The sequence below is a fragment of the Spermophilus citellus genome (assembly GCF_964194105.1).
Source record: "Spermophilus citellus genome assembly, chromosome: 3".
Classification (NCBI taxonomy): Eukaryota; Metazoa; Chordata; class Mammalia; order Rodentia; family Sciuridae; genus Spermophilus; species Spermophilus citellus.
Window position 1 is genome coordinate 24,768,827 of NC_138184.1, and position 142,105 is coordinate 24,910,931.

At 43.9% G+C, this 142,105-nt stretch overlaps 4 protein-coding genes and 1 long non-coding RNA gene across 17 annotated transcripts in view; 3 read left to right on the forward strand and 2 right to left on the reverse strand.

The window, feature by feature from the left end:
- Window positions 1-264, forward strand: part of LOC308644152 — a 6,324-nt gene extending 6,060 nt beyond the window's left edge. The window contains exon 4 of the long non-coding RNA XR_014020911.1: window positions 1-264. This exon is cut by the window's left edge and continues 85 nt beyond it. This is a non-coding gene — a long non-coding RNA (uncharacterized lncRNA).
- Window positions 265-8,689: 8,425 nt separating this feature from the next.
- Window positions 8,690-20,037, forward strand: CSRNP1 (cysteine and serine rich nuclear protein 1). Its single transcript, XM_081286774.1, has 5 exons — window positions 8,690-8,876; window positions 15,337-15,563; window positions 17,021-17,280; window positions 17,733-18,047; window positions 18,141-20,037. Exons 2-5 carry the CDS (start codon window positions 15,374-15,376, stop codon window positions 19,119-19,121), a joined length of 1,746 nt encoding a protein of 581 aa, XP_081142900.1. The 5' UTR covers window positions 8,690-8,876; window positions 15,337-15,373; the 3' UTR covers window positions 19,122-20,037.
- Window positions 20,038-22,121: 2,084 nt separating this feature from the next.
- Window positions 22,122-57,268, reverse strand: TTC21A (tetratricopeptide repeat domain 21A). 3 transcript variants are annotated; one of them, XM_081286624.1, is made up of 29 exons: window positions 57,127-57,245; window positions 55,857-55,986; window positions 54,875-54,985; window positions 53,955-54,121; window positions 52,693-52,815; window positions 50,634-50,791; window positions 47,255-47,339; window positions 45,551-45,649; window positions 44,424-44,616; window positions 41,061-41,158; window positions 40,691-40,891; window positions 39,817-39,946; window positions 37,805-37,962; window positions 37,348-37,563; window positions 34,115-34,353; window positions 32,933-33,005; window positions 32,725-32,835; window positions 32,229-32,367; window positions 31,984-32,087; window positions 29,149-29,337; window positions 27,898-28,008; window positions 27,221-27,302; window positions 25,883-26,033; window positions 25,493-25,654; window positions 25,193-25,385; window positions 24,881-25,105; window positions 24,157-24,277; window positions 23,927-23,994; window positions 22,122-23,846 (listed from the first exon to the last, which is right to left on the reverse strand). In XM_081286624.1, exons 1-29 carry the CDS (start codon window positions 57,151-57,153, stop codon window positions 23,769-23,771), a joined length of 3,942 nt encoding a protein of 1,313 aa, XP_081142750.1. In that variant the 5' UTR covers window positions 57,154-57,245; the 3' UTR covers window positions 22,122-23,768. The 3 variants fall into 3 exon arrangements, with proteins under 3 accessions (XP_081142750.1, XP_081142752.1, XP_081142751.1); XM_081286626.1 differs by lacking the exon at window positions 55,857-55,986 and having other exon boundaries at window positions 57,127-57,268; XM_081286625.1 differs by lacking the exon at window positions 40,691-40,891.
- Window positions 57,269-57,302: 34 nt separating this feature from the next.
- Window positions 57,303-67,715, forward strand: GORASP1 (golgi reassembly stacking protein 1). Of its 3 annotated transcripts, none has more exons than XM_081286637.1 (9): window positions 57,303-57,512; window positions 61,030-61,110; window positions 61,528-61,731; window positions 62,915-63,001; window positions 63,132-63,262; window positions 63,507-63,837; window positions 64,638-64,788; window positions 65,256-65,405; window positions 65,655-67,715. In XM_081286637.1, exons 1-9 carry the CDS (start codon window positions 57,450-57,452, stop codon window positions 65,921-65,923), a joined length of 1,467 nt encoding a protein of 488 aa, XP_081142763.1. In that variant the 5' UTR covers window positions 57,303-57,449; the 3' UTR covers window positions 65,924-67,715. The 3 variants fall into 3 exon arrangements, with proteins under 3 accessions (XP_081142763.1, XP_081142762.1, XP_081142764.1); XM_081286636.1 differs by lacking the exon at window positions 57,303-57,512 and adding an exon at window positions 57,820-58,097 and having other exon boundaries at window positions 61,491-61,731; XM_081286638.1 differs by lacking the exon at window positions 57,303-57,512 and adding an exon at window positions 58,068-58,097.
- Window positions 67,655-111,644, reverse strand: WDR48 (WD repeat domain 48). 9 transcript variants are annotated; one of them, XM_081286628.1, is made up of 23 exons: window positions 111,582-111,644; window positions 98,309-98,449; window positions 96,269-96,347; window positions 95,586-95,668; window positions 95,343-95,472; window positions 95,148-95,261; window positions 93,363-93,451; window positions 92,906-93,007; window positions 88,194-88,418; window positions 86,018-86,092; window positions 85,055-85,157; window positions 83,739-83,836; window positions 83,272-83,361; window positions 78,670-78,777; window positions 78,260-78,356; window positions 77,505-77,600; window positions 75,150-75,255; window positions 74,175-74,262; window positions 73,482-73,517; window positions 71,791-71,867; window positions 70,208-70,400; window positions 69,497-69,595; window positions 67,655-67,762 (listed from the first exon to the last, which is right to left on the reverse strand). In XM_081286628.1, exons 1-22 carry the CDS (start codon window positions 111,627-111,629, stop codon window positions 69,500-69,502), a joined length of 2,274 nt encoding a protein of 757 aa, XP_081142754.1. In that variant the 5' UTR covers window positions 111,630-111,644; the 3' UTR covers window positions 67,655-67,762; window positions 69,497-69,499. The 9 variants fall into 9 exon arrangements, with proteins under 9 accessions (XP_081142754.1, XP_081142753.1, XP_081142757.1 ...); XM_081286627.1 differs by lacking the exon at window positions 67,655-67,762 and having other exon boundaries at window positions 69,172-69,595; XM_081286631.1 differs by lacking the exons at window positions 67,655-67,762; window positions 95,148-95,261 and having other exon boundaries at window positions 69,172-69,595.
- Window positions 111,645-142,105: the final 30,461 nt, after the last annotated feature.

Sequence of the window (142,105 nt, forward strand, 5' to 3'; positions counted from 1 at the left end):
ACCTGATCGCCTGGTGACCTGCCTGCGAGTCCCCCATGGGTTGTGTGTATTCTTCAAGGGGCCATTGTTCCTCCAAAGGCAGCCTCTTCTACCAGTTTCCTCCCTTCTGATCATGTCCCCAGTTCTCTCCCCTCTTGCTTCAGATCAAATGGTAGAAACAACTCTGCTACTACTCACACAGGTTGTCACACTGTCCCCGTGGGGTGCTCCTACATCCACATGTGTGTAAATAAGCCTTCCCCAAATAAACCAGTTTTGAGTGCATCATTATCTTTTTGTATGCTGACCCATCAAGCTGCATCAATTCACAGATTCAAAACAAAACAAAACTTGCATCTGTGCATCAAACCACACCACCACTGTATTCACAAAGACCAGCTGTCAGGCAACAATCTGGCTCCTGATCTTGATATATATAGAAACAAATAGCAAGAAGAGTCAATGCTTTCCATTCATGGCCTCTCTGACTATTTTCAGATACTGTGTAGAGAAATGGACAAGTAAAAGACACTGTTGAATAAAGTATGCTGGCTGTTGAGGGAAAGATATTCATATGAGGTTTTGAAATAAGAGATGAGATACAGCATCCCTTCCTGGCACGGTGGCCCTTTGATGTGGGTGGCTGGCCCAAGCAGCAGCTCAGTTGCACACTCAGTCTCTTGATTACCCTGAACTTTCAGCTTCAGAGTGAGACTATCGCCATTTTTTTTTTTTAATGCTGAGGAAAAGACATCAAGATTTGGAAGACAGAATGGCGGTGCCAAAGCTTAGCCTTTGAGAATATAATTCTTTCCTTCCGTTTGAAGGTTTTCTTCTCTTGGCAGAGAAATCTATATAAAAGCACTACTAGAAAAATAAAAATATTCCATCAGACACAAATACAAACATGCATATCGAAGAAAACACAAAAATGCTTGTGGTAAAACAAAACAGAAGATGCAATGAAATAGGAAACACCGCAGAAGATGACAGAATTGCTGGGCGTGGTAGTGCACGCCTGTTATCCTAGCAGTTCGGGAAGCTGAGGCAGGAGGATCCCAAGTTCAAAGTCAGCTTCAACAACTTAGAGAGGCTCTAAGCCACTCAAGTAAGACTGGTGTCTCAAAATACAAAATAAAAAAGGGCTGGGGATGTGGCTCAGTGTTTAAGTGCCCCTGGGTTCAATTCCTGATACCAAAAAAAGAAAAAGAAAAATTAATGTGAATATATCACCTATATCAATAAATATAAATGGAATAAACCCACCCTTATAACAGAAAAAAGATACATTGAATAATAAAACAGTGTCCTATTGTATTTTTTTTTTGTTGAATTTTTAATATTTATTTTTTAGTTCTCGGCGGACACAACATCTTTGTTGGTATGTGGTGTTGAGGATCGAACCCGGGTCGCACGCACGCCAGGTGAGCGCGCTACCGCTTGAGCCACATCCCCAGCCCTCCTATTGTATGTTATATGTGATGCATCTTCACCAAAATAACTCAGAAAGACTAAAAATAAAATATGAACCAAAGTATATATACCAGAAAATACTGAGCTGAGACTTCAGTGTAACTATCAGCCAAGGTTAAATTAAAAATGTTAAAAAATGTTAAATGAGGCAAATGGAAGTTAAACAGAAAAAGGGGCATTATCCATGTTAGGAATCTAATTTCCAAAAATCTCTCTTCTCCAATAACCGTTTCAAAATAAAAAATAAGCTATGATAATTTAGAATAACTCTATACAGAAATGAAATCAGAATGAGCTGAAACATGAGAATAGGTATTAATCAACCCCATCAGCTCATAATATATCAAGAAAACAAAAGATAGGTAGGAATACAGAGAATCTAAGTAGTAATTAAATATCATTAATACTGAGATAAGAATCTCAAAATATTAGCAAACATAAATAAACACTATCTCAAAGGAATCATTCCTCGTATTTAAAGAAGTTCATCCTAATTGTACAATTAGGAACTCTCTAATAAAATTGATTATATTAACAGATATAAGGAGAACTACATAACATCTTCTCAACAGATGTGAAAAATAAATTTGACAAAAATCTCACGTATACTTTTAATTTTTTTTTTTTTTTTTTTTTTTTTTTTTTTTAGAAAAAGCTAAAAGGTGATTTATTGCTCTGCTAGCAAAGGAGAAACACAAGGGACTTCTGTCCCAAAGGCTATGATTCTGCCCATTAGCAGGAACTGGGGGTTTTAAAAGAGGTGATTCAGAGAAAATGAGATTAGGGAGGAGAGATCAGGAATGAGAGGATCAGGGAAAAGATCAGGGAGGAGAAAGGAAAAAGAAGATAGAGAAGATTAGGGAGGAAAAGATCAAGAAGGAGAAGGTTAGGAAAAAGATCAGAGAGGAGAAGGTCAGAGAGAAGAAGATTAGGAAAAAGAAAAACATGTAAGTTTTAAAGCCGCAAGGATATAGTCAAAGCATCAAGTGAACCTCTGTTACATCTCCCCACTGTCAGTTTCTAGCTTCCATTTCTATGGAAAGTGGGCAATGACCTCTCCAAGCTATTTCCTGTTGAAAGGGGGCGAAGTTGGGGGAAAGACCCAAGGTTCACATCCACTACTTGTTTAAAAACAAACAAAACAAGGCATGGTGGTATGCCTGTAATTTCAGCAATTTAGGAGGCTGAGGCAGGAGGATCTTAGCCTCATAATTTAGTGTGAGTCCCTGTCTCAAAATACAAACTAAAAAGGGCTACAGATATAGCTCAGTGGTAAAGAAGCCCTGCGTTCAATCCCCAGTACCAGAAACAAAGAAAAAAAAATAGGAATAGATTGATGTAGTTCCTCACCATAGTTTCATACATACGTATGCATGAACCAAAACCACCATCACACATAAGAGTGAAACCGAGAATTCATCCCCACTGAAGGCAAGTACTGGGTGATAGCAGCCACCAACATCACTATCATTTACTATGCCTCTGGCAGTTCAGACCAATGTAAACAAAAAAGAGAAATAAGAGGTGTAAATAGGGGAACAAGATGGGGCTGGGATTGTGGCTTAGCGATAGAGCACTTGCCTGGCATGTGTAAGGTCCTGGTTTCAATCCTCAGCATTGCATACAAATAAATAAATATCCATTGGCAACTAAAAAATTTCTTTTTTAAAATTTTAAAAAAGATATGGGAACAAGAAAGCAGAACTACACTTTCTAAAGCCAGGCATAGTGGTGCATGCCTGTAATTCCAGCAATTCAGGAGGCTGAGGCAGGAGGATTGCAAGTTTAAGCCCAGCCTCAGCAATTTAGGGAGGCCTAAGCAACTTAAAGAAACCCTATCTCAAAATAAAAAATAAAAAGGACTAGGGGTGTGGCTCAGTGGTAGAGTGCTTGCCTGGCATGCATGGGACCCAGCACTGCAAAAACAAAGAAACAAAGGCTCAGATTCACTTATCATAAGAGAAAAGATGCCAATTAAAACAGTAAGATTCCTGTTTCTCCTATCAGATTTTCAAAGATCAGTATATTTGATAACACCAAGTGTCACTGAAGATGTTGAGAAACAGTTTCCCCAGAGACAACGGTTAAGAGTGAAGTCAGTACAGTTTTAGGGAGGATGATTTGGCAATAGTTGTCCAAAATCTTTTACCCAGAATTCAACTTCTTGGATCTTTAATTCACATAACTACACTAAGTTTTCCAATTTAAAACCAGATGCAGTGGCAGACCTGAAGTCTCAGCTACTCAGTAGGCTGAGGTGGGAGGATCACTTAAGCTCAGGAATTTAAGACCAACTTGCAATACATAGTGATACCATCTCAAAACAAAACAAAACAAAAGCAAGCCGCCAATGACTTGGGATGTTGAGGCAAGAGGATCACGTTTAGAGGCCAGTCTGGGCAACCTAGTTGGAGCCTATCTCAAAATAAAATAAAGGGGTAGGGATGTAGCTCAGTGGTAGGATGCTTGCCTAGCATGTGCAAGGTCCTGGGTCCAATCCTCAGCCCAGCAAAACAAACACCACCACCCAAAAGCTGTTCAAGATATGTGCTTGAGCTGGATGGGCATGGTGGCACAGGCCTGTGGTCCCAGCAGCTGGGGAGCCTGAGACAGGATGATCACAAGTTCAAAGCCAGCCCCAGCAACTAGCAAGGTCCTAAGCAACTTAGCGAGACCCTGTCTCAAAATACAAAATACAAAATAGAAAATAAAAAGGGCTGGGGATGCAGCTCAGTGGCTAAGCACCCCTGGGTTCAATTCCTGGTACCAAGAAAAAAAAAATGTGCTTGAAGACAGCCTTCTTTCCTGGTTTCTGTTTTCTAGCGTCTTAGCTTAGTGGGCCTAAAAATTGATGCACAGGGGCTGGGGTTGTAGCTCAGTGGTAGAGTACTCGCCTCACATGAGTGAGGCTCTGGGTTCAATCCTCAGCACCACATAAAAATAAACAAATAAAAATTCATGCACATAAGAATCAAGTAGAGGGGCTGGGGAGATAACTTGCCTCTGCCTTGCATGCACAAGGCCTTGGGTGCAATCCTCAGCACCACACACACACACACAAAGAATCAAGTGGAGGACTTGTTAAATCACAGGTTGCTGGGCCTTCACTTCCAGAATTCCTGATTGAATAGAGCAAGAGGAACCAAGGAAAAACACTTTAACCATAAATTGTGTATGACATAAGATAAGGTTAAAAATTTGCATGTGGATATGTTGAAAAAGTGTTTTTTTGTTTGATCCCCCAGATCAAATTAAAACTTCAACCTCACCCAACAACCTCTTATGTTTAACATAAGAGCTAAAACTATAAAATCCTTAGGTGAAAAGTAACATGAAGTTCCTTGTACTTGAGAGCCATGGTGGAATAAATTCTTACTCATTTGTGGTAAAATACGAATATTTGGTCTCTGTGCCCAATTTCTGATAGAGTTCCTGAAAACCTGTGGAATTTCCTCAGTGATAGAAATATCTTGTAATTTATAAGGAGCCCCTTTTGATCACACCTGGGCTTGTGCTAATGAGGTGATTTAGGCTAGGTTTCCTAGATAATTTCAGGATGGGGCTGGTCACCAGAAGGACCAAAAGTGATTTAGAGCGAAGTCTTAACTCTACCCTCTCAGTAAGGGGTTGGAGATTAAGGTCTATAAAAATTCTCAAACAGCAAGATTTGATAAGCTTCTGGACTGGTGGACACATTCAGATCTCCATACCAGGAGTGTGGCACAACCCAACTCCACAGGGACAGAAACCCCTGTGCTCAGGACACTTCCAAATCTTGCCCTATGCACCTCTGCCTCTGAGGGATCCATTGTATTCTTTTCAACAAACTAGTTAGTAAAGCATTTTCTTAAGTTCTGAGAGCCCATTCTAGCAAATTACCAAATCTTAGGAGGAGATCACGGGAAACCCAGATTTATGTCTATGTCTGTCGGAGTAAGCCAGGAACTTGTGACTGGTGTCAGAAGCTGAGAGCTCTGCATACTTCTGAAAAGTTAGTGTCTGAGAAAGTGTCCAGAGAAACAGAGAACTGGTTGTTGGTGTGGGAAAACTCTCCAAACCAATAGTTTCATTTAGATGGAAAGAAATTCAAACAGTCGGACCTGATCTGCAGACTCTTCTGACCTGGAGGTAGACTTATGGATGGAAAGCACGGTTTCCTACTCATAATAATGGCACTAATATTGTCTCACACACACACACACACACACACACACACACACACACCACACACTCACTCCGCGACTCCTCCCCCACTTTTTTTTTTTTTTTTGTCTAGGTAAAACAGTAAAGTGAACAAATCTTAAACCTGACTTTTTACATGTACACCCATCTGACCACTACCTAGATCAATACATAGAACATCTCCAGCATCCCACAAGGCTCTCTTGGACCCCTTCCCCAGTTTTTAAACCTCACTATGTTTTCATTTGTTCCTATAAATACATGGAATTGTAATTACTATTCTTTCATGCCTGGTTTCTTCTATTCAATACGACTTTTTAAAGATTCATGCATGTTATTGTAGGAGGCAATACTTTGTTGTTTTTCATTGCTGAGTACCATAACATTATATGCTAAGTCACAATTTGTTTCTACTCACTTATTAGTGAACATTGGGGTTGTTTCCAGTTTTTATTACACATAAAATTGCTATAATATCCCTGTAAATGTCTTTTGGAACATATAAGCACCTTGCTTCTCTTGGCTATACAGTATATCAAGGAGTTTATTACAGGATCATAGAGTTACCTGTGCTTAACCTTAGTAAATGACTGCAAATTGTTTTCTAAGCCATTGTGTCAATTCACCTTCCCAACAAAAATGTCTGGCAGATCTGGTGAATTCTCCACCTTGCCATATTTGGTACTGTTAGTCCTTTCAAGTTTAACCTTACTAATAGGACTATATCATTAATTTTTAACTTCTTATAATTTTTATTTGACTTATGTTTTTATTTACCTAAAATGGGTGGTCCGTGGATGCTGAATGTTTGAGAAATGTGTAGGACTCTTCTAAGTATTCAGAAATTCCCTGAGGATGTGTGGGTGTGCTTTTGCCTATATATGTGCCCCAGTCACAAATGAATGCCGCAGACCCCACCCTCCTGGCCTCAAAACAGACCCTTCCTTTCCCCATGAACAGGAAGAGTTTAGTTGGGATCCCAGGGGAGATGTTTCCATCACCAGCAACATCTGGGGAACATCTGGTGAGCCTATCCCAGGACAGGGAGATGCTTTTATGGAGAAAACACATCACTTATTTGATTGTATTTTCCCTTAATCTCTTTTCTTCTTCCTGCTCCCCAATCTTAAATCCTCACTCCATTCTTTGCCAACTCCCTGCCCTGGTTTTCCCATTGCAAACCTAGGCAGCTGGAGAGACCCTCATTAACTCTAGTGCTCAATCCTGCCCGTTCCCTGATCAGCAAGCAGTCCCTTCCAGAAACTGAGTCAAGGAATGTTGCAGCTCTTGGGTTCTCTGGTTTAATGCTTCCATTTTACAGATTGGAAAGAGGTAGTCAGGGACAGAAACCAGACCAGAATGCCACTTCTAGGTATTTCAGACACTACTTTTCTGCAGGATGCTTGCACTGAGGATTGGAGGCAAGTAGGAAGGCAAGCAGTGGAAAGGATTCCTTGGGACCAGCAAATTCTGCAGCCTATAGCCAGGGAGAACACAGCTGAATATCTGGGCTGGGGGTGGGGGTAACTGCTCTGACAGCTGAGTCACCTTTAGCGAGTGACACTCAACTCTGTAGATATTAAACTCCTTCCTGAGCAGTCTCAGCCACACCATAGATTTCATACACCACTGTGTGTGTGTTGAGAATTCCTCAATTGCCATCTCCAGCCCTGTCCTCAAGAAGTCACTGGAAGCTTGATTCCAGCTGCCCAGACACCTCCCCCTAAGAAATGCATCTGGAAGGACAGGAGCTATGTCGGCCCCTAACCTGTTTTCCTCTTGTTCTCTCTGGAAAGTAAAGGACCATCGATAGGTCCTAGCCCTCTTTTTTTTTTACACACCAATGGAAGAAGTGGGGCCCTCACAATCATCTCCACTCCAGATGCCGTCCAGGAGGACAGAAGGTCACCCCCACCCCCACCTGGAGGAGGGTGGAATGGAATCCTGAGGGCTGGGCTAGTCGCTGACAGTATTCATCTAGGACAGTCAGAAGAACCCAGAATGCAGCGGGAGCAGAGCTGGAAGGGGGAGGGTCAGGCTCCCACGAAGGCTCCCTGGAGGAGGCAGTGCAAGCAGAGAGCCCTTAAAGGCGCTGGGATTCAGGTAAGCAGAGAGAGGGCCAAAAGGCAGTTCAGGTGATAAGGAGCTGCTGCAGCAAGGGTGTGAAGGTGGGAACCTCCAGGTGCTGGATAGTATCAGGACTGGTGATTGGGAAAAGGAGCAGGGAGTGGGCTCCTGGACCAGTAGTTGGTTGCTGGGCACACACATTTTCCTCTGCGCAAAGGTACTGGGGAGAGTTGGCCCTGAGTCAAGGGAGGTCCTGGCGGGAGCAGAAAAGGCAACAGGCCATTTTAAGTGGCCAAGGTCTGGCCCGGAAGAAACCAGCTTCTCTCCACTTTTTTAAAAGAGGGGGATGGGTGGGGGTGGGGAAGTTGGTTCTGAGAACCTCTAGTCCTGGACTCCAGCAGGGGTAGGGTCTCAGGCCCGGGGGCAGAGGTGAAAGTCGGGCCCTCGGATGATTTCCTGTACTCTCCCTCCCTACTCCTCTTACATCCCGGAGATGGGTTCATCTCCAATCAGTTTACTTTTCTGGCGGATCTGGGGGTGGGTGGTAGTGTGGGGGCAGAAGAGTTAACGCTTAGATTGGATTATAATAGACTGTCTCCGGTGGAGTGAGGGTAGAGGGCGTGTAGGAGGCCTCCCTTCTGCTGTCTTGTCCCAGGGTCTTGCGAAGTTTCGCGAGACTCCTGGCCTCAGTCTACCCTTCTGCAACGGTGCGGTGGGGTGAGGTGGGCATCTTTACGAGAGGGCTCTCCCAGCCAGGACGGTCGGCACCTTGAGGACCAGTGCAAGAGGGCGGCGCAGGCTCGGGGAGGGTTGGGCGGAGAGCTGCAAGGCGCCGCCGCGAGGTCAGAGTCCGCCGGGAGGCCCCACGGCCGCTGCGCCGGCTCCGGGCGGGGAGGAGCGGCGCCTCCGGGGCGGGGCCGCCGGGCGGTCTGGCGGGAGGCCGGGCGTGCGTCAGCGCAGTGAGCCCCGGAGTTTTCCACTGACGAGGAGGGCGGAGCGGCGGGCGGGGCCCGGCGCAGCCAGTCTCCCGCCGCCGCCGCAGCCGCCGGACGCGCAGAGCGAGGGGCGGCTTGACCGACGGCTGCCCGGCGGAGCGCAGAGAGTCGCGGCGCGGGGAGCGTGCCGGGCTGGGACGAGGGTCGCGTCGGTGTCCTTGGCGAGCGACCGGCTCTCAGGTGAGTGCTAAGGGGACCCGAGACCGACTGGACGGGACTTTGGGGAGGGGGCATCCGGCGCTAGTGGCAGTGCTGCTCCGGCCCTTGCTATTCGCTCTCGGGCAACCCAAGTGGGCTCTGGGGCTGGGGGCTGCCCAACCCGGCCCGAGTCCACGGCTTGGAGCCGGGGAGGCTGGAGTCGTAGGTTTTTCGCTCCCCTCCCCCGCCCCAGTTGCCCCGAGATGTCCCGGCTCCCAGAACCGGGTGCAGGTGGCAGAGTGGCCAGGCGCGCGCGTCCGCGGGTGAGTTTCCTTTTGACCCCGCGGCCTGAGAACTTTTCAGAAGTTTCTCGCGTGGCCGGAGCAGGTGACATTTGTCGCCTTTCTCATCGGGCTCCCCCCGGGGGAGGGTGCGGGAGCTGCGGCGTGTGCCGGGTGATCCTGGCAGGCGGGGGTCAGGGAGGGAGTGGAGGGATGAGCGAGGAGTGAGGCTTGGTGAGTCACGGACCCCGGGAGGGAGGAGGAGGGATTGTGTCGTACGCTCACCTGTTTGTCAGTCACCGTCACACTCGGAGGCCACCGCCGTGAGTCACGGGCGCAGCTATACCGGCCACCCGCGGGCACACATAGGTCCTCTCCCACGCACTTCTACTCCCTCCTCTGCACGTACTTCCTCTCCGTCCTCAGTTTCCCCTCCCCGGGGGGCCTTTCCCCGTCACGCACTGTTGAGATGCCCACACCACAGCAACAGCCATACACTTAGTCACTCCTGTTCCCGGCACAGTCACACAGCCATAGCCCACATTCCTGACACCAGAGCGTCCTCCCCAGCTCTCTCACTGCCCACCCAACACCTCCACTCAGAAGTCGCACAGTCCTCTGAAGCGTAACTCATCACCCCATGCCCCCAAATCCTCCATAGCCCTGCCCTCTTATATCTCCGAATCCCAAAGTCATCAGGCCCACCCCCCTTTCTTCTCTGTTCTTGTACTGTCACCTCACCTGGCCCTGGCTTCTCGGTCCAACAGGTCACACCCCCTCTAGTCCCGGTGCTGAGCCATCTTTTAAGAATGCAAATCTGGTATTGTCACTCCCTACTTAAACCCTTCAGTGGCTTCCTGTGCCCTCAGGATAAAGCCTGCCCTGTAGCCCTGGCTTTGCTGTCTCTTAAGTTGCCCCTCCTCCACTCACCTTTTTGGCTGTTCCTGCTCCAGATCCTCACCCATACTATACCCACTCTCTTGAAGAACTCTCCCTACATCCATTTTCCAGAGAAATCTGCCTTTACCCCTTCTTTTCCCTGTGATTCTTTCCCTGCATGGCCCTTTCACCCTCTCCATTCCATCACCCCACACTGATTGTCCCCATCCCCCAGCTCACACTTCTAGAGGACAACATTTGTTGTAAATCTTGCCCCCTGTATGACCAAACACCTACCCCAGTACTTGACTCATTATGGGAGCTCAGTAAATATTTGTTGAATGAATGAATGAATGAATGAATGAAGTTAAGGAGGCCTTGGCTTAGGTGGAAGGAGCTGTCACTGTCAGGTGTAATTTCCCTCCTGCAGAAGCAAGTGCCTTAAGTAGCCAGCAAACGTTTGGCACCTACCCAGTGCCAAGCCCTGGAGGCTAGGCCTAGGAACTGTCCCCTCCCCCAGATGACTTTCAGAGGGATGGGTGGGGGAGGGGTGTGCCCATGCTTCCTGTCTGCTGTCTCTGGGCTGTCCAGACAATTTGTTTCACTTGGGACCAGAGGTGCTCTTAGGTGCTTTTCCCCTGTTCTAGGAAGTAATTCTTGGGGGTTGGGGTCATGTGACCCCAGGTGTTTGGGAGTGGGGGTAGCTGGCCAAGGCCTTCAGTTCTGAGGTTAAAGGACACATTCTTCAGATTCCTGGAGGGGTTGGAGGCGACTAAAGGTGCCCCCTCCCTAATACCAGCTCTGGCTGGGAGCTGGGGCACTGATGGGACTGCTGAGGTGGACAGAGGAGTTGATGGGACTTTTTAGAGGTCTTGAAATGTCCTTCCCCAAAAGCCCTGGGTTGCTTGGTGCCAAGAGTGAGGTGGCCTTCCTTGGATTCACATAGTGCAACCTGAGTGTGTAGTTGTGGCCTGTAGGCTTGGGAGACATTCTCCTAGGCTGCCAGTGCCTGTGTGTGGTGGCTGGAGGGCTGCCTGATTCTCAGGGCCCAGTCAGATCCCGGAAGAAGCCTGGTTCTCTTTGATTCAGGGCCTGTCTCCCGGGGCTCCTTGGGGGTGTGGTATTTCTGTCTGAGCCAGCTCCCTGGGAATTTCTTTTCCTTCCTCCAGGACCCCAGGAGGGGGGTTGTGCTCACCCTGGGAACAGTGCCACGGTCAGGATCTTGATTCCTGGGGAGCTGCAGAGGGCCCCTCCCCCACCCTCTGACTCACTGTCTGACACTTTTCTTGGACTCTTTCACTATCTTTCATTCCTTTTTCTGACTTGGCTTCTCCTTGTTTCTGGCTCAGTCTTTCCATCTCATCTCCTGCCTCTGCCTCTCTCAGCCTCTGAATCCCCAGGTGGGACAGAGGAACTGAGATCCAGGAGCTCTTCCCCACCTCCCCAAAGGAGTATCAGGGAGATGATTCTCATTTCATTCCAGGTCTGCAGATCCTGCAAGGGGCTCATCACTCTTGCCTGTAGTGGGTTGTAACCTCCCTATGACTCTTTTCCTATCTGCAGCCTTGGAGGCTAGAACCCCCTCACCTTAAATCCTTCTGTGGACATTCCTGATGGCAGAGCCCTGGTATCTGGCCTGAGCTGCTTCCTTGACATCTCTTCATCTGTTTACTCTTGGGGAACAGGGGGCCTCCTGTTAGGCCTGTGTTGGCATCACCTGCAGTTGGACCTTCCCTCTCCAGTCTTTAGGGCCACATTTAAGTGTCATTCTTGCTTGAATCCTCTGGCACTGGCCAGAGGAGGAACATGTGGCCCTCTCCTAAATTAACTGCCAGGAGCCAAAGGTCACATTGAAAACTTGTGTGCTTATAATCTGTTTCTAGGTCGATTCCTGATACCAAGGGAGCTATCTGGTCAGTTTGGACTGCTATAACAATGGCATAGGCTGGGTGGCTTAGACAAAAGAAGTTACTTCTTCTGTTTCTGAAAGTGGGTGGGTGCAAGTTCAGGGTGTCAATCTGATGAGGAGGGTTCCTTTTCTGACTTGCAGATGCACTGTGTCTTACTGTGTCCCCACATGGTCGAGAAAGAGGTCATCTCTGTGTTTCTTATAAAGGCATTATTTCCATTCATGACCTTATCTCCCAAAGGCCTTTAAGCACCATCACTTGGGATTTGACTTCCAACACAGGAATTCTAGTAGGACACAAATATTTGGCCTTCAGCAGGAACCTAGAGAGGCAGGAGGTAAGAGTAGGGGACTCTGGAGGTCCCTTTGAGGATAACTTCTGAAAGAGAATGAGGTTGGGTTGTTCCAGTTTGTGCAAAGGCCGGGAGTTGGGCAAGGGCATGGTCCGGTAGGGGAAATGCAGGTTCAGCTGGAGTACAGAGAAGAGCCATAGGGAGACTGCGGGATGAGGCTGGAGGCCAAGCAGTGGCCAGCTCTGCTTCAGCCTCTTAACTGATCCTAAGGTCAAGCTTCCCCAGGGGGAGCTACAGCAGAGTGGTGCTCTGCAATGGAATGGCAGGTGGATCTTTGGATTTACATGGTCATTCTGGCTACAGAACAAAGAATGGTTGGGTGGAGAGAGCAGGAGCAGAAGCAGGGGACGTGTGTAGTAGTGATGGGGACAGGGAGGTGATAAGGGTAATAAACTTTATTTATTTTAAGTGCTAGGAATTGAACCCAAGGCTTGAGCATCCTAGGCAAGTGCTGTACAGCTGAGCTACACCCTCAGCCCAGACTTTTTAAATTGATGGTGACCTACATAGAATGCATACAGTATACACATTCCACATGTACAGCTAGATGAATTTTTAGTTTTTAGGCACCCCTATCACCATCAACCAGAGCACAACAGAGAACATTTCTAGACCTCACAGGAAATCCCCTCGTGACTCTTCCCAGTGTGTGCCCCTCCCTCCCCTGGAACCACTATTCTGACTTGTGTAATCACCGATGAGTTTTGCCTTTTCTTGAACTTCATGATCAGGATTTTGTTTCTGGTTTCTTTGACTCGGTGTAATATCTGAGATTCATCTGTGTTGTGTGTATCCAGGAGCTCATTCTTTTTTCCACACATTTACTGAAACACTTATCATTGTCCAAGAACATGACTTGTATTGATTCCTATAAACCTTCTAACCCTATGAGGTTTTAAGACAAAAGAGTCGGAGGCACAGAAATGTTAAGGAACTTGTCCAGGATCACCCAGCCAATTAATATCCAAGGTAGGGTTCAAAGGCAGGCAGTCTGGTTCTGGAGCCAGGGTTTTTAATACAATGCTGGGTGGCCTCCAGGATACCTACTGAGTCTGTGCCTGACTTTGTGTGGAGTATGTGAATGTGTATGTGAACTTCAGGACCCAGGGCCTGGACGTAGATGAAGGGAGAGGGAGGAAGGAGTTGAGGATGGCTGCAGGTTTCTGGCTTGAGCAACTGGGTGGGTGGCAGTGCTGTTACTAAGATAGGGAACACAGGAAGAGGAACAGATGGTGTTGGGGGTGGGGGACAGAGACCAGGGTTCAATTTGGGGCCTGTGGAATTGTATGTTTCCTGGGGAAGGCCAGGCATAGAGAGTGGGCAATTGGTGGTGGTGAGGAGGGGGACGCCGTCCTCAGACCAGGCACGTGAGGCATTCAGCACCCTATAGATGGCACCTGGAATTTGGGGGAAAGGATGGTGTCTCCCCACAGGGGCAGGAGGTGTGGGTGCTGTTGGTTCATGTGTGTGCTTCTGTGTCTGAATATCTGTGGTCTCTGTGTGTGTGCATGTGTGTGCCTGGCTCTGGATTATGAGTTCCCCCATCTCCTGGGAGAGCCTGCAGGTCAACTGGGAGCTGGGTTGTTTTTGTTTGTGGTTTGACCCTGGGAAGGGGGGTGCCAAGCCTAAGAAACTACCCCCGGAAACACCTGTGTATCCTCTTCCCCCAGGCCCAGGGTGGGGGGCTAGCCAGGGAGAGAGATTTTCTTGCTTCTCTCATGCCTGCTTGACAGAGGCTATCCCTGGGATGGATTTTATCCAGTTAATTGGTTCACAGCACATTCCCTAGGTTCAGGGACTGGGAGAGGCTTGGGATAAGGAAAGTGGTGTTTGGAAAGGACACCTGAGTAGAAGAGACCAAGACAGCTTTCTGCTTGGTTTTTCCTGTTCTTTCGTTTCCTGTGATGGCAGTGGGGGTGGGGTTCCCTAGCCCTAGGGCCTCAGCTTTGTTTCCCCTTCCTCCAGGCCGCCTCCTGGGGACCCAGCCCTGAGTGCCATAGGACGGGGCCAAGGTAGCCGTGAGCAGCCCTGGAATTGAATCCTCTGGGGGTTCCTCAGGCAGAGGGGCTACACTTGGCATTTAGGGCAGAGAGCCCCAGCCCTCTCCACTCTGAGGCCAGGCTGGCTGTGACGTCTCTGGTTGCATTCCACCGAGGGTTGAGGTCTCAGTGGGGAAGCACAGTGTGTCCTGGGGTGCTGCACCTCAGAAGCTAAAGGGGAATAGTAATTTCCATGGGAGGTTCATTCAAACAGTTTAAAACATTGGAGTAGAAGGCAAGATCTTAAACAGTGGAGTTTAAGATCAAATGAAGGTTCCCTGTCACATTAAGCCTGCAGGCAGGGGACTTCTCTCCTGCGGGATGGGGGTTTCTGAGGGAAAGTCTGAGAAGTTCCATCACTGGAAGGGAGGGGCTCAGGAAAGTCCTCCGTGTGGGAATGGGGGCCATCAAAGCCAGCTTTTCCCAGAGTGCCTGACCCTGGAAGGAGGGCCTGGGGCTTCCTGTGTGCAGGCTGGTGGGTATGGGGGTGTGCTGGAGAAGAGGAAGCAGTACCACCTTCTGAGGGCCCTGTGGGCTGTGGCGCGTGGCTGGGTTTCGCACACAAAGGTGCACAGACGGGAGCCCCCATGAGTCACCCCTGCAATGAGTCAGCCCCCATGACTCCTGTCCAGGAATGGTACAGCCGAAGTCCATCAGTCCATCTGTTGGTCTGTCTGCTGGTTGCCCTTGCTGGTGTGGATGTTGTGGGTAGGTGGGTTGTAGAAGGTGGTGGGGAAGATGCCAGGCGGTTTCCCCAGAAGGCTTTGGGCAAAGGTTGTGGGAGTTCAAAGGCATCAGGATATGGATTTGTTTGGAGGAAGAAGTGCTGTGTCTTGTGCTGGGGGTAGGGGGCCCTCCTGGAGACTGCTCCTGTACCTAGAGCTTCTGGCTTGGACAGGAGGGCCAAGACCTAGCTCTGGGACACTTGGAGCAGAAGTAGGAGGAATAGTGATCGTGGCTGAGAGCCTGCCTTCTGGAACCCTCTGCCAGGGCTTGCTGTTACCACCTGCCCGACACTTAACTTTCTCATTCCCATTCCAGGCCGTCTGTCGCCAGCCCCTAGAGCACCTCTGCGACCATGACTGGGCTGCTGAAGAAGAGGAAGTTTGACCAGCTGGAGGAGGACTCCTCCTCGTTCTGCTCCTCCACCTCCTCTGACTGCGTCTCTCGTTCCTGCTCCCCAAGCTCTTCAGTCTCAGATGAAGAGAGCCCCTGGGGTCAGATGCCCCTACCTGAAAGGGACTTCTGTGGCTCCCAAAGTTTTACCCGTGAGTCCTCTCTTCCCTGGGAACCCCACTCTACCTTTTCTTCCTTCCTGAAAGGTGAATTGGGAGGTCAGGTTTCCAGGGCTGTAGCTCCCTCACTTGGCTTCCTATGGCATCCACTTCAGGGGCTAGCTTGATTCACCTTTGACCTTGGGAGTAGTGACATCCAGGATGCAGCTCCTTGGAGTGGCCCTGGGGCCTTCCCACTGAGCCCCTCCCTTCTGTTCCAGTTTCGTTTCTCCAGTGTGCACCCTGCCTGCCCTTCCTACAAACCCAGTTGCTGGAGTTCCACACCCGACACATCTCTGCCGCAGGGCCTGCCAGGCCAGTCCCTCTCTTGTCAAAATGCTGTTTGTCTTTGCCTGAACACACTGCAAGAGGGTTTTTTCCAGGTTATTTTCCAAGCTTGTGTAATTCTGATTCCAAATTGATAAAGAGGACTGGGGATATAGCTCAGTGGTAAGAACATTTGCCTACTATGCACAAGCTCTGGGTTCAGTCCCTGGCACTGAATTAAAAAAAAAAAAAATCCAGCTTTCTAACTGATTATCTTAGAGCATTGTTTCTCAAGCTTGTTTTTCACTATTGCTCCTTCTACCTCCAAGGAATCTTTTAAGACGATTTTTTTCCTAATCACCGCCTCATGAAATTTTAATAGCACAGATATATGCTGCGTGTGTGTGCATTGTACACTATGATTTTTAGCACATAGACTCTAACAGTACAAAGTCTTTTAAAATTAATGTATTAGCTTGAAATATGGAATTGCCAATATTTGGTTTATGAAAATAATAGACCAATATATGTATTGAATGTATCAATATGTAGCTTAGGGATCAATATACAATCAGTAACTTAAAAGGGAAGGACTTTCTAAGCCTGTTGCAAAACAGACACTTTGAAGGAAAAAAATCAATATGTATTTTTGACTACATAAACCTTAAAAAATTGGTTTGTGTGGACTGGGGCTGTAGTTTAGTGGTAGAGCACCTGCCTAGCATGCACAAGTCTGTGGGTTATTCAATCCCTGGCACTGCCAAAACAACAACAACAAAATTACATGAAGTGCCATACCAAAGGGATGACCAAAATATTTGCACAGAGAGGTTGAATAGATGATCATTATCTCCAATTTCATACATAAAGAGTTCCTACAAATCAATATAAAATTGTAAAAGGGACAGGTAGATGACTGATAGTAATGGAAAGACATTCAACCCTATGAATACTGTCACTTGGACTGGTAAATGACTTCGAGCCAATGTTGACATGGGTGTTTGTTCAGTTTTACCAGCTCCAATCCCAGCCAGGCTGGCTTCTAAATTCAGGTCCTTTTTTTTTTTTTTTTTTAAGGAGGGTAGAGAGGAGATGCGTGGGGAGAGACAGTACTTTGCACTCTTCCTCGAGGTGATACTGCGCTTCAGAGAACTAATCCCACCCCTTCCCTGCCTGTCTTCCAGCTCGGTCCATTTTGAAGCGGGCTCCTCGGGAGCGCCCATGCCGTGTTGCCTTCACTGGCATCACTGTCTTCTACTTCCCACGGTGCCAGGGCTTCACCAGTGTGCCCAGCCGTGGTGGCTGTACTCTGGGCATGGCCCCTCGCCACAGCGCCTGCCGCCACTTCTCCTTGTGTGAGTTTACACAGGAACAAGCCTGGGCCCGGCGTGAGAAACTCCGCCAGCATTTGAAAGAGGAGAAGCTGGAGATGCTGCAATGGAAGGTAGGGAGACCTGTCCTCATGGCCCGTGCACTCCAGCTGCTCCTGGAATCCTAGCAGCTGGGTGCCAGTTTGCATGTCATATGTGGGCAAATAGGTCTGTGGACTCTGTGATTGGCCTAATCAGACCAGATTATCTGCAGACACAGGGAAAGGATGGTGGGTCCAGGTGGACTGAGGGCCTGGTGTCTGACCTTAACAGGGAGGAGGATGTGGAATTTATGTTGTTGGGGAGTGGTGGTGGTGTATGTGTAATAGGAGAGGGAATTTTGTCCCTGATCTGGGGATTGATAGGACATCTCTGCAAGATGCCCTAAGGGCAGTGTCCTTGCTTGTTCTCAACACCATATCCACAGTGCCCAGCACACAGTAAGCGCTTTGGACATTTGTTAAGTGTTCGTTTTAACATTTGTTAAGTGTTCGTGCCTCTCACATTTCCTCTCCCATGGATGCAGCTTTCCGCCTCTGGAGTATCTGAGGGGGAGGCAGGCCTGCCACTTACAGTGGATGCCATCAATGATGCCTCTGTGGAAGAAGACTTGGCAGTGGCTGTGGCAGGCGGCCGGTTGGAAGAAGTGAACTTCCTACAACCCCACCCAGCTCGGCGGCGGCGTGCTCTGCTGCGGGCTTCTGGTGTGCGAAGGATCGACCGCGAGGAGAAGCGGGAACTGAAGGCGCTGCGCCAATCCCGTGAGGACTGTGGCTGTCGCTGCGATAGGGTCTGTGACCCTGAGACCTGCAGCTGCAGCTTGGCGGGTATCAAATGCCAGGTATGGTTGCTGGATAGGGCTGGGCTGGGGAGGTTGAGCCTGGGGTTCTTGCACTCCACAGAATTCTCACTTGTGCCTCCACTTTCTTTGCAGATGGACCACACAGGGTTCCCCTGTGGCTGCTGTAAGGAGGGCTGTGAGAACCCCAACGGCCGTGTGGAATTTAATCAGGCGCGTGTGCAGACCCATTTCATCCACACACTCACGCGCCTGCAGCTGGAGCAGGGGGCTGAGAGCCTTGGAGAGCTGGAGGCCCCTGCACAGGGCAGCCCAGCCAATCCTGGCGAGCAGGACATGGTGTCCTCTTTCCCGCTGGCCAGCCCCCCAGCAAGCAGTGAGCTGGGAGACAATAGCTGCAGCAGTGACATGACCGATTCTTCCACAACATCTTCCTCATCAGGCGCTAGTGAGGCCCCAGACCACCCCACCCATCCAGGCCTGCCTGGTCCTGGCTTCCAGCCAAGCATGGATGATGACAGCCTGGCGCGGATCCTGAGTTTCAGTGACTCTGACCTTGGTGGGGAGGAGGAGGAAGAGGAAGGGGGTGTGGGGAACCTGGACAACCTCAGCTGCTTTTACCCAACTGACATCTTTACTGGTGACCCTGGTGGCCTGGCCAGCTGGACCCTCAACTATTCTGGCACTAGCTTTGTGCCGGGTATCCTGGATGAGAATGCCAACCTGGATGCTAGCTGCTTCCTAAATGGTGGCTTTGAAGGGTTGAGAGAAAGTAGCCTCCCTGGCACCTCGGTGCCACCCAGTGTGGACATTCACCAGAGCAACTCAGTGGACCTCAGCCTGTCTTCCTGCGACTCCTTCGAGCTACTCCAGTCTCTGCCAGATTACAGTTTGGGGCCTCACTATACCTCCCAGAAGGCGCCTGGCAGCTTGGACAACCTCGAGGCATCCCACGGCCCCTTGCCTGGCCTCTCTCCACCGGGGGATGGCAGCACTTGCTTCCTGGAGTCCCTCATGGGCTTGTCTGAACCAGTTGCCGACGCCTTGGCCCCCTTCATCGACAGCCAGTTTGAGGACACTGCCCCGGCCTCTCTGGTAGAGCCTGTGCAGGTCTGAGGTACTAGGGTACCTTTCTCCTGCCCCAAGAGCCCTGTTGCTGCTTTTTTTGTGATTTGGGGGCTCCCCAAGGTCTGTATGTAACAAGTTTCCTATTGGCTGGCTCAGCCACGGGTATGTGGGCACTCCTGGTTTCCACGAAACACTCTGAATTTATTTATTTATTAACTTTTGTATGCTGAAGAGAGCGGGAGGGGCTTCCCCCCCTTTCAGTGGCCTGGCCCCCCCCCCCCCCCACACACACACACAGTGCTCTTCCACCACCTCAGCATGGGCCAGGAGGAGAAGACATGGCTCTCCTGGAGCTTCGCAGACCTCTTTTCAGTCTCTGTATGATATTCCTTAGCCCAAGGACAGTGGAACGGGGCTCATCAGCCTCTTCGGGCTTTTCACGCCGCTCTGAGCCCTAGACCCATGGGGTGGCTAGATCCTCTGGACTGTGAAGACTGTAATTTATTTCCATAATTTATTTGGAGACTGAAGCAGCTTTAGCTGTGCCTCTTTGGCTGGTAGGTAGTGCTGGGGGCAGGGTCCCTTTTGTCCTGCATCCTGTCCTGCCTGGGCTTTGGTGTATACCAGGTGTGGATGCAAGCCCTGTGGTCTCCTGTTGGTTGCCTGGTTCGGGGATGGCTGTGTAAGCAGGTGCTGGGCTGGCCAGCTGTGACCAAAACCCCCTTATGCCTGCCCTACCCAGCCCCTCTGCTTCCTGCCCTCCGATCGACTTTCTCCCCTCCAAAAGGCAGTGGCCTCTGTTCCCAGCCTATAATATAGGATAGGAGGGGGAGACTAGATGCCCGGAAAGGGCAAGGGACTTGCCTTGGTATGAACACCACCCTGCAGGGCTTTGGGGCACTGCACTCCATCCCAGCCCACCATGTACCCCAAGGCCAGTTGCTAAGGGGTGGCTCCTTAGGGCTTTTATGCCCTTTGTTTGCTGATGTTGAATTATGAATTTTGAATTTTACATTAACTTTTATATTGTCCCTCAGTGTCAGAAGTATAATTTATTCATTTCTCTGTGTGTCTGTGCCAAGAAAGCTAGGCTCTGGGCCTGCCCCTTTGCCTAGGCATCCTTGCCAGCCTGTGCTGTGGGAACACATTGTACCTGAGCTGACAGGTACCAATAAAGAGGCTCTATTTTTAACGGTGTGGTCTGCATTATTGGGATGGGGAGCTGGGGTACACCTCCAGGAGCCAGTGGAGAGGGAGGGGGTGGCCTTGGAGGGCAGTGTGGACACTGGGGCCGTGTTGGGTAGGTGGGGCGCACATAGCACACTGGGCCTCCTTCCAGACAGGACAGTCGGCTTGGAGGCAGGAAGCCAGCTGAGAGGCTGGCTGGGCAGATGGTGCACTGTTCCTTTTGAATTAACCCATTCCTCCCCAGTGGTCATTTGGGGTAGCAGTGGGGAGCAGCAGCAGGCCACTCTTCTGGAATGGGGCTGTCTATTTTGGGTAAGTGAAAGCACTGAGCTAGGGCCTGGCCCGGAAGGTTAAGTCACCCACCACCAGGTTGGAACAGGCATTGAGATGTGGCTGGTGGAGGCCTGGCGTGGAGATGGGCTCAACAGCTGTGGCACCAGAAGCTGCAGAGCTTCATCCATCTGCACCAACCAGACCTGTCTGACCTGTCCCCAGCAGCTGAAGTGGGCTGTGGGCCAAAGGAGCAGGCTGCACCCTGCCCCAGGGAGCCTTTGGAAGCATTTCACCCTCTCCCTTACAGATGGTAATGATTTGTACAGGTGCTGGGAGGGGGACCAACCAAAAGACCCTTTTCGTGGTCTAACCCTCTGCCTCTTGGTCTGCGCTGGGCACACTCATGAGCATGACCCAATATGACAGGTTTGAATCCCAGCTTTTCTATTCCCTAGTGAGGTGACTTATGCAAATTAGGTGCTCTGTACCTGGGTGTCCTCAGTACTGTGCAAATAACATTGCTCCTTTCATTAGCTTGTTAAGTTCATATATGCAAAACACTTGGAGGAGTGCCTGCAGCATGCAAGCCTGTGTTTGCAATTTCATTTTGTTTTTATATTTCTGTATATGTTCCCCTCTTTTTGCCAGTCCTATCATCCTTTGGGTGTCTGTCTCTTCTGGACATGCATGGGCATGACCACATAATAATGGCCATTAGAAGAATGGCTTGGAGTCTGGCCTGTCGTGGGGCAGCATGTCCTTGTAACCAGTTTAGCCAGAGACAGCCCAGCCCTTAGGCTTCCCAGGATACAGCACCCTTGTACATTCAGTTGTTCTGCTTCCTCACCCTTCAATGTTGCCTGCAGATGCTTTTGCAGACTGCTTCAGCATGCATGATCCCAAATCCTGGTCTTTCCATGGGCTCTGAAGCATTTCTGACTATCCAGGGTTCTGGTGGCAGCTCTCAGCATCTCCTGCCTAGAAGCCCCTAAATGCTCCTGCTCCAGATTCAACTCATGTTGGATTGAGGCTTGCCCATTCCCTTCTAGGGCCACAGTGTTACATCTTGAGGTTTTTTTATTTGTTTATTTTTGAGATAAATGAAGATAACTTGTGTTTTACAGCCACAAAAAAGTATGGCTAATGCACACTCCTTTCATAAATAATTCTCCAGACAGACAGACCTGCCTCTCAAACTTGTCCCAACAAAACTGGGTTGTAAAGCAGGTCACAGGAAAAGGGACTGGGGGGTTTTCCTAAAGGAAAGATGGCAGTAACCCGGGGAGGGCATTCCAGAGCACCAGCTCACCAAGAGGTCCTGCACATGATCAGTACTACATTAGAAAAAGAAGGTTTGACAGCCATCAAGGACAACTGACACTTTTCTAAAAGGGACCCTTATTTGCTCACCGTTCCCAACCATAGTCATTAGACAACTTCTCTTGAAAATTCTACCCCTCTGCTTCCTGGATGTTTCTTTAAATCAATTATATGGGCTGTTTTCCTCTCTTGGAGGTGGTCTACTCCACGTGTCTGGTGCACTACTTTCATTTCACTAAATAAACCCTTTATACTTTTCTAAAAATATATCGATATGCTTAATAGTTAGACCCATCCTATGCAACAATTTTCATGAATTCTTGAGTTTGTTGTGCTAGTGACTCTTCTGTTATATAAACACATAGTTATTAAACCGAGGGCTGGTGTGTAGCTCAGTGCTAGAGCACTTGCCTACCATGAGTGAGGCCCTGGGTTCCATCCCAGCACTACAGAAATAAATAAATACATTCATTCATTAAACTTCAATATTGGCTACATACATCATTGGCAGAGAGTTGTACTAAGATTTGGGAAACATCTAGTCTAATTTCTTGCACTAAAGGGGGACACTGAGAACCAGAGAGGGGAGGGGTTTGGGGAGGTCACATGGGAGATCTTAGGCCTCCCGAATTCAGAGTTCCTTCCCCTGAGGCTGGACTGTCCCATTATTACCATCCTGAAAAACAGGAAGAGTGGTATCGGGAGCCCAGCAAAGGTGACCTCTGTCACCCTCTTGCTAGTTACAATTTCATTATTCATCTGAATAGGGGCCACTGCATTTGCCCCCTTGGGCATTAAAAGGATTCCTGGGGGATGCATTAGATGGCAACATCTTTTACAAATGCTGAAGTGGGTATTATTTTTTTCTTGGAATGTATTTTCCTATTTCAGGTAAGAATAATCAGATTTGTCCCAAATTGGTGAGGATCAGCAGATGCTCCCTGAAGACTTGGGGAGGGGGTAGGGACAGAATGCATGTGACAGGGTGGGACAATAGCCCTTGCAGACCAGCAGACCCTCTCACCCAGGTTTCAACTCTCGAGGAGGACTTCTGTACCTGAGTCTCCTGTCTGGGTCCATTGCCCAGAGTATCCTGGGCCCATTCCCCGTGGAGACTCACTGGGTAGCATGGCAGGGAGGAACAGTGCTTCTTTAGCTCCAGAACCAGACAGAAGTGGGGAGGCATTTAAAAATAGCTACAGGAGCTGGACACAGTGGTGCATGCCTGTAATCCCAGTAACTCAGGAGGCTGAGGCAGGAGGATAAATAAGTTCCAGGTCAGTCTCAGCAACTTAGCAAGACCTTGTCTCAAAAATTGAAAAGGGTTGGCGATGTAGCTCAATGGTAAAGTGCTTCTGAATTCAATCCCCATTACAAAAAATGGGGTGAGGGAGTGGATATCTGCCCTCTCAAGAGTCTAGTATTAAAGTAGGGCCTATTATAAAGTGCCCAGTGAACAAAAGCTAAGCCAACTGATGTCTTTCTTCCCTAGAGCAAAATTACTCTTTGGACCTTAAAAATGAAAAGCTTTGAGTTGTGTGTCTTGGCGCATGCCTGTAATCCCAGTGCCTTGGGAGGCTGAGGAAGGAGGACCACAAGTTCAAAGCCAGCCTCAGCAACTTAGTGAGGCTCTGTGAGACCCTGTCTCAAAATAACAAATAAAGACAAAGGATGTGACTCAGTGGTTAATTACCTCTGGGTTCAATCTCTAGTACAAAAAAATAAAAAAGGTAAAGCTTTGGGTTGCCTTTCAGGTCCATTGAGACATGATTCCAAATAAACCACATTCATAATAGAAATAGGGAAGAATATGTTATTTTCTGAATTTCTTCTCCAATAACCCACTTCCCACCCCCTCCAGGAAACTGCTCAAGGTTTACGGTTTCCATTGGCCCAGAGTCCCTCCGACCACAGCTAGATCCTCAGCGATCCTTGGGCTTTTCCCAAAATCTCCTCTCTGATCTTGGGGTAGTTGGGGTGCTCCATGAGTACCTGTACCAAGAGAGAATGGGTACGCAGCATCAGGCAGGGGTCCTGGCCACTACCCCTCCCTGCCAACGTCGGTGGCTTACACTGTGGCAGACTTCAATGGCTTCCACAAATTTCTTGTCCTTCAAGTAGTTGAAAGCAAGTTTGAAACCTGCACAGGACCAAGGAGAACACAGAGGGTGGCAACCTCATGACCCCAGGACCCCTTCCCCCAATACCGAGGGTACAGGCCTTGAGTTCTGGGGTCAGGTTGGGGGTCCTGTGATGCCCTCCCTCCCACACCAGCTCATGTGCATCTTGGCTGCTGCCTTACCAATGGTGGGGTTGGCATGATGACTATACTTCCAGGCCAGCTCGTAGTTGGTGGCTGCGTCCTTGTAGGACTGTTCCTTCTCCATGATGAAGCCCATATACTCATAGGCCTTGCAGCAGGACTGCAGGGAAAGTGGGTCAGCACCTCTGTGGAGGGGAAACCAGTGCCCAAGTGTGGTGTGGGTGTGGGACCAGAAGGGGGCGATGGAGGGAGGTGAGCTGCATTAACCCCAGCTTGCACAGGGACCCCAAGGGTACCCTCAGCTTTGCAAGGGGTTAGCTGTGTGCCCTCCTCACTGCCACTCCAACGCTGGAGAAGCCCTCTTGTCCCATTATTAGTTTGGTTAGTGGTGTTCTCAGATCCAGCAAACCTCTCCAGCCCTGACTGCACTTCTGCACTCCCTTGACCCCACCAACAGCTTCTCTCTCTCTCTGTCTCTCTCTCTCTGTCTGTCTGTGTCTCTCTCTCTCCCATTTCATGTTTTTTTCCTCCTTTGGGAATAGTCTGACCCCCCTGCACCTCCTCCTGCCTGGCCTTGTCACTGGTGTTGCTAATTCCAATCCTGGTTTGTTGCCCACATGCCCCTCGCCACCTGTTTTTTCCCATCCAGTTCCTTCTCAGCATCTCCTCTGTCCCTGAAGCCTGGGCATCGCTCACAGCGCTCCTTGCAGTTCCTGGACCCCTGCTCCCCGGCCCGGCCTCCCTGCTCAGAGCGCCTCCTCGCCTTGTTGTACTGTAGGCAGCGCCGCAGTAGCTCCGAGGCCAGGTCGTATTTGCCGCCTTGGCAGTAGATGTCCGCCAGCAGGAGCCAGCTCTTCTCCAGGTCCTCGGCCTCGGCCAGCGACCAAGCGACCTTGGCCAGGCGCTTCAGCTGGGTACGTGCCTTGGGAATCTGCTTCAGTAGCATGTAGGCTTGCGACATGGCCAGCAGGGCAGGGGTGTTGTCCTTCTGCACATATAGTGGGAAGTGGCCATCAGCGCACCTTGTCCCTTGTCCTCGGCCCCGCAGCCCGCTGGTTCCCCCAAGCTAGCGCACCTCCGCCTGTGCCATCTCGATGAAGGTACCAAGTGCCACCTCCACGTTTGCCTTCTCCCTGGTGGCCATCAGGCAAAGGCTCTGTAGGAGCCTCAGCTGGGTCTGGTCAAAGGCAGAGTGAGGGTAGAACTCGCGCAGCAGCTTCTCTGCCGTGCGCACCCCGTGCTGCTCCAATTCCTTCCTGTTCGTGGAGCTGCAAGCAATGGGACTCAGGCGGCCGGCCTACCTTGTGCACATTGGCTCCCTCCGCCTTCTCCAGCCCCTCACCCCAGCCCCCCGCCCCCCCCCCCCCATCCTTACTTGCTTTCAGTCATCAGGTTCTCAAAAGCCTCTCCACCCACAAGCTCGTTGTCTGGGTTCAGACAGATCTGCACCATATAGTAAGTGGCATACGGGCCCCAAGTGCTGTCCTTCCGAGCTTTGTTTAGGAACTTCAAGGCTTCGTTGGGCTGCCCTACGTGCCTGTAGTGGCAGAATCAGGGAAGCTGAGAATCTGGGAGACTGAGACCCAGAGAGTGCACTAATACACCGGAGCCACTGAGCCTGTATAGCAGGGGCTGTATCTCTGGCTCTCTGTCCTGGAGGCTGAATTCCTGCTCCCCTGAAACTGAGCAAGATCTCTGGTGTCTGCTAGCATACAGGGAGGGTCTCTAGCATACAGCCCCACCTCAACACGCCCCACCAACTAACCAAGAGTAGATGCCTTTGCAGTAGTTGAACCCTGGTTCCAAAGGTACCCGACTGGATATCTTCTTGGATGATTCAAAGAAGGCAGGTGCCTCTTCAAGTTTGCCACTTCTTCGTAGCAGATCAATTAATTTATTCAATACCGAAAAATTGTCTAAAATAAGAGAGCAGAAAATTCTAGGCTGTGGTGGCCAACAGCTGTATCAGGCAGGAGTGCTTTGGCCTCGGAGGGCGAGCAGGCTGAGGTGCAGGGCATCTAGGAGGAGCCAGTAGACACTGCCCATCTGGTTTACAGTGTTGAGTGAATAATAATAATAATAATTATGCTTAATAATGGTAATAAAATATAGCTGGGTGTGGTGGTGTACACCTGTAATCCCAGTGACTCAGGAGGCTGAGGCAGGAGGATAACAAGTTTGAGGCCAGCCGTGGCAATTTAGTGAGACCCTTTGCTATTTAGTGAGACCCTGTGGATATACCTCTGGTAAAGTGTTCCTGGGTTCAATCCTCAGTACTAAAATAAATAAATAAATAAATAAATAAATAAATAAATAAAGTAATAAAAATCAGGTACAGTGGTGCATACCCGTAATCCCAGCTAATGGAGAGGCTAAGGCAGAAGGATTGCAGGTTTGAGGCTAACCTGGGTAACTTGGCAAGACCCTGTCTTAAAATAAAAATAAAAAAGGCAAGAGGAGTAGCTCAGAGGTATAGTGCCCCTGGGTTCAATCTCCAGTAACACACACACACACACACACACACACACACATACACACACAGCAGCTAACTATTGTACCTGGCACTATACTTTACCCATATATTACCTACAGGATATAGTCAGTACTCTTATTGTCCTTATTTTTTAGATGAGGACACTGAGCACAGAGAGGTAATTTGCAAAAGGTTACATGCTATTAAGTGTTGGACCAGGATTCAGACTCCTGTCCACTTGGACTTGCTGGGCCTGCTCAGAGTCTGGCTTACACCTCAGGTTTGGGCCCTTCCCCAGAGAGAAGGGGATTTTTATGTTGCAGGGAGTGGGAATGGGAGGATTTTTAGTCCCCACTAAGTGGTTGTGAACACCAATGGCTGTGATTTGGGGACAGACAGGCTGTCCTGGGTTCAGTGCCAAGTGCCTGGGACCAGGAACTGGCCCCTTGGACTCGGGAAGGGCCGGCACGTTCCACTGGGTCTTTATCAGTTTCCTGCCTCTCTGGGAACAATCAGAGAGGAAGGGGCTTCCTCTGCCTGGGCAGGAAGGAGGGGAGCAGCCGCCCTGTTTGGCAGGGCAGCACTTGCTAGGTGGGAACCGATGCAGGCTTTCTCAGTGGAAGGGATTACCTGGCGCTTTCTCCAGGACTTGTTGGTATAGATTGATGGCCTCTTCATATTTCTGTTTTCTAAACATCAGGTCAGCCATCATCTATCAGAAAACATTCAAGGCTCTGAAATTCCTGAGAGCAGCTCTATGGGGGGAGGCAGGGATGCTGGGGAATGTTGGGACTGGTAAGGAGGGAAGGTAGAGAGAGACTTCCAAGGCAGCCTCGTAGGCCCTGGGAGAAGCAGCCACTGCCTACAGCCCTCAGGCTGGGACCGGAAGGTGAGGATTGCAGAAGGTTCCTTCCTCTGCTCTGCAGGGGTTTGGCCTCTGCCCCTGGGGTTCTGGAGAAGGTCCAGGTGATAGGGAGGAGAGAGGCAGAACTGGGAGAGCTATTCCACACACTTCCTGAAGCCCCCAGACTCTGTCCCACCCTTGCCTTCACCTACAGAGGGTGTGGTTTCCTGGCCTCCAGAGAACCTCACCCCTTCCCCTTAGACTGGCCAGGAGGCTGCTGCCCCCTGCCGGCCAGCCCCACTCTCCCATGGAAAGGTAGAGTGCAGCACCAGTTTTCTCTTGCCCCAAAGCCCCTCAGAGGTGGGCCAGAGAGGCATCTGAGCTTATGGAGCAAGGAAGCAGCCACCCACATCTCCTCGCAGGATCCCTGGGAGGGTGGGGAAGGGTCCCCAGGGCCTCCTACCACAGAGGCGCTCTCCTGGGTCTTCTCCGTCTGCAGGAGGGTAGTGCAGTGCTGCTCACACAGGTCCAGGTGTCCCTGGAGCAGGTAGAGGTGTGCCAGCTCCAACAGTACCTGCAACAAGGTTGGGTACAATAAACTAACCAAGGAACACTGTGGGAAACCCTGAGGTCATCTTTGAAAGCTCTTTCCCCCACCCTTTCTATCAGCTCTGTCTTCTGAGCATGTCCCAAATCCTCTGGGGTGATGTCTCTGGCCCTCTCCTTCTCCCACCCAGCACTCCAGCCATGACATTGGTTTTACTCACTAAACTGTAAGAGTTGGGGCCTGGCTACTCATCTGTCAGCTTCAGCTCCAAACTCATCCATCTGGGGAGCCCTCTGTGCCCTAGGTACCCTTCCTCTGCATCCCCATAGTGTCTGCATCCACATGCAGGTGCATATTACAGCTGTCTCATCATCTGTTCCCATTTCCTGACAGTAATCTGTGGGTAGTGACCACATCTTGATCCACCTTCTCCAAGCCTAGGACAGCACCTGGCATATACTAGGTACCTGTTAACTGAGCGAATATTAACTGAATGAATGGATCTTACTAAGCTCTGTATCTATTCTTAGCTTTTTTCTTTTCTTTGTTTCTTTTCTTTTCTTTTCTTTTATACTGGGGATGGAACCCGGGGAGTTCTACCACTGAGCTACATCCCTAGTCTAATTTTTTTATTTTGAGACGGGTCTTGCTAAATTGCTTAGGACCTTGCTAAGTTGCTCAGGCTGGTCTCACACTTATGATCCTCCTGCCTCAGCCTTCTAAGTTGCAGGTATTGTAGTCATGCACTGTACCTGGCTTGTATCTATTCTTAGTTTGAACTCCAGCCACTGTGACTTCATCTAGAACTAAACCCTCCCATGACCCTAAAACCAATTGGAAGTTTAGCCTGGGCTTCATGCCCAAGCAACACTGGCATCCACAACTCTCATCATCTCCTTGTCTCCAACAGAGGCTGGAAAATGTCACTCTAACATGACTTTTAGCAATGGCTTCCCCAGTCCAGCTTTGCTCCAAGAGTTGCAGCTGGGGAGGGCCCAGGTTGACTGGAGCAGTTGCCTCATCCCAGAGGCTGTGGCTGGCTGGGCTCTCACTCCCTTTGCATGGCAGCTCTTAAGAGAAGAAACCAGCCTCTGCACCTGGTCCGTGATCTCAGCATGGCATGCTGCCCTGACAGAAGAAGCAAGGTCTTGTTTGGGGGCCACTCACTTTATTGTCAATGGATGAGTAGGAGAGGGCATCCTTATAAGAACGCACTGCCTTGGCATATTCCTTCTCTGCCAAGTAGTGCTCCCCAAACTGGATACAGATGAAGGCTGCCATTTGCTTCTGGGAGGGGATCATTTCTGGTTGCTCCAGTGGAATCCGCTTCAGTATCCGAGACTGGAGGTCCAAGGCCTTGGGAAACCAATAGTCAGGATCAGAAACTCAGAGCCCCAGTGTGCCAGTTCACAGAAAGTCCCAAGTCCTTATTTCAGAGCTAGCAATGTTAGGTAGGGCATCTCAAATATGCTTAGACTGTTAGAGCTAATAAATTCAGCGAAGTAGCAGGTTACAAAATAAACATACAAAAATAAATAGCTTTCCTATAATAATGAATCTGCTGACAAAGAAATCAAGAAAACAATTCCAAAAAGAAAGAAAGAAAGAAAGAAAAAGAAAAAACTATGAATAAGCCTTACCAAGGAAGTGGAAGACCCATAATAAAATGGTACAGCAGTAAAGAAAAAATTGAAGAAGACCTTAGAAGATGGAAAAGACTTCCTATGTTCATGGATAGGCAGAATTAATTAATATTGTTAAAATGGCCATATTACCAAAAGCAATCTAATATTCAATGTAATCTCCATCAAAATACCAATGACATTCTTCACAGAACTACAAAAATCAGTCCTAAAATAAAAAATGCAGAATAATCAAAGCAATTCTAAGCCAAAAAAAGCAGTGCTGGAGGTATCACAATACCTGACTACAGAGCTATAGTAACAAAAACTGCATGGTACTGGTACAAAAACAGACACATAGACCAGTGGTACAGAATAGAAGACACACAGACAAATCCACACATCTGCAGTTATCTTATCTTTGACAAAGGTGTCAAAAACACATTGGAGAAAAAGCAGTCTTTTAAACAAATGGTACAGGGAAAACTGGTTATCCATATGTAGAAGAATAAAACTAGACCCTTATCTCTCATCTAGCACAAAAATCAACTCCAAATGGAGGAAAGACCTTGAAATTACACCAGAAACTATTCAACTTCTAGAAGAAAATATAGGGTCAATATTCCAACATATAGGCCCAGGCAATAACTTTCTCAATATCACCTCTAAAACTCAGGAAATAATGCCAAGAGTTAATAAATGGGAATGGCATCAAATTAAAAAGCTTCTGCACAGCAAAGGAAAACAATCAGGAATGTGAAGAGGGAATTTACAAGATGGGAGAAAATCTTTGCTAGCTACTCTCTGACAGAAGATTAATATTTAGAATATAAAAAATAACTCAAAAAAATTTACATCAAAAATCAATCCAATTAATAAATGGGCAAATGAATTAAACAGATAATTCTCAAAAGAAGAAATACAAATAACCATCAAATACATGAAAAAACATTCAATATCATTAGCAATTAGGGAAATGAAAATCAAAACTACACTGAGATTTCATCACACATAAGTCAGAATGGCGGTCATCAAGAATACAAATAATAATAAATGCTGGAGAAGATGTGGAGAAAATGGAACACTTTTACACTGCTGGAGGGATTGTAAATTAGTACAACTATTAAGGAAATCAGTATGGAGGGTCCCAAAAAGACTAGGCATGGAATCACCATATGACTCAGCTATCCCACTCCTTGGTATTTATCCTGAAGAATTAAAGTCATCTTACTACAGTGACACATGCAGACCCATGTTTATAGCAGCACAATTCAAAATAGCTGAACTATTGCAACAGAGTAGGTGTTCATCAATGGATAAATGGATAAAGAGAATGTGGATGTATACATAATGGAGTTTATTTAGTCATAAATAAAAATGAAATTATATCATTTGCAGGACAAAAGGTGGAACCAGAGACCATTATATAAAGTGAAATAAGTCAAACTCAGAAGGTCAACAGTTGTATGTTTTCTCTCATATGTAGAAGCTAGAGAATAAAAAAGAAAAGAAAAGTGGGGGCAGAGCTCATGGAAATCAGAGAGATCAGTAAAGGAAAGGGACCAAGGGGTAGGAGAGATGGGAAGGGAGGGGGGAAATCCTAAGGAGTGATATTGGCTAAATTATATTATAATATTGTATGTATATGTAACAAAAATCCCATCATTATGTACAGCTATAACGCACAAATTAAAAATGTGGAAAAAAGTTTAAAATTCACTTAATATACCTATCCTACTTGATATCCTAGCTTAGCAACATAGTACCCCCCATAGGGTATCAATTGTTTACCCTGGACATAAAGTGACTGTTGGGGAGCTGTGGCCTTCCTACCACTGTCCAGCATCCTAAGAGTACAGGACCATATCATTGCTAGCCTGAGAAAAGATAAAAATTTAAAGTCCAATTTCTACTTAATGCATAACACTTTCACACCATTGTAAAGTTGTAAGATTGCAAGTCAAGTCTTCCTAAGTCAGGGACATCCATACTTGACTTTGAGCAGATATCCTAACTTCTTTGAGCCTTATTTTTAGGTGGGAACGTGACAGTGCTTCACTGTGGAAATTAAAGAAGAAAGTAAATGGCCTAGTACAGAACCTAGCATAGAGCTTTCAATACATGGAAGCTACAGTCATTGTCATTACTATTATTGCCATTATTCCCGTAGACAGTCACCACCTGACCTTTGTCCTTCCCTAGCCCAGCCCTGACCATGATCACTGGGGAAATAAATGGAAGGTGAAGGTCAGAGGTGAAGCCCAGCCTCTCTTGAGAAAGAGGTCTGAGGCCTCCCAGATCTGCAGCCCTATCCTTCCTCCTTCTGTAGCCACTATTGGGAAATGGCAGAGAAAGAGCTTGAGTGTTCAGGGTTAATTACCTTGTTCAAAGTATCTACCACATCTTCTTTTTTATAGCTCTTGTAAACTTTTGCCAGCAGAAGCAAGCACTTAACATCATTCATCATGGATGGGAAGTCTTTGGCTGTGAAAAGAAAACTCAAATGAGTGCTCAGCGGTCCCTGGGAAGCTGGATTGGTTTTTAGAAGCCCAGGCAATGTGGGGAAGGACCAGGGGGCAGTATGCCCGCTCCACATATTTAGGGTGGGTTAGAATGCCGCCTCACCAAAGTCACGTCCCAGTGCCTGTTTCAAAACTTTTTCTGCTTTGTTGAACTTCTTTAGCTTCATGAGCAGTTCAGCCAGATCACAGCACAGAAAGTCCTGCCCACTAATCTTCTGGGCAGCCTCATAATAATTAATTGCCTTAGAGCAAACAGGAAATGAAGGCCTCAGGCCTCATTCTGCACTGGAGTGCCTGACACTACATACCACTTGGTGGCCACCACATCCGTGTGCCCCTCCAGAATGCAGAAGCCTAAGAGGCAAAGGGCCTTCCAGCTGGCTCAGCAGGGCTCAGGCCTCAGCTGGAGCAGGCATGGGCGGTGGTGGGTGTCACTGACATCTCCCCTTATGTATCTTATCCCAAAGGGACATTGTGGGAGCAGGGAGCTGGGATGGGGGCTCAACCATCCTCCTCCAATCCAGAGCCCTCCACTCATGCATCCTCCCCTCCCCTCGCTGTTGGGAGGCCCATCCTGTGCCACCCCAGACCAGTCTGACCTTGGCATACTGGTGGGTCTTCACATAAGCTTGCCCAATCCTGCTGACCAAGGAGGCGTCGTGGGGGTTCTTCCTATAGGCCTCGTCATAGACCTCTAGGGCCTTTTCAGGCTAGTGGGGAAAGAAACCGGGAGTCTTATCTCTTCTTTCCAACTGGAGAAGTGAGACTGGGGGGCTATTTGGCAAGGCTATGGGGTCTGTCACTCACTTCCTGAATATTCATGAAAGCATCACCAAGAAGCAAGCTGGTATGGGGGCCGGGCAGATGTTCACAGAGCTCCCTGCAGGAATAACCAAAAGCTTCTCTCAGGCCTGTGCATCCCTCATAGTCCTGAAGCCATCTCCTGTTCTTTGCTATGATTCTGGCTGATGCTCATTCATCTGTCAATAGTTACTGAGAATCCACCTGTGCACGAGGCACTGCGCTAGCTACCTTAGTCAGGCTCTCCTTGCCTTGTAGAAGTTTTTAGTCTTGTCTCTCTCTCCTTTCTGTCTCCCAATCTCTCTCTGTCTTTATCTTTGTGTGCCTGTCTGTCTGTCTCTCTCTCTGTGCTGGGGATAGAACCCAGGGCCTAGCACATGCTTGACAAGCACTCTACCACTGAGCTACATCTCCAGCCCCACAATGCTCTTTCTAAAACTCTCATCTGGGGCTGGGGAGGTAGCTCAGTTGGTAGAGTGCTTTCCTTACAGGCACAAGGCCCTGGGTTTGATCCCCAGCACCACCAAAATAAATAAAAAAATAAAATAAGACTCTCATCTGACCAGACAGCCTCCTGTTTATTCATTTCCCACTGCTGGGATGGTGAGAAAGGAGCCTGCTTAGCTTGGGGGTACAAGAACCCCCAACTGCTGGATGTCTCCCTCCAACCCCTCAGCATTCCTCCCACCCACCACCCACCCCACACACCTGAAATTGCCTAGAGTAATTTTTTTTTTTTCTGAAGAAAAGTACTGGGAAGGAAGGTACCTCTGAGGTCCTGACACCAAGTCATACAAAGACAGAGGTTTGGGGCTCTCCATCCTCAACCACTCCACACTAGTCACATCCAAGTCACTGGATATATTCTCAAGGACAGGCAGAACCGGGGGTCAGGGAGGAAGTATGCTCCCATGGTTCCTTCTGTGTCTGCTCTAGCATCCAGGCCCACAGTTTCCCACCAGAATGTGAACCATGCAAGGGTGCAGGGGGTGGGGAGGCAAGCAGGGCTAAGGGCCTATCAGTTCTGTGTCCTTAGAGCTCATCTACAGTCAGGGCTTACTGACCTGAGGGAAATTCCATATTTTGGCCAATGCACTCCAAGAACACATTCTGGAGATCCAGGTTGAAGGAAACACCCCGAGATACCATCAGAGGAGAATCTGTCACTATGCTGCTGCTGGGACTCACCGGTAGCATCCAATGTAGAGGCGGATGTCTTTGCGGGTATGCAGGTAGATGCTGGCCATCTTCTCCTTGGCTTCCATGTAGCAGGGCTGCTTGGGTGTGACGTTCCTCAGCATACTCAATGCCATGTCCACGTTGCCCTTGCTTAGGGCCAAGTCCACGTTGGCAATGGTGATGCGGATCTCCTCTGGTGTACCACTGAATTCATTAATGGCATCTTGCATGACCTTGGTAGCCTCATGCTAAAACACAGGAACCAAAATAGACAGACCCTCCATTTGGTGTCATCCACTACAGGTGGCCTGACAACACTTGAAATCTTCTGGGAAACTTAAAGCAATCACCATTCCCATTCTTGTCCTGGGAGAGGAATGAAACATGAGTCTGAGCTGGGTTCAGCCAGGAGCAGACCTGCTACTGGAAAGTCAAGGAGCAGATACCCTTGGAGCAGCTTTGGAGGCAGGAGGAGAGAGACCTCCGAAGGTCCATGGCCACTGTTCTTGGTGAGATGGTGAGAGAGGAGCCTGCTTAGCTTGTGGGTACAGGAACTCCTAACTCTAAAAACCTGTCTGTTACCTCAAAATCAAGTTCCAATTCCCTCCTATGTGAGAACTATGGGCATGGTTTGTTGTATTTTCTTGCTCTTGGCCAAAGATATTTGAATGTTCTGGTAATCAGTACATAAAGGTCAACTGAGTTACTTTCTCTCTGCCTGTTTTTGGCGCTTTTTGCTTGGAATTCAACCTTCCCAGACATTCACGTCTCAAGCTCTGCTTTCTGTTAGCCTGTATGTTTGTACCATCTTTTCCCTTTTAATTCATTTTAGTTTTTGGAGTGGCTTCCACTGCTTGTTTGCTGAAACCCCACTATGAAATCTCTTTTTTATTTTGTAGGTATATTTACTTCATTTCATTGTCATAGATATATGTTTTGGGCTTTTTGTCAATTTATTTTGTTTCCACTTTTTTTTTTGGGGGGGGAGTACTGAGGATAGAAACCAGGGGTGCTGTACTACTGAGCCACATCCTGAGTCTTATTTATTTTTTTACTTTGAGACTTGAGAGGCTGAGGCAGGAGGATCGCAAGTTTGAGGCCAGTCTGGGCAACTTGGTGAGACCCTGTTTCAAAGTTACAAAATAAAAAGGGTTGGGGTGTGTGGCTCAGTGACAGAGCATCTCTGGGTTCAATTCCCAGTACAGCTAAAAAAGGAAATTTGTATGCTCCTATTATTCCCTACCTTCCCTTCCTATCCTCTCTCCCTGAACCTTTTCATGTGATGTCATAGTGAAACTATTGCTATTTTAATAGCTTTTATGTCAAGAATTTAGCTATTATACTGGCTTAGTGTCAAAATTACCTGTTGTTTAAGTGTAATTAGATTTATTTAGTTTAGTTCTATGTTTAATTGGATTGAATTTTTATCCTATTATACCTCAAAAATTTTCCCCGATCATAAAAATTTCATTTTATTTCATATTTAGATTGGTTTGATTATATCTACAAGCAGATTTTTCAGAAACATGTAGCTAACACTACATTGCTTGAGTTATTCCATTTTCTAGTGTCCTTTATTGCATTTATACATGAAAGACATCCTGAGGGACACCTTTCCATGCATTTATTAATGTTGTCTTATTGTTTTCCTGAATCCAGAATGGCTAAGAGTCTGAGGGGAACTCCTTTTTTCACAGGGGTGAACTGCTCTCTGCCTAGATGCTCACAGGAAGCTCCACTCACACTGTGAACCTTTGATTCCGCCACTTCCTTAGGGTGTTACTATGAAGACATTTCTTTGTCTTGATTTTGCTATAATTTCTCCAACATAAAGAGCCCAATTTGCTGGTTCACATCTTCCCTAAAAGAACTTGTCTCTTTTGTCTCTTATTACATCTTTGCTGCTTTTCCAGTTCCATTTTTTTTTTTTTTTTTTGGTATCAGGAATTGAACCCAAGGGCAATAACCACTGAGCAACATCCCCAGCCCTTTTTATTCTTTTATTTTGAGACAGAGTCTCGCTAAGTTGCTGAGGCTGGCTTTGAACTTCTGATCCTCCTGCCTCAGCCTCTGGGATTACAGGCAGGTGACTCCACGTCCAGCTTGTTCTGCCTTCTTTAGGAATACAATGATGCCTGTGTTGGCTGTTGCCTGTCTGATCTATCTTCCCTCTTGCAGGGGCTAGAACTGGGTTCTTCCAGGAATGTACTAGCTTCTCCCCGAGGACTGTGCACAACCCCAGTTTATCAAGGTTCAAGTGATGGAGGCATCTCCAGTCTCTCCCTGGCCATGACCCCCTGCCCCACCCGCCCCTGAGAATTGGAAAGACAAGGGCCTGGATGGCTTGTCTTCCTATCATAGTGCTACTGGGCACACTGTCAGCTGAATGAGTGACTAGATTAATAATTATTCTTGTGACCACCCCTAAACTCCTCTACTTTTGATTCTTTTGTTAAAAAGAATTTGGAAGAAGGCAGTTTTTATCTTTTTCATTTTTTTCCTTGTGATGTCAGGGATGGAACCCAGGGCCTTGTGCATGAAAGGTGAGCACTCTACCCTAGCCCAGTGATATTTTTATCTGTAAGGAAAAAAAGGCCTAGATCCCTCTCTAGATCAGAATCATTGCAGGAGAAGGCCAGACGCCCCGGTATTCATGGATCACAGACATGGCCCTGGACAGACCTCTTCCTGTGAGCTGGTGAGGCCAGAGGCCTGTGAGGTCAATTGAACTTGCAGAGTCCAGCTCCCTCAAGGCCTTGTTCCTGCCTCTGTGTTCCCCATTGCTCCCAGGGACCAGCTGAAGATACCCAGGTGCTTTCTGCCTCTGTCCAGCCAGACCCTCCAAGGCCTTGGGGCTGCTTTATATGTTCAGCAGGTTGGGTACTGCAAAACTCCAAACAAAGAAGACACAGCGCATAAAAGATTGTGGTGTGACTGGCATCCACTGAATCTGTGCAATACCCAATCTGCACAACCATTGTTGGTGACCCTGTTGAGCCTGTGTGCTCTGCCTCTCTGAGATTCTCATGGGGACATTAGGGTAGACAGGGACCAGGTCATGCAGGACCTAGTAGGGTCTGGACTTACTTCAAGGGCAATGGGAGCCACTAAAGCTCCCAGCTGAATAAGGGACCAAATGCTAGCACCAGCAAACATCAAAGAATCAGAGAGCTGGTTCTCAGGTTGACCTGGGGCCTCCAACTTGCCCCAGTCCCAAGGAAAGAGAGCACAGCGTTGCTCACCAGCTCCCCATTCAGCCGGAGGGCATCTGCCAGTTCCAGCAGGATGGACACTCGCTCTCTGGGCGGCAAGGAGGACCCACGAAACTTCTTGCCTTCCTCCACCTTCACAGTTGGAAGTTTCATGATCATTTTCAGCATCTTGATGGCCTCTGGATGGTCTCCAGATTTGTTGAGAGACCTGGCCTTGATGAAGTGGTACAGGGGGTGGTCTCGGACCTAAGAGGAACACAACAGAGAGTGGGGCTCCAGCTCACCACTGCTGCTGCTCACAGCAGCCACTGGAGAAAACCAGGGGAGCCAGAGCCAGGGAACCACCTGCGGGCAGCAGCTGCGGGCAGCAGAGGGTCTGAGGGATGCAGGTGGCTCCTGGGGTTGCCTCACTCTCGAGAAAAGTGGGAGCTGTAGCTAACTTGGCTTTGGGATGCTGAGTGGGCAGCAGAGTACAGAGGACCCTCACCTGAAAGTTGTGGCTGACACCCAGCTCTAAGCTGTGGGAGCACATGGCAAAGTTGCCCTGAGCCAGGTGGATCTGGGACATGAGGAGGTGGGTATCCGCAGACGTGGGGTCCAGCTCCAGGCAACGCTGCAGGATGCTCTGGGCATTCTCCAGCTCCCCTAGAAACCAGAAACAAAGCTCTGCAAACAGGGGTTCCCGGGGACCTGTCGTCCAACAGGTAGAGGCAGGATGGATTGTGCACTGTGGTTTTCTGGAAACACCCACACTGGGCATTTTACCCAGTTCTGCTCTGCTTCAGGGGGTCTCTTCCTAAAATTAAAACTACAGTTTTGCCTTGATCTGGACAAAAGCCAGGACAATTAAATCTAGGTCCAATACCCTCCTTGCCTCTGTGACCCTAAGGAGACTGCTAAGTCACTTTGCTGCTCCATCCAGAAGCTCAGGGGAAAATGGAAATCTCAGTTCCCATAACTAAGAGCAGAACAAAAACTATAACAGCAGCAACTATGATAGTCTCAGCTTACGAAGCACCTGCTCTATGTGCAACATGTGCAAATCACCTTGGAAAGTCTGATCTAACATCTGTGTGGCCCTGTAAGGTTGGTATTACCTTCAAGGTTGCTGCTAGAGATAGGACCCAGGGCTTCAAACACACTAAGCAGGTGCTCTGCCACTGAGCTACATCCCCAGCCCTGATCCTTGTCTTTCAGGTGCTGGAACTAGGGCTCCAGTGATGTTAGCCACTCAGCTCAAAGGGACAAAGACCACACTGAAGTGCAAACCCATCAGTCTCCTGAGCCAGACCTCTGAATCCCCTGGCACTAGGGGGCCAAGGGATCTCCTTGCAGCCAGGCTGGTGCTTATGGGGTGGTGGTGCCAGCCTGGGGCTGAGGTATAATGAATTGGTAGGGAGCTTCCTCCCTCTGCAGCCAAGTCCCTCATCAGTCTCCCACCTGCAGTCCCTAACCTGCATGGGTAGGTAGGGTGTACCTGCTTCTGGATTCCAAGCACCCTACTCTCCTGTGTGTTGTGGAAATGGAAAGAGGTCACCATGGCAACCTAAGCACCTGGAGACTTTGCTTGGGCCCCAAACCAGCTGGGGCCAGCTGGTGGCTGCTAGCATTCCTGGGGGAGTGATTTTGCCCTGGACTAGAACCCAGGAGACCTTGAAGTTATGGGTAAATATGGCCACAGATGATCATGGGGAGAACAAGGATGACAATGGGGAGCTCTCAGCAGAGTGCACCCCACATAATGTAGTACTGGAGGACAGATGCATGGTAGTACTGTGTTTTGGATCCTGTAGAACTCCCCAGACTAGATTGGCCTGGCTTTTGGGCAGACAGGATGGGACGAAAGGCCACATAATAACTTTGGAGATGGCTGTGTGCCCAGAGAGGACATCTATATAAATTGTCTCCCTCTCTTTCCTTCTCACTCTAGTGGCTGACCTTAGAGCTGGGGGGAAGCTGGCAGGCTGCTGATCTGTGTACCCAGGAGCTCTGAAAGCCTCATGGCACAGGGCCCCACCTCTGCATGAGGCTTTCCTGACAACTCTTTTCACACTGATTCCCATTAACATCTTCTTCCTTCTTCCTTATTTTACTTTTCTCTGTTGCATGTCACATTCTAACAAACAACACCAGGTGCTCAGTTATTCGTCTACTTCCTCTTACTAGAATGCAAGCTCTATAAGGAACCTTTTGTCTACTTGGAGTATTACTGTATCCCAGAAGTTCTTCAGTACTACCCGCATAGATCAAGTAAGTAATCTGCAAAAGGCCTGGGTGGGAGAGACCTCTGCTGGTGAGGGAGGCCAGGAAAGTTACTGGCAGACAAGGCTGGACTGAGTGGGCAGGCCAGGAGGGCAGGCTTTGTGTCTGCATGTATGCATACAGCATGAGTGTGCATGTGGATACAGCCGAGGTGGGGGGTACAGAAGCCCTGTCAGGTGTCCGAGCAGATAAAGAGATGTGAGAAGACACAGGCCCCCCCTAGCCTCCAGGACCTACCTGAAAGATACTTGACCTGAGCCATCACAAAGAGGGGTTCCATCATGGCTGGGACTGCTTTCACGACAGGACTCAAGATCACAGTGACTTGTTTAAGAAGTGGAGATAGGATCTGGCCTGGTGCCCGGGGCTACAAGAACATGAGTGGCTGGCTGTGTCATCTGTCCCATTCTGAGAGACTCCTGGAGCCCTGAGAAATGCTCTCAGGAGAGAAATTTACTTGCTTGTGTGGTTCCTTATTATCCCCCTGTATCACCTAGTATTAGAGTACACACCAGAGAACGGGGACTTGTGTGCTGTGGAAATGGAAAGGGGTCACACCAGAGAATGTGCTGCTCACTGCTGTGTCCCCAGTACCTAAGAATGGTGTCTGGTTCAAGGCATTGCACTCAATGATTTTTTGTTGACTGACGCATTACAACGTACTGGGGAGGGGGTATTAAGACTTGTGAAAACGTGGTCCTTGCCCACAAGGAATCCTGCATGGCAGGGAAAGCAGGTTGAATGAGCACACACTAACATTGTTCTTAGAAGCCTTCTGGGGAGAGGGGAGCCAAGTGCTGTCTAGGACACAGCAGGTGCATGGCCAGTGTCCTGCTCCTCCAGGAGTGTTCCCCCGAATCAGCTGCCTCAGCATCCCTGGGAGCCTGTTAGAGATGCAGGACTTTGGACCTCACCTGTAACATCAGAATCTGCACTGGAACAACCTCCTGGGTGAGTTGGGAGCCACATGTCCACATTTGAAAAATTCTGATTGCCCAAGGCTCAGACTGTCCTGATGACTGGACAGGTGAGGTCCCTCCCCTGTCCTTCAGGTGGGCACCACCCACACTTATACTCTGGCCCCCACGGTGAAGATGGGCCTTCCCCTAACCTGCTTGGGGCAGAAATGCAAGTATTCCTTGGCGATGCAGACCAGGAAGAGGGGGTCTAGCTGTTCGAGGTACTCGGGGCCCAGGGGCAGGCCCTGCATGCTGGAGAAGTGCAGCTCCACTGCCTCCTTCAGAAGCGCCGTGGCCTCCTGCTCCCCCTTATGCTTCTTGGATGCCAAAAGGGCTTGGAGGAAAACCAGCAACTGTGGGAGAGAGAGCCTGAGTCTCAGCCAATGCCAGCCTGGGCAGAGTTCTTAGGGAGGGCAAAGCAGAGGTCCAGGCCATTCTGGCCGCCCTCTATTATAAACTGGGGATGGAAGGAGAGCCAGAGAGGCAGCCCTGGAGCATGCCATGCCTCTGGGGAGCTCTGACCTCAGACTTCCCGAGGGACTGCTGCACCTCCTTCAGGAATTCCAGCTGGTGCTCAGCCTCTTCCAGGTGGCCTTTTAAGATCTGGCACCAGATGATTCCTGTTAATAGGACAGAGCAAGGATGAGCAGCCAGCTCAGAAGCAGAGCCAGCAGAACATCTGGTCAAAAGGCTTGAAAGAGACAGTGGAAGGGGGGCTCTTTGAGGCAGGGGATCTTTTCCAACACCCTCACAAGTTTAAGAGCAACACATCCTCATGGGAAAGAACTGAAATGATAAGGCAATAATAGAAAAACATCCCCAGCTCTGCCTTTAAGACTCTCTCTAATGATAACCACAATTAGCAATTTGGGATGTATTCTTTATATATATATATATATATATATATATGTATATATATATATATATATATATATATATGTATATATATATATATATATATATATATATATATATGTGTATGTTTTAGTTGTCAATGGACCTTTATTTTATTTATTGAAACATGGTGCTGAGAATCGAACCCAGTGCCTCACACATGCTAAGCAAGCGCTCTGCCACTGAGCTACAGCCCCAGCCCTGGGATGTATTCTTTAAAGTATTTTTCTAAATATTTATTATTAATGTATACATATATGCACAACTCAAACATATGCATTTTGGGGGCTCAGGGTATGGCTCACTGATACAGCACTTGCCTAGAATGCAGGAGGCCCTGGGTTTGATCTCTAGCCTTGCAAAATCAAACAAAGAAAAAAAATCCAAAAAATTGAATTTATTGTTGAGTGTAGTATATGATGGTGACTTACTTTTATGTCTTTCATAATGGAAAGCCAGATGCCCAACCAGAAATTACTGGACAACTTACCAGTTTGAAATCAGGCCTGTGTGTCCCATTTGTCTGTTTGTCTATTCTAGTCAGTGCTGACCTCGAGCTGACTTCACTACTGTTGTCTTGTGATACGGGTATTTTTTTTTTTCAGGGATAGGACTAGAACACAGAGTCTCACGCATGCTAGGCAAGCACTCCACCACGAGGCTACATCCCACAGCCTTTTTCATTTTATTTTGAGACAGAGTCTCACTAAATTGCCCAGGGAGGTTTCAAACTTGGCAATCCTCCTGCCTCAGCTGAGATTACAGGCCTTCACTACCATGCTTGGCTTGTGATATATTTGATGTTAGAAGGACAAACTTCTCTTTCCCTGCTATTGTTTTTTTCCAAATATTTCCTGGACATTCTGGTGTATTTGTTCAGGTTGGCTTTCCTAAACACCCTTTCGGTTTTCAATTCTAGTCAGCTCACTACTTGGCCTATTTGAGGAATTTTTCATTTTGCCACGATGTTAATTTTTTTAAAAAATATTTTTTTAGTTATAGTTGGGCACAATATACCTTTATTTTATTTTATTTATTTTTATGTGGTGCTGAGGGTTGAATCCAGTGCCTCTCATGTGCTAGGCGAGCACTCTACCGCTGAGCCACAACCCCAGCCCCTACGATGTTAATTTTTGGCAACTCTCTTTTGGTTCTCTATACCCTTCTCAGAATTGTGTGTTCCTTATTTATTGACAACCACCACCTCACCAAACACTGAAGGCATTTTGGGGGGATAGGCCCTTCTGTATCAAGCCCTAATTTGGCTCCTCAGATGGCCCCCACTTTGCACGTTCCACTCCAGGCCTCTTTCAGACTAGCAGATTTATACACAGGACTAGACTAATGAGGATTAGCTGCTGGGCAGACTTCCAAATTGTTAAGGTCACTGATTTTTCCAGACAGGCCAGGAAAGTCCGAGATTCCAGGACACCTGTGAGTGAGTGAGCAGGACCTTCTGACCATGCACTTCCCTCTGGCTGCCTGCTGGGGCGCTCCCTTGATTGAAGAACTGGGGAGGAACTCAGCCTGCTGGAGGACTGTTAGTGCCCAGCAGCCAAGTCTTTTCGTCCTTCATGGCCCTGGTGATGAGTGGAAAGCCTCTGGAGCACCACTCTTCTCCCTTCTGCCCCAACACCCAACAAGAGCCTCTTTGATTCCAGGCTCTGGATGGAGAATGGTTCCAATGATCCTCCCTTTACCTCCCTGACTACCCCATGGGATGCTTTTGCATTCAGCCTCTGGTGGCCCTGAGCTTGAGCTTTTTTGGTGGTGGTGTTTTTCCTGGAACTCTCTGGGGAAAGCTGGTCTACTAATTTCTTTAGTTGACTTAGCTCTGCTTACACTCACACACAGGTTTGTAGACCTGCTTGGAATCTGCGTATTTGATGCCATTTGCCCTATATCATATAGAAATGTGATGATCTTCAAATTTCTGGTCCCCTAGAGGCATCTCTCCCTGTTTCTAGGGCTGCAATAGGCTCATTATCTTTTTAAATGTCTCATTTTTGGGGGGATGGAGGAGAGGCATGGATTTGAGGGGCTAGCCTGACACATTAAACCAGAAGTCAAGATCAACTACACTGACAACTGTGCTGTGCAGATGAGAAGCTTGCAGGTGAGAGAGAAATGACTTGCCCTCAAACACACAGCTCCTGAGGGCCAAGCTGAGAACCAGCTGCCTTGAGCAGGGGACCACTAAGCTTCCTCACCTACACCGAACACTGCTGCTTCAGAATTCAGAGACCACGGAGCTGGGGCTTTTTTAAAAAATGTGTAAAATGAGGGCTGGGGTTGTGGCTCAGAGGTAGAGCACTCACCTAGCAAGCCTGAGGCCCTAGGTTCCATCCTCAACACCAAATAAAAATAAGTAAAATACGGGACTGGGGTTATGGCTCACTGGTGGAGCACTTGCCTAGCACATGTGAGGCCCTGGGTTCAATCCTCAGCACCACATAAAAACAATAAATGTATTGTGTTCATCTACAACTAAAAATTTTAAAAAATAAGTAAAATAAAGGTATTGTGTCCAACTACAACTAATAATAAATAAATAAATATTTTTAAAAAAATGTGTGAAATGACAAAAGCATCTGGGCAGACGGGGAAGTAAAATTCTTGAAACTATCTCACTGGTGGCTTTCCAGCTCAGGGACCTCCGTAAGCAGAACATCTCAACACTGGGCTGTGGGCCCTGAAAAGAGGCAGAGCCATCAAGAAGGAGGTTCAGGCCATCAGTCCTCCAGGACACCCAGGGTGTGGGTATTGGGGACTGGCATGGATCAGAGTGGCTCTGATGACACTCCTGAGCCTTCCCCTGCCTCTTACATCAACACTGTATGTCCATGGAAATGTACCCCATCATACACTCACACATCTCCTGGGTGAATGCTTCCCAGCACCTCTTTTCTGGGCCCATGGAGGCCACCCTGTTCGAATCTCCCACTCTCCCACCCCCTCTCCCACTCCACTCCCCGCCCAGCCTGCAGAAACCTGTCAAGGCAGCCATGCTGTTCTCATCCAGTTTCATGGCCTCCGAGTACCACAGAAATGCCTCCTTCACGTGGTTCTTCAGGATGAAGAGGTAGCCCAGCTCTGTGGCCACAGGGGCACAGGAGTGGGAGGTCATGAAGATGCGTTCAATGAAGCTACTCACTAGCTGCAGAATCACCTGGTGGTTCCCACACTGCAAGGAAGAGGCATATGGGAAATGGGAGAGCAGTCAGTCCAGCCTGCCTGAGCAAGGCCATGTCAAGTACGGGGGACACTTTGGCAAGGCTGGGTAGGCTCAAGAGAGCTCAAAGAGGTGCCCTGTGTCTAGGCAGCTGAGTTAATGGAGCCGTCCATCTCCCAAAAGACCTTCCATGGGCCACCTCTGCAGGACCTGCCTCCACCACAGGGTTTCCCAAGGGATCCATTCCCTGTCTGGCTATAGTTAATTGGTGCAAGGAGTCACCAAGAGGTTCTTAAAAAAAATTGAAGCTGGGGGAGAAGAGGCTCTTTGTGTCCAGTGGTGGAAATTGGTCTCAAAGGCCACAATTTGCCATGTTCCCTATCATGTGTGGAGGAGAATAAGCCCGAGAGAATCAGATACACAGGTAGAGGGAAAAATGGTAACCCAGAGGCATTTAGCAACTCAGTTCTGGTTCCCGAGGCCTCAGAGCTGCCCTTATAGTTACAGTTTCTTCTTATTCTGTAGCTGCTGATAAAAGACACAGATTCTTTGGTGACTTGGTCTATTTGGAACTTCTCTGATGTCAGAGAGGCCTAGGCAGGCCAGCCTTCCCAGGTCCCTTCCATAGAAGGGGTATGGGCGCTGGGCCAGAGGTGGTGTGGCTCTGCACAGTAGCTGCAATGCAACCCTCTATCCCCAGAAGGATGCTGCCACTCAAAAATCACTTCGGACCCCATCTCCCTGATCTTCATAGCATCGCTGGGGCACCCGGACCAAGGGGACAGACAGAGCCTACATGTCAGGTTAGCAGAGTCCACCGCCTGAAAGGCCAAGTTTGAGCTGGAGGGGGAGTGGTAGGGTGCCCAGAGAGCTTCAGTGGAAGCCTGGATTTCCAGGAAAAGCAGAGACAGATACCATTTTACAAACCAGGAGACAACCTTCTTACCAGTCTGTTAATCACAATAATTTTTTTAAGGTGGAGGCTTGGATTTTGGGGCTCTCTCATTTCTAACACTTTAATCAGATTTCTGACGTGATCAGCAGCCTGTGGGGACAAAACAGACAATGTTGAAGGCAACATGTAAAACTAGAGCAGTGATTCTTGAACCTGGCTGCACATTCACATCAACTGGGAGACTCAATACCCATGTCCTGGCACCACCACAGAGATTCAGATGTAACTGGACTGGGATGGCCCAGGCACAGAATTATTTCAAAGCCCCACAGATGGAGACTTAGGGGACATTACTGCCCCAAGAGCTGCTTGCTCCTCTGCCCTGAGTTTGTGAAGAGAAGTTGCCCTGTTAGCCCCATGGAGACAGAAGCAGGGCCATCCTGCTGTGGCCACTTCACAGCATGCCAGACCCACAGCAAACCACCTGGGTGTGCCCAGACCCTCTCCATTTTGACATAAGTCACCACATTGGTGCCTGTCCAGTGAACCCTCCCAACAACCCTGTAAGTCACAGCCACTACTCTCCAAACTTTCCAGTATAGCAGATGAAAGGTCAGAAAGGTTGGGCAATTGGTCTGAGGCTGCTCAGCCAGCCAAGGGACTGACTTAATCTAAAGCTTTTCCATTGAGTTCCCCACCCAGGAATTCTCAACCTCAAAGATGTACTAAAAGAGAAACCTGATATGGCATGAGTTCACTCTGGTGGGTGAGCATGGCAGGACTAGAACTGGGCAGCTGGTGGGGAAGAAGGGCAGATCCCAGGGTTTGAGGTGGGGGTAAAGGAGGGACACTAGGTGCTAACTCTGCCCTTGGGATCAACCCTCAAGCCAGGGCCTGGAAAGAAGCAGAGTAGAATCCTGTTCCTGCCCAGGTGGCATTTCCTCCTGCTTCCACACCTGTAATACCAGTGGCTCTGGAGGCAGAGGCAGGAGGATCGCAAGTTCAAAGCCAGCCTCAGCAAAAGTGAAGTGCTAAGCAACTCAGTGAGACCCTGTCTCTAAATAAAATACAAAATAGGGCTGGGGATGTCATTCAGTGGTCAGTTCAATCCCCAGTAAAAACACAATGTTTGGGGTGAAAACTCAAACTCTTTTTGAAATTAAGACTCTGTTTGAGCATTGCATTTTATTCATATTCTAGTCACTTTTGACCGCATTTAAGGGCTAATTTAGGTTTCTGGGGGAAAATATAACGCTTAGGAACAGGTTGGGTCCTAACCATTGTTTGAGTAATTCCAACCAGTCCCTAAAAAGGTGGCATTTCCTAAACTCTGAAACCATACCATGACTTGTACTAGCAGTTAACATGAATCAAATTATTCCTGTATACCAGGCACTGTTCTGAACTTTCTCACTTCTCATCTCAGTCCTTTGAATAACTTCTCAGCTCTGCAGAATCGTGTCGTTTTATAAATGAGGTGGCTGAAGCCTTCCCAAGGTGGAGATACCTTCCCAACCTCCCTTAGGTAGCAGGTGGCAGGACAGTTTCGACCTCACTGCCCAAAGCTGCCTTACTCTTAAGCTGTCCAGCCCAAAGAGCCAAACCAGAGCAGACCCTCTGGGCAGGAATTATGGGAATAGGCTGCCGAGACACAAGGGGCATCCTTCAGGGCTGTGAGGTGGTGATGGGGTGGGTCATAAGGGGTTCCTCCTTGTCTGTCTCAAGGATCAACTTCTGAGTCTTGAAACAACTTACTATGGTCATGTTTCCTTCTCTTGCAAGCTCATGCACAGCTAGTAACTGACAGGCATCAATATTGCTTTCATCTTTTTCAAGGATTCTGAAATAGGAGGAAAAACCACATGAATTGAGAGTATTGGCAACTTCTGATCGTCTTCTAGTATTCATTCTCTCTTGTTTTTTCTTTCTTTCTTTCTTTCTTTTCAGTACTGGGTATTAAACAGGCACCTTACCACCAAGCTACATCCCTGGTCCTTATTATTTTTGTTTTGAGACTGGGTCTCAGAAAGTGGCTGAGACTGGCCTTAAACTCGAGTTCCTCCTGCCTCAGCCTCCGGAGTTGCTGGGATTACAGGCGTTAATTGCTGTGCCTGGCAAATTTCTTTTGTCTATTTTGGAAGTACTGGGGATGGAACTCATGGCCTCCTGCATGTGAGGCAAGTGCTCTACCACTGAGCTACATCCCTGGCTTCTTTATTCATAACGGAACTCCCAAACTAGCCAGGCACATGGCTACAGAATAAAGACTACACTTCCCAGGGTTCCTATGCAGCTGAGATGTGTGGCCATGTGGCTAATTTTTGGACAACAGGATATAAGTGAAAATGATGTGTGTGGTACCTAGGTGTGCTATGGCAGCAGGCCTTCCCTTTCTGCTCTCTCCCCTCCCTGCTGTCTGAAATGAGGACCATGTGGACACCACCCTAGGAATGGTAGGGCAGCCAGAGAGGAGGGCCTGGTGTCCAACAAAGTCGCTCCATCCCAGCCATGAACCCTCACCCAAGCTTTCACTCGAGAGAGAGAGAGAAATCACCTGTTATGGTATTTGAGGGTGTGTTTGTTATAGAAACCTGACTAACTAAACCTGACCTTGGTACCACGTTCTGAAGTGTGGGGGCAGCCTGTGGTTAAGATGGAAAGGGAACCTTGGATTCGGTCATGTGTCCTTGTGAAGGTGCAGCTTCTGATCATACTGTAGGAACTTTGATATTCTGTTACTTTATAGAAAACTTCATATTTTTCAGCCTAGTCAAGGAATGACCTTCTGTTTAATTGAGGGTTACCCAAATTATACAAAATTCCAATATGATTGGGCATAACCAACATTCACAGAGTTCTGACCAACTGATGATTCTGAATGCATGCAAACTGTATGCATTTGGAAATTTAAAAAGAAAACAACACACTCTTAAATAACTTATGAACAGAAGGAGAATCAGATGATTGTTAGAAGCAAATGATACTGAAAATTCTACACATCCAAATGTGAAGACATTTCTTTATTTTTTTTTGTGTGTTAGGGATTGAACCCAGGGGCACTTAACCACTGAGCCACATCCCCAGACCATCTTTGTATTTTATTTAGAGACAGGGTCTTGCTGAGTTGCTTAGGGCCTTACTAAGTTGCTGAGGCTGGCTTTGAATTTGCAATCCTCCTGCCTCAGCCTCCGGAGCTGCTGGGATTACAGGCATGCCCCACCATGTCCGGCTGTATAGACATTCTAAAATGGTACTTTGAGAGACATCCATAGACCTAATTTATGTATTCTAAGGTATGACTAAAAACGGATGAGTTAGGCATCTATTCAGGAGTTATAAGTAACAACAGAGTAACTCTAAAGGACACTATTGGCAGGAAATAATAATGAACAGAAAAAAAATAAATTAAAAAAACAAAGATATAACAGGATCTAGATGGTTCTTTAACAAGACTAATAAAAGAGACAAACTATTTTAAGGTTGATGAAGAAAAAAAAAAGAATCAAAGAAAAACAAATACTATAAGGATGACAGGAAACACACCTAGATGAAGTAGAGTTTTAAAAAACAATGACAGCCAGGTGCGGTGGCACACACCTGTAATCCCAGCAGCTAGGGAGCCTGAGGCAGGAGGATCACGAGTTCAAAGCCAGCCTGAGCAATTTAGTGAGGCCCTAAGCAACTCAGTGAGACCTTGTCCCTAAATAAAATACAAAAGGGCTGGGGATGTGGCTCAGTGTTGAGTGCCCTAAGTTCAATCCCTGGTACCAAAAAAACAAAAACAACCCCCTCCAAATAAAACAATGAGAGAGGGGGCTGGGGTTGTGGCTCAGCTTTCCTAGCATGTGTGAGGCACTGTGTTTGATCATCTCCAACACATAAAAATAAATAAAATAAATAAGGTATTATGTCCAACTATAATTTAAAAATATATATATAAAAAAAACAATGAGAGAATTCTCTGAATACCACTAGCTGGGAAACCTATGGGGGATGGCGCCTGGGTATTGGACTCAACCTTGTGGTATCAAACTCTGTCTCCCCACTCTTGAGCACACAAGGCCAGGGTGAGGGAGTCCACACCTACTGGTCCCCTAGTCTGGCCTTCAGCCAGGTGCTTCCAGATAAGCTGTTGGCCCAAGGCCAAGCCACCAAAGCAAATTCTTGCCAAGATACTGGCCAGGTGTACTCCATGAGAGAGCTGAGGGTCCACACAGGCATTGTACTGTGGCACCTGTGCCACTTTTTGATTGGCTGCCACCACCTTTCTAAAGCTCAAATTCTAGTCATCATCAGGGTCAGCACCCTCCAAAGGACAGGAGGAGACTTGTTAGTCTTTTTTTTTTTTTTTCCTAGAACTGTGCTTTATATTATCACATAATCCAATAGCAATTCACGGTGATGCATCATGGTCCATTAACTCTTTTTAGAGAGAAAATTAGGATCATACATGTAAGAATGACAGTGATAAAAATAGTTAAAAGTGCTAGAGTTAAAGAGACAATCTTATGTGATCTAGGAAAGCTCATCCTCAAATAAGCCCCCGTCTCTCATCCCTCCCCCTTAATTCACCTCCATTTCTATTCGAAGTGCTTCAAGGTCGCCATACTGGGAATCTGACTCCCACAAGTTCCTATAGCCCTGGAACCCTGCTCTCCAGTGTAGGGACTGTGCCCACCATTAAAATTCTTCTCTCAAAGATACCAGTGACCATTCCCCCTTAAATTTTTTTTTAATTGAAGTACAGCATGCCCATAGTTTTAAAAAATTAAATAATCCAATTGTCTCACATCCCACTCTTCAGCCATGCCTCATAGCCACTATTTTCCACCCTGTAACTCACGTTGCCTTGGGTCCTTTGGGTGGACCCCTCCACATCTCTTCTAAATGATAAGCTTGCACCTTGATTCTTTGATTTATTCACCTCAGGCCACAGACCCTGGTCTTATGTCTTGATGGCTATGTATTTGGTTTGCTTACCCCAGTCTTCCCTGTCCTTCACCTTCTAATATGATCCCATCACTATTCCCAACTCTACTGTGGGTGGTATTTACCTTCCTGCTTCACCATCTTATAGATGGGAGCATATCTTAGGCTTGTGAAGGAAGTTGTGAAAGTGAGCTCTTCCTCTCACCTGTGTCCTATTTCTATTGCCTGTTCCCAGTCCTGCCGAGCCAAGAACAGGCGCATCTTCAGGATGAGGGCGGGCAGAAAGTTCCCAGAGGCCAGAGTGATCTGGTTCACCACTTCCAGGGCCCCCGAGTAGTTCTGCTGCATCATTAAGTATGTTGCCTGTGGGAAGCCAGAGAGAAGAGCCTCGGGTCAGTGAGGCAGGTGTCAGTGACTCCACCAAGATAGGATGGAGCCCGAGGGACCTACAGGGGACTGTAGTCCTCTCTGTTGGGCCAGTGAGTCCTCAGGCCTGGCCCAGGGGAACAGCCGCTAAGAGCATCTTGGGAAAGAAGTTGTCACTCAGAGCAGTGACAATGGTCCTAGGTTCCAGGACAGGCAAGGCAGAGGGGCTCCCAGGAGCCAGCTAAGCCCTGAGCTTGGGAAACTCCACAGGCCTGGCAGAGGGCACAGCTGTGGGAAGTTCACCCCAAGAGCTAAGGTCATGAGCATTTTGCAGTTCTACAAATTGCCCATTCATTCCTGAATTTGCTGTCCTGAATTTCATCATTGGGATGTGCTCACTGAGGCCCAGCTCGCAACTTGGAGTCAGTTACGGTTTGTGGGCACCTCCCTCAGTGGCAAGGCTGTGGAGGGTATTAAGTCCTGTTGGATTGGGGTCAGGGCCTCTGCAGGCCAGCACCAGCTATCAGGTTCTCCTGAAAGACTCATGGAAGGTGTCCTGAGGTCCACAGGGCAAAGCTTCTGAAAGACTTAAAATTGGACTCTGAAAGTTTGGCTTAATTGAGACCCACAGCACCTCTCCCTTAAGAAACTTCTCACTAAAACCAAGAGAGGATTATTCTGAATAAGGAAGCGTGTTCATGTGCTCACTGCAGTCCTTCTATGTGGAGGACTGGAAACCATCTCAATATACAAACAAAAGGGATCAGGGTTGGTAAATTACATTATGCTCGTACAAGGGGGAGTGGCTTGACACAGAAATTCAAAATGACATTTGCTTATGACAGAATATTACAGGAAGGAAAAGAAACTAATGATCATACGCCCTAGGATTATCAGGGCAGGGGTTGGCTGAGGTCTTGGCTGTCGCTGCCCCACCCCCCACCCCTGTCCCCCACCCCAGGGGGTGGCCTCTAGGGTGCTTCCTGATAAGCCTCCACTATTCCTGCTGCCTAGGACACAACCTGGGGCACACCCTAATCCAAGCACAGAAGGAGGCCTTGCAGTGGTAGTTCAAAGTGTGTCCTCTTGTCATCTCATGTCAGAGCTCCAGGTTTGTTTTTTGTGGGTTTTGTTTTCTGGTGCTAGGGATGGACGCCAGGGCCACTCTACTCCTGAGCCACACCCCCAAGCCTCTTTATTTTAATTTTTGAGACAACATCTCCCTGAGTTGCCCAGGCTGGCGTCAACATTAAGATTCTCCTGCTTCAGCTTCCCCAGTAGCTGGGATTATAGGAGTGAGCCACTGAGCCCAGGTTTGGACTTCTGTTTTTTTTTTTTTTAATTAAGTGAGTAATTATTCATTTCATAAGGACAATGTGTACAAACAGAAGAGAATAAGATGGCAGGTTTTTTTTCCCTCAAAGATTGAGTCAATGAGGGTCATGAGAGAAAAAAGGAAACAATTTAAATTAATACCAGAAAAAGCCAACATATAAAATATATACCTCTCCATATAAAACTACTAGTTGACTAACAGGTGGGATGAGAAAGGGTGAAATAAGAAGAGTGAAAGAAGCAGGTGGAGAAAAGAGGCAGTGAATGAAACCAAACAAGAAGTAGAGGAAGCGAGCCTGAGTGAGCCCAGGGAAAGTGACCCGGAAAGTGACCCTGAGAAGACACCCAAGCAGAATGATTGACGCTCACATGGAGCAGGAAGGAGTTCGAGATCTGGAGTGGGCCCTGGGCTACTGTGTGACCCTAGATTGGTCACCAGCCCTCTCTGGGTCTCTGCTCCTCAGCCACCAGATGAGGCATCTAGAGACTGAGGGTCTGGCCTGAGGTCACCTGGTAGGTCTCTGGTTCTAGGAGACAAGCCAGGGATACTGCCCTCTGCCTACCTTTCCCATCAGCCCCAGCACATCTTTGGTGTCCCGAATTCCTTGCTCCAGGTACTTGATGGATTTCTTCACAATGTGAGGTTTATCCGAGGTGAGTTCTACCCAGCCTTTGAGCACATAGCCCTGGGTGAGAACAAGAGGAAAGATGAAGTCCTTGGTCCCATGGAGCCTCGACCTAGCCTGCTCTTGTCCTGCAGGCTGATGTCCTGGGATGAACCCCAGAGCAGGCCAACCCCCTTTCTCCCAGGTCTCACATTGTCCCTGCTGCCTGCAGTGCCCTGCCAGACCTGCTTCCAAACCAAGTCCACTCCCCTGATTGACTACTACTTTTACCTCAGCTTAGGAGACTGCTCCTGTAGGAGGTCTGACCTCCTTGCACCCCCACTGCTCTCTGCCACTCTTTCCTGCAGTCCTCTTGCCTGTCTTGCCATCATCTGATTACTTTACACTGGGGTCAGGCCCCATCACAGGGGCATGGGCGGGGCCAACTCTTGGTCCTTCTACTCCTTAGACCGGCCAGGGCCGGCCATGCATATAAAGCCTGGGAGTGCCCACAGTATGGGTGAGTAAGAGCCATACTGACCTCAGGGGGACCTTATTTGTTCCCATCAGCCTTCACTCAGCCTCTCCTGGCAGATGGGGAGGGTCAGGCAGGGGAAGCAGAATTGGAGGGGCACTTGGAAGAACCCTGTCTTGAAGCATCCCTCGATGGCCTAGCCTTGTGTTTCTCTTTTACCATTTTCTCTCTCCTCAGCAGCCTTTTTTGGATGACCCCTCATCCTCTAAGAAATGTTAATATCACAAATACACCATATCTGTGTTTTGTGTTCTGTAAGATATTTGTTTTATACATAGAGTAAGATTTTTTTTCATTCTCTCTCCTAAGAACCAATGTTCACATCCTTGAAAACTTGTATCAATCCCACTCAGAATGAGAGGCCTAGAGGAGACTTTGAAATCCACCATTAGCACAGACATACTGCATAAGCCACATGCTGTGTGTAGGCGCCACCACTCGTATCTAGTGAATAGATGCAGGCAGGGAATAGCTGTAGCCAGTTCATTGGGATTTTCAAAAGAACCAAGAAATCTGGACTTGATTTCTAAATATCAATAACATAGATAGTTACTGGGGTCTTGTCAGTGCCTGGGTTGGTCCTTCCCCAGCTCCAGGGCCCTCAAAGGGAATAAAGGGCCAGCCTGCTGTGATGTGTTTCGATGCTCACTCTTTGCTGTTGCCCAATGATGCTCAGGGTAAGTACCTCTCTGGAGCTGTGGGAGACCTTCAGAAAGTGGTCGATATACTCCTTGGCCTTGTCGTGGTAGCCCATGAGCCAGAGGAAGAGGCTAGCATAGTACAGGGCTGTCTCAGGGGCTGTCCTGCGTATTTCCTTCAGGCTGCTCTCCAGCTCCTGAATTGCTTCTCGATCTATAAATCCAAAGTGGAGGAAGAGGCTGAGTTAGGATGAGGAGGCATACCTGTGTTGCAGGGGTCACCAGGGGCCCAGGGAGCTGCCCCTGGACATTCTGGATCTGCCTCTATGTATGCAGCTGATTATGGGCCAACCTAGGGCCTGGGAACTAGCCATGCCAGCCACTGAAAATGCCCAGCCCAGGAGTCAGATTTTGCTCTCTGACATTTATCTTTTCTGCTCTGGACCCAGCACAGTGTGTTGAGTAGACAGACCAAACCTGAATCTTTGGCCTCAGGCCCACAAACCATTTTGGGTGGGAAAATGGCAATTTTTAGCCCCTCCAGGAATCTCTTCCTGACTCCAGAGTGGTGGAGACTAGTTTTTTTTTTTTTTTTTTTTTGGTGGTACTGGGAATTGAGCCCAAGGCCTTGCTCATGCTAGGCAAGTGCTCTACTGGCTGAGTTACATCCCTATCCCTATTGGCTCGATTTTTCTGACAGGATCTCACAGAGCAAAGGAAAGAAGGGCGCTTCTTCAACTCTTGGGACCTAGAGGGAGGACCCTTCCCACCGTCATGTTTTCTGCCTCTTCCCACTCAATGGTGCCCAGGCCTGGCATCTTCTCTGAGGCTTCCAAGCAAAGACTGCAGCATCCCCTCCTTGCTGACCAGCAGCAGCTAGCTGCACAGGCACCCTTGAGGGGTGGTGTCTCTGGAGTGGGCTTCCTTCCCTGCCAGGCCAAGCCCTGCTGATTGTGGCTATACTCACCAATGGTTTCACAGCTTTTGTGAGCATAAAGGAGGGCCATGATGGAGCAAAGGGATGTGTCTGGGTGATTCCGGATGCTCTCCAGGTCACTGATGGCATCCTGGATGCGCTCTGCAAAGAGAGTCCACATGATTATGCTTTCAAACTCCAAGCCTGAAAGGCAGGAGACTCTGGAAGATGCCCAGAATCCCTATCAGGGCTGACCGACCCATGGCTTAGCACCACCTGCCTTTACTTGGAATTTGAAGACTAACTGGTCTGAAAGGTTCCTGGTGACCTGAGTTCCCTGGTGACTGAAGCTCCTGAAAAGGCTGCCTGTACCATGGTCCAGGCTGCCAGGGGCAGGAAGGTCTTGGAGCTGAAAGGTGGCCTGCAAGCACTTGTGTAGGATACTTGCAAGGCTGGGACTATTGGCTGGGGGTCAGTTCTAAGGAAGGACCTCAAGCAGGGCATTCTCCACTAGCTGCTCAAGACTACCAATTACATTTATCCTTTATGTTCCCTGACACTGGCAGCTCTGCCAGCCCTCAGCCAGGACCACTTCCAGAATATCGGTGAATTGCTTCTAGGCCTTTTGGATAAGATCAAGTGCAGAATGTCAGCAAAGTCAGCACTGCTCCTGCCTATGCTCACTCACACCTGCCACTTCCTCCTTCTTTTCCTGCACAACTGGCTCTCAGTTTCCAAGCCTAGAATTAGATCAATAGTCATACACTTGTCTCTCCAACCACACATTTTGCAGATAGGGAAACTGGGATGCACAGCAGGATAGTGAGCCCTTTGAGGTCTCAAGCCCTTTGAGGTCTCAAGATATGGATTATATATGTTTTTGTGGATTAATCTGGAAAACTCAGTGTTAGTCAGTGAAAGACTGTTTCCATGGAAACATAACTAGGATATAAGTAGGCATCCAGGTGTTGGCCATAGTCATGGAGCTGGGCTAGTGCCTGGCATCAGAATGCCAACATTGCTAAGACCTTACCTTCTCTGAGGACTCCATAGGCTTTAAAGAAATGCAACACGGGGTCATTGCTGAATTTCTCCAGGCCCGCAACTGCAGCCTGCTGCACATGGTGGAAGTACTTTTCCTGGCTATAGTAAATGATCCCAGCCTGTGTGGAGGAAGACACAGTTGCACTAGCTCCGGCTCCTTTTCTCTGTTCTGACCCATATGTGATGAGACTGGTTCCCTTCCCTATCCTCTACTTTCCCTTAGCCTACATAGGGAAGAGAGAGAGAGAACATGCAGGCCTCATTCAGTCCCTGAGCGTATCTCCATGCAGTTCGCCTAGGAAGGAGTTTTCCAGTGTTCGGATATTACCAATAGATGCTTGTTAAAATATGATGTGTAACTCAATTCAGGCTTTTTTTGAGAGAGTAATAAAGGAGAAAGAATGAGGACCAATATTAAGAAAAATTATACCAATAGTTATAGTTACAAGTTCAAGGGCTTTGTATCCATGATCTTACGCATAATCCTATCTATATCTTCCACAGTTAAGAGCTAAGTCTCACTTCCCCTAAGGTCTATGTGTGCTGGGGTTAGGTCCAAGTGTGGCTGGATTGTAAGAGCCTGGGGGGGCCATATGAAAGAACCCAGACAACATCCTAAGGGTAATAAATAGGAGGCAGTTGGAATGGTTTTAAGTAGGAGAAAAATGTATTAAGATGTATGTTTTTGTAAAAACTACACTAGCTGCTATGTGTGGTGGTAGTGCACACTGACTGTGAAGACAACTAAAGCAGGAGGGAGCCTGTTGCAGGTGTTCAGATGAGAGACCGTGGTGGTCCTGGGCTAAGAGATGAATAAAAGAAGTGGGTGAACCCTGGGCACATTTAGGAGTTGACATTTCTTATTGATGAAAGTATTAAGAGACAGGTATGGGGAAGATGTATTAATTAACGCTGGGGATCAAATGGTGGTGGCATCTACTGAGATGAGAGATGCAGAAGAGGTGCAGGCAAGGGTAGGGGGTGGAGAGGGTTAAGTAGAAGAGATGACAAAACAGTGGAGGTGGAATGATTTGGTTTGGGGTGCTAAAGGGACAGGACCCGGATGGTGGGTGCTAACTTGGGGCTCAGGGTGCATAGAGGGCACTAGTGTCAAGGCACTCTCCAGGGACAGTGAGGCAAGATAGGGCAGGGACTCCTGAGGAGGCTAGGGACAGAGAAGGGAGGCCAAAGAGGTGGCTCGCGAGGAGAGGGCCGGGGTCACCCGGCCGGAATTGTTGGGCAGCAGTCGGGCCACGCACCATAAGAGAAGAATCATTGCTGCTCATCTCCGGCCACTCGCGGCGGCGAGTCCGGCTCTGGTAGGGCGGTGCAGAGCTGGATTCCAGGGTCTGGGTCCTGGGCACGCCTCTCCTGGCTGGAAGTCGAAGGCACGAGCGTCCTTGGAAACCGGGCAGCCAGCCGGTTGCTAAGAGCGGCGGCGTAGGGAGTGGGCGGAGCACGGCGCACCACGTGACAAGGCACTGGTAGTTGAGCTTCGAGAAAGTGAATCCGCGCTGGGGCTCCCCGGCTGCTTGCGGGTCGGCGTTGGTGGTGGACGCGGGCGCCGAGCGGGGCAGCGGTCATGGGCCTGGGCTCCAGCGCCCAGCAGCCTGCTGGCGGCGCCGAGGGCTTCCACCTGCACGGGGTGAGTCGGTCCCGGGGCGCTGGTGATCTTGGAAGCGCGCCTGTAGCGACGCGTCCGCGCTTTTGGTCACCTTTCGGTTGGCGGCTTCCGCGGGGTCCCCGCCCGAGCGTTGCAGCTGTGGGCTGCCAGCCTCTTGAGAGAAGTGGCATCGCCGGACTCCAGGCCTCGACGCTTCTACCATCGCCATGGGGCTCGGCGCCCGCCCCAAATGCCAGCTGTGCAGGAAATGGGGGCGTTCCGTGTGGCGCTACCCGGAGTGGCGTTCTTCCGGGTGAAGAACGCGCCGGCTCCTGCTGGCAGAACTCTCTGGTGCCCTCAGAGCAGATTGGTGATGACCTCTGTGTGCTGTGCTCCGTGCTGAGTTGGGGACGGCCAACAGCTCCAAGGACCGAGTAGTTCCCTGCATCGATCTTGCCGTTAAGACTTGCCCGTCGCATTGTCAGGAGGGGTATGGGGGCGGAGCGAGGACCAGTGGAACTAGCCGGGAAAGTGGGGCGCAGGAGGCCAGGAGAATGCCGCAGAAGCCCGGGAGAGCGTTTGCAGCATGGGGAAGCGCCCGAGTGGTGAAACCCTGCGGAAAGGCGGGTCGGTGAGGCAGGGACTGAGGATGGGCTTTAGGTGCAAGGAAGTTTGGACGAATGGGCTTTAGGTGCCCCTGCAAGACCCCCACCCCTGCACACTTAACTTTGTGCGAAGCGATGGATGTAGAGATGGGTGTAGACAAACAAGTTTGCTCCTTTGGTGCCTGGCTGTTGAGTGCTCTCTGCTTTGAAGGAAGGCTCTGTAAGCAGGTGTCACATGGGAGGGGGTTTCTAACAGGAAAGCCAGGCCTTTTTTGAGTACCCAGCATTGATGGGATTTGTGCTTGGGGATGGCCTTTCATATAGGGAGGCACAGAGGCAGACAGTGGAATTCATCCAGCCAGGATAGTCTTGGAACAGGTTTGATGAATAAAAAGGAATTCAGGATGTAGGCAAACGGGGAAGCCATGGGGTTGTGGTAGGAGTGCAGACAGGAGGACCTAGTGGAGAGGGACAGGATGAAGAGGCTAAAGGATTGGAAGTCATCCTCCACGTATTTGTGAGCACTTAGTCTAGCAGGCAGAGTTCTAGGCAGCAGAGATAAAGCTGTGAACAGAATAGACAATGTCTATAATCCATTCTTGTGGTGCTTGCATTTGGATGTCAGTTGGGAGAGAAGGAAGATCATAGGAAACAAATATGGTAGGTGGTAACCTGCTAAAGCAGGTTAAGGGAAAACGAGAGATGGGTTGGTGCCATTTTCTAGAGTGGTCAGGAAAGGCCTCTGATCAAGTGATTTTTGGACAGATGTCTCAGCCAGAAGGTCAGACAGTATAGATATGGAGGAGAGAGTATTCCAGTTAGAAGGCCCAGCAAAGGTGGGTCGTGCTTGTGTGTCTGAGGAAGTGTGAGGAGGCAAAGACAGCATTTTGGAAAGTGTGGCCAGTATCAGGAGGAAGTCAGGCTGTGTAGGACCTTGCTACTATCCTGAAGGTTCAGGATTTTATTCTGAGATGTGGGGCCTTTGGTAGGTTTTATGTGGGGAGGTAACATGATCTGCTTATATTTTTAAAACTTAAAAGAACAAGTGTGCTCCATTCTATAAATACTGGCATTCCCACCACGTGCCAGGCCTGTTGGCGATGTCCCTGCTCTCAGTAAGCATATGGTAAGGAAGGATTCACAAGGAAATGGCTGCTATATGGCAGTGGTTAGGGGAGGACTGTGGGTTGGATTTCCTAGGGACTGAGCCCCTTTTCTCGTTTTAACTTGGGTTTAGTAAAAGAGTTGAATGGATAAAGCAGGTGAAGTGGTACTATCCTTGCCACTGGCCAGCCAGTGCTGGGTGACTGTGTAGGCTGCCATCACTGTTTGTTCCATGAGGTTCACTAGTGGGGAAAAATAGGATGGGGTGTTATGAAAAGCAGCACACATTGTGGGGCTAAATGGTGTAGGGCATGCTGGGAGTCTCCAGGGAGAACTGGATGGAGGGGTGGTGGGTTTTACAGGAAAAGGGTGCAGTGGATGGCGGTAGAGATGATTTCAGCTGTGGAGCCCAGTGAACAATGACAAAGCCTGGGGCGAGGGAAATGGAGTTTAGCAGGCAGAGGGCAGGCCCACAGGAGAGGATGGGTGGATGTACTGGGTGGGCTAGGGGAGCACCAGCCCTGGGGACTGGGGGCCTGAGTGTCAGCCCTCATCTAGGGAGGCTGACATAGTGTTGAGTAGGGGTGGCATGGCCTTGGGCATGGCCTTTCCTGAGGGGAGGTGGGGTGTTTTGCAAGTGACCCTACTCAGGGAGAAGCACCCTCCAAAGTAGCCCTGCCCTTTGGTTTTTAGAAGCCCATGAAGGGATAGAGGGCAGGCTCAGCTCTCCTGAAGCAGGGCCTAGGAACAGATTGCCCTCTGGGCTGGGCCAGCTAAGGTTGCTGGGCCCATGTTGGAAGCGATGGCAGCTTCTGGAGGTAATAAGGAGAGATGCAATTGTTGCTGCCAGAAGACAGTCCTGATTCCAGGGGCAAACTGGCCTTATCCCAGAGGCTCAGCAGTTTGTTCTCAGCAGGCTGTCTGAGACCTCTCTTTCAACTTGGGGAATCCAAGACTGGAGGGTTGGCGAGCAGCAGAAGGCCTCCAGAAACCGAGACCACAAGAGTCCTGTGCCTCTCAGGACACAGAGGCCTGGCTGTTATCTGACCCTAAGAGGTCATCAGTGTCCACGAAGGCCTAAGTATGGTCCTACCATCAGGGTCCAGGACCTGGGGACAAAGGCCACGTTGTGTGAACTTGGACCTGCAAGGCCTGGTTGTATTTTAGAAATATATTGAGCTGGAGAGTCCAGAGAGGAATACGGAGCAACCTGGCCTGGGAATGGCTCATGAAGGAGGTTTCCTGCCTTGGACTGTGAGGCTACTGGGGAGGCTCATCAGGCCCAGTCCTGCCCCTGTGGTGTGCTTTCCTTCCCAGCATTCTTCAGTGGCCCTCAGTTACCTGCTGGATTGAGTCAAGGCCAGGCCTTTCAAGATCTGGTCACAGGCTGCCTTTCCTACTCCCCCTTTCTGGGCACAGCCCTGGATGTAATTCTCCTGCCTGCTTTCCTTGAGCATTGGGGTCCCTTGTCCATGTCTGAACTTTTCTAATAACATATTCTGGCTTTCCGGCCTGTCCAACCCAGCCCTCTGGGGCAGCATTTCCCATAGGCCTGGGCCAGCTTATCTCCATGTGCCTCCTGGTAACCCCCAAAGGCAGCCTTGGGCTGTGAGGCATCTCTGGAAGCATTTGTGGATGATGATCAGGAAAAGACCCATTTTCTTAAGAGGAAAGCTTGTGACCAGGAAGGTAGAGAAAGGGAAGGGGTAGACCTGGACAATGCCAAGAAGCTGTGCTCTCGAGGGCACTGGGTGTGGTGATACGCCAGGGTTGGCAGTGGTTCTGGGAACAGCGGTGGGGGCTTCTTGAGCCTGGGTTTGGTGCAGTGACTGGCCTCTGTCATGGAACAGGTGCAGGAGAACTCACCGGCCCAGCAGGCGGGCCTGGAGCCTTACTTTGACTTCATCATCACCATTGGGCACTCGCGGCTGGTGAGGCTCCCCCCACTGCCTCTGCTTTGTTTGTGTACTTGCGTCCCTGTGTCCCACAGGAGGCCCAGCCTGCCTCTGCTTGTGTTTTTTTACCCAGGGTCACTGAGGGCAGAGGGACTCTTGAAGGTGGGCTTGAGGGTGTGAAGGGGACTGGCCAAGGGCAGTATGGAGTGCTCTGGACCCAGGAGGCTTTGTGCTTGCTTTGTTGTGTTTTCTGGCCTAGGGAGGGAGGAGGATTGGGAAGTGCTGGGTGGTGGGGGTCACAGTGGCTGCAGCTCACTCTGGCACCTGGCTCTGCTGGGGCTGCTGGCCACCAAGGCCCTTGTGCCATCCTAGGCCCTGACCTGTCTGAAGGGACTGACCTGGGGCTGGGGGATGAGGGCTGGGGCCTTGGTGTCAGCCCTGCTGCCCCTGCAGAACAAGGAGAATGACACGCTGAAGGCGCTGTTGAAAGCCAACGTGGAAAAGCCCGTGAAGCTGGAGGTGTTCAACATGAAGACCATGAAGGTGCGCGAGGTGGAGGTGGTGCCCAGCAACATGTGGGGCGGACAGGGCCTGCTGGGCGCCAGCGTGCGCTTCTGCAGCTTCCGCAGGGCCAGTGAGCACGTGTGGCACGTGCTGGTGAGTACAGGGTGGGGTGCTTGGAAGGAGTTGGGACCCGGGTGGGGGCAGGCATGCCAGGATTGAATGGGTGGGGCACGGGGCAGAGGCCAATAGCAGTGGCTTATTAGGGGACTCAGTGTGGGATCTAGTGGTGTGCCAGTTCCTGAGAGGGCAGCTCGTGTTACCACCGGGACTGTGTACCCTGCTTCCTGCTAGCCATGTGACTTTGGGCACTTTTTTACCTTCTGCATCTTAGTATCTTCTTTTAAAAGGCGGGGATACCATCTACTGGCGTGGTGGTTGTACTGCCAGAATGCTGCTACTGTTATCAATCTGTTTCTCAAGATGGCATAGATAGTGGTTTTTCTGGTATATTGTTATATAGCTAATCGATACATAAACAGGCCACAGTGGCTGAGCTGGAATAGTGTCTGATTACAGCTACTGTGCACCTGACACCTGTGCTCATAGGTGGTGTCCAGGTTCTCAAGTGCATAGTCCTGTGGTGTGGTGGAAGGAGGGTTCCCTGAGCTAGAAGCTGGCTCACTTGTGTTCTCCTCTATAGCTTACCAGCTCCTTGGGGGAGACTAACCAAGGTTTTCAGCCTATCTTTGCAGCCAGCCTACAGAGGTTTGCTCATGAGTAAAATGTGACTGATACAGATGTCTTTGCATTTCTCAGGATGACTGGGAGGCTGGGAGGGAGTGGTAGAGCTTTTTAAGGGAGAAAGCAATCCTGTGCCCAGCTTTGCTCATTGCCCTCGCCTCCTGCCCTCAGCCAGGGGTCTCATGTGCCTCAGAGTCACAGCAATGCAGTTGGCACTTCCTCTGGCCAAGATGTGGTTTTCTTTCTTTAAGGTATTTCCTTACTCTTCTCCCCAACCTTATGAAACCTGTTTTGAATTGTGGAGAAATGCTGAGAATGATTTAGTAATTCCACAGTCACACAGCTAGTAGTTGGAGCCAGGAGTTGAGGCCCAGGTCAGATTCTAGAGCCCAGTGCTGAATCATGCCATGGTGCTGCCCTCTGCTGGGCAGGCTGTAGGCCTGGGGAGGTAGGGAATTGGGGTGAAGGAGTCTGGGCTTGAGGTCCTGCTTGACAAAAGAGGACAAGTATCTCACTCACTACCTGAAGAGGTTCTGCCTCCTGCCTCTTCTCCCAGCTCAGTGGTGAGGCTGCTGGTTTGTGATTCTTTCTCCAGGATGTGGAACCCTCTTCACCTGCTGCTCTTGCTGGCCTGCGCCCCTACACAGACTATGTGGTTGGCTCAGATCAGATCCTCCAGGAGGTGAGAAGCCCGTGGCCTGCCCCTCCCAGAGAGATGGACGGGGTGTGCAGAGATGGGTGGTGTTCGTCTCATTTCGAGGCTTCCAGTCCAGTGCCAGGAACAGGCCTCAGCTGCTGTGTGTTTCTCATAGTCTGAAGACTTCTTTTCTCTCATCGAGTCCCATGAGGGGAAGCCCTTGAAGCTGATGGTTTATAACTCCGAGTCTGACTCCTGCCGGGAGGTGACTGTAACTCCCAACGCAGCCTGGGGTGGAGAGGGCAGGTACTTCCTGGGGTCTGAGGGCTGCACGGTTAAGTGGGCGGGGCCTGCCTAGTGGGCGTGGACTTCAGAGTCCCCTGGAGGAGGTAGAGTACTGGGCTCTAGGCCCAGGACCTCTGAAGGCTGACTACTAGCCTGGGAGTGCCCTTTCCAGCCCCTCAATTGCTGGTCAGGGATGGGATGGTAAAAGCAGGGAGGGCTGTGACTGTGCACAACCCCATGAATGAATATTTCTGGCCTTTGGTAGTCTAGGGTGTGGCATCGGCTATGGGTATCTACACCGGATCCCCACCCAGCCCTCCAGCCACAAGACGCCACCTGTTGTTCCAACACCTGGCACCCCACTGCCCGGCACCCCACCACCTGGTGCCCCACTTCCTGGCGCTTCGCTGCCTGGCACCCCACCACCCGGCGCCCTGTCACCTGATGCCTCGCTACCTGATGCCCCACCACCTATTGCCCTGCCACCTGGTACCCCGCTACCTGATGCCTCACAACCTGGTGCCCCATCACCTGGGCCCACCCCTCAGGACTCTTCTGGCCTGGACCTAGGTTCCAGGCAGAGTGACTACATAGAGGTATGTGTCAGCCAAGGGAAGAGGGGAACTTATATGGGCAGAGGGACCTGCCAGCTGGAAAAAGACTCTGGAAGCTACCCTTGGGGTGCCCCAGCAACGTCACCCTTGTGAGGCCCTTGTGCCTTTAAAGGGAGGCCCACCTACTCTGGGACACAGTGGAGCAGATGGGCCCTTTCTGGGACAGTCAAACCACTTTTGGCCCTCCTGTCCCTTCAGGTGAGGCACTGGTTGTTGTCTTCATTCATAGGTGGGAAACTGGGATTTAAGAGATGGGCAGAGCCTTGCTCTGTGCCCCCGTGAGACTGTGGCATTCTGGGAGGTTTTCTGTTACACCTGATAGGTGTCGGGCTGAGTCTGCAGGGCAGTGCTGGCCCTGCCGTCGTGGTTAAAGAGTGGGTTGAGGGCACCTTGGGCAATGGGATTGTGCCACGGGGTATGCTGGGATGTTCCTTCAGTTGTACCTGAATTCAAGGAAGACCCTCACTCCCTTCTGGTCACCGAGGGTCCCCCCAAGTAGCAGGGGGAATATGTTGGAGCCAGGTAGATACCTGGGGTTCAAGGATGTGGATAGAGTGCTCCGTCTATGTGGATATGGCAGGGGAGGCCAGGCCATGGCCCTCTGGCCTGACTTCACATTACTTGTAGGGGAAAGGGCAGATGACCAAGACCATTTCCTTCCTTAAGGCACAGCAGTTTGCACACAGCAAGGGTGGGCTGGTACCTAGGCTGGATTGTGAAATCCACCTCAGGTCACTGTCCTGATGGCCCCCTTCCTGTTCCTTCTTCCTTGGTGCCCCTAGGCCATGCTACAAGTACCTGGCTCCCTCATGGATGGACAGCTCCCCAGGTCTGGAAGTCCCAGCCACAGTGCTCCAGACTTTGGGGGACTTCCGCATTCCATGGAGATTTCTCTTCAGCCTCCACCTCCAGTGCAGCGAGTCATGGATCCAGGTACTGGGCAGGCCCGGAGGGGAGGTTAAGGAACCTGCAACTCCTGGTGCTGAAGTGGGCCCCAGCTTGCAGCAGTGCCAAAAACATTCCCTAGGGCCTGTTGCCCCTTCATACCTCACAAGTGCCAAGACTGTTGCAGGCCATCTAATCCATTGGTGGAGTCTAGTTCAGAGAAGAGAGATGGCCTACTTCAGGTCACACAGAAAATTGGAGACTGGGCAGGGTCTGGGCTGCCCCCATGGTCTGGGCTAACACTGAGCTAACCCCATGATACCCAGCCCCTAAGCCCTTTTCCTCAGAAAAACCCAGTGGGAACCTCCTTGGGGTTGATTGGATGGCACCGCCAGGGAATGAGGACGTTATAGTCTCCAGCTAGGCCAGGGATAGATATCCCAGGCACTGGGCAGGGTGAGCCCAGGGTACTGGCTTTCCAGCAGTCAGGGTTTTGTGTTGTGTTCCCTCCTCAGGTTTCCTGGATGTGTCAGGCATTTCCCTCCTGGATGGTAGCAATGCCAGTGTGTGGCCCAGCCTGTCCTCCACAGCGCTGACTACCATAGCCAACTCAAACGTAGGACCAGAGGATGTTGGTTCCAGCAACAGTTCTCATGAGCGGGGTGGTAAGTTACTGTCCCTTCTGAAGCTCTCTGGGAAGGACCCCAGGTTGCTGGTAGTCTGCCCTAAATTCCTCAGCTGAGTTAGTTAGAGACTGCCCCTTGGGTTGAATACAGCCATATGGGAATTCATAAACTTTATCTTCTATCCCCCATTAAAGCCTAAAGAGGTGGGGGATTGGGTATCATGGTTACTGGCCCCAGGACCGTGGTCCTAGGTTCTGGCTCCTCCTCAGCCCCATCTTTGTGTTTCAGGTGAGGCCACATGGTCTGGGTCAGAGTTTGAAGTCTCCTTCCTGGATAGTCCGGGTGTCCAGGCCCAGCCAGACCACCTGCCTCAGCTGACTCTTCCTGACAGCCTCACCTCTGCAGCCTCGCCAGAAGATGGGCTGTCTGCTGAGCTGCTAGAAGCTCAGGCTGAGGAGGAGCCTGCAGTCACAGAGAGCGCAGACTTCAGGGCAGAGGCTGAGAAGCTGGCCAGCCAGGCCCAGATATCTTCCCCAGAATTACAACCAGGGCTGTGATAAGGTCTCTAATGATATTTCATGAGGTCCAGATGTGGGCAAGCAGCCCAGCTCCATGCCTGACCCTAGCCTTGTGTGTTGCACTGCAGTTCCAAGTGATGTGCAGGGACCTCTGTTGGCAGGGTTTTGTGTCTTCTTTGAGCCTCCTTGGGGTCTTTAGGAGATGACCTTGAAGAACTTACACTGTCTGATGGTCCTGGCTTGGAAACTTTCAAGCAAATACTTTTGGGGTGTTAGAGGGCTGGGAGCAACACTCCAGCTTAATGTTTTCCAGGAGCTGCGATGGTAAAGGAGGGGATTCTTTGCTGCTTTGGAGGGACATGAAAGTTGACTTGGTAGTGAGAGAAGGCCATGCACCCTCAGGACCAGTACCTGTTCTGGTCACTCGGGTTACCCAGGAGGCAGCAGGGTCTAGTCCTGTTCCAGTGTGAGGTCAGGTGAGGGAGGAAGGGGTTGTTTCAGGTGTTGCCTGATGCTTTGTAGGGCTTGCCTTGATCCTGCCTGCACAGCCCAGCTAGCCCATCTGTACTGAAAGAGACCCAAGCCCAGGACTCCACCCTGCCAGTCACAATCACTGATGACTCCCTCATGCACTATAGTGCAACATTTGGCTCAGGCTGGCTGGTGTGCCCTACCTCTGGAGGAGAGAGGCAGTGCACTTGCCTCTCTTTTAGTGAGGGTTTGAATATTCTAGGCCCTTCCGCAGAGACCCAGCTATACCTGCACCACATTTGTTTTTCCCCAGGGCCTGCATGCCACACATCTAGTATTCTAGTGACAACTCCTGCCGGCTCCCAGACTTATGCAATGATCTCTGATATTCAAAGCATCCAGCCCCAATGATGAATAAAAGTTGCAAATTAAGCTCACTGTCCTACAGAAACTCTCAGTCAGTCCACCTCACTAGGTCTCTTCAACACCTAAAGCTCCATCCCAAGAGTCAATCAGGGGCCTAGAAAGCCCTTCTGTCCTTTTCTGTAGTATGTGGGAACAGTTTTCTCCACCCCCTGGTGCCTTTGTAGGCTAAGACTAGGTTAGGTCTACCCTGCTCAGCTCCTGCAGTAGGGGATGACTCGATCCAGGGATAGCCCTTCATCAACTGAAATCCTCTGCTGCTTTGACCCAAGGCCCTCACTCGCTAATTACTTCCTTGACAATTATCGTGAAAACTGCCTATGGCCTTGTCTTCTAGCCTTTATCTCGTTTCTTAAAGTTTCACTCTTGCAGTTCCATTTGTATAATGTGTGTAGGATGGTGAACACAGGAAATTCAGTTCTGTCAGGACTGGGGAGCATAGACCAAACTATATGGAGGAACTAGGGCCCCAAATTAGCAAAAGTTTCAAGCACTGTGACTACATTTAAAGCCATCCCTTGTCAAGCCTACCAGAGCAGCTGATAAGTCTGTAGAACAGTGAGGCATTGTGTCCTGGATTGTCTGGGAGCCCAGTGTCAGTCTGTAGGAATGCAGGAAGTAGAACAGAACCGCCACAGGACTGTCCGGGGGCCAGCTTTCCTTAGCTCTGTAGCCTGGCAGTCTGACCCACAGTTGCCCTCACTGGAAGGTAATAGCTGCTCCTCCCTCTCCTTTCTCTTCCTGTATAAACTGGGGGATAAAATGGTATCAATGCTAATGATTTCCAGGGTGAACATGAAACCAGAAGTTTCCTTCTCTGTAATTTGCTATGAGGGAAAACGCAAGTGAAAAAAATAAATATGTACTACACCTTGAAATATTTTAACTAAAGCCTTTATTCTATACAACTGTGAAATACAGATTTTTTTACCCTTTTGGCATTGCAGACTGTCAGATTTTCTGGAAACTGTATTACTGGTGAGACTGGAGGGGAAAAACAAAAATATAACCATGCTGGGGGTCAGATCTACAACAGAGGGGACACAGCCACCCAAGGCTCAGCACACAGGGCAAAATGACCCAGCAAAACACAGTCCTTTAGCTCAAAGGCCCCTTGTGCAAACATAGCTGAGGGCTGGTAAATGAAATTTTTTTTTTTTTTTTTTTTTTTTGCTATTAGTTCACAACTATTGCTAAAAAATGTGCACCAAAAGCGCACTATTGTATCCAACAGATAGAAAGGATTTTAAAAAAAAGAATCTGGTTACTCTGAGGAAAGGATAAAGACCACCTCAGCTCCTTAGAAATGTGGCTGTGTCTCTGCTCACTTCTTCAAGGTGCAAGAGGTACACTTTCCAGAGTTAGCTGACCAGCAGTGAGGGAACCCTGTCTCTGCAGTTGTGCGGATCAGAATATCTCAAATTGTAAGGTATGGACCTGGGTCCATAATCTGCCCCTAACTGAACCTGTGAAGATGTAGAAAAGAAAAAACCTTCTTCAGCCTCCTCCCCAGTCCCTGCTACTGTGGGGACAGGCCACACACAAGCTGGGGAGGCAACTGGACTGGAATAAACTGCCCTCTGAAGGCACTTGTGCTTCTGGCTTCATACAAGGAGGCTAGTCTTATGTAGTTTTATGGGGGTGGACCATTGATCTATGCTGAATACAAATGACCTTGGGAAGAATCCAAAGTATTTTCTGCCAAAAGTTGAAGTGTTTATCCCCAATAAGTTATATTCTGTACAAGATCCAAATGATTCTATGAAAGCTTTAAGATTGTTAGAAAGAACAGTGAAAAGAAGATCTGGATACAGGTACAACAACAAAACCTGCATATAAAACTTTGGAAAAACAAATATGTATACTTTCCAGATATGAATATCAAACTAACTCACTATGATATCCCTTTACTGTGACATCATAAATTTTAGGTAGCATCTGAATGAAATTAAAATTTCGTCACAGTCTTGTTTTGATGGTGTCAAGCTGTTCACCCAGTGCAGGAAGCTGTGGTCTCAGTTGCTTTGCCCATGAATAAAGCTGCACACTGGAGGAAGGTACGAACAGTTGCACCTCCCAGGGGCTGCGTTAATTCCAGCACCTGGAACTTCAACAGCTCTACTACAAGAACACATCTGAGATGCAATATTAAAAATGAGCCCAACATCAGTTATTTATTATGAAGTGGGCTGGCTCTCGAATTGTGCAACAGCAAATTCCCATTAAAAATAACTTTCAAACGGTGAAAACAATTAGATTTTCTTTCTATGACAAACTTGGAAAAAGCCTTCATAGGTACTGCATGAATGGAATGTACTCTTAGAAAAGCTACAGAGCTTGTGGGTTTGAAATTGAAACACAGTGACAGATGTGGCCCTACGGATGTTCTATAACAAGTGCTAACAGACAAAGATAAGGTCCCTTGAAAGAAAAAGAGGAAGCAAAGTCTGCACTGGCCTGTCATCAGTTCTCAGGACAGAGTCTGCCTGGGGCTCTTCTGCTCTCGCACTCTGCTTCCCTGGGGGCAGCTTAATCTACACGTAGAGACTAATTTCTATATTACATCTCAATTAGTCACTTCAATTGAAAGATAATCTCGGTCCATACCAAATTGGCCATTAGAAGTCTTGCTCCCATTGGGGATCAGTGGGCTTCCTAGGACTACTCTTGGGGCCATAGAGGAAGGTAGTAAATGAATACCCAGGAGCATAGGCCCACCCTTCACGTGGACTTCTGACGGTAATGGAGGGTGAGATCACCACCACTTTTCCATATGAAGTGTTTCACTGTTCGAAGGTCCATATTTGGATCCAAAACCTGAATAGCAAAAAATACATTAAAGATTTCAAAGTCTCTAATATCTAAAACCTTTATCCTTTACTGAGGGACTTGCAACCAGAGGGCACAGCTTGTTTACTCCTACCCCATGCCTGTTGGTACAGCTTTCATGCATGCAGCTGGGAACCTGGGCACAGATGTGTATCTTTTGTAACTCTGCCAGAATACTTTTCAGCCCTTCCCCTGAAGAAGTACCTTCAGTGCATCTCGATTTAAAACAGTACCACCATTTCTCCACCCACCTCCACTGCACATCTTAACTAACACAACAGATGTTGCTTTGCAAATCAAGACAACTTTTTTTGCTCATCAGAAAAAAAGCTATTCGCATATTCACATTTGTCTACATGTGTTTTTAAATCTGTGTCCCTTTACTGAAAACCATCAGGGGAAACAGGAGCTTTAGGTTGGGCTGAAGAACCTCTCTGGAAGGGACACACACATACAGGTAGGGGAGACCCAGAGCTTAGAGCTTCTGTATGAGCAGAACTCCCCAAGAGATTTGGGGACTACAATCACACCACAATTATGTAACTTTCTGAGCACCAGCACTAGAAAAGAAATAGGGCTATGGTCCTCAAGTTTGCTTACCTGGTCCTGGCATAAAAGTTCAATTTTCTCCTCTGCCAACACAGCAATATCCTCTTCTTTTTCCTGTTCTCCTGGTTTTTCATTATTAGAAGAACTAGTGGTTTGAGACTCATTATCCAGGTTGATGATTTTCTCATAAACATGTTCCATTACTTTCCGGACTTGGAGCATGTCACTAGCAGACAATCTATCTCTGTAAAAGGTAATGGACTATTGTGACACCAAGAAAAAACATAAGATTTTGTTCAAACATACCACAGAAACATAAATCAATAATTTTTTACCATTGTCTTAGACTATTTTTAGAAATGTCAAAGACTTTCTGTAGTGGCCCAAAGGCACAGATTATGTGTAGGTAAATGAGATTAAGCACGTTCTTGAAACTTAACATGCAGAAGAACCTTCTGGATTTTATTTCCTTAAATTTTCTCCCTAAGCACAAGCAAATTAAAGAATCAGAAAAGCCCAGTGCTCTTGGGGCTCAATTTTCCTTGGGCTCTTTCCCACTGCCACATCTTCAACTAGCACCTAAGGGAGATGATACCTCAGTCTAGACCACAAGCCTCGAGACTGGGCATCTCCAGTTGGCTGTCCCAAAACAGACTCATCAGTGCCTTCATCCTCAAACCTACTTCCTATCTTTGACATAAGTCAACAGGCATTAAACCGAGTAGCTAAGGTTTCAACTGTAAAAGCCATCTGGAACTTCAGTCATTCAATCTATCTGAAGTGATGTCCAGGACATGCTTTAAAATAATCCAGTGTGTCTGTGTGGAGGGAGATGGCTGGAAGGTAGGTAGAAGTATAGGTGAGCAAGATGTTTAGCCAAATAGTGATAATTACTGAAGCTGTCTGATGGGTCACTGGATACTCATTATTTTATTCTCTTTGTGGAAGTTTTAAAATCTTTGTAATAAAACAGTTTTTAGTAATCTAATTGATTTTACTTCCTAGGGTATACACAGTGTTCCAAGTTCAGTGTCTCATTCTCAGACTACTAAAATTCTTCTCTTGGGTCATCTTGCTTTGAGCTTCTCCCTAAGTTACCTTTCATGTCTTCTCAGATATTTCTGGTGTTTGGTCACTATGGCTTGGCATTCAAATTCACTGCTGAGGAAACCTCACCTTTCTAATTTACCTCCTAGAACCCCCTGCTGCCACTCCAGCCTATGCTCATGTACCCAGAGTACATGAGTTCTCAAACACCACTTTCCAAAATCTTGAGCATGCTCTTGCTCCCACATATCTGAATGAGCTGTGCCCTGCACTGTCTTTTGAAGTTCTACCCACCCTTACAAGTCCAGCTCAAATCCCAGGTTCTTCAAGAAGCCTTTCTGGAAAGCTCCAGTCAAAAACTCATTTCTTTCCCCCACTCTCATTATTCCTTTTGTATTTACAACAGCAGTTAATATACACAGGTTGGGTACTAAACTGGATTTTGGCAAAACAAAATCCATCAACATGATAAACCAGCCTTAGACCTAGTCCTTGCTTCCTGTGCTATAAAGCAATCATCAGAAAAAGGAATTCTCTCCATCAATTATCTAATGATCAAGGAACCACATGGGCCTACATTTACTTACTTTTTTAAGGTTTTTGCTCCTGAAGATGCATGAGGTTGGAGGTAGAAAGGAATTTTGTTGAATTTGGGCATATTTTTCTGAAATAGTAAAATTAAAAAAGGTATAATAGTTTCCATTAGCTGATAAACTAAAATGCTGTCAATAGGAAAATATGATTTACAAATAATTATTTTACAATGAAAAGTGACTGTCTAACTTATAATAAACTATTAAACTATGTCAGCCTTACAGAAAATTTATCAGAAAAAAATTACATTTAGTTTTGTAATAAAAGATATGTGAAGGCAAATTATATGGAATATTAGTGGCAATATGAACTTGTAGCATGGCTCATCTTAAATAACAGTACAGGTATTAAAGGAAAACAAACTTTAATTTTTTTAAACATATAAACTAAAACCTTAACTCTATATTAAAATACTGGGCTAATAGCTAAAGAAACTTAAGTGTCTTAATAAAACCCCACAACATTCACCTCTGAGCCAAGCCAGACTTATGCGGGTGGGGGCCCATCACCCAACTGAAATGGCAGTAAGGCCCTCCCGCTGCCTCTCCCTCGACATCATGGTGAGGGCTGGGAAAGAGTGGAAACTCGGCCAACAACCTGGGCATCTACCGTGAAATAAACCTCATGGTAAATGAAGGATAAAACCACCTGGTCATCTTTTCTTGGGGTATTAATCCCCTCCGAGCTTCTCTGTTATAGTGTCTGGATGTGTCCTCTCAGATTTGTGCCACAGGCCTACAGGCAGTAATGCAAACCGGCTGAGTTTTACACTCAAAGGAAGGAGTGGTGTGTGGACAGCTCGGACATAAAGAAGACCACAGCATAGCCATCAGGTGTCACAGTGGCTTTAAGTTCTTGGGGTGTATCTGGGACAAAGCAAATTTCTAAAGGTTCTAGAGATTAAATTCCTTTTCATATGGCTTAGGAATGTACAAAATAGGTTAACAGTACATCAGAGAGTCTCAGAAACAGACCCAGGTGTATATAGAAATTTAGTGCACAATAAAGATAGCATTTCAAATTAGTAGGAAAAGGATAGATTATTCAATAAATTGTGCTAGCACACTGGCTATACCTGTGCAAAAAGAATCTTACCACACACTAAACAGAAGAATAAATTCTAACAGATTAAAGATCTAGACATAAAAGAAATTATCATAAAGGTACTAAAAGAATACAGGAGAATATTTTTTTGCTATTCTGGAGTGGGAAATACTTGAACAAGACACAATACTCAGCCATGAGGGACTAATTTTATAAAAATTAGAACTTTTCACCCAGCAAAAGACACCATGAACAAAGTGAAAGTTTAGCTGAGAGATATAAAGAATAGTCAAAGGGTTAATATTCAATATAAAGAACTATAGATCAATAAGAAAGACAAACAACCCAACAGAAAAATGAGTAAAGAATACAACAGCCAATTCACAGAAGAAATACAAATGGCCAATATGAAAAGATGCTTAACCTCACTATGAAATTAAAAAACCAAACAAACAAACAAAAAAAACTTGCCTTAAAAAAATAAGGTATTTGCCTATCTTATAGCAAAGATTAAAAATATCCAGTGTTGGTATTGGTGTGGAGAAACAGATGTTTATATGCTGTTTGTGAGAGTGTAAACTGGTACAGCCTTTGTGGAGGGCAATTTGGCAATATCTATCAAAATTTAAAATGTGCATACCCTTTGATCCAGCAATTCCACTTCTAGGAATTTATCCTAAAAAGTACACAAAGATATATGTACAAGGATGTTCACTGCAGCACTGTTTGTAATAGAAAACATTGGAAACAACCCAAATGTCCATTAATAGGGGACTGATTAAGTAAATTATGGTACATTTACACAATGGAATACTATGCAGTTATCAAAAGGGAACGATCCGTAAGTACAGACATGAAAATATGTTCATGATACATTTTTAAGTGAAAAAAGTTGCAGAACAGTTTTAAAGGACATTTTGTGCAAAATAAAATGAACTATACACACATATATGCACACAAATAATATATACTTGTGTATGCAATGAAACAAAAGTACTGAAAGCTCTACATTAACCTATTAACACTTGTTACCTTTGGGAGGAAAAAATAGGAAGTGAATGGCGAGGAGTGAGGGGAGAAGAGACCGGCATTTCACTTCATTCATTTAACATTTTGTTAAATAAGCATATATTGTTATAATTAAAATCCAATAAAAACAGAAATAAATAATTATCAATACTACTTCTGCAACTTTGGAACGGTAAGGAAGCAGATGGAATTCCACTTGGAAATCTAACTTTTATTAAATTTAAGATCACATTGTCTAAAGCAGTTCTTATTTTTATGAATTGGAAAAAAAGAAAAGGGCAAAGTTCGAGTAGAGGACACTTACATCCACAGTGATGTCAATTACCCATTGTGGCACTGTCTCATTGAGAAGCATCGACTCAGTCTCACCCCCGGAATCTCGGCAGAGCAGCCTAAACACAACCCATTAGGTAGTGAGTAACACAACAAGCACAGATGACATGATCAATACTAATCAACATTAGAGGGAGGAACCTGCCTAGATCTCACTGAGGATGATCCCTACTTGACAGCTGAGGAAATGAAGCGCAGCAGGCACAGGACTCAGTGAACCTGGGCACTGGCTTGAACCCCAGGCCCTCTGCGCCTGAGGCCAGGCATACACTATAGCTGCGTCTCTAAGTCCTTGGGGCACAATAAGAAAACAGTGTAAGCAAAGCACTCAAGAAAGGGCCTGTGCCAGTGCCACAGGTCTTCATAGGCAGGATATTTTTGGTGATCACTTTCAAGAAACCACCATAAAGGGAGAGAATGCAAGGCTCAAGGGCAAGATTAGCATTCTTACTTCTGGGACCCAGAGAGGACTAGCGAACTCTTGCATTTGGGTCCACCACAGTCCTGCTGGTAACCTGAAGGGCCTCACAAAGGACTGCTTGGCACCCCAGGGTAGGCCAGTGCTGGGCACATCAGTTCTAGAGCCGCCCAGCATTCCTTGCCTGGTCTACTCTGATGCTCTCCTATGGGCAGTGACATGTGGTGATGCCATAGGTTCCCTGACCCTGGCAGTCATACTGGCAAAGTAAGAATTTCCTGCAGAAACCACCAGAGGTGCTGCCTGGGGACAGGATATCTACCTGGTCCCAACACCAGAGGCCACCTCAGATAGAATGTAGTCTGATGGTATCAGATGGTTAACTATCTCATGAAAGTGGAAAACTTCTAAATTCCTGACATTCCTAGAAGTTAGTAATAAGTAACTTCTAACACCTGTCTGAGTCAATACGTCTTAGCAAAAGGGATGCTCTCTCAGGCAAGGCCTCTGGTCCTTCTTTACCCATACCTGAACAACGTGCGGCCTCCAGCTTCGCCAAAGATCACAGGTGTGTGTGGTGGTACTTGAAAATATCCATTTCCCTTCTGCACTCGGTTCTCCTGCTCCCCATTTACTAGGAAAAGATGCAGATTGTGTCATTATCCAGAGTTAGCAATGCTAGAAACACAGACTCAAAGCCTTTTACTTCCACGGGCTTCAAACACAGTAAGATTTTTAGAGTCAAAAGTCCTTTAACCCAGCCAGAATTACAAATAAAGGTCAAAAACAAAAGTTGAATTCCTGAAAATAAGAAACAATTTGTGTTGTACCTCATGAGAAATGACTATACTGCAAGATTTTAATAAAAGCGGAGATTAATGTCTGAGATTCTGTTTTGAACATAACCAGCTACTTCAGCCACAAGGAAGTCTAGGACTTCTGTTTATAAATGATCTGTATTTGTTTTTTTGGCATTTGGTAGAAAACCAACCTCAGAAAAATTTCTACAAGGAAAAACAATATGTTTAATGGTAGCCCTAGTGAATGGCAGAAGTCTCTCTCTCATGAACATGACTCTGAATAAAATTGGAAGCAATCTCACCTTCTGAAATCTTATAGCATTCTGCAACTTCTCTCACAGCACCCACACTTCTCTCTTATCACAAAATGCTCTAGTATGTAGCTCTCCATCCTACCAGAACATCAGGCCCGGAAGGACAGAGTCCACTATACCCATTTATCTTTATTAAGCCCCCTGCAACTTGCTAATGGCCTCTGAATACTCAAGCTGTTCACAATGCAATTTCCAAATAATGCCAACATATCCACTGAGCAGGATGCAGGTGTCACAGGAGATTCCAAGACAGGTGGAGTGTGTAGTGACCTGAGCTCTGGAAGAGGAGGTGGGCAGGCTTTGCCCTGCCTTTAACATGACAGCTTGATCCTAAGAATGGTGTAGGGTGTTTTGGTGATTTTTTCCTTACTGCTCCACCTACAGCCTGGATCCAAGAAGTACTGTTTTTTGATTGCTTAATTCTCACAGTTTATTTGAGCCTCTGAGATAATCCTAACTAGAAATAACCTGCTCAGAGCTGCATAGTTGACAAGTGGCAGAGCTCACACCAGAACCTAGTTTTCTTGACCCTCTGTAGAAAAGATCTTCCATTAGTTTGTATGGCTTCCAGTTCATGGTACAATTATGACAGGGAGAGAAGTGGGCCAAGTGAAGTAAAAAAAAAAAAAAAAAGACTCCATGATGGGTTAGTGAGCTCTCTGAAAGAGACACCTGCAGACTGGTAGTCTGGTTTTTTTGTTGTTGTTGTTGCTGTTGTTTTGTTTTGTTTTTGGTACCAGGGATTGAACTCAGGGGCACTCGACCACTGAGCCACATCCCCAGCCCTATTTTGTATTTTATTTAGAGAGAGGGTCTCACTGAGTTGCTTAGTGTCTAGCTTTTGCTGAGGCTGGCTTTGAACTCACGATCCTTCTGTCTTGGCCTCCTGAGCTGCTGGTTGCAGACTGGTTTTGAGAAGATGAAGCATGTCATCACCCTGAGAAATTTAAATTGCACAAATCACTATGGATCAATCTGTAGGCCAGAATGAAGTTCATGAAAAGTGGTGCTCGCCATTGCCATTGCTGCTTATTCCTGGTGGTTGGTGAGAGGCATCAGCAGAGTCACCCTCAGGAGCTGGGACTCAGAGACTCCTCAAACCGCTGCAGTTACCCGTGACATGTGAAATTCTAAGTTTGTTCTTTCTTTCCCCTTCCTTTAACCAAATTGCATACCTTCAAAATACATTCTCCTCTGCTGCCCACAAAAAGTTATTGCCATTGTCTATGGCACACATGCCTTTTGAATGTACTTCATGACATCAATTCTTCACACATACACACTTACCTTACTGCTTCTGAATTAGAATGCTACCTGAGTCAAAATCAGGTAGATCATCAGGCTAGGTACCAACATTTCACACCAATGTGAAGTATGACTATGCAATAACAACCCTGGCTTTCTGGTATAGTTAATTCGCTATCTGGGTGGTAGATTCAGGTCACATACACTCTGAGAAATATTTGTGGAATAAGCTTGCTAAGGTGGGTAGTTTTAAGGCAAATTTCACTTGCATGCATAGTGGGTATTACAATTTTACCTATCTTGAGCAGTCTCACTCATAAAAAGCCACACAAAACAGTGGTCTGCTCTCTTGTAATCTCAGTCTCAGCTAAGCCTGGATGTACACTCCCACTTTAAGATGCAGAAGGGAAGACAATTATTTGGGCATACCACAAATATTTATTATGTCACATTTTAGCAAATAGTTTAAGTACCTTTGGTCCTGAGTAACTCTTAATCAATTTTCTAAATATAAAAACACTAACCATGGTTTACTTCATTTTCTTCTTCATCCATTGGATTCACATGTGTTCTAGGCCAATATTCTAGGAGTGCCTGGAGTAAAAGTCCTCCCAAGTTCACTGCAAAAAAGTTAAGAGAATTAATTAGTTATAACCTAGAAATAGAAGAAATAAAAATATTCTGATGTTAAATTCTTAAACCAATACCCATGATATTTAAAATCGAGACTTAAGTATTTGTCAAACCTGTTAAAATTTTATCTTAAAATGTTTATAGCAGGCATGGTGGTGCACGCCTATAATCCCAGCAGCTCGGGAGGCTGAGACAGGAGGATCAAGAGTTCAAAGCCAGTCTCAGCAATGGCGAGGTGCTTAGCAACTCAGTGAGACCTGTCTCTAAATAAAATACAAAATAGGGTTGGGGATGTGGCTCAGTGGCCGAGTGCCCCTGAGTTCAATCCCTGATAGAAAAAAAAAAAAAAAAAAAAGTTTAAAGGAAAAATACTTTACATGGTTATTCTAAGTAGCCACTCTTCAAAAACAAATGAAAATAAGAATCACATTCTTTAAAGGGCTAATTCCAGATGAAGCTGCTAAAACTGTATCTACACACATTAAGCATCTATGTCTATATTTCTACCTCTGTTTCTACATACCATATTAGTGACATAACTGATAAAACATAAGGGACTCTGTACAAAGACAAATAGATAGCAAAAACAACACAGATGTACTTTCTCCTGTGGAAGGAGAAAGAGAAGGAAAGGCACTTAACTCACATTTTGGATCTGACCCATCAGGGCTGCTGAAACCAGCATCTTTTGCAGAAACCCAAGCAGCAAAACAGTCACTCTCATCCAAAGTAATAGTCAGCATCTGTCAAAAGAAAAAACTGATCATCCCATTCCACTTGAATATATTCTTCAAATAAGTCTCTAAACCTTTATTTATTTGTACTAGTTGACTAAAGTGCTAAGCCATAGATTCAAGAATCAAAATGTATTTGTGCTTCAACAACACTACAATTTAGTTTACTGAGATACCAAAGGCATTTAAAATGCAGTTTGTAAGTATTAATATGAAAAATTCTTTTCTCACTTTTAAAAAATACAAAACCCTAAGAATAATTATGAGTTATTTAGAAATCTCCAACTGTCTCAAATTACACAAAGAGCCATAATTAACTTACCCCTGTTTTTAAGTCTACAGAGAACCAATTTGGCACATATACCATTTTAAATCTTTTCTTAATTTCATCTTCAAAATCCACTTTTCCCAGATCTTCAACTTTGCATGCCTATACATTAAAAAATAAAGTATAATAATCAATGTTAAGTGATGAATTGATTTGATTCTTACATTACTACTCAAAAATTTACAATTTTTCACATTTATTTAAATGAAATAGACTCCAAAATATAATTTGAAAAGAATGCATCAGTTGTTTTTGAATCTCAAGGCAATTTCCTTTAAATAACTATCTGCTGCTATTAAAAATTTTAAATTAAAAACCCATAAAGTAGGGCTTGGGCTGTGGCTCAGTGGTAGAACACTTGCCTTGCACAGGTAAGGCACTGGGTTCGATCCTCAGCACCAAATATATATATATATATATATATATATATATATATATATATATATATATATATATTTAAAAAAAAAGGAAAAAAAACCCCACAAAATAAGCCAGGTGCAGTGGCGCACACCTGTCATCTCAATTGCTTAGGAGGTTGAGGCAGAAGGATCATGAGTTCAAAGGCAGCCACAGCAAAAAGGAAGGCACTAAGCGACTCAGTGAGACCCTGTTTCTAAGTAAAATACAAAATAGGACTGAGGATGTGGCTTGGTGGTTGAGTGCCCCTGAGTTCAATCCCTGGCACAACCTCCTACTCCAAAAAAAGATCCTGAAAATATTCTTTTGTCGTGGTGGGAGGAGGTAATTTAATTTTTTCTGACACTAATATAACATACCACCACTTATCTGGAAGCAATATCAAATGAAAGTAAAGAAAAGAAATCCAAAATAAGTTACTAAAAGTGCTTTAAAAGAACTTTGAAGTTACCTTCAGAAAACGGCTAACAGAGGCAGTAATTTTGAAGTTTCTCTTTCTTGACCATTACAGTCCTTCCCTATTCCTTCTCTAATTTCTTAAATAGGTATGCTCCCCAAAGCATCCCCTTAACTTCCTCTGTTGCCAAGAGGCATTTCCAGATATAGCTCACTTCAATTCTGAACCATGTTGGAATGTTCCCTTCATCTCTGCCACTCAGCAACAACTTGTGTGTTTTTTTTTGTTTTTTTTTTTTTGCTGAGGGTCCCACTTCATCAATCATCTTCTCAGAGGGAGACTGTACTTACTCTCCGCATTCCACTGCTCCCCAGGGCCACACGGAGACCCTTACTTCACCATCGTCATGTAAAACACTACTATTTCTCTGATGCCTATGACATTTAGTTGTAGTCAACTGAATAACTTTCCCTTGCTTCATCTAGCACCACCATGGCCAGTCTCATTCACTGGAGACTCGAGCCCTGGCTCGCTGTTCTCCAGTCCATCTCAAGTTCTTGCCTTCATCTTGGCAATATCAACATCTACATGGATAGTGCATATGACATGTTGGCCTCTCAATTCCCTGATCATACTGCCATTATAAATCCACAGTCGCCAACCTTAACTGGATCCTTATTACTACCTGGGATTTTTGTTCTGTTTCCAAAGTCAGTTCTCCATATAAGTTTGTCAAATCTCTACTATCACCCTATCTCAGACCTTTCCACTTCCCCCACATCTCTAAGCCCAAATGCTTCTAACTTCTTCTCAAAAAAAGAAGAATCTTGACAGAATTGCCTTTACTTTCTGGTACCATTCTTGTTGGTGCAAAGAAAACTGTGTCCATTCTGGGTGTGCTCTGATTTTCTTCACCTCTTGCTTCTTGGGACCTTATGTGTCTACCGGCTTCTCCCCATGAGTAGTGAAACATGCGTTAATTGTTCCATCTTAAAAATTCCCAAACACCAAAAACCCTAAACAAACAAAACATTCCCTTGGCTCTCTTATTCCTAATCCTCTAGCTATTGCCTCTTCTTGTATCCCCATTCCCTGCAAACTCAAATTTCTTTGAAGATTATTTCTCCTCAGATTCCCCTTTTTTTATCTACCAATTATTATTTTTTTTTGAGAGAGAGAGAGAGAGAGAGAGAGAGAGAGAGAGAGAGAGAATAATATTTATTTTTTAGTTCTCGGCGGACACATCTTTGTTGGTATGTGGTGCTGAGGATCGAACCCGGGCCGCACACACTCCAGGCGAGCGCGCTACCAGTTGAGCCACATCCCCAGCCCTATCTACCAATTATTACTGAACCCATTCCATCTGGCTTGTGCCTGTAAGACTTCCCCAAGACTATCCCTTTTATTGGTTAAATTAACATGCATGTTAGTGTCCTTATCTTAAATGAACTCTCAGCTGGCTGATGCAACTTGTGGTTACAAGTTCCTTTCTGAAATATTCCATGTTCTCAAGCTGCTACTGGGTCTTCTTATCCCCTTTCATCACACATCTCTGTGCTTCCTTTTTCCAACATTCCTGACAAGAGTGATAACTGAATTATTCTCTAATCAGTCTAGTCATAGCTCTTGGAAACTCCTGCATTTCCTATGACAGCAGTTGCAATCTACAAGCTGCTAACTGCTGAACTGTTAATCCAGCTCAGTTCTTTAACCTACACATTAGATTGTACAGCTGTCTGCCCACCAGACACTTTCACCCAGCTCTCATATACACTCAAATCCACCCTCTTTATCAACATGTCACTCTCTCTCCTCAATCCATTTTCCATCTTATATTCCCAATATCACTTCCACTCACTCACCAAACTGTTCAATCCGACTCATCCTGCTTCCCTGCTTCCCCCTTTCCTCCAAACTGCCTCATTCTTTGCATCCCCCTTATTTCCACCCCAGTCTAGACAAATACCACCTTTCACCTGTATTAGTGCAACAGTCTCCTAAAGTAGTAATATGCAAGGCACCATAATAAATAAAAAAATTCCTGAACATCCCCTTGACATCATCAAGAAATAGGTAACCTCCACATTTTAGGAATGGAGACCTAGGTTTAGAGAAGTTCAGCATATTCTATAGATCGCTTGGCTAGTAGCTGGCAGAGTCAAGAGTAGAAGGCAGCTCTATTGTTCCTAAACACTCTTAACTTCCCTTCACTGTTTAATGTCATGCTTATTACACCTCATCATTTGACATCAAAATTCCAAGGTGTAGTATCTGGACGTAGGAAACTATAAGGCACATAGAAATGCCACCATGGTGCATGCTAGCTCAGGTACCCATCTAAGTAGAACTTTCTCCTACTCACATAGCAAGACCCTACTCAGGCATCAGCTAACAAGACCAAGAGTTGGTAATAGACCCATAGGCAGAAAATGGATGGGTCCTCTCAAAGAGCAGCTTGTCTGATCAGATTCTCTTGGGTGTTTGGAAAACAATTAGGTGCTGGGCAGCATGAGGCAATGTCCAGCCATAAGACAGAACTCAGGCCATGTGGACTAACAAAGAGAGGAATCAAAAATTCTGCTGATGAGTTTCTTAGGGAAGCCTTGGATCCTCCTAATCACCATGGGACCCCTTTGAAATAAAGATACAGCTCTATCTTTCTGAAAAGCATCTCTCTACCATAGAGAAAACCAGATCAGACCTTTAGTGCCTGCCTCAATTAAACTTTCCAGTCAAGTAACTAAGGCCTCTTGTTCAGAAGGCATTTCACCCAGCAAATGTTTCATAATGGACTCCCACATAGCTGCCCTACAGGAAGGAAAAGCAATGGTCAGGCCAAAAATTCTATTCTATTCAGAAGCAAGTTACTTTTTCCCATAGAGAAACCTGCTTATCTTATTCTTTAGATCATGAAGTTAACTTGACTGAATCTCTCATTCATCCTTATTGACAAAGAGCTTAACCAAAACATTAGGTCTTTTCAATTCTTCCTTTACAATATACACAAAACCTGTCTCCCCTTAGATTCTAAAATCATGCTTAAGACAACCATCTTCTGGCTGACAGTTTCCTATTACATATACAACTACTACTCTGAACTTGATATTTTCTTGCTCTAAAATTATCTAGATTCTTTAGGGAGTACCAGAGAAAGGTCAACTCCAGGACCTGCAACTTAAGACTCTTTGGGAAATGATGTAAGTGTCACATTTTATCCTTACACCTCCACCACTCCCTTATAAACAAAACTGTTTATCTTGATTTAAATAAAGCATGTGCCTCCCCTAACCAATACCTCTGTCATTCCCTCCACTTCTTGAAATTCCCTACCTCCATAAGCCATCTTCAGGACATCTTTAAGCCCTTGTTCAAATGCTTTCCCCACCATGATGCTCTGCTGACTTATCCAGCTGTAACTGCCTTGTTCATAGGCTATTGTATAATTTGTTTATTCTTTAAGGTTTTCACATTTCATTTCTTTAGTCCCTCCTACCCTTTTCCATCATTTATGGCCCTCAAACATAATTGTTTACCCACACCATTCACTCAATCCAGGAAATATCTGTTGAACAAATATACCAAGAACCCTAAGAAGGGACACTTGGCAGAATTTTCAAAGGAAATCAATTTCAATCTGTCTACCAATTCTTCAGTGCTGTTTAGAATGTGGGTGAACAGCTTAATGCACTTCAACTATCCCAAAGGATGAGGACAATGTGACCCAGGATTGCAACTGCCACCCATAATAATGGTTATAAATCTAAAGAAAGAGTCAAACTTACTTTGTGCAACCCAGTGGGTGTTAACCTGAGGTTATTTTGTATCCTTCTTCCTCCTTCTCTCCAAACATCTCTCCAAACATTTGGTAATATCTGGAGATAAGTTTGGCTGTCACAACTTGAATGGGGTAGAAATACTGGCATTTAGTGGGCAGAGGCTAGGGATACTGCTAAACCTTCTGCAGTTCACATGACAGCTTTCTCTCACACCAAGGAACTGTCCAGCCAAAAAAATCAACAGTGTAAACAATGAAAAACTTCAAATGTGTTCATTTTTAGGTAAGACAGCATGGATACTAATACACTAATCAGAGAAAATGGTTCTTTTCAAACAATTTAGGTGCTTAAAAAGATAAACTATCACCTTATCTAATACAAACATATTAAGAATCCACTCCTAAATAATTTTATCTTAATTATTTAAGGGGAACATGAAACAACAAGCTATATTTAATCCAAAAGATACTTACCTTCAATACATCCCAATATGCCACATTATTATTGGTATCTTTGGTTAATATATGTCTCTTATCATTAAGAATGTGGCACTGAATAATACTTGCACCCCCTAAAGGGGAAAAAAACACAATTAGCGAGACAATCCTTTCATAATTAAATTCACACTATGGCAGTAATTATTAATTGGCATATAATAGAAACATTAACCGTATGAGCTATCAAAAAGGAGAAGTCAAGTCCGAAGATTATATAATATACCCAAGGTACTTTAAGGTCAATCAATTACTTATGTTTCATTATTTGAATTTATAAACAAAGAAAAAATTGTCTGATTTAATAACAGAATATAGATTAAAGAGCTCTTCACTTCACGGGGCTATTTACTACCACTGTAGAATTTTGAGAGCCAACAGTTTTATTCACAAGTAAAGTTCAAATAATAAGAGGTCATCTCTGAATTGGTCCCCATCTCCTTCTCTCTTTCACTTCCTGCAGGGATACCCTACTCTAAAGGCAGAAGCTCAAACATCTAGAAACAAAAGAGAAATGTGTTGCCTAGGATTCTAATCCCAAGCTCTAACACATTAAACATATTCTGCTTTTTGCCACAACCAGATGAAGTATGTAGAATTTGAGGGCTACATATGTCTTTTCTGACTTGTGCCAAAAGAAAACATTAAACCCTATACACTTTTCAGAGAGGCTTCTGTTTTACCCGAGCTATTCTGCTGCTGGACCTAAAAATTAACTCAAGAATAGTGCTGCCATAAACATGGGCATTCAGGTTATCTCTCTGGTATGCTGTAGATGTACACACACACACACATATACAATGGAATATCATTCAGTCATAAAGAATGAAATTCTATTATTTGAAGCAAAATTAATGGAACTGGAGGACATTAGGGTAAATGAAGTAATTCAGACACAGGTACAAGTATTTCATGTTCTCTTTTACATATGGAAGTTAAAAAAAAAAAAAAGATGACCCCAAATATAAAATAGTGATTATTAGAGGCTGGGAAGGGGCAAATGATAGTGGATAAAGGGAAGCTGGATTTGATTAGTGCTTGCTGTATTCATGTATTACCACACTAAGCCCCATTAATATGTACTATTAATACATGTTAATAAACTCAAAACACCCATTTTTAGTCACTAAGTAGCATTTTTAAAAATAACTCAAAAATAAACCCATACATTAATAGTCTTTTGTGTTCATCAAAATTAAATTTATAGAAAGATCATTACCTTTGTTCTTGTCAATCTTTTAGTAACTATCATTAACTTCAATAAAAAGTATGATACCTTTCAGTTTCCTACTCACCTTTAATAACCTGGTCAGGCTGTGTACAAAGGGGAGTTATAGGATTTGTACAGTCATTGTCATAATCTCCCGAGGCTCTAAAATTATGAATTCCCTTCAAAGTCTAAAGGAACAAAATTTGTTGTTTAATCATTTTCTGTTTTACATGCTTTGCCAGTCTAAGAAAAATAAATCTAAAAAACAAGCAAATTAGAAAACTTCAACAACTAGAACAGCTACCAAAAAATATTTAGTCACAGTACCATCATTAAAAAATAAATATTAAAGAGGGAATATCATCTTATCGGAGAAAAAACTAGGCATGAAAGCAGGAATACTCTTCCAGATAAAATTATGTTGATCACAAATTGGTACAAGGAAAGTTAGACAAGATAAATAAAAATTTTTATAAGTATTCTGAACGAGAATTTGACCTGAATATAAACAGGAATAAACACAAACAACCCTTCCTTTGTAATCTCCAAATAGTCTGGTATGTAAGAAAACTTAAATCTTCTTTAAGATTTCAAATTAACAGTACTTTAGATGACTTCTGTCCCTGTTCTTCATGCTAAGAAGAAAAAGGACATATATGTGAAAGCACAATTTTATGCTTTCTCTTAAGATGTAGAAAGGTAAGAATCTTGATGAGGATCTGCCTTGCTGGTACCTGGATGGTCTATTTTCCAATGCAGATTTATAAGGCTGGAAGCTGGCTTTATCAGGCAACAGAGCCTGTTCTAAGCACATCAGACATTTATGCTGGCTCATGACAAGGGTATCATGGTTTTGATTAGACTACTAACTTTAGAATGACCCTCAGGATCACACCTACATTCATAGGGGCTTTCAGGTTTTTGCCGCTACTCAGAGACATACTAAAAGTCAGGTTCATACTAAGCACTTGCTACTGGTATCTGGAAGGTCTATGTTAATAAACCAAATATTTGCAAACCTTTGCTAGGAATTCAGTGGCTCACTTACCCATTTATTTACTGTAGACTTAGTTGTTGCAACCCAGATTGCAGGAGGGGGATCAGCTGATCTATCAAGCTCCATCTGAAAACAAGGCACAAAAATATTGCTTTAAGGAAAGTCGACTGTCATGAACTGCCAGGCTCAGCTAACACATTATTAAATATCAACTCATTTGTTCTAACAATTGGAAGTTCACTACATAAGGGACATATTAAAAGCTCAGATGATCAGAATAAGGAGTCTCTTTGCTAAAGGAATTCATAGTCCTAGAAAAGTGTAGTAGGAGGAACTTCTCAGGAAAACAGCGGCTGAAAGATTTTTTTTTAGGTTTATTTCTAAGTATTTTATTCTTTTGGCACAATTATAAATGGATTTGTTTTCAGAATTTCCTTTTCAGATTGTTCACTGTTACTGTATAGATGCCCAACTGATTTTTATGCATTGATTTTTTTTCTTGGGGGTGGTGGTGGGTAACAGGGATTGAACTCAGGGGCATTTGACTACTGAGCCACATCCCCAGCCCTATTTTGTATTTTTTATTGAGAGACAGGGTCTCACTGAGTTGCTTAGTGCCTTGCTATTGCTGAGGCTGACTTTGAACTTGTGATCCTCCTGTCTCAGGTCCCAAGCCACTGGGATTACAGGCATGCTCCACCATGCCCAGCTTATGCATTGATTTTATATCCTGTGACTTTGCTCCACTTATTAGTCCTAATGATTTTTTCTTTTTGTTTTGGTGATAGAATCTTTAGGGTTTTCAACATATTAGATGCTATCATCTATGAAGAGAGATAATTTTACTTCTCCCTTTCTAATATAGATGCCTATCATCTCTTTTTTTTTCAATTTATTTATTTTGGTTATACATGACAGTATAATATATTCTGAAAAATTATACATATATAGAATATAACTTATTCTAATTAGGAATGAAAGTTTTAAGTGTGGTTAATTTGAGGGACCTAAATGGATATAGTCGAAAGAATGAAGATGGTTTATAATTTTGTTTTTGCTACTCTAGTTTTACGTTCTTCCTTTTTTTTTTTTTTTTTTGTGGTACTGGTACTGGGGTTTGAACCCAGGGTCTTGTGCATACAAGGTAAGCACTCTACGGATTGAGCTTTATCCCCAGCCCTTATGCTCTTTCTTAATAACAAGGAAATATATTTCTTTTTTCTTTGAAAATGTAATTAAAAGAAAAATAACACAGTAAGAACACAGCAAAAGTCAAGAGTAACCTCACTTAAGAACGGAACATCAGGAATAGATTACCATATATACTTCTATATTTTTAAAATGCTGCACATATATAAATAACCTTATATGCATGTATGTATATTACATAAGTGCAATCACTTTACATTTATCCACTATTCTTCCAATACTAGAAAGTACAGGTCGGGAGCAGTGGAAACAGGACTGGTAGCCAGGAATCCATCTTAGTTCAAAGTAATGCTCTTTAAAATATATGGTTATGTTTGTCCCAAATTCTTTTAGTCTTTTCTTCATGGTCAAGAGATTCTGGCAGAGTATTTCTCTTCCAGGCTTGTCTCTATGCATCAATCTGCTGCCTGTCCACATGCTATGTATTATTACCAGTTCAGACTCAACTCTTTGCTTCTATAAAGGATTACTGGTCCATTATAGTTACCATCTACTTTGGGTCCCCTTTTGCTCATATCACAGATCCTGATTATCAGAACTGCTCTGTGGAGTACGAAGAAGCTTGCTCTCTCTTCTTCTTCAGGAATACTTTGTTTACCTCCTTACTCCTAAGACTGTGGACACATTTCCCAGACCTCCCCTATTTTATTGTCTGCTCACAGTAACCTTAACTGCTCACACTCCACCTAAGGACAGGTCAGTCAGTCAGAACAGTCAGGAAGTAAGAGATAACCACACTAGAATTCACCAGTGGGAGGGCTGTGCATCACTGACAAACCTGAGAAGTCACAGGTGACTTACAAAACTGTTCCAGCACTAACATGCCACCCGCCCAGGTATCTATAAGACACTCTTCCATCCAAATAGGTGCCTACTCTTCTTTGCCCTGTCAAGTTCTACCTATGATAAAAGATCTTTTGTTCAATCCCACAGTTGATTCATGTTTTAACACAGACTTTGGTATACTTGGCTGATAAGTTCAACAACCTTGATTGTAAAACTATAATATATGACATACCTTGAGTACTGGTGCCTTTTCTTCACAAATTAGCACTCGAATATCAGGGTTTCTTAAGTCAGTACAATAAATCTTCCTGTCCCTTCCACCAGAATATACATGTGTGAAGGCATCATTGACCTGCAGAGCCCAAACACCTTCATCATGGACTCGGTATGTTGCTATACATCTCTGTTGGCCAAGAGACCAAAGACGAATTGTTCCATCAGAACTACCAGAGAGGCACTGCAAACAAATAAAAGAAAGGTGAGACATAACTAATAAGTTCTTGCTTTCCTGTACCTTGTGTATGGTTTTCTACTGACTCTACATAGTTAAGTGCACATATTTAGTAACTTGCATTTCTCTCTGATAAAGGCTTCTGACAGGCATCTACTACTCTGAAATGACTAAAGGCCAACAGTGCATGATCAAGGAAGGGATACTCTCAGCAAAACTGCCTTTGTTCTCTCTACCTGGCCATCTGTTGATTACCTGTAAATTTTACAGGCGAGTCCTGTTCTGAAGCTCTATTATTAAGGGAAGAAGATGGTTTTTGTTTGTTTTGAGATAAGGTTTTGCTAAGTTGCCCAGGCTGGACTTGAACTTGCCAAACCCCTGCCCCAGTCTCCCAAATAGCAGGGGTTATAGGTGTACAACACCACATCCAGCAGGGAGATGGATTTTAAAAACAGCTGAAGATAAATGGCAGTGGTCTGAGCAGCATCGGTCTCCCTGGCAACTTGTTAAAAATGTAAATTCTTTATTTTGACATAATTATATAAAAGCATGCAATATAATTTGTTCTAATTCAGTCCTCAGTACATTCCTCTTCTCTCCCTTTCTCCCACCCTGTCTGTTCCCTTCCCTCTACCCTATTGATCTTTCTGCTATTTACTTATAGTTATTATTATTTTTTTTAAATTAGGGTCTTGTGGATGGTGATAATAGTGAGATTCGCTGTGAAATACTCATGTATGTACATAGGGAAGTTAGGTCAGATTCATCCCACTGTCTTTCCCTAACCCATACCTCCTCCCTTTCCTTCATTCCACTTTATCTACTTCACTAATATATAAAAAGAACAATAAAAAAAGGGGTGCAGCTTGGATTATGGCTCAGAGGTGGAGTGCTTACCTAGCATGTGTGAGGCACTGGGTTCAACCCTCAGCACCACATAAAAATAAAGATATTGTGTCCACCTATAACTAAAAAATAAATATTTTAAAAAAAGAAGAAAAAAGATTGAACAGATCTCTTAAGAGTTCTGTACAATCTTTTAAGTTCCTTCTCTAGCCTTGAGCTTTGAATGCAAAAAAAAAAAAAAAAAAAAAAAAAAAAAAAGTAAATTCTTGAGTCCCATACAGACCTAATGAGGAGCAGTAGGGTTTAACAGACTATACAGGTAATTCCAATGTACCCTAAGCTTGACAAACACTGCATTAGGCCAGCATGCCTTTTGGAGTCCTGGAGCCACATCTTATTCCTTCTCTCATGGCTCCAGATTCTTAACATCCAGTAGAAGCAAGATCTAGTTCCAGGCTTATCACTCACTCTCTGTGACCTTGGACACTTTCCACATGAGCCTCAAGTGAATTAACATTAGTAATTCTAACAATTTCTGAAAGTTCAGAAGAGTCAATGACATAGAGGTTGGTAGCACACAAATTAGGGCCAAGCACACTGTGAGTCTAACAGAAACAGGCAGAATTAGCCACCCCACATTCACATTCAGCATGCTTAAGTGTTCTGGACCAGTTACCGTGGAGACTTGCAAAGAGGATAAAAACTTCATTTCCTTGGGAAAAAGAATGGCCCTAAGGAGCAAGCAACTCCTGTTGCTGGAGTATGAAATTAAGTAAGAAAAGCACTTCAAAGAAAAGATAATTAGGGCCTTCATGATTTAGAAGGTGCTTGAATAGATGAGGTTTTAGGGAATGTTAAAGATTTACTGGCCTGCCTTGTAACTTTAGCACTCTGGGCAAGCTTAATTAAATGAATATACTAGGAGAATCCACAAATTGCTAAGGAGTATCAGAGTTCTCTCCTACTTCAACTACTTTACAAGGGAACTGAGAAACTAACCAACAAACTGTCAGGGGAAAATTTATGAGCAGACCTTCAACCTTTGTGTGGGAGAACTGTGGCATTCTGTGGGATGGGAGCCAAAGAGGGGCTCCCCATTCCAGGAGGAGGTGCTGCTCTGAGGCAGCAATGCAATCAGTAAAGCTTTGATCCCTCAGATCTTTGATCCTAGACTACACATTTGCAGAAAGTAAAGTCTAACAACTCAAAGAGGCAAAGAAAGACAAATGAGATAGCTTAAAGTCCTGGTGCCTCAGCAATTTGCAACAGAAAAGTGATATGGTCCAAACCCTGAGTGTGCAACTGGAAGCAGAAGAGAAAACACAAGAGTTCTATCAATCCTGGTAGAAAACACAAAATAATTTCTGATGGTCATAAGTATTCTAAGACAAAAAAGAGAAGGCTCCCTGAAAGCAACCACTTTTTCTTCTTTTTTATTGGGGGCAGGGTGGGGAGTACTGGAGATTGAACCTATGGATGCTCGACCACTGAGATGCATCTCCAGCACTTTTTATTTTATTTTGAGATAGGGTCTCATTGGGTTGCCCTGGCAGGTCTTGAACTTGCAATCCTCCTACCTCTGCCTCCCAGAGCGAGTGACCAGGATTACAAAAAACAACAACTTTTAATCCAGAACCATGCTGTTTTAGTTACATGGCTCCGTGGTATATATTAAAACTTAAAACTAGGTATCATGATGTCTCTAGCATTGTTTTATCCTTGGAATTGCTTTGGCAATTCTGGGTATTTTATTCTCTATATGATTTGTTTTCCTAATTTCTTTTTCAGCAGATTCACTACTGGTATATAGAAAAGCTACTGATTTTTGTATGTTAATTTTATGTCCTGCTACTTTGCTGAACTTATTAATTTTAGGAGTCTCTGGTGAAGCTTTTCGGATCTTCTAGATATAAGACTGTCATCAACAGGCAGAGATAATATGACTTATTTGTATCCATTATCCCCGTACCTTGCCTAACTGCTCTGGCTAAAATTTCAAGTACTATGTTAAATAGGAGTGAGGAGAGTGGACATCTTTGTCCAGTTCCTGAAGAGGAAATGCTTTTAGTTTTCCCCACTCACTTTGATGTTGAGTTTGTCATATACACCCTTTACAATGTAGAGGTAAGTTATTGCTATCCCTAGTTTCTTCACTGTTTTTATCACGAACAGGTGCTGAATTCTGTCTTTTTGTTCATCTATTGAGATAATCATGTGATATTTATTTTTGATTCTACTTATGTGATGTTACATTTATTGATTTGCTATGTTGAACCATCCTTGCATCCCTGAAATAAAACCAACTTCATGATGTACAAGCTTCTTAATGTGTTGTTGAATAGCATTTGCTAACATTTTATTAAGGATTTCTGCATTTATATTCATCAAGAATATTGGTCTGGCTGAGCATGGTGGCACATGCTTGTAATCCCAGAAGCTTGGGAGGCTGAGACAAGAGGACTGTGAGTTCAAAGCCAGTCTCAGCAAAAGCAAGGCACTAAGCAACTGAATGAGACCGTGTCTCTAAATAAAATGCAAAATAGGGCTGGGGATGTGGCTCAATGTAGAGTGCCCAGGTTTAATCCCCAGTTACCCATAACCCCCAAAAGAATATTGGTCTGTAGTTTTCTTTCCTTGATGTGTCTTTATCTAATTTAGGTCTCAAGATGATACTGGATTTATAGAATGCATTTGGAAGTGTTCCCCACTCCTTTCTATTTCATGGAATAATTTGAGGAGCAATGGCATTAGAACTTCTTTAAAAGTCTGGGAGAATTCAGCTTAGAGTCCATTACTGGTTGGAAAGCTTTCTATTACTGCTTCAGTCTCATTGCTTGTCACTTGTCTGTTTAGGTTTTCTATATCCTGTGGTTCTATTTTGGTAGGTCACTTTTGTCTAGAAATTTGTCCACTGCTGGATTTTCTAATTTATTGGAGTGCAAATTTTCAAAGTAGTCCCTAATGATGATCTGGATTTCAGTATATCTGGAAGTCATCTCTGATTTTATTAATTTGGGTCTTCTTTCTTTCTTTTGGTTTGCTTGGTTAAGTATTTATCAATCTTTATCTTTTCAAAGAACCAACTTGTCAATATATTGATCCTTTGTATTATTTTTTTTACTCTCTATTTCATTAGTTTCATCTCTAATCTTTAATTCAGATTTCTAATTTGCAAAGTATGTAGCCAACAGAGCAATGTTCAAACATTACCAATGTGTTTTTCTTTAAAATGTTAACTCTAAACATTGTTAGAAAATTAAATTTACAGACTACATAGTCAACTGATGAAATCTGCCCAAGTCAGACTATTGTGAGGTTTCCTACTTTATATAATGGTGTAAAATATTCAATACCAAACCTTCCTTCTGCTTTATGCAGGTAACATTTTTTAGCTATTTTAGCTTGTATGCACCATAATTATATACATTTGTCAGCAGTAGATCTTTTCTAAAGAAATTCTTCTTTTGCCTTTATTAAAAGTAATTCCAAATAGAAGAGTTTTAAGTGAAGATTATTATATGTGCAATAAAGAACTATAAATATTAGGCCACAATTTATGTGTGGCTTTTGGTTCAAATCAACCTGTGCAATAGTATAGAAAGCAGGGAAATTTCTGACAAGGTCATTAGTAAGGTGAAACTGCATACCTGTGTGCCATCTCTGTTCAACAGCAATGCTTTTACATTGTCTGTGTGCCCTTTAAGCTTCATTAGTTTTGCACATGTTCTTGGATCCCATACCCTTAAAACCTGTGAATTTTAAGAGAATATTACACAAACTGAGTATATACATAATCAAATTTAAATAATTGATGACTTTTTAAATATGACCTTTAAATTCTGAGAAGGAAATACTGCTTTAGCCAATAACTGCTAAGGCTCCTAACCTTAGGAAAGCCTTTCTTATGTCAGAAATTACACAACCTCCCCACACACTTTACCACATACATAGTAGTCATACAGTTATGTACTCATTTATTCAAATAACACCTTTCTTTTAGTATCCTCAAGGCAAAACCACTAACCAAATATTTAATAATTACATAGATCAAAATATTTTGATTTGTTTTCTTATGTTCAAACATACTCTTTAATCTTCCCTTACCTTCTCTGTGGACCCCGATACAATGATTGTTCCCAGTTGATTCATGGCAAGGCTATAAATGGAATCTTTGTTCCCACTTAAAGAAGAAGCTATTGAGGACAAATGGAATTAAATGTTAACAAAAAATCATCAGCTGTTTAGTTATTAGTCAGCAAAAAATTATAAGTCTGATTATTCAGTTTAGAGAATCTTATCTTTATGAGTACTTTAAGGAAAAGAAATCCACCAACAATGGAGATAATTCTAAACCATAGTATTATTATCAAAGTTCATATCTTTCCCAGATTTGAATGTACATAAATGCTCAATTAGCACTCAATAAATATTTAGCTCAATAAATATTGGCTAAATTGAATTGCACTATTATTTAAAAACCATCCACATAAAGAATGCATTTTCAAAGATATACACGTGCCAGTATATGGAAAAAATGCCCAAACTCACTATTATTCAAGGAAATGCAAATCAAAACAAAATACCATTTTCATATACCAATTTAGACAAAAAACAAAGGTAGTGCTTAATGGCAAGAATCATGTTAAATGCCCTTTGATTCAGAACTCAGTATTACCAAAGTGAAAATAGTTGCATATAAAATTATCTATACAGTATGATCATAATCCTTCAATAAATAAACATACTGAGAAGTGATCAGTAATAGAGTTAGTACATGTGAAGTGTTTAGAAAAATGCCTACTTGTAAGTATTCAATAAATGTTAACTAGTGTTAGTATTATTTCTATAATCTTAAAAAAACTTGTGATATCATCTCTAAAGAGTTCTAAGAAAGACATATCAATAATAGCAGAAGCTGTATCCACTAAGCCTAGTCTCTGACTTAGTAACAATCTTCTTTCTATTGCTTTGTTTCCTCCTCTTTAGTGTCTCTTTGAGAAAGGCCTCACATACAGACAGAGCCCAATGACAGGACAGGCCCCAGCAGGGTCTAGCTTCTCAATCACTGAGAAGGTATACAGGTGAAAAAAAATCAAGGGTAATAAGAGAAACATAGAGTTTATATATTTCCTGGTTGGTAAAACGATATTCAAGGAATTATATGTACCAATCTCTCAACTTGCCCTTCTTGGCATATACTAGGTTACATTAGAATAATTTTGGCTAAGTCACTGTGAGCACTCCACTGATTCATGACAAGTTGGACCTGTAATATGGAGTTCCAGATAGTCCGAGTCCATGTCTTGAACATAGTTCTTCCAGTCCAAGCTATGTTAAAAATGTGCTCCTACAAGTCCCCTCTGACATCTGCCCTAGAGGGCTCTAGGAGGTTGGGTCAAGTGTGATGTTGAATTTCAAATCCAGATTTGCATAAGTCTAAGGTGACAACCTGAGATCTATTATTTGATTAAATTGCCGCACTATTAAACTGTTGTGAATATCTCTGAATTACCTCTAAAACAATCCTATCCTCCCTGGGCTCTTCTGAAATAGGCTAGATTCTTTAGGGCTACTCTGAAATGGTCTTCTCGACTGGCACTGGAAACATTTTTTTTTTTTCCTGTTTCTTTCCCCCTGTACTTTCCATTTTGGCCGTTAACTCAAAAGCTCTTAATATATGGTAATACTTTTAAATCAGAAAACTGACTATTTTGTCAGGAAATCACCATCTCCTTCAAAAAATACCTGTGGGTCTAAGCCAGGCAATCCTGTGGGATACAAAGTAGTGATAAAACAGATTTTTCTACCCTGCAGGGACTTACACTTTAGCTAGGGAGCTAAGACATGCACATGTACAAAAAATAACCAGGTTACACCTGGAGAAGTTACCATGTTTAGACTGCAGTGAGGAACTATCTCCTTGTTGCTCAATCATACTCTTGGGGGCTAGAACGCTGTAGGTAGAACCACTCTCAAAATATGAACCACTGTCTCGATGCAAACCTATCAAAGATGTTTTATAAACCATTCTTTATTTATGTCAACTCAGATCACTTTCAAAGAAATTTTTTTCAAACACCTTACTTGTGACAGTGTTATTTGAGGCAGTCAATGCTGTTAGAGTATTCACATCCCAAAGGAATATTTGTCTGTCCAACCCAGCTGATGCTACCAGTTCCTTATCCTTGGCATATGCTAATGCCTTTACATAATCCTGTAACAGAACAGACATACTATGATCTACTCTGTAGATCAATTAAAAAATGAGCCAAAGTGCTAAGATTTCAATATTACACTGAAGATACTGAGAACTGTTAGCTGTTTTACCTTATGCGTTCTTAATGTTGACATGCAAAATCCCTTATGTGCGTTCCATACTTTTACTGTCGTGTCAGAAGACGCAGATATTACTAGAAGAGCCAAAGAATTAGCAAAACCCTTAGTAGTATGATTTATAATAACTTTAAAACTTATCTTAAAACAAAGTAACATTATTTCAAACTAATGTTCACACTCATACACTCTTCAAAGATCTCTCTAGAACTTATTAGATATTGTTACATACACATCCAAATTTTTAATAGGGCAAACTTTCCTAATGTTCCAGGTGAACACCCAACTAATTTGACAGAGAAAAATTTCTCTCAGACTGCAAAACCAAGAAATGGATCCTACCAAAATAAAAACAAAAGGAGGTATCAAAAAGACTAAAAGGGAAAAAAATGTGTGTATTGTATGAATCTACTGCTATACAGCTGAGATGCAAGTAAAACTAATGTATGGTTCAGAAGACAGGACAGAGTTTACCTTGGGGCAAGACACAATGACTGAAACGGTGACACAAACAGGCTCCTGGCAATTTTCTGTTTCTTGAATTATATTAAGTTGTAATCTCAAGGTATGTATACTTTTTTGTATGTATTTTAGACTTTAATAAAATAGTTTATATAAAAATATATCAAATTGAATTAAAAACTTTTGAAAGCTCAATAATCCAAAGAAATACTTACATGTTTTCCCATTACAACAGAGTACAATGTCGTTTACCCAATCAGTATGGTGTTCCATAGATGCTATATATGGATCTTGCTGAATTAAAAGAAAAATTGTAAGAGTTTATATCAGAGAATGAAATAATTAAAAATTCTAGATCTGTTCAGATTTTTCAATTAATGTAACATCGATCTAAGGTCTTAAAACTGACAACTGAATTCAGAATAAAATTTTACAAACAGGCGATGCTTTCAGAAACAGAAGAAAACTCTTTTGTTTTAGGACATTTACCAGTAACAAAAGGTACATTTCCAGCATAAATAATTAATTGTTATGCCTTATGATGGTGAAGGCCATGCTCTGGGCTAGGCACTGTGCGTGATGCAGAGTGTTGCAGGAAGGGGTTTGCTTCCGCAGGCTGGGGAAATCTTAACTCTGGTGGTGAAGGCTCACAGCAGCCAGCAGGGGCAGAAATGAGTGTGAGGAGCATGGTGAGGAGTCTGGTCTGCTGGCAAAGGGAGACACACACTTCTGCTTTCTCCTCCTGCTGTTTTTATCTTTTGAGTTTTAAATGTTTTCTACAGTCCTTCACAGAAGAAAGACTGAGCAAGTTCATGTCACCATTCCAGTTCAGTAACTGGAGACTCTCTTGTTCCCCTCATCTGGCTTAATTACCAGGAGAGGACTTCTAAAGACCAGTATTTAATTACATCCCATACCCAAAACAGGCAACTTTGAGACATTTCATGGGCCAAACCAAACCAAAACAACAACAACAAAAACCCCACTCTCTTCATGTATGAAAAATGATGGTACTTAAACTGTCATAAAAGGATGACTAGAAAAAGATGTTTGAGGGCAAGTCAAGAAGATTTCCAGATTATTCCACATTAGTTTTCCTTACTTTGTTTGAAATACTGTGAATTCCCAGAAAGGAGACATCTCAATTTAAATATAAGTGCATTTAAAAGCTAAACATAAATAGTTTTCTGACTTTTGACACAGGGTCACCACTGCTTCCACTGGCTAAAGAATTCAGAGCCTGCTGGACTGAAGTCCATTTAGAGAGACCTCATCTAGCAACTCTACTAGCTAGTAGATCTTTTTCAACACTGAATATCAGACTTGTAGAGCTTGCTAAAGATAGACTTTTAAAAATATGAAGTCTAGAATCAAGGTTTTGAAGTAAGGCTGGGTTCTCATTCTCTGCCACTTACTAGCCATTTAACCATGGCTTTTTCTGACACTGTTTTCTCACCTATAAAGATGAATCCTAAGAGCTGACATGAGAGATTGCTGTGAGAATTAAAATCATGGTAGATATAAGTGCCAAGAGTGTCTGGCACATAGTTAAGAACTCAGGAAATGTTCCTTTTCCTTCCTTGGTCTTCTTTTCTATGTCATTCACAATACGGGTATTTAAATAAAATACCAAAAGAATTCCATCATGTTTGATGTGGGATTATTTTTCCATATATTTAAATTCTGTTCCCTGTTTAAGAAAGCAGACTTTAAAACTCCTGAAGGAGTTTTAAACTATGCTGTCCTCATAGTTTCATACCAACCTTATATAATGTAATGGGGTGCTGCAGGTTTTGTGGGAACCCTATTCACCTCAAATGAAGAAAATCAAATATTTGTTCAAAATTGCTTACAAATAATGTGAAAGCATACCTAATCCTTTCTTTTTTATTTTTTTAAAAAGTATGGTTGCAAGGAGACTTTTGGGGGTCATATTCTAAAGCAGAAAAACCGCTGGAAGTAATCACTCCCTATCAGTCAATATCATTGGTCCTTTGTGGTAAAGAGTTCTTAAACAAAACCTGGTTTATGGAATCCTTGCCTTAGCTAAAACACTTGTGAAATTCTCGTGGGGGTAATTTTTCTCAGAGGCTTACAGAATTCTGGTTTCAATGTCTTAATATAGAGTGTACTAAAAAATTCAGTGCTTAGAGATTAAATCAGAAACTGAAAAAAGGCATCACATAAGACAGGAAAAAGCAACCAAAATTTACAAATTTATAGATTTTTAAATGTAAACTTAATCTTTGCCTTACCTTGTGCTGATTGACACTCCATATTCTTATGATAGAGTCTCGCCCAGCTGTGAAAAGTCTATTTAGTGCTGGATCCAACTGTAGGGCATTGACTCCATTCCGATTGTACTTCTCTACTTCATCCCGAATAACATAGGAAACCTGATAAATACATCAACAGATGCTTTTTATGATGTTATAAGCCATGCAATAAAAAGATGTAGTCTACTAGTAGCCAATTAATAATAAAACTTATTTTTCAAGCCAATAAAATTTTTATTTTTATTTTACTCTAAAGATTAAAGGGCTAAAAAGAGAAGTTAACCTAGACCAAGATGATTAAGTTTGCCCTAAACTACTGCTTCCTAATTGGACTCTCCTTCTACTCCTTTGCCTTTAATTCATTTTCACAAAGCAGATAGGGTAATCTTTTGGAAATGTAAATTGGAATGCAACCCATCTGGGTTCAAAAAACATCTAGCTGCTTACTGCTGAACTCGTGATTTGATGTAAATCCTTACCATAGCCTCAAGAGCCTTGTTCGCCTTCCCTGCTCTCATTTTTGTTCTAGGTCCTTGTGCACACAGGGCCTCCAGACTACTGCACATGCTGGCCCCATTTGGAAGTTCTCCCTCCTACTTGTCAGACTATCTCCTATTACAGTCTTCGGGTTTCTCTTTAAATGATATGCTTCCTCAAAAAAGCCTTTCATAATTTGACAAGCAGAATGCCATCTCAAGTTCTGAGTTCCTATAATAAACTCAACTTTTCCTTCAGGATGCTTTTTCCTACTTCATTTTCCCTTGGTGACCTCTATTTCTTGGGAAAACATGTGAGAATCAACCCAAAAGAATTATAACTAAGAAAAAGTCAATACACTGGCTGGTAGTCCAAAGCAAAACTTTTCCAATGTAATAACTATTTCAAAATACAAGGGCAGGGGGAGGGAGAGACCTAATTATAAAAGCAACAAGATAAATACCTATAAATACATTTTTAAAAAATATTTATTTTTTAGTCACACAATACCTTTATTTCACTTATTTATTTTTTATGTGGTGCTGAGTATCGAACCCAGGGTCTCGCACGTGCGAGGCAAGCGCTCTACTGCTGAGCCACAACCCCAGCCCCGTAGAAATACATTTTACAAGAAAACACATAACTGATAGGAAATGGTACAAAAGAGAAAAATCAAATAGAGAAAACATGTAATACTACAGAACAGAAAGATTCAAAATTGGCAATTCATGCCTAAATTTGTAAATTTAACCCAATGTTGTTTAGAATAGCATTAAATTCTTTCTAGAAGTGCTCTAACACTGAGCCACAACCCCAGTTCCTACTTTAAAGATCTTAACAAAAAGTTGAAATTTAATAACATAGTCATTCAAGTAATTTTAAAGGCAGGTGAATATTTACATAGTCTGTAGATATAGAAGGCTCTTCCAACATGAAAAGAAAGATGGTAATGATTTGACCAAATACAAGTCAAACCTTTTGTAAGTATAAGAATGTTTAAAGCAGTATTCACAATGGCCAAAAAGTGAAAACAATCCAAGTGACCATTAACTGACAAATGGATAAACAAAATGGAATTTATCCTTCAGAAGGGCTAAGATTGCATACACAAATAATTACTAAGATATTTTCTTAACTTGGTCTTTTGGAAACAAGCAACTGCAACTGAAATCTACTCAAATTCTTGAGAATTTAACAACAACAACAACAAAAAAAACCACAAATGTAAGTCATTATTTTCTCATTTTTTAGAAAATTTAACATAAGAATACAAGGATATCTAACAGAACTGAAAGGCAGAAAATACAGCCAATCACTCAAGGGGCATTTTTAAAATAAAATCATAGCACTTCTCTGTTGAAACCTTTTAACAATTTTCCACAGATTTCAAGTCCAAACTCCTTCAATGCTTTGGTTCTAACCCTGCATCCCTTATATTCACCTGAGACTAACCTCTCAGTTTCTTTCACGTTAGTGACCCTAAATTCTTTATGTTCCTCAAACACATCCAGCTCTGAACTCATCCTCCTCAGGACCTTCTCATTTACTGAAGATTCCTCAACCTTCCAACCCCACTGGGATACCCAGTTTTTATCTCTTCTGGCTTGCCTTCACCCTTTCTGTCTTAGATAGATCACCTCTGAAAGGCCTTCCCTGATCTCATTTCCCTTGACACCAATATCCTACTTATTTCACAGTTTTTAGCACACTCCGGTTATTTCTTTTTTATTATCTCTTCCTATATTAGAATAAGCTCTGAGTGGCAAGGACCTTGTCTGCCTTGCTCCTCCTACCACTCTATCTCCACTGTGCCTGGCATACAATAGGCAAATATATTGGAAATCTGTTGGAAAGCCACTAGGAACCAAGGTGACTTCAATGTCAAGTTCTGCCTCTTAATCCTTCTCTGAGCACCATGCCAAATTCAGTCCCTTCTCACTCTCTCTCTCTGGAACACGAAGCCCACTTGTCTGGAACACATTTCCTTTAACTGAGACTATGTAGTATATATGAATCTTAATTTTCTGATTTCTAGGAGATTATCTGACTGAACCAGTAGGCAAGGGTTGGAGGATAACATAATTATTGGGGCTGTCATTTCAGGTGGAGAGTAATTCTTAGCAAAACAAATTCTGGGATGACATCTTCATGTATCTACAATGGATGTGTTATTAAAAATGTAAACGAATTAGAAGTATCCTAGTTGAAAAAATTTTGGCACACATACCTATAAAATAGTGTTATTCAATTGTTAAAAATGTTGATGTAGATCTAGCCTGACACAGGAAGATAGTATATTTTAAGTGAATTATGATGATTCAACACATCATGTATAATAATCATTATTGTGATAGTGTTTCAAAATATTAAACACATAATATATTTTGAAATAAATACCAGCAGTTATTCCTGAGTGATAGGATTATGGTGATTTTTTCCCCCACTCAGTCATGACTATTTATGTGGCTTAAATGTTTTATAATGGACACACATTATTTTATTTTAAAAATTTATATTCTATTATCAAAGTAATTCTTGCCTGTATTTAGAAAGTCAAACACTATTAAAACATTGCAAAGAAAAATAATCTCCCTACTGCCTGAGAGTACCCAGTCTTCATTCATCCCTAAATGGAACTAATTTTAACTCTTGGTTGTTTCTACTGGAGGGTTACAGCATTTCCCTAAATATTATGCTACAACTCCAGCAAATTCATTTTAGACATTCCCAATTTACTCATTTTATTATAAAGATTAGGATATAAAACCACCTTTGATATTTCTTGTCTATTCTTTTTATATAGATACATTATTATCGGCTGAGTAAATAATCAGTACTACATTGTTGTAACTTCATCAGGCTTTCAGTTGACTAACCAAGTACTATATTATGAATATCTTCCTTCCTCAAAGATCCTTTTCTTTTTCTTTTTTTTAAAGAGAGAGTGAGAGAGGAGAGAGAGAGGGGGGGGAATTTTTAAAAAATATTTATTTATTTTTTTTTAGTTTTCGGCGGACACAACACGCTACCTCTTGAGCCACATCCCCAGCCCAGATCCTTTTGTTTTCCCTAAAGTTCTTTATTTTTCTCCTTCAATGTTTTCTTCTACTTTAAATTAGATTTTCTTCAACTGCTGCACCATGGAACTCACCTACCCCTTTGGTCTCATAAAGCTCCCTCAGTCCTCCGTCTCCTCACTGTACTCTGGGGTGGTTACCACATGGGTTGCTGGCACAGTGTGTGCCACCTTTGCTGCCTTCTTATACTGCTTTTCTGGGGTAGAGTCACAATTTCCAGAATTTTGATTTCACCTTGTTCATTCCCCAGTTTTGCTGAAGTACTTCCTTAGGATCTTAAGAAAATAACATGAAAGGCCTGGCACAGTGGCTCAGGCCTGTAAGAACAGCTGTTTGGGAAGCTGAGGCAGGAGGATCCAAGTTTGAGGTCAGCCTGGGCAACCTGAGATTCTGTCTCAAAATAAAACAACATGTACACTTAGAAAAATGAGAAATTACATCCCATCTATGTATGATATTTCAAAGTGCATAAATGCATTCTACTGTCATGTATAACTAATTAAAACAAATTTAAAAATTAAGAAAAAAAGATATCTTGTTAATATCATTGCCTCTTAAAATGAAGACATTTATATTTTTGGTGGTTTAAGAGTTCTCCATTTTAATTTGAGAATGTTTCTGTTTAGATGATAAAACAAAACTTTTTATGTAATAAAACATTTTATTCTTGAAAAACAAACAAATAAATAAATAAGACAAAAAGAACTGAGGCTGTAGCTCAGTGGTAGAATGCTCTCCTACCCTGTGTGAGGTCCTGGATTTAATCCTTAGCATTGCCAACAAAACAAAACAAAACATTCTCTCAGCTTTTGAAGATGTTGCTCTAACTTCCTCTAGCATCCACTACTGCCAATGAATTCAATGCCGTTTTGTTTTATCCAACTTTAATATGACCTCATTTTCAGACTCTTCTGGACACCCTCTCCCTAAACTTTTAGGCTCTTCCCTTTTATTCCCTTTATATTTCTTCATTTAGTCTTTTTATCACTAATTTTGCTATGTAATTAGAAAGCCCTTTCAACGTGGAAGCTTGTAGTACTTCATGTCCGGTCTGCTTTCTTTGTTCTTTCTTGAAATCCCATCAGTTGTATGCTAAAACTTTCAAACTGATCTTCCATCTTTTAGGCATTCTATATTATCTATCTTTGTCCTTTATTTACTTTTGTAAGACTTTCTCTATCATTTTATAACTACTATTTTTAATGTAGTATGATAAAAATAGAAATAATATATCTGATAAGGAAATAGTTATATAAATTACCTCATGTGGTTATTAAAGAATGAAGACAAACTATATACACTGATATATTCCAAGACATTTCACATTAAAAACTCATTTAAAAAATCTGGATATAGAAAGAGGAAAAACATAATTTAATTTTTTCAACTAATATTGATTAAGTGCTCCCCAGTTTTCAGGCACTATTTTAAAATCTGAGAATACAGTGTGTTCTAATGAGGGAAAGATCGAACTAGAAATGACAGCAAGTCAAGTGAAATTTTTCTCCCCAAGATACAGGCAAGCTTTTGCAAGCAGAAGGGATGAAATAAATAAATAAATAAATAAAACAAAAGTAGAATCGGTCTGAGAAACAACAACCTGGTGAACAAGGTCATAGAAAAGCTTCATTGAGACAAAGTCAAGAGTGTAGGTTAGCAATTGAATGTAAATTAATAGACAAGCAAAAGAAGTCTAGTAGAGCAGAAGAATGGGAGATGAGAGGGAGGACAGGAAGAAAAAGTGTTGGGGGGAATCATTAACTGAAATCAATTTCCATTCATGTATGAGTTTGTTGGGAACTATCACATGTAACTCTAATTTCTTTTTAAAAAGAGTACATTTTAATAGTGCACTTTAATACTTTAAACAAAGTAGCAAATAAACAAAATATTGATAGCTGGGAGGCACTGCTGCACCCCTGCCCCAAGGGCACAGCTTAAAGCAGAGATAAGAACTTATATCCAACCATCATGATTTACTTAAAAAAATGGGGAAGTGTACTAAGTGAGCTTTGCAATGGGATGGGAAGCCAGGTCATCAGTAGGAAATATACATTTGGAAGAACCAGTTAAAGGGACTGACAGGCAAAAAAATAATCGATTAGCCCCCAGGTAACAAGTATCCAGTTAAGTTACAAAAACGTAAATATTCGTATCTGGCTCAGTAAGCAAATTTTTTAACCTTTATTTTTTATTTATTTGTTTTTTATGTGGTGCTGAGGATTGAATCCACTGAATCCAGTGCCTCACCCATGCTAGGCAAGTACTCTACCACTGAGCCCCAGCCTGGGTAAGCACTCTTTAACTAATTTCTTCAACAATTATCTAGGACCTAAAACAAAGAAATCAGATGGGTGATCCATTGAACTTCATGTGATCTGTCTAAGCATCTCAAACTTAAATACCCTAGAGTTATTGGCAACCTGCCAGAGGGTAGAAACAGTCATGAGAAAAACATATCTCTTTCATCACCATTTTACTTAGAGGTAATCAGACTGATTTTCTATCATTATTGTAACAAATACCCATGCAGTGACTTTACACATACCCATTTATTATTTCAGTTCTGAGGGTCAAAAAGTCAAGGCTGGGCATAAGTGGGTCCTCTGTCAAGGGTCTCAGAAGCCCAAACTGATCAGGGCCAGCTTTTGACTAGAGGCTCTAGAAAAGAGCCTGCTTCCAAGCTCATCCTGGTTGGTTGAAATCAGTTCCTTAGGATTGCAGGCCTAAGGTCCCAGTTTTGTTTCCTTGCTGTCAGTTAAGGATCTGTTCATCTTTGCTCCTAGCAATTGTCCGCATTCCTTCTCATCCTTTCCACGTGGCCCAGGTGGAGGGTGGAATCCATCTCACACCTTAAAGCTCTCTTATGCCACATCTCACTGCCTTCTGCCTCCAGCTGGAGGAAGTCCTCTGCTTTTAAGGGCTCACAGGATAATCCTTCTATTTTAAGGTTTGGAACCTTATTACACATGCAAAGTCCTTTTGATCATGTAACTAACATATGTATAAGTTCCAAGGATTAGGAGCCCATTCTTTCTACCATAGCAACTAAACAATACAAAAACAAACACGCTTCATATACTATGGAATAAACAGAAAGTTCATTTTAAAAAAGGGAAACTTAAAACCATTTCAGGCTCGGAAATGAGAAGCTCTGGGTGATTTCCCTAGGCTCCTCTAGGGTGTACTTTATCTTCACTTGGATCTCTAATGATACCTTAATTGGAATTTGCCCCAAATCAAGCTCCTGAGAGTTCTCTCCAAACTACCATTCCTGAAGTCTCCTCCATCTCAGTTCATGGTTACTCCAACAAGTTGCTCAAGTTCAAAACACCTTGATGTCATCCTCACTTCTCTTTTATCTCAAAACCTGTCAGCAAGACTTGCTAGTTCTACCTTTGAGACTTATCCAGAGTTCAACTCCTTCTCATCACTGGCTGGAATCACTATCTCATGGCATCTGGATTTTTAAAAAGTCCTGCTAAGCCTATTAAAACACATGTACAGTAGTCCCCCTTATCCATGGCAGATGCATTCCAAGACCACCAGTGGATACCTAAAACCACAGTGGTATTAAATCCTATACATACCATGTTGTTTTTCCCTATATGTATCTATAAGGTTGTACTTTCAATTTTTCACTTAAAGGAAGCACTATGCAGCATCACTACTCTGGTCCTCTGGGGTCATTATAAAATAATGGATTATTTAACTAACACAAAATAAGGGTTATTTGAACATAAGCATTACAATAACACGAGGGTAGATTTGATGACCAAGATACTGATAACCTAGATGACTAACAAATGACTAATGGGTGGTTACTAATGGTATGAATACCTTGAACAAAGACACCTCTTGGGTTGCTGGGCTGGCATGAGATTTCATCATGCTACCTGAAATAGCAGATAATTTAAAACTTACAATTGTTTATTCCTGGTATTTTCCATTTAGTATTTTCAGACTGCACTTTAGCACAGCTAACAGTGGAAAATGAACTGCAGATATAGGAGGCGGGCATTACCATATATCACATTATTCATTTGCTCAAAATCCAACAACTGCTTCTCATCTCACTCAGGGCTCACTGCAAAGTGTAGGGCCCTACAAGATCTGACCTCCAACCACCTCTGGGATTTCATTTTCTGCTTCTCTTGTTTCACTTGCCCCAGGCCAACCACAACGTGTCTCTACTGATCAGAAACAGGCCAGCATTCACCTCAGGACCTTTGCATTTGATAATCTCACTGGAATGCTCTTCTCCCAGAAGGTGGTGTTGCTATATCATTCTCTCATTTTTCTCCTTTCCTTCAGACCCTTACTGAAAAGTTGGCTTCTCAAACAAGGCCTTCTCTCCCCACCATAAATAAAAATTTCATTTCCCCCTCTTCCACTGCTAATCACTATCTAACCATTTTCAAATCTTTAAAGCCAACTTCCTTCCAGTATTTTATTGTGAAAAATTTAAAATACAAAAATAGAAAGAATCACACAATTAAATTTAGCATATATATCCACCACACATATTCTTCAATTAACAGTCTACATTTGTTTTAACACATCCATCCATTTGATTCATCATATTTTTGATGCCTTTGAAAATAAGCTGTATATCATCAACACTTAAGACTCTAGCACATGCAAATCATTTTTTGAGAGCGGTTAAGGGGCTTGACCACTAAGCCACATCCCCAGCCCTATTTTCTGTATTTTATTTTAGAGACAGGGTCTGACTGAGTTGCCCTGTGCCTTGCTTTTGCTGAGACTGGCCTTGAACTCGAAATCCTACTGCCTCAGTCTCCCCAGCTGCTGGAATTACAGGTGTGTGCCACCACGCCCAGCATTGCTTATCATTTTTAAGGTAAAATTACAGAGTGAAATGTGCCATAGATAGTTATGACAAATGAACATACCTATATAAGCCCTTTCAAAGACACATACAACATTATCACGAAAAAAAGTTCCTTCATTTTCTTCCCAATCTGCATACTCCATTCCTAGGCAATCTAGATCTATTTTCATCACAGACTAGTTTTGCCTGTTCTTACAATGTCTTATTAATGGAATTGCACAGCTCTCATTTAAGGCTACTTTTGGCTATCAGGTGTATTTAGCCCATTCCAAGAAAAACTGGCCAAATATAAATAATTCCCATATGTGTTTTTCCTGTCCAATCTTATGGGCCATGATCTTCTGCTTGTACCTATATTTCAGTTGATTTTTTAAAGTATTTTAAAAAGTAGTCTTGCAAATAAAATAGGACACCTTCTAACATTTCTTCTAAACCAGGGGTTAGGTAAAACCTGCCTGTTTGACAAACCCAGGCCAAGTCCTATTTTTGTAAACTAGCATTATTGGAACACAGCCATGCCTATTCATTTTGGTACCATCTACGCTGGTTTCAAATTATAATGGCACAGTTGAACATTTATGACATAGAGTTGACTCCTTAAAATATGATTAGCCTGAAAGGCCTAAAACATTTACTTTCTGCCAGTGATTTTAGAGCCTGAGGCAGGAGGACTGCAAGTTCAAGGCCAGCCTCAGCAACTTAGTGAGGCCCTAACTACTAAGTAAGACCCAGTCTCAAATTAATAAAAAGGCAGGGACAGAGGTGGGGGGGGGGGATGGGGGAATACAGTTCAGTTGTAAAGCACCCTAGAGTTCAACCCCTAGTACCAAAATAACAAGAGCAAATCATTTACCATCTGGATCCTTTCAGAAAGTTTGCGGATTCCTGTTCTAAGGCGTCATATCACTATCAAATTTTTATTAACCATCCTAAATAAAAAGTAATTCAACTTCAGTCCAGTGAGGTGGCACACACCTGTAATCCCAGTGACTAGGAAGGCTGAGGCAGGAGGATCACAAATTCCAGGCCAGCCTTAATAACTTAGTGAACCTCTGTCTCAAAATAAAAACATAAAGGCCTGGGGATGTAGCTCAGTGGTAAAGTATCCCCCCCCCCCCCTTTCAATTCCCAGTGCCAAAAAAGCATTTCACTTTAGATATTTGGAAGGGCTTCTCCTCAAAAAGCCAGGATTTGGCATCATTCTACTTCCTTGAAAAAAAAGTCTCCAAGACTAAACAACCAACCCAGAGCTGGGACTGAGAATGAGGAGCGAAGGCCACACTGAGCTCTAAACAAATACTGGTGGAACAGACATTTGTTCACTGCTTATCCATTACACGCTTATCCATTACACACTTATCCATTACACACTTCTGCCTCCAAGATTTCCCTCAAAGCAAGCAAATTCTGAACGATCTTGTATAGGGTCTATCTAAGAGACTCTTGTTATACTGGATAATGTGAAAGTACGTGAGATCTGAAATGGTTGCGCCCACCATGCCACAAGAGGGAAGGGCTAAAGCTAAAGAGTTTGAGAATAGGAGAGGAAAACTTGCATAGAGTCCAATGGTGACGACTTTACATCACTTCTTAGGGTACAGTCACAGTTGGCCTACTGGATCAGGGTTTGCATGAAACTAGCACTACCTCTTAATACATATCCTTTATTATGTGAGATCAGTTAAGATAGATTTGGAATAATTTCCAACCAAAAGAATCCTTCTGTTACAAAAGGCTAAGTACTCATATTCTTGAATCATCTTGGAGTACTAGGGTATGGTTGTTGCTCCTAACTCAGGAATATTAGTGATCCAGTCTAATTTTTTCCCCAAGAATTCTGAAGCAAGTGAAGGAAGAGGCCATAATAGGAGGAAAAATGGAGACAAAGAGGGCTAATCAACGGACTGGATTGCTGGAAAACCATAACAGTAAGGCACTAGAGGGAGTGAAAAGACCTGCTTTTGGTATCTTCCATCAGATATCTGAATTCACATATTTGATTGATCATGTTTCTAGCAATCACATTTCCATCCCTCCTCTCAAATACCTTCAATTTCTTTAGCAGTTGAAGATGGCAGGGCATGTACTCATTTTTAATTTTGTCTATAATTAATAAGCAGTATGTTTGGATTCCTCTCCACTGATTCTTTAGCAATATTATAAGTCTCAAGGGTTCTTTTTGGCCTGTAACTCAACAACGGAGTTCTGGGCTACTCTCTCTTGGTCCAAGACACAGATAGCAAAGGGGCATAATAGATTTACATTTCCAAGTACCCATATACTTTTCACAAAACAAAGATCTCTTAAGTTGAAAAATATGTAAAGATGCATAAAATAAAAGCTATCCCATGTCCTGTCTTATTCATAATAACATAGGCTAACCCCAAAGAAATAATCACTGTTGATAACCATCCTGATTCTAAAAATGCCATTATTTCCTTTGTGGAAATGGGATCATACTATGTTGACTTGCTCATTTGACTTCTGGACATATTTTAATTAAATGGCTCTGGCTGATCTTTTTAACAATTGCAAAATAATTCTCTATATTCATGTCATAATTTGACAACTGCAGACATTTAGCTTCCAATGATGAATATTTAGTTTTGTTTTTCACAATGACAATGTTCCTACAATACACACTCTTGCCTAATTACAGACAGATTAAACATATGTACTAATGTAGAATAAAAGAATTTTTAAATAAGAAATTGGGGGTCAAAGGAAATGTTTATTTAAAATCTTGGCAAAGCAAGATAGCAGTAAACACTATGGGTCCATTTATAGTAAAAACCCACAAAAGCCAGGTACATAAACAGGAAGAGGTAACAGACAGTGGTTCTCAATTAGCAGCAATTTTGTCTGCAAAGGGATGTTCGAAAATGTTTGAGACATTTCTGACTGCCATAATTGGTGAGGTGCTGCTACATCTAGTGGGTAGAAGCCAGAGGTGATACTAAACAACTTACAGCTCCCCTTATCCCTACACAAAAAAGAAAGGGCCAGCCTACAAAGCCAATAGGGCACAGGTTCAGAAACTGGTCTAAGATTATAGATCACACAGCCCACAGTAGCTTTCTTTGAAGAGTGGAGGCCAACTACAATTTATACTTTTGAACTGTTTGTGGGTTTTTATTGCAATGAACATGCACTAGTTCAAAAAACACTTCCATGCAAAATGAAGTTTGAGATGAAATCAATCTCTGTGGCTTCTAACATTGCTTTTATACTTTGGGGACAAATTCTGAAAGCTCCCTGAATCTTTTAAGTAGGCTAATCTTAGCTCTTTAAATGCTCTTGATGTGAAATGGTTTCAAGTCACTTCACCAATTTAATTGCTGTTGCTACTTAAGAACAAAGCGATGAACACTCTGATCAGTGAAGAGTAGAATTGTCACCTCCCTCAGTATACATGCACTGGCTCACATTCAGGTTATTAAAACACTGTTTTTCCACACGTGCTGCAGTTACTTTTCATCTTCCCCATGCTGCTCTATTACAGTCGTCTTTTTGCAAATCTCAACGCAAGAAACTGAGAGACCTGATTATCCTTCTTTCTCAGAGCATACTCCCCTAGGCTCTGAATACTATCAAACTACAATTTTGAGTTACTTTGTAGTCGGGATGAGACAATTTCACCGCTTGGCCTGGATGTTGGGATTACTTAAATCCTGTCATTAATGCACATAAAATTCAACTAACAGGGTAAGCTATATTCGATAGCTAATTTCACTCGAACAAAATCTGAGTGCTTAGGACACTGTACTAAGCAATAGGATCAATAAGACACATTACCTATTCAGAAGACTTTGTGGCCTATAACATTTTGCTCGGATTATTTTATTGAAGGATCCTTTAGTCCTCACTATCTACTAAAGACTCACTGATTTCAACTTGTAGAACAACACATACTGCTCTGTTTTATACAGAAAGCTTGGGTGCTACTGATTCCTATACCCTCTCAATTCTTTTCCCTCTTTGGGGCCAATCTAAGTGCCCTGTAAGTGTTTAGTACATAAATGTACCTTATCGCCATTATATACAATAAACCTGCAGGCATTCATCTGTAACAGGGCTTTTACTGCCTGTACTGCTGCAAATGCAAGGTAACAAAAACTCCTAAACATAGTTCAAACAAAAGTGAATTCGTGAGGACACAATGCGCACAAGGTACGGTGAGATAACTCTTCACTAATATATAATAAATTATAGAAACAAGAAAAAACGATTCGAGGATGCATACGGACAGGAAGATGCTAAGTAAGAAATTCAATTCCAAAACAACGAATATTGTAATTTCCCCAAGAACACTAGCAGACTCGCACTGCATTCCCACCTCACCCCTGGGGAAAGCTCCCACGTGCGGAATCCTCCGCAGAAACCCCGCAAGGCCAACCGCTACCTCGCCACGCCCCCGCACTGGCCGGGTAACTCTAACTCCTCTGCCGCCCACCTGCCGAGAAGCGCCAGGGGACATCCTCCAGGGGACCTGCCCGCGAAAGCAGACGCTTCGGAGAAAAGCAGGGGACAGGGGAGGCAGGTGGGCGGGGAACTAGCACCTCCCGACCCCGCACACACACTCCTATAGGGCAGACGACACCAGCCATCCCGGGCTCAGAACCCTTGCAGCGAGGATCTGGGAACTGGCCTCGCGGCCAAACGGCAGCCCCCCTCCCCTTCCTTTAGCCGTTAGCGCCACGGCCCCACCCCTCGTCGCGGGCCGCGTCCCGCCCCGCTCATCCCAAGCCACCACCCCAGCTGGCCGCGGCGTGGGGTATCTGCCCGCTGGAGGTGGGTCCGGACCGGCTGGCCGCGTTCAGAAGGCCGAGGAGCCGAGCTCCCATACCTGCACTTTCCTCCGCCCGGCCGTGTTCTGCCGGTGATGAGCCGCCATCTTGCATGTTGACACTCCTACGTAACTTCCGGAAGAGGCTCGGACCGGGCGGATGTCCCACCCCTTCCCGTTTAGCCAAGGGCGGTTGGTGGGGTCGAAGGTGTGCTAGTGGTAGGCTTCCCGGGTACTGGGCGTTGGTGTGGAATGTGGCCCTTTGGTGCTCTAGATGCACCTGAGAACAAAACGGTAGTGCGGGAATATGCAGATAGAGGTAGAGCCACTCGTTAGAGCAGAGGGAGCCGTTCTAAACTGGCTTCATGTGGGTGTGCCTAAACCTGGCCTTGCTTTGCGCCATTTTCCTAGTTCCTCTCCCAGAGGCCCCAGTGAGCTGAGGGACAGCATCGAAAGAATGGATAACACTTGTTCTCAGCTTTTGAGGCCTACGCCAGAACTCCTAGGCAACATGAAAAGCGTGACATCTTTGATGCTGATTCCTGTTCTCATTTGCATATCTGTTGTAAAATAAAATTTCTGGCTCCCTGACAGTGTCCTATGGTGGTAATGAGCCATGATCTTTAGAATATTCTCCAGTCAACCTCCCATACCTGAAGTTGTTCACATGAAAAGGGTTGAAGGTTGGGTATATAACTCAATTGGTAGAGTGCTTATCTTGCATGCATAAGGCCCTGGGTTCAATCCCCAGCACCACACACACATACAAACACAAAAACATGCAAAGGGTTGAAGTCCTAGGTCAGCGTTTGCCCTTTGGTAAGTCACATAATTTCTTTGACACCCCCAACTCACTAAGTTGATTTCTGTAAGACAGAAATAACAGTGCTTTTCTCACTAAACAGGAACGCATGGTAGCTCAGAAACTTAGGGATTTCTGAGCAAAATGTAAAGTTTTGACATCCTGGGGGGGAGGGAACAACCCACGTGCATATTAAGTAGAAAATTAAAAAAATAATTAGGAATTCTAGAAGGCTCCTCCTTTCAAATAAACCATGTTATTGTTAAATCTTGCACCAGAGTCCATCTTTCTTAGGCAAATTAATGAACTCTTCAGTTTCTTTACCTGTAAAGTGAGAATAAAAATGGTACCTGTCTCACATGGGTCTTACGAAGTTAAGTGAGATAGTGTGTGCTGTATCTGGTATGCAGGAAATATTTGCTATATTTTAGGTATTATTTTGAAATATAACCAAAGTGTTGTAATTTACTAGGATAGACTCGATTGAAGCCAGAATTAGGCAGATGGGCAAGGTCAGATCCAGAGAATGGAGGATCTGAATATTAATTCCTTCAGAGCCCTTCTTCCACCCTATTGAGATAACCTGCCCCTGCTCCAACCTGTTGCTAAGGTAACCTGCCTCAGGGATTGTCCCTCCCTACTGGAAGTTGTTAGTTATGCCCCATTCCTGTTCAGAGCACTCCAACTTGGCCCCTCCAGCCCATCTGCTTCTCACCTTTTGGCCATCCCACTGAGCATCTTCTGGGCCTACTCACTTATACAGGAAGGAGAGAGATAAGGGGAAGAGAGCAGGAGAACAAAGGAAACCTAGGACATACAAAAAGGCAAAACACCCTCACTTCTTGGGATGCCAGGATACCAGCTATGGCCTCCTTCTTCCTCCTGGTGTAACCAAAAGCTTGATCCCTGTCCCCAATGCCAATCGATGCCAATTGAATAATGAGGACACGGTTTTGAGAAAAAGGAAAAAGGTTTATTGCTTTACTGTAAAAGGAGAACCATAGGAAACAAACTCCTGTCCCAAAGGCTGTGACAGCCCCGATTAGGAGGGATAGGGGGGTTTTTAAAGGATCTTCCAGGTTTACATTCCAGGTGTACTCTGGTAGGAGGCCCCAGTGCACCCTGATAGCGTGTTAGGATCTGTTAGTTAATTTGAGAGACATTGACTTTCCAGATCTTCAGCTGGCATCTCCTTCTTGTAGTGGGTGTTCAAGGGCAGTTGAACCCAGGGGTGTTTAACCACTGAGCCATATTCCCAGCTCTTTTTTTATTTTTTATTTTGAGTCAGGTTCTCACTAAGTTGCTCAGGGCCTAACTAAATTGCTGAGGCTGGCCTCAAACTTGCGATCTTCCTGCCCCAGCCTCCTTAGCCACTGGGATTACATGCATGTGCCACTGCATCAGCTAAACTTCTGTTATGTTTTACCTCTCTTGCTTTTAGAGCCTGGAAGAAGATTCATGAAGTGGAAAAGCATTTTTTTAAAGACAGTTTTGATATTTTAGTACCTATTGATTTGTTGAACAAAGTGGAAAAGTCTGCTATATTTATGTACCATACTATAGGCTTATCTTTTGGTTCACCAAAGAGGAAACATGAATGTTTTCATGATTTTTGTTTGCTTTTATTTTTTTAAAAAGAATTAATATATTTTGAAAATTTGTTTAAAAACATGAAATCATGTAGCGCCTTAATTTGTAATCACAACTGTCTGCTGGTAATATGTTAATTTGGATATTTTAAAATTGGATTTTAATATACACTATATTTTAATATATATTTATTTTAAATATGTATTTATTATAAAATATACATATATATATTTTTGTGTGTATGTGGAGGTGGTGCTGGGGATTGAACTCAGGGCCTTGTGCGGGCACCCTACCAATTGAGCTATATCTCCAGCCCTAGATTTTTATTTTAAAAAAATATTTTTTTAGTTGTCAATGGACCTTTAATTTATTTTTTTATATGTGGTTGTGAAAATCAGAACTAGTGTCTCACACGTGCTAGGCCAGTGCTCTAGGGCTGAGCTACAACCCCAGCTCTAAAATTAAATTTTGTAGAAAACAGCATTTAAATACTTATTTAGACAGTAAATAAGAACCAAGTAAACCTTTTAATGTAAGCTTATCATGGATATCAATCAGATTCTTGGAAAGACTGATAATCTGCATAATTTCCTTATAGATCTTTAATGATCTTCTGGTAATAAATGTGGCATTATGACACAGACTACAAGATCATCATTAAATAATTATGTAGAAGAAAAGCAAGATTGTATAAAGAAATGTAGAGACTAGAATGCTGAAGATGTTTATGTCAAAAATTGGATGTCTTTTTTTGACTTGTCAGAAAAACCTGTTTTAAATAGTATTTCATAAAATTTCCTTTCCAAGTAATAAGAAGTCATCGTGCCGAATGACTCATCATTCAACAGTACACTTATTTCTGAACACACTGGGAGGAAAATAGCCTTCAGTTCTTTTATCTCTATTTTTTCTTGCCAACATTAGAAACAAACCAGTCCATTTTCCATTCTAGAAATGTTTCTGTCTAGTTTTCCCACTGGAGGGCAGTACAGAACCATTCAGGCCACCCCTGATTTTGGAATGCATAGGCTTTAATGTGACAAGTCAGATTTATGGCACTTATTTATCACAAAATAAGTGAAATTCTTGCATTTTTAAGTATAGCCATCTATATCAATGGGTTACACATCAGTGGAATCAGCCAATCTCAGATAAAAAATATTTTTAAAAAATTGCACCTGTACTAAATATATACAGACTCTTTTTGGTCAGTATTTCTTACACAACTTCAGTATAACTACTATTTACATATCACAGTTTATTAGGTATGAGTAACAGAGATGATTTAAAGTATATGAAAGGTCGGGATAGATAATAAGCAGATACTGTGCCATTTTATCTTATTTATTTGTTTATAAATGGTTTTTAGTTTTCAATGGATCTTTATTTTATTTATTTATGTATGCTGTGCTGAGAATAGAATCCAGTGCCTCACACATCCTAGGCTCTACCACTGAGCCACTACCCAAGCCCCCTACTATGCCATTTTATATAAAGGACTTGAACATCCAAAGATTTTGTTATCTGAGGGAGTCCTGGAACCAATCCCCCACAGATACTGAGGGACAATCATGTTTATTAAGTGGACAAAATAAGAACAATATAAAAAATGTGTCACAAATGTACCCTTTTTTTGTGGTGGGATTTTTGTTCAACTGACTGAGGCTTTGTAAAATACCTGTTTCAAAAAAAGTGCAGTGGGTATGAATTTTACTTCACAAACTTTGATGAATAAAATTAAATGTCATATTAGATGATTACAATTAAATATAACTTGAATTTCTAGCTAATGAAAATGATGGAAAATTGTCAGTGTTCCCCTAGTCACCCTAACCTTCTATACAGTCACTCATTGATTCCAGGATCATATATCAGAAGGCACTGACAATCCTTAGGTCACAGTGGTTAAGGCAGAGATACCAGTGTCTCTGAAATATGGTCTCTTGGAAGTGACAGGCCACTAGCCTTTTCTTCCATTGGAAGTGAGGTCATTTATTGGTGCTAGAAATCCCAGTGTCTCAGGCCCTGAATTCCTAAGAGCACCAGCTACTACTGATCAGTTTTTAACATGAATTCTTTCAGTGGTAGTCACAGGTCTTGACTCCTTTACGGAAACTTTCCAGCTTTCACTGATCTCTCTGACCTCTAAAGAAATTGGTTTCCTGCTTCCCCATCCCACCCAGACTTGTAGCTTGCTTATTTATTTATTTATTTATTTATTTATTTATTTTCAGTAAACTTGAGCTTTCACTAAAAAACGAGAGGGGCGATGATCTTTGAGGAGATTCCACTTTATGCCCAGCAATATAAACCACTTCTGCGACTAGCAAGCATTATGAACTGGCAATCATTAGCAGAAGATGGGGGAAGGAAGGAAAATTACAGCAAAAACAAAATACACTGTAATGTCTCAACAGATTATTCTGCCACAGAAACTGGAACTGAAGACAATTCTTTTCCTAGTCTTCTCCCGCTAGAAACCACAGGCATTCTTTATGTCTTTAAACACCTTCAAACGAGTCTGGAACTCTTTCTTCGCTAATTTGTTGTACATGAATGCCTGCAGAAGCCTTTGAATGGTAAATGTGGTGGGAGGGGCAGTTTCCATGGTGACTGTCCAATGCACCCTTTTTCCTGCACTTCAATTAGATCTTCATTGGTGAGTTGCTGTGAATGAGAAGGTAAGGACTCAGTCACATCTGGAAGGCAGGAGGAGATGTGAGTTGTGGTTCTAAAGGCAGCTACATGCTGAACCCACTGAGTTGTACTGCACTGGCTCCTCTTGAACCCCCTCTTCCTGGGAAGCCACTAGGGGAAAATATGTTTGCAACAGACACGGCAAAGGGCCATTTTCCTTCATAATACAAAAAGTGCTTGCAAGCTCATATGAAAAATACCAGAAAACATAATCGAAAAATTAAGCAAAATCATGAACAGGCATCTTACTGGAAAAGAAGATAAAAAGCTTGAATTATACAAAAGTATGCTTAACTTCGTTCATAACAAAGAAAATGTGCTTAAATGAATATAATTTTCATCTACTGATTGGAAAAGATCTGAAAATTTAATAAAGTTCTATGCTCAGATGATACGGAAAAATCATTTTATATATTAAGTAGGAGGGTAAATTAATGTAAACTCTTTGTAGAGTGACTAAGCAGTTCCTTTTCTAGAAATTCATCTTACAGGTGTACTTAGAGTTGACTTAAAAACACAGGAATCTGGGTGTGGTGGCATACACCTGTAATCCCAGCACATTGGGAAGTTGAGATGGGAGGATCACAAGTTCCAGGTTAGCCTCAGCAATTTAGCAAGAGCCTGAGCAACTTAGTAAGACCCTGTCTCAAAATAAAAAAATAAAAAGGTCTGGGGATATAACTCTGTAGTAAAGTGCTCTTGGATTCAATTCTCAGTAACCCCCACTCCCCACCAAAAAAAAAAAAAAAAAAAAAATCCACAGAAAAAGAGGACTGGGAAAATAGCTCAGTGCTAGAACGTTTGTCTAATATGTTTGAGGCCCTGGGTTCAAACCCCAGCACTGCAAAACAAACAAATAGGGAAAGACTATTCTATTGACATACTGTTAAAGTAAATAACTAGGACAAATTAAAGAAGTTACTAAGAGATCCACAGAGGTGCATACATAAATATGTGGTTAAAGGAGTTGCATGAAAGGGAGCCTTTCCTGTCTGTTTGACCTGAGGTGGAAATAGGATTAATACACAATCCCAAATAAGTGTAAGAAATAAATAAGTATAAGAAGATCCCATGGACAGATCAAAAAAGGAATATTCCTGAGGACTGATTCCAGCTCATCTAGCAGACTCAGGAACATTAACAACATCAAAGCGTGGGTTGAAAGATAAAATGATTTCTCTGGAAATAATTTGTGCCATGAGCCACCATCTCTTCTCCCTCAAAGGGATTTGTCCACTTATCCAAACATAATGAGGTAGGTCTTTAGTGAGACCATTCTGAGCGCTCAATAAATGAACAGTTGGGTGGATTGCAAATCTAGAGGGTGGGAAATGCCTAACCACAATAATTGCTTTGGTGGTGGAACCGTGAAAGTACTGGGAACAGACTGTACTCCTACAGTTTTTGTTTTTTTTTTTAAGGGGGGGACAAATAAGGGTTTGGTGAAGCTCTTCTGTAGACCAGATGGATATGAAGCACATGGGGGAAAGATTCAGGCTGGATCTGTATTAAGTGCTACTCAAGAGAACCTCCTGGGAGGGTGAAGGATCCTCAATTATCAGACTGTTTTGATGCAACATCATGACCTAGAGCTGAGAGGGGTGCAATTGGGCCAGGGAGCAGAAAGCATCATGTTCTTCAGAGGAATTACAGAGAGATGGCGCTTCCAAAAGAACCCAAGAAAAACCTAGAAGATAAATGCTAGGTTCATTCATCTGCCAGCTCCAGAGGGTGCAAAGAAACCAGACAAGGAAAAACTGTTCTATGTCCTTACTTTTCCAACCTTAGTAGGGTCTGAAGCCGCTGCTGGGAGTAGAGGAGCCCTGGTTGGGGTTGAGTTGTTTTGTTTTTAATGAGATATTTCAGGGATTCAGGTTGAGTTGTTTTGTTTTTAATGAGATATTTCAGAGTAGTTTCAATGGACTAAATTTTCTTGGGAGAGGGGGTACCAGGGATTGAATTCAGGGGCACTTGACCACTGAGCCACACTCCCAGCCCTATTTTGTATTTTATTTAGAGACAGGGTCTCACTGAGTTGCTTAGTGTCTAGCTTTTGCTGAGGCAGGCTTTGAACTCACGATCCTCCTGCCTCAGCCTCCTGAGCCACTGGAATTACAAGCATGTGCCACTGTGCCCATCAGGACTAAATTTTAAGAGACCAATCCCCCATCCCCAAATATATATGCCTGAGATATTGGTCTGTGTTATGGTTTGGATGTGAGGTGTCCTCCAAAAGCTCATGGGTGAGATGGTGCAAGAAGGTTCAGAGGAGAAATGAGTAGGTTGTGAGAGTCTTAACACAATCCTTGAATTAATTCCCTGATAGGGATTAACTGAGCAATTAATCCCTAACTGAAGCAGTACAGTGTGGCTGGAAAAGGTGGGCATTGGGGGCATGGCTTTGGGGTACATAATGTATCTGGCAAGTGGAGACCTCTCTCTCTCTCTCTCTCTCTCTCTCTCTCTCTCTCTCTCTCTCTCTCTCTCTCTCTCTTCCTGATGTTATGTGAGCTGCTTCCCTCTGCTATGTTCTTCTACCATGAAGTCCTGCCTCATCTTGATCCCCAAGGAATGGAACCAGCCTATTATGGACTGAGACCTCTGAAACTATGAGCCCTCAAATAAACTTTCCTTCTCTACAGTTTCTCTGGTCAGGTCCTTAAGTCACAGTGGTGAAAAAGCTGATGAAAACAGTTTGCAGCAGATTGCCAGTGCTGTTTCCTCTTTCCCTTTAAAGCTGTTTTCTCTGCCCTTTAAAGCTCAATTTTCTTCCAATTTATGAAAGAAGACATGTTCTGAATCTCAAGTGCACTAACCCCTGTGCAAAAAAACAGGGATTTTTTGAAAAGTTGGTGTCAACTTTGGAAAGCAAATGGCCCCCAAAGACCAAATAACAATCCTTTGGCAAATCTGGTGATTAATAAAGTTAAAGGAGAATCTGTCCTGCCAGATGGGGTTCCCTTTTGGTTGTTGCCATGTTGCAAGCATTGATTGAGGAATAGACCTAATTGAGCCCAGGCCAGGGTAAGCAAGACAGAGATCGTCCATGTTCCCTATCTTCCCATCTTCCTGTGGAGAGGTGTTGCTAGGGCCAGGGCTTCTGTTCTACATTTCTGTCCTCATAGCATGGACCACCCCCAGAAGTGACGTTCATGGCAGTAGATGATATTGGGCAATCTAGATTTGGGATGCCAGTTCTCGGGTATTGTCTAGAAAAATCAGCTGTCTTACTTCTGGAGATTAGAGGGGTATCTGGGTGTGAAAAACTCTCTCCTTGACCTAACTGTATTCAGGCTCTTGTAAGTCTACATGGCCCTCACCTTGGACTCTGTCTTTGACCTGCTCATTCTCTGTTGCTTTGTTTCTTTTTAGCAAGAATCCTACCAAGTCAGTTTCGCCACACCCTTGGTATCTGACCATCCTGGATATCTGATCCAGTTCCTCATCCCCACCTTCAAAATCTTATCACACTGGAAGCTTTAATAAAAGTCCTTCTGGGTCAGTTTAGAATCTCCCTTATCCCTGTTGTTTTCTCTTGGTCACTGACCCTCACCCTGCTCTGTGGCCTTAAATCTCCACTTATCTTGTTGCATTCCAAAGGGAGCCTAAGTTTATCTTTTAGCAGATCTTATTGTAATAGCCCTATTCTCACTATTTCAGTTGTCCCTCTTCAAATCCCTTACAATAATCCTTTTGAATAGTTTTTCTCTATTAAATCTGGAGTTTTTTTTTTTTTAATTTCACAATTTCTAGGAAATGTGATGTATTCTTCTCCAGCTGATTATAATATGAAATGAGATTTGAGAACCATGGCTTAGAGGATGTGAACAATATAATTACTCGAGTAATCTAATACACTTATATATGTGTTCGTTTGTGTTTCTCCAGAAAGCGGATTCTGGGATGAGATCATGGTGGTTTATTTAGGAGGGAATGTCAGGAAGCTCAAGAGGAAGAGCAACAGGAGTAAGACAGGAAGAGGAAAAAGCCCATCCAGGATGCACAGAGGGGGTTCCTCCTGGGTGTGACTGAAACTCAGTCCTCCCAGGGGATTTTCTGAGCAACCTGCAGAATGCACCTTAGAGTTGATTTCTTAAGAGATAGCAAAGCTGGGTTCTGTAACCTTTATTTCCGGCCTCACTGGTTGAGAATTATTTCTGAGGGTCTTGAATCCCTCCCAAACACTACTGGTCGCTCCTCGGGGCACTTTCAGGCAGAGAAACAGAAAGATGAACAGAGGCTACACAAGATGTGCCAGTGGGTCACAGGGACATGGAGTTTGGGATCAAAAGTTTGGGATAAGATACCCAAGAAAACCAGCTTAAAATGAGGAAAGATTTATTTGGCTCACAGTTTCATGAAACCTTCATGGACTTTGAAGGTTTCTGTTGAGGGTTGCTTGCTCCCATTTCCTTCAGGTCTGGGAAGGAAGAGGTGTCAGCAGCAGAGGAAGCTGCTTATCTCATTATGGCTGGGAAGCACAAGGAGGGAGGGAGGAAGTACTGGGGGTCCCAATGTCCCCTTCAAGGGCACACCCCCAATGACCTAACTTCTTCTATAAAACCCCACCTCCTAAAGGTTCTGCCATCTCCTAGTAATGCCACAGCTGGCAACCAAGCCTTTAACACATGGGTCTTTGGGGATATTTAAGATCCAAAGCATAGCATGGTAGCACCTGCTGCAACACTGAAACTTGCACCTATTTATTTATTTTGAGGTATTGGGGATTTAACCCAGGGTCACTCTACCACTGAGCTATACCATCAGCCCTTTTAAAATTTTATTTGGAGAAAAGGTCTCACTGAACTGCCAAGGCTGACCTCTAACTTGCCATCCTCCTGCCTCAGCCTCTGGAGTTGCTGGGATTACAGGTGATTTGCCAGCATGCCTGGCCAAACTTTGCACTTACTAAGAATATCCTTTTCTTTCTTTCAAGTGCTAATTGAATAGCAAACGTTGACCATAGAGAAATCTCGTGATTTCCCTCAAATAGAAAAAAAAATCTAAAATTTGTTGCATGTTTACTCTATGCTGAAGGCTTTACATATATCATCTTCATTAAACTCTCAGGGCAACCATCTGAGGTAGGTGTTTATTATCTCAGTTTTACAGATGAAGAAATTGAACTGAGGTTAAATACACTGCCCAAGATCCTATAGCTAGGAAAAGACAGAGCAGGGATATAAAGCTCTACTCTCTTACTTAAGAATTCAAGCTATTAACCCCTGTGGGGTAGGCTTCCCTATAATCTTTAATAACAATTCAGTTCTCATAGTTCTGGAGATTGGGAAGTTCAAAACCAAGGAAGATGTGGTGTCTGATAAGAACCTGCTTTCTGGTTTGCAAATGGCCATGTTCTCCTTGTACCCATACTTAGTAGAGAGAGAAGCAGCAAGCGCTCAGCATACTCTCTCTCCCTCTCTCCTCTCCTCTCCTCCCTTCTCCCTCCTGCTCCCCTCCCCCTCCCTTCTCTCTCTCTCTCTCTCTCTCTCTCTCTCTCTCTCTCTCTCAGTTTCGGTATGAAGGAGTGAACCCAGGGGCTTTACCACCAAGCCACATCCCCAGACCTTTTTATTTTGAGACAGGGTCTCACTGAGTTTCTTAGGGCCTCACTAAATTGCTGAGGCTGGCTTTGAATTTGTAATCCTCCTACCTCAGTTTCCCAAATCACTGGGATTACCTCTTTTGTAATTTTAAAATCACTAATCCCATGTACGAGGGCTCTGCCCTCATGGTCTAATCACCCCCTCCCCCCAAAGTCCCACTTTCAAATACCATCACATTGGGTGTTAGGAATTTAACATATAAATTTGGATGTGGGAACATAAACATTCAGTCCACAGCATTAGTGGAACAACATCTTTAAAGAACTGAAAGAAAAAAAAATACTGTGAATCTAGAATTTTATACACAGGAAAAGTACCTTTCAAAAAGGATGGCAAAAATAATGACATTTCAGACTTAACAAAGTCTGAAGAAAATTCATCATACAATGCACACTACAAGGAATAGAAAAGGGTGCTCTTCAGGCAGAAGGAAAATGATATCAGACAGAATCTGGATTTACACAAAGAGTAAAGATGACCAGAAATGAGATCCTTTCTGAAGCTTCTGTCTGTGTATGTCTCTGAGCTGATTCCTGTGCTCCAGGCAATGCCTCAGACTTGTGACTTACTCCAAGGGATTATCCCTGAACAACGGATACTGTTTTGCTTACAGGTACCTGAGAATTATGCTGCTTTCCCTACCCTGGCAGCCCATGGCCAATGACTGATTATAATGGGGACACAAAGGCCCTTGACTCAACAGGGACAGGTTCTGCACCACAAGGAACACTTTAGAGCTCCCAGTGGGATCTGGATGAAGCTAGATTTTACCTGAAACCACATTCTTGCATAGCTCCTTTCTCTTCTCTACCCTGTTTCCCTCACTCCTTTACCAATTTCCCCTAAGAGTGCTTTAAAAGTAACCTTGAGCTGGGCACTGTGGCATATACCTGTAGTCCCAGCAACTCTGAGGAGGAGGCTGGGAGCCTGAGCCAGTCTCAGCAGTCTAGCTAGGCCCCAAGCCACTTAGTAAGATCCTGACTCAAAATAAAAAATGAAAAGGACTAGGGATGCAGCTCCATGATAAAGCCCCTGGGTTCAATCCCCAGAACCAAAAACAAACAAACAAACAACAAACAAATGTGTATATTGAACCTAAGAGGGTTGCAGAGTATCAGGACCATGTTAGTCAGCTTTGCATTACTGTGACATAATATCCAAGAACTACTTAGGGGAGGAAAAGTTTATTTTGAGCTCAGAGTTTCAGAGGTCTCCATCCATGGTCAACCAACTCCATTGCTCTGGGCCCAAGGTGGCAGAACATTATGGCAGAAGGGCACAAGCAGAGGAAAGATGCTCAGCTCATGGCAGTCAGAAAGTAGAGAGTAAAGGAGGTGGAAACTTAAAACCCCTCAGGGAAAAAGGAAACTAAGAACTCTGACCTTTTGCAATTTCTCTACCGGCCAAAATTCCCCTGCCCACCAAAAGTAATGCTGTCAAAAAGTAACTGACAAACTCCTGTCATGATGCGGCCCTGCTAACCTTATACAACTCAGACCCTCTTTGCAGCCAGTCCCCATTTTCCTCTTGAAAATGTTGCCCCTCTACTACTTAATAAAGTGTTGCTGATCCATTGAGTTTTTCTATCTCTGTTTCTTTTTTCTTTTTTTGTGTTCTTTTTCATTTCCTTTCAGAGAGCAAGAGGCCAGGGACAAGGGCATGCCCGCCTCCACCATGAACTTCCTCCACTTCCTGCGCACAGTTACAGCCCAGTGCAGTAATCTTCAAATAATTAACTCATCAAGTGGATTAATCCACTGATGAGGTTACAGCTCTCATAATCTAAAGATTTCACCTCTGATCATTCCTGCATGATCTAACATGAACTTCTGGGAAATAACTCATATCCAACCCATAACAAGGACATGTATGTCCAATGTAAATCTTCATCAGAAGGAGTCCAAGTTAGTGGAGCCTCATAAAAATCAGGCAAATAATGTGACTATCCTGTAGGTTTGTACCAGTCTCCTTTTTCTCATCTACCCTGTTACTTTCTCAATGGCTTCACGTATATAATGTTCACCATGAATGTGGACAGGCTTGAGTTTAGCCACAAAGACTTTCCCACACCAGGACTGACTACTGCAGCTGTTGAGTGCACAATAGCCCAACAGCAAAGGCCAGTGCTGAGCCACTCTTAGGTCATCATTCCCTTGGGGAACCAGCCAGCCAATTATGGTAGGTCAATTGTGTTAAAGTTATTCTGTCATTAAGCGGGCATCAGCTAGTCCTCACTGGCTTTTTTTCTTTTTTAAAGTTTTGTTTGTTCTTTTTTAATATACATGACAGTAGAGTGTATTTTGATATATTCTACATACACAGAGTATAACTTATTCTAATTAGGATCCCATTCTTGTAGTTGTACGTGATGTGGAGTTTCACTGGTCAGGTATTTATATATGAATATAGGAGAGTTATGTCTGACTCATTCTACTGTCTTTATTATTCCTATTCACTGGACTTTCTTTCTGATTATGGATTAGTTTCCTCTGCCCATCTTGCTTCAGCCAGCATTATCCATGGACTTGTGGTGTTCCTTGTTGCCATCAAGGTATCCCCCACAACAAAGCTTCCAAATAAAGGACTCATTGTACTGTAAATAAGTGCAACAAGGAATTCAACTCATCTTACTATGTTTCCCATTATAAAGAAGCAGTTGGTGTGATAAAATGGTGGGATGAAGACTCAGTTATGGCACCAGTTGGGAGACAACATCTTACCAAGTTGGGATATTGTCTTACAGGATGTGGTTTGAACCAACAATTAATATATGTTGTATTTTTTCTTGTGGCAAGAACCTACGGGCTGAGAACCAAGGGGTAGAAGTAGGAAGAGCTCTTTCTCGCAAGTAATAAACCCACTTGCAAGAGTTCTTGTTTTTGTAACCTTGGGTCCTCTGACCTAGAAGTCTTAATTAACAAGAGTAAAAAGCTTCCAACAGGACAACCAACAATGGTTCCATGAAAGTGGAGGCGTTCCTCCTCAGAGAGGACAGAGAAGACCATATCTGGAATTAGGGAGTCACTGGGTATCTTTTAATACTTCCGTGCTCAATAAGAAAGAGTGCACAGTGTGAGAAGAGGAAAACAGCAACTGCCCCAGTATCAGGATGATGAAGGAATGAAATGCATTAAGAATGGATTTGGGATACCTCACTGGGTAAAAAAAAAATCCCAATCTGCCAAGGCTCTTCTTGGAGGCAAGTGTAACAGAATAGACAGTAGAAGAAAGATGTGGTAAGAATTATCTATAGTTTTGTGATCAGATTCAAGGTTGAGGAATGAGGCTGTTCAACATATTTTAATCTGTGGTTCCTAGTCTTATCCCCCTTTTCCTGTGGCTTTGCATAAAGAGTTTTGGTAGTGCTCAACTTTAATTCAGTGACAACCGGGTACAGGAGATAAAACCAGACCTAATGGGTTACATATCTTTTAGAAATCCTAGACTTGATGTGGATAATATGAAAGATGGGATTTTGTGCTTTTCTTTGATGGGAAGAGGATGAGAACGTTTTTATTTGTTGTAAAAATAAAGGCAGAAGCATCAGGTTGTTTTATGAAAGTTAAGTATGGGTAGAAGGATAAGAATGAATGCTGAGTAGCAAAGGGGCAGACTGTGCTGGTCCTGTAACTATCTGTCTGTGTCTCTCCTTCCTGCTCTGGTTGTCTGGAGCTTGCCCACTACAGGTTGCTTTTCTTGGTTTTCCCAGGCTCTCAGGTTAGCTGGCTTCTGGCTGAGTTTTGCCAATAGGAGACACTACTGGGTGACCTGAGAATAAAAGAAGAAAGAAGCCAGGGAATTTCTTCCTCTTCCTCTCTGTCCTGGCATCATCTCCAGCAGGAACTTGGTCTCTACCATAGTTCAGGGGCTGGGTCTCCTCCATAGCTTCAGTTAATGGCAATACAAATTTTATGTATGTGAAAACTTGTGTGCTAAGCTTTTGAAATGTGTCTCTGGGCACTTACTTCATTTGTTACATCTGCCAACAGAAAGGATTGCAAGACACTATTAATGAGGCAATCTACTAAAGGTAGTTATCTCTAAATGGTAGCATTATTGATGACTTTTCTTCATTCGCTTTTTTTTTTTTTAAAGAAAAAAGTATGCCCCCTTTCACCTCTGTTAATGCTCTCTGATGAATAGTGCGAACTGTCACCTGGTATTTATTTTCAGGAACCCTTAATTGCAGCTAATCAAGCATTTATCTTGCCTTTACAAGTTCTAGCTGCAGGTACATTTTTAGCCATCCTCAGTAAAGCAACATAATTGCAGTAGAAACTATAGAAATGAATCTAAGAAAAAGTGAGAGACGAGCATCATTGCTTATTACTAAAGCACTGCTACCTACATAGAGACCAGGAAGAGAAAACAACATCTCAAGTGGAATTTATGGAGCAGGGAAGCTGTTGGCAAGGAGCTTAAATAAAAACACCATGGTGTTTGCATATGATGAAATGGATCCAGTATACCAATGTATTCAACCAACAGAATTCCATATTATTTAATTTGCAAATTTCAAATCTCAAGTTAAATATTGGTTTTTCTCTCTAAAATGTTTTTTTTATTTCTTTCTATTTTAAGGATAAAAGGGTTTCCTTGTCTAGGTCAGTCTAACCTGCCTTTGCTATTCAGATATTGTTGGTAGAACATTACAATAACTTTTAGACTTAAATTACAATCTTAGTGACTATCAAGTACAGCCTTTCATCTAACAGGAAATTGAGATAAAGTACATGGTTAGGGGGACAAGTAGCAGAGCTGGGACCACAAATCACCTTCTTGACTCTTATCTTCACATTTTTCCATTAACAAGATGAGTGATTCTCAGATGAACAGTGTTTTATTTTATTTTTTTTCCTTCAACTCTTCCCCCCACCACAACAATCCCACCCTGGTGGTTCTCCTATGCTCCCTCTCCCAGATGATAAACATGGATTATCATCTTCCATTTCTCAAACCAAAATCTAAAATCCTAGATTTACTATGAGGATGGTCTCTGAATCAAAAAATCAAGGAGCTACCTCTTATAAACAAATCTACACCATTTCCCAGATATTCCTCTTTTCCACAGAGGGGAACAATAGATGTGCAAAATACAGAAATAACTTGGCCATGCACGTATCAATCCTAAACAAATTAGATCATGCCTCTGTGATGGGGCTAAAATAGTTTGAAAGCCTGTGCTTGGGAAAACCTTCTTTATTGGTTCCTCTTCATTCATTCATCCATCTCTTTACAAGTTACATCAGGCTCTGTGATGTGTCCAGGGCCCCAGGATCTTATCCAAGGAAGCTTTTGGTTAATGCAGAAGTTTTCCAAGTGGAGGTCAAGAAAGAATGCCCCAAATTTCATTTGTATTAATTTTTTTCTATTTTTAGCTTTTTTTTTTTAAAATATTTACTTTTTAGTTGTAGGTGGACACAGTATCTTTATTTTATTTTTATGTAGTGCTGAGAACCGAACCCAGTGCCTCACACATGCTAGGCAAGCACTCTACCACTGAGCTACAATCCCAGCCCCAGAAGATAAGAATTTTGCTCTCTTTAATTCCTGGTCCTGTCTCCAATCTCTTGTATATTTTTGGTGGGGCAGGACACTGGGGATTGAACCCAGGGGCACTTAACCACTGAGCCACATCCCCATCCCTTTTTATTTTTTATTTTGAAACAAGTTCTTGCTAAGTTGCTCAGGGGCTCACTAAGTTGCTGAGGCTGGCTTTGAAGTTATGATCCTCCTACCTCAGCCTGCCACCTCATCCTCCCTAGCTGCTAGGATCACAGGGGCGTGCAACTGTGCCTGGTTTGTGTCATATTTTTGATTAGACAATATCAATTAACATTAAGATGGCTTTTCTCAGCAGAACTGTACAATATTCTGTTTCTTTTTTCTTTTTCTGCTCAACTTTATATTTCCTTTGGAATTTTTAACTATGCTGTCTATTTGTTTCAGTCTGCTCAACACTGGTTCAACCCAATTCTCACTAGTTGTCTAAGTCAGCAGTTCTGAAACTTTTGGGTCTCAAGATTACTTTACATTCTTAATATTCTGGAGCATTCCACAGTACTCTTGATTATGTGAGTCATATCTACTACATTTACCCAATAAGTATTTAAAACTGATGAATTAAAAAAATTATCTATTAGTACATTAGAAATACTGAACCTATTTCATGCTATTATGGTTTGGATCTGGAATGATCCCAAAGAGCTCCTGTGTTGAAGCATGATCCCTCATGCAGCAAAGTTCAGAGGTGGAAATTTTAGGCAGTGATGAAAACTCTGACCCAATCAATGGATTAATCCGCTTGCTGGATTGATTCATTGACAATTCAATGGACTACCAGGTGGTAACATAGGCAGGTGGGGCATGGCTGTAGTTAGTAGGTCCCTGGGAGTGTGCATTTGGATTGTATCTGTCTATGGTCCCTTTTTCTCTCTCACAGTTTCTTGACTGCCATGAGCTGAGCAGCTTTCCTCCAACATGTAGTTCCACCATAATGTTCAACTTCACCTTGGGCCCAGGGCAATGGAGTTGGTAGTAGAACATGGACTGAGACTTCTGAAACTGTGAGCCTAAAATGAACTTTTCTTCCTCTAAGTTTTTTTTTTTTCAGGTATTTTGACCACAGCAACGAAGAGCTAATACACATGCTAACATAAAAAACAGTTTACAATAAAGCATGACTTTATTTTCTGAAATAAAACAAATTTAGTAAGAAAAAAATTTATATACATTTTCAAATGTATTTATGTTGAGCTTATTAGAAGACAGCTAACTTCTCATATCTGCTTCAGTGTTCAATCTGTTGTGTCACTTGCCATTTAGCCTCTTGAAAATTCCACCATTTTCTTGTAAGAGAATAAGATTTTGAAAGGAAAACAATATCTAGTATTAAGTATGTAATTTTGACCTTGAAAATTCCCTAATAGGGTTTCAGGGACCCTTAGGGTCATTGAATCTTACTTAGAGAATTATTGGTCTAACTACATTTTGAGGCACTGGGTGTTTTAATAATTTAATCTTTTAAAAAGAAATTGATTGAAGATCCTTCTGACTGCCTCAATCTCACCTGCTTTAGCTCTACGTTTGATGCTCAATAGTGAATCCTGGGATCTCCCTTCATTACTATTTACTATTCACTAGATTCTCATAATTTCTCTCCTGTAATAAATAGTATGCTTCTTATAATCCAAGACTCTTTCTTGTTCTGATGGACTAGATCCTGCTATAGCTTTCTGTGAAATGATAGACAGGAATACATTTTTTCTAGACTTTGCATGTCTTTATTCACATAGCTGATGGAGAGTTTGGCTGAATTCATAATAATAATTTGGAAAAAGTTTTTCTTCGTTATTTTGGATGCATTGCTTCATTGTGATTTAGCTTCCTATGTTGCTGTTAAAAAGTCAAAAGCCATTGTGATTCCTGATCCTATTATTTTATCTTCAAGAAACTTGCTTTTCCTTAACAGAAAATCTTGTTTCTTCATTCAGAACACTTCTGATACCAACTGTGTGGGCAATTCTCCTGTTCTCTGGGGACACCAAGTGGGTGTCTTCCAATTTCATTAAATTCTGACATTAACTATGTAGAGTTAATGCATATTCATGAGGTTAAGGGCTCAGTCCCACAAAACTGGTCAACTGATTTTCAACAAGAATGACAAGATTATCCAATGGGGAACAGAATAATCTTTTCAACAATTAGTGCTAGAACAAGTGGGTAGCCACATGCAAAAAAAGGAAGATGGGCTCCTAACTCTCATATTTTTTTTTGTGTGTGTGTGGTTTTTTTTTTTTTTTGTGTGTGTGTGTGGTGTTGAGGATTGAATCCAGGGCCTTGTGCATACGAGGCAAGCGCTTTACCAACTGAGTTATATCCCCAGCCCGCAAATTTTGTATATTAACACATTTTTATAAATATAAAAAATTAAGTCAAAATGGGTAAAAAAATGGATCATAACCCCACATGTAAGAAATGAAACTATAAAATTCTTTGAGGGAAACATGAGTGTAAATCTTTATGACCTTGATTTTGGCAATGGGATTCTCAAAAGCACAAGGAATGGAAGAACAAATAGATAAATTAGACTTCATCAAAATGAATAAATTTTGTTCATCAAAAGACACTGTCAAGCTAGATGTGACACACACATGTAATCTTAGAGACTTGGGAGCTGAGGCAGGAGGATTGCAAATTCAAGACCAGCCTGGGCAATGTAGCAAGACCCTGTCTCAAAATAAAAACCCAAAACTTCTAGGGATATAACTCAGTGATAAAGTGTTCCTGAATTATATCCTTAGTACCTCCCAGACCCAGAAAGACACTATCAAGAAAGTGAAAAGACAACTCACAGAGTGGGAGAAAATATTTGTAAATCATAGGATCTGATAAAGGCCTATTAGCCAGAATATAGGGGGAAAAATAAAACTCTTACAACTGAACAACAAAATTGCAAACAACCTCAAAGATATTTCTCCTAAGAAAGCATACAAATGGCCAAGAAGCACAGGAAAAGATGCTCACATCATTAGTTATTAAAGAAATGCAAATCAGGGGCTGGGATTGTGGCTCAGTGGTAAGGCACTGGGTTTGATCCCTGGCACCAAATAAAAAAAAAAAAAAACAAATAAAATAAAGGTATTGTGTCTATTTACAACTAAAAAACATTAAAAAGAAAAAAGAAATGCAAATCAAAAACAAAATGAGATAACACTACACATCTACTAAAATCGCACCATAAAAAAAAGGTTCATTGACAACGAGAAAAAAAAAACATTAAAAGAAGAAAATAACAATTGTTTCTAAAGGCATGGAGATACTTAAACTGTCAAACCTTGTTGGTGGGAATGTGAAATGGTGTGGCCACTGTAGAAAACAGCTTGGTGGTTCTTCCAAAAGTTAAACATAGCAACACATCTGTTTCATTTCTAGGCTGTGTCTAAAAGAAGAAAACATATGTTCACTTGTACACATGTTCATAGAAGTATTATTAATTTTAGCCAGAAAGAAGAAACAACTCAAATGTACACTGATACATGTATAAATAAAATGTACTAATATTCTTAAAATGGAATATTATTTAAACATACAAAAAATGAAGAACTAATACATGCTGCAACATAGATAAACCTTGAAAACATTATGCTAAGTGAAAGAAGCCACGTGCAAAAGGCTACATAATGTATGATTCAATTTATAGGAAACATCTAAAATAAGCATATCCATAGAGACAGAAAGTAGTTTAGTGGTTGCCAAGAGCAAGGGTTGGGGAGAAAGACGATCAATTGCTTCAAGTATGTGGTTTCCTTTTGTAGTGATTAAAATGTTTTGGAATTATGTAGTGGTGGTGGTTGCACAATATTTTGAATATATCAAAATAATATATATTTTGAATAATATATCAAGATATTATTCAGAAAATTGAACCAAATATATTCAAAACCTATTCAATAAAAACTATTCAATTGAATAAAATAAAATACATAATTATAAAATATTGATTTGTACATTTGAAGTAGTCAAAATGGTGAACTTTATGTTGTGTGGATTTTACCTCATTAAAAAAAAACTGACTTTGGGAGTTTGGTGTAAATTCAATGAAACCAAGGGCTCTTGGGCACAATCATGGTATTAATTCACTCATGTAATAAGCATTTTGTGAGCATCTTCAATGTCCTAGGTAGTGGAACACATAGTAATAAAATGAAATCATGACAGTTGTACCTAAATAGCATTAATCTAGAGGGTGAAATGGTCTATTGAATAACTAAGATGTGTGTGGCCAGTGTTGTAACAGAACTAAGTAAACTTTGATCTGAGGGCTGGGGTTGTGGCTCAGTGGCAGAGCATTTGCCTAGCGTGTTTGAGGCTCTGAGTTTGATTCTCGGCACCACATATAAATAAATAAATAAAGGTCCATCAACAACTAATAAAATATTTTTTAAAAAAGTTGATTTGAAATCCTAGAGAGAAAAGTGGAGAACAACTTTGGGAGAGTTCAGGACATTCTTCCAGAAGGGACATTTGAACTTGATTCTGAAAGAGACCAGTTTGCCAAGTGGAAGAAAAGAGGAAGAGTGGGCCAGTCGTGGAAAGAACATGTACAAAATCAGATAGGAAAGAACAAGCCATATTCCAAGAGAGAATTTCCCAATCAGTGTGCACGCTTCGAGGATGTGCAGAGTCAGACTTCACCAGATCAGACCCAAACCAGATGAGACCCAAACCCAGGACCTGTCAATAGAGCACAATGTGGAGAAAGGGATTTGAAGCCCTGACCTACTTAGGGCTAAGCTAACCTATTCATCTCCCAGGCCTCATGCAATGCATTGCTCCCTAGAGTGAGTTAAAGTGATAACAATAACATGGTAAGTTAAGCTTACATTCAATAGGTGGCAGTAGCCACAAAGCAGATTTTTGGGTTACTTTATCTTTTCAGTATTCTAGCTTTAAATTTTGACCACAGCTTTAGGGTTTAAACCTGCAGGATCTGGGACTCAGGAACTGAGGGGACCTTGGTCACTCTCAGCCAGCATCACATACATTACAGCTGACCACCTTCCGTCAATTCCTTTTACTCAGACCTTGCGATGCTAATTCTTGTTTTCGAGTGCAAGGGAACCTTATTATCCAGGTATTTACTACTGGAGTACCTATAATTGCAAGTTGAGAAGCAAAGGTCACTCTAAAACGTTCACTGACAAACAGATCCTTATAAAACTGGTCCCCGATGCACCTCCCTATGGCTTACCACTGGCATGTACTCCCACCCAACATTAATATCAGACGCTTTCACTGTGATTACTATGTCAACCAACTGCAAAGTAAAATTGCCCTATTTCAACAGTTGCAGGATTTAACCAAGACAATGAAAGTGATGCGGCAGGAGTGCTGCAATAATTATTAGGAAGCCTCCAAGAAATGAGGGTCTGGTAGAGTTTGTCTGGTTACATCTGAAGAAGAGAAAATTAGCAAAGATAATGACAGAATGGAGACTTCAAAAGGGGATGATTGGAAATTCAAAGGGCTAGGAGAGGTCCTGGGGAGAAAGACCTTTTTGCAAAATTTGCAAAATTTGCCTTCTTTTAAATCTTGCTGATTTTAAGGACCATTTTGCAAAATTTGCCTTCTTTAAAATCTTGCTGTGAAGGTCAAATGAGAGGTGATGAATGACATGTTTTACTCTCTTACACCTTTTTTTCCTTAAAGTAAAAAAGCACATCAAAACCAAGTTTTGATTTATTTTCCAGTCCTAAGAATTAGTCCATAATTGTAATTATAATAAAAATGGAGTTAAATACAAATAAAATGAACTATCATAATTTTCAGTGCTTTTTAAGATAAAACCTTGATTCACCTCACTACCATTACTTATAAAATGTTGCTTCCTATTTAAGTGGATTCACTGTAAGCAACCTTTTCCCAGCACCTATTATTCTCAAATAGGCTCTGTCTAAGCAGCTCCTTAATTCTACTCTTTAAGAGCTTTTAGGGTCTATGAGGCATGAAAGTACCTTAGAGAGGTTTTATGTTCAGTTAGCAGAGATTATAAACGTGGCTTTAGATGCACTAATTCAGCTCTTTTGAGGAATTAAACATAGGAGAAATTTAAAAAGCAGAGCCCCTTTAGGAGAGAGGGTTGATAAACCAAAGAATCCCTTCTTATTAGAAAGGAGATTATGGAAATCTATTCCTCTCTATTGATAGATGTTTAAGGTATTTATTTTGTAAATTGGGTTCTTTTGTATCAGCACGCACCTTCATGGTCCCAAGTTAGGATAGTTTGAATTAAAAGCCTTAGTCCATAAATGTGTATCTTAACAGACATTGATTAGTGTTCATGATAAATACAATACTAAATGATGTTGCAGTCAGAGGAAGCCTCCTTTTCACTTCTTTCTGAATCTTTGGAGATGGGAAATTGGAGATGGCCATAAAGTAGTTCATCCCTACTATCCAAGCACTAATTTATTCATTCAACAAACATTTACCAAGTGCCTCATTTTTGCACTAGGCACTGATCTGGGCACTTGGGATTGTCAATGAACCAAAGATGTCTGCCTTTAACATTCTAGTGGGGTGAGGAAATAAGTCTCATAGTTAATAAGTTATACAGGATGTTAAAAGAAGCTAGATGCTTTGGAAACGAAATAATAATAAAAATAAAGCACAGTATGGGGGTTAGGATCTTTTTTGTGTGTTGTAGTTTTATATAGGGTGATTGGAGTAAACATGGTGGAGTAGGTAACAATTGAACAAAACTTGAAGAAGATGAGGAACCTGGTCATGGTGATATTTGGGGAAGAGTGTTCCAGCAGAGGGACTGGGCAGCAACAAGGCCCTGAGGTCAGAGCATGCCTGGTTTGTGCCAGGAACAGCAGGGGGTCAGTGTGGCTGGGTGCAGGTAAGAGTGATCAGAGGTGAGGTCTGATGTCATGGGGGCAAAGCAGAGCAAGGCTTTGTAGGTCATCGTGAGGACATTGAATGAAATGGAGAGCCCAGGAAGGGTTTGACTTGACTTTATTGAGGGGTCACTGGGTGATCGTGTTGAGAATAGATCATTGGGGATATGGGTGGATGTAGGAGGATCAGTTAGGAGGATATTGCAATAACTGAGGTGGGAACTGATGGCACTTGAGCCATCCACCTGGGCAAAGAAACATTTATGATGCAAAAGAGAGAAGAGAGCAATTATGAAACTGTCTCTAGATTTAGGATAGGGAGTGAGATGTGTAGAAGTGGCTTTAGGCAGGACCATGGAGAGTTCATGTAAAGTAACGGAAGGCATAAGGGTTAGCTTTTGCTATATAACAAAGTACCTCAAAACGTGGTGGTTTAGCAGTCCAGCTGGTTCTTGTCTGAATTGGCTTGACTGACTTTTCCTGGGCTTGCTGTGATCAACTGGTGGGTTGGCTGGAAGTTGGTTGATCTCATACAATCTATGTCACAGGTAAACCTGGTGGTTGTCTGGCTATCAGCTGGGCTGCCTCAGTTTTTATCCATGGGACCTCTTGTCCTCTGGGATTCTAGCTCAAGCTTGTTCCATATAGTGGTCTCAGGATTCCAAGTACAATAGGAGAAGGCAAGAGCCAATGTACAAATATTTTTCAAGCCTCTCTTTGCATCAATAGTACAATGTTGTAGGAGCCAAAACAAGTCATATGGCCAAGCCCAATTTCAAGATGAGGGTAACAGATTCTACTTCTTTATGGGAGAAGTTACAAAGTTACCTTGCAATGGGGTATAGATTCAGATATGGGAAGAATTAGCGAACATCTTTGTAAATCACAGGCCATGATTATGGATGTTGATGCTTTTAGGTGGGTACACGTGGTCATGGGATTCTGGGGAAATTTTCTTCTGAGTGCGTCAATTGTTTTTGAGGATAAAGTTTCAACTTCCAAGCCTACATCAGGCTGATGTTGATTTATTCATTTATAATGAGCAAGAAAACTGCCAAGAGAACAGGTCCTTATGGCAATTTCCTAGTGTCCTTCTCAGGAAAGTGTTTCTTGGAAGCCACCTAATCTTGAAACCTGGGATCTCTGTTAAGGGCCTAAGTGGATAACTGATGGGTGATGCTATGGAACTTGACAGAAAGATGCACTCATCTTGCTACTACAGACTTTCTAAGTAGGTTGAAATGCCCTATCTTCTAGGCACCTCTTGCCATAGATAATGCGTTTATTCTAGATTCTACCTTTTTTCCCCCCTCTCAGTGCTGGGTATTGAACCCAGGTCTTCTACATGCTTGGCAAGAACTCTACCACTGAGCTACATCCCAGCCTTAGAATCTGCTTTTTGATTATATTTTTTCTATGGACAAATCCCTTTTGTCCATCTACTTTTTATTACATATAAAAGTAGTACTCAGTTTTAAGCTGCTATAACAAAGTTACCACAGTCTGGATGACTTATGCAACAGAAATTTGTTTCTCACAGTTATGGAGATTGGGAAGTCCAAGATCAAGGTGCCAACCAATTCAATTTCTGGTGAGATGAGGATTTTCTTGTAGGTGACTGTCTTCTCATAGCAGTCTCACTTGGGAAGCAGGAAGGAGGATAGAAGAGAGAAAGCATGTGCACACTGGTGTCTTTTCCTCTTCTTGTAAGTGCACTAGCCGTATCAGATTAGAAGTCCTCCCTTACAACCTTATCTAACCTTTATCATGTCCTCACTGGCCCTATATGTATGGTCACAGAGGAGAATTGGGGCTTTGTATTAATCACTGTTCTGCAGAGAAAGAGAACCAATAAGATTTATTTATTATGGGGAATTGGCTCACATGATCATGGAGGCTGAGACATCCCATGATCTTTGGTTTGCACCTGGAGACCCAGAAAACCTGCTGATATTGTTCTAGTAAGAGTTTAAAGGCCTGAGAACCAGAGGCACTCAAGCAGGCAAGTGAGACGAAAAAGGGGTAGATTTCTGTTTCTTCTGCCTTCTTGTTCTATTCAGGCTATGGATGGATTATATGATGCTCACCCACATGGGGGATGGTAATCTATAAACCCAAATTCTAATCTCATCCAGAAACCCGTTCGCAGACATATTCCAGAATAATGGTTAATCTGGGTTTGTTAGCCAGCTTTTCATCCTTGTGACCAAAAGACCTGACAAGAGCAACTTAAAGGAGGAAAAGATTACTTTGAGCTCATGGTTTCAGAGGTCTCAGTCATGGTTGGTTAACTCCATCGCTCTGGATCCGAGGTGAGGCAGAACATAATGGTGGAGAACTGTGGCAGAGGAAAACTGCTCAACTCAAGGCAGCTTAGAAGCAGAGAGAGAGAGAGAGAGAGAGAGAGAGAGAAATCTGAAACAAGATTCCTCAGGCCAGGCCCCATCTGTACCACCACCAGTAGTCCATTCAAAGTAATAATCCATTTAATGGATTAATTCACTGATGAGGTCACAGATCTCAATCTAATCATTTCACCTCTGAACACGCCTGCATTAACACATGAGTTTTTTTGGGGACATCTCCTATTCAAACCTTAACACTGAGAATCCTATGGAGAAGTCAAATTGACACATACAATTGACTATCACAGGCTTTGACTTGTGAATTTTGAGTTGGAATCATAATCCAGACCATTGCAGTATTATCAATGAGGCTGCAATGAACTACTGTTCCTTTTCAAATGGGTTTCCTTCCAACCTGTTGAATCTTATTAATTTAACTGTCAGTATTCCGAGAGTCATATCTTGACGTACTGTGCCCTCTTTATATTGTACCATCTGATATCCATTACTGCCTACCCTCGCCTTAGAATGGGTCCTAACTGCAATCTAAACCTCAACTTCAGTTGTTAAAGATGCAGCCTACCCCAGCTTACCCCGCACTGACCTTGGCTCACAAGTAAGTGTAGTTGCTGTTAGTTAATTTCTGTACAAGTTGTTTTAAAATGACTTAGTGGAGACCACCCTTCCTATGAGGTGTCCAATATGTCAACCTTGTGTCATTTTCACATGGAGAGACTAACAAGGGTCCTCAGCAAAGCCCTGGGTTCCATCTCTAGCACCAATTAAAAAATAAAGTAGGAAGAGGGTAAAGGGATTTCTTCTTTCAATGATACATGAGTCATTTATATAATATGCATGAGCAGGAGAGAGACAGAATGGAAAGTTGACTGTCAAGCGGGGGAAGATAGATCAGCCAAAGGAATCTAGGTTGTTTGTAAAGGCAGATAACAGAAATCTGCAATTATATTTAGTGTAACTATAGGCCTAGAGGAGAGAAGCTTGTTGTCTATCACATTCTGAGGCATAAAAGCGCAGAGCATTCTTGGGGAGGATTGAGTATTGAGCTGCACAGATGATGTGGCCACAGCCAGTCCTGGATAGAGTGAAGTCCCAGTCTTTGCTCTGTAACTTAATCATGAAAGATAAAAATTCATCAGGCCTTCAATGAAAAGCTTCACCATTAGAGGATGTGGGGTTTGCAAAGGATATGTTGGACTTTGTTCTTGCACCCAAGGATCCTGGGGAGAACAGAATTATGAAACAAATAAAAATTATTTAGAATCTAAACCATAGACCACAAATTCAACTATTCACCAGGACCAGCAGGTGACACAACCAGGAAGCACAACTGTTACATAACAGACAGTAGAGCAGGTGCAATAGAAATGACATTTGACCTTAGTGTTGTGAGAATATACATTGTGGTAAAGATAGAGGCAAACTGAGGACACGTGTCCTGTTGAAAGGGGTAGCCTCGACTCAGCCTCCAAGTTGCTGGGTGAAATGTGGGCCTGGGACTGCTAGACCTTCCAGCTTTATGGAAAGATATCCACAATTCAGTTTTTATATAAATGTGTCCATTTTTTATAAATCTCAATTAATTTTTTATTTTTTAAAATATTTTTGGTGGTGCTAGGGACAGAACGCAGGACCTTGTACATGCTAGGCAAGCACTCTAGCAACTGAGCTATATCCCCAGACCCTCAACTAATTTTTAAAAATTGCAAAATATATTGCAGGAGTATATCTCAGTGGTAGAATGCTTGCCAAACACACACAAAGCCCTGGGTTCACTCCTCAGCACCTCCAAAACAAACCAACCAACCAACCCACAACCATATATGTATGTCATGGTGTCAAAAAATGCGTGTCTAGGTCTTCTTGTGATCTCTGCAAACACAAGGCATTGAGTGGAAAGTTAGGGAAGCTCAAGGGAAGAGGTGAGCCTTGGCATCCCGGGCCTGAAGCACAGCCTTCTGAACTAGTGTGAGGATGGTCCCTAGCCGCCTCTGGAATAATCCAGGTGCTCAGGCTCTGGAATAATCCAGGTGTACTGCCTCTGGAATAATCCAGGTGCTCAGGCTCTGCCTTGGTCTGTTTCCCCTTTTGAGCAGTTGCTTTCCTTAGAGGAAAGCATTCTTTGAGGGCAGACACTGTGCTTTTTACTCCTTTGTGGCCCACAGAGGCTTTATGTGGACTGATTTGGAACCAGAATGCAGGTGTGAGGGCTTCTATGCCTCTGTCCTGCTCTGCCCCCGTTGCAGAGGCCAGGGAGCCAGCTCCTCCCCTCCCGTGCCTAGGTTGGGAGGGAGATTGAGTGTTTCCCTTGCTTCAAGCTGCTCTTTATGCTCCCCAGAAGGTGCTCTGCCAAAATTTAGAGCCAACAGATTTGGAAACTCTCACAAGCACCAAGGCCCTGAGGGCGGCGATGCTCAGCACTTTCCCCGATCCCCAGGGAGCCTCTGAGATCATCTCAGTAAAACTTTAATGCCTGGAAGTCAATTAGGGGGGAGAATTCTCCTGTAATCAAGAGGCAATGCTTTTATTGGAAAGGTGCAAACTGGGGAGGAGGAGGCAGTTGTGTGAGGCTCTGGAGAGCTAATGGCTTGGGCTGGGAGAATTATTTGGGCAGAGTCAGGGTGTGTCTACCAGGTGCCAAGACAAAGGGAGGGGCACAGGGAACAGAGAGTAGGGGGCCTTCACAACCATCCTTATGGTATGTTGTAAAGTTCTCAGAGCATGTTCATACCTTTGCTTTCCTGGAATCTTCCCACAGCTTCATGAAGTGGAAATGACTCCCTAACTTCCATTTTAGAGAGGAGGAATTGAAGTCCAGAGAGGTTAAATAGGGAACTGGAGTTGAAACCCTAGCCTAGATCACCTCTAGTGATTCTCACCTCCTAGTATCCATGTCCCTGCGCAATCCCCTCCCACAGGGAATAGGACTGACTTGTGTAAACAACAGGACTTTGTATCCATAAAGAAGTGTGACTTCCAGAGCTAGATCATAAAAGACACGTGGCCTTGTGGCCTTTGCATTATTTTTTCTTCTTTTTTTGGTACCAGGGATTCAACCCAGGGGCTATTAACCACTGAGCCACATCCCCAGAACCCCCCTTTTAAAAAATATTTAATTTTTAGTTGTAGTTGGACACAATACCTTTATTTTATTAATTAATTAATTTTTTTATGTGGTGCTGAGGATCAAACCCAGGGCCTCACACATGCAAAGTGAGTGCTCTACCACTGAGCCACAACCCTAGAATCCCCCAGCCCATTTTTACATTTAATTAGAGACAGGGTCTCTCTGGGTTGCTTAGGGCCTTGCTAAGTTGCTGAGGCTGGCTTTGAACTTGAGATGCTACTGCCTCAGCCTCCTTCCCCCAAGTTGCTGGGATTACAGGTGTGCGCCTCCATGCCTGGCTGCATTTTTTTTTTTTTTTGCTTTTAATCATAAAGGCAGGAAATCAAGGCTCTGATTTTTTCTCATGACAAATATTTCAATACCAATGATCTCTACCTCTCCCATCTTCCTAGCCCCATATTCTCACCCTCCATCTTTCCTCCACCAAATTGTTCACCTACCATGGAGGAGTTGGCCAGATTGAGGGAGTGACATTTGAGTGACAGATGTGAGGGTGTTGGCCAGAAACCCAAAGCGCCACCCCAAGGGAGACAGTTGCTTACACAAAATGGTCTCAAGTAGGCCAAAGCCACTAGTTGGGGGAGGATGAGAATTCTCTAGAGGAGCCAAGGCCCATGCTGTCTCAGAGTGGCAGAGTCTAACTGGAGAAGGGAACCCAAGCTGTCGGCTGCATTATTTATAATATCACTTGTACTGGGGTAAGACAGATTCCAGTTGAGTGTCTTACATCACTTGTAGGATACTTGAACTAATTGTGGAAAGGTCTAGGTTGATTGAACTGGTAGTTTTCCACCCATGGCCAGCACAGCTTGGCCACAGGAGTAAGCCACCTGCAAAGCAGATCCTCTGGTCCCAACCAAGATCAACATTTTGATGGCAACCTCATGAGAGACCACAAGCCAGAAGCACCCAGTTAAGCCATTCTAGAATTTCTGGCTCCAGAAAGCTGAAAGCCAATAAGCACCTATTGTGCTTTTACACCACTGTTCTGAGGTCATTTCTCATCTAACAACAGATGACACACAGACTGTTAATTGACAAATCTCTCTCTCCCAGTTTTTACCATGCCAGAAAATGGCAAAACCACTTACTCTGTCATTCAGTTCAACGTCCAAGACTCAACCTTGATCTTTTTTCAAGGCAGCTTTTCCTTAAAACCATATAACAAATCTGTCTTCTCCCATCTTCTATTGTCATAACTCACACACAAACCATGGTCACTGGGACAGCTGGCATAGCATCCTTACTGACCGTTCTATTTCTATACTTGTTCCTAACAGTTGATTCTTAAAACAGCCAGCCAGGAAGATATATTTTTTTTAATAAGGCTATGTCATGCCTATGTTAAATCCCTCTGGTGGCTCATGCCACATTATAAAACACACCACCCACTGTCGCCTGAAGACTCTACACTGCCTGGCTCTTGCCCAACTGCTTTCATGCCTTTCCACTCTTTTTCTTATTTGCTCACCTCTAGCCACGCTGGCCTCCTGATACTTCTTGACTATGTTCCCAACTCAAGGTCTTTGCATTTGTCATGACTTTCTTTGAATGCTCCTTCCCCCAGATTCCCTACCTTTACTGAAAACTCATCACCAATTTCACCTCCTCAGAAAGGCCATTTTTGAAAGTCCAATATAAATGCCCCCCCCTTTAAAAATCATCTACCACCTTGCCATCACCACAGAAGCTCCATACTGGAGTTCTTGAGTTGCAAGCAACAAAATCCAACTTTTTCCTGTTTAAACTAAAATAGCAACTATGGGAAGGCTGGGAGTTCATTTGATGGAAAGCAACGTTGAACAGCCAGGAAGATGCAGATACAGGTCACTCTGAACATGCTGATCTTTGGATGAAGAGGGCATCTGCTTTGTTGGAGGGGTCTCCATTGAAGAATGAGTCATCCCAGCTTGGAGAATGTGTGGGAGGAGAGCTAGAGAAGGATGATGGGGTAGAAATTTTTCCAAAGCAATGGGACTAAAAAGAATCAGAAGT

What these genes read in the sequence shown, in the direction of transcription:
- WDR48 (XM_081286628.1), bottom strand. Translation starts at nt 111,629, where the DNA reads ATGGCGGCTCATCACCGGCAGAACACGGCCGGGCGGAGGAAAGTGCAG. An exon ending in CACCCACTGGGTTGCACAAA is followed by an intron (nt 78,778 to 83,271) that starts GTAAGTTTGACT and finishes TTTAATGTATAG; the next exon opens with GCATGCAAAGTTGAAGATCT. An exon ending in TAATTGACATCACTGTGGAT is followed by an intron (nt 73,518 to 74,174) that starts GTAAGTGTCCTC and finishes TGTACTTTTTAG; the next exon opens with GATAAATTCCTAGAAGTGGA.
- GORASP1 (XM_081286636.1), top strand. Translation starts at nt 58,057, where the DNA reads ATGGGGAAGCGCCCGAGTGGTGAAACCCTGCGGAAAGGCGG. An exon ending in GCCTGGGGTGGAGAGGGCAG is followed by an intron (nt 63,263 to 63,506) that starts GTACTTCCTGGG and finishes GGCCTTTGGTAG; the next exon opens with TCTAGGGTGTGGCATCGGCT. An exon ending in GCAGCGAGTCATGGATCCAG is followed by an intron (nt 64,789 to 65,255) that starts GTACTGGGCAGG and finishes TTCCCTCCTCAG; the next exon opens with GTTTCCTGGATGTGTCAGGC.
- TTC21A (XM_081286624.1), bottom strand. Translation starts at nt 57,153, where the DNA reads ATGAGCAGCAATGATTCTTCTCTTATG. An exon ending in GCAATAGAAATAGGACACAG is followed by an intron (nt 47,340 to 50,633) that starts GTGAGAGGAAGA and finishes CTCCTATTTCAG; the next exon opens with AATCCTTGAAAAAGATGAAA. An exon ending in AGACCCACCAGTATGCCAAG is followed by an intron (nt 32,368 to 32,724) that starts GTCAGACTGGTC and finishes GTTTGCTCTAAG; the next exon opens with GCAATTAATTATTATGAGGC.
- CSRNP1 (XM_081286774.1), top strand. Translation starts at nt 15,374, where the DNA reads ATGACTGGGCTGCTGAAGAAGAGGAAGTTTGACCAGCTGGAGGAGGAC. An exon ending in TGGAGATGCTGCAATGGAAG is followed by an intron (nt 17,281 to 17,732) that starts GTAGGGAGACCT and finishes CCATGGATGCAG; the next exon opens with CTTTCCGCCTCTGGAGTATC. An exon ending in TGGCGGGTATCAAATGCCAG is followed by an intron (nt 18,048 to 18,140) that starts GTATGGTTGCTG and finishes CTTTCTTTGCAG; the next exon opens with ATGGACCACACAGGGTTCCC.